The sequence below is a fragment of the Sphaeramia orbicularis genome, chromosome 6 (genome assembly GCF_902148855.1).
Source record: "Sphaeramia orbicularis chromosome 6, fSphaOr1.1, whole genome shotgun sequence".
Classification (NCBI taxonomy): domain Eukaryota; kingdom Metazoa; phylum Chordata; class Actinopteri; order Kurtiformes; family Apogonidae; genus Sphaeramia; species Sphaeramia orbicularis.
The window spans coordinates 33,176,191-33,320,369 of NC_043962.1; the positions used below are offsets into that span (position 1 = coordinate 33,176,191).

At 36.1% G+C, this 144,179-nt stretch overlaps 2 protein-coding genes and 1 long non-coding RNA gene across 3 annotated transcripts in view; 2 read left to right on the forward strand and 1 right to left on the reverse strand.

The window, feature by feature from the left end:
• Positions 1–26,784: 26,784 nt before the first annotated feature.
• LOC115420439 (chemokine-like protein TAFA-5) lies at positions 26,785–95,294 on the reverse strand. The gene is made up of 4 exons (XM_030135675.1): positions 94,613–95,294; positions 77,701–77,850; positions 65,079–65,206; positions 26,785–27,601 (listed from the first exon to the last, which is right to left on the reverse strand). The coding sequence occupies exons 1-4, from the start codon at positions 94,701–94,703 to the stop codon at positions 27,593–27,595; spliced, it is 378 nt and encodes a 125-aa protein (XP_029991535.1). The 5' UTR covers positions 94,704–95,294; the 3' UTR covers positions 26,785–27,592.
• A 28,776-nt stretch (positions 95,295–124,070) lies between these two features.
• Positions 124,071–141,407, forward strand: LOC115420776 (ceramide kinase-like). Its single transcript, XM_030136297.1, has 13 exons — positions 124,071–124,400; positions 131,691–131,831; positions 132,130–132,252; positions 132,988–133,113; positions 133,197–133,263; positions 133,364–133,509; positions 134,838–134,912; positions 135,661–135,813; positions 136,011–136,116; positions 136,421–136,500; positions 136,618–136,823; positions 138,327–138,547; positions 138,632–141,407. The coding sequence occupies exons 1-13, from the start codon at positions 124,265–124,267 to the stop codon at positions 138,717–138,719; spliced, it is 1,668 nt and encodes a 555-aa protein (XP_029992157.1). The 5' UTR covers positions 124,071–124,264; the 3' UTR covers positions 138,720–141,407.
• A 950-nt stretch (positions 141,408–142,357) lies between these two features.
• LOC115420777 (uncharacterized) overlaps positions 142,358–144,179 on the forward strand; it is a 4,024-nt gene continuing 2,202 nt past the window's right edge. Inside the window, exons 1-2 of the long non-coding RNA XR_003935596.1 lie at positions 142,358–143,002; positions 143,692–144,046. This is a non-coding gene — a long non-coding RNA (uncharacterized LOC115420777). The remainder of the gene's footprint in view (positions 143,003–143,691; positions 144,047–144,179) is intronic.

Sequence of the window (144,179 nt, forward strand, 5' to 3'; positions counted from 1 at the left end):
GAACCTTCCAGAGCAAAAAGGCCATTTCAGATGCATTCTCTGTTTTCCATCTCATTGAAGCTATAATATTTTTCTTCTGTTCTTTTGTTTTTGTTTTTGTTTTTTCTGTTTGTCTGTTCGTTGTTTGACCTTTGGTATCGTTTTCTTCATCACCTTCCAGTTGAATCTCATGTTATGCTTTCCAAACGTCTCTCATGAAGTCCCTTAAATGGATTTCTTTTTTCATTTCTGCAAAGTAACACTGAGGTTTTTGATGTTAAACACATATCAAAAATAAGTAAGTAAGTAAGTCAGTAAGTAAAGCTTTATTTATATAGCACTTTTTAAAACAACATGTTACAAAGTACTTCACATAAAGGGGAGATAGATCAAATCAAATACAGAGATTTAACCCTCAAAGCCCAAGAATGAAATAAATAAGTGCAGAACCTTAAATTGTATCTTTGTGCTTCATAAAGTCAGGTTAAATTTTCTGTTTTTTGTCTCATGTGGTAGTTCGGAGGGTCCGTAGTGAAAGTCAATTTCAGAACACAGGTTTTTTAGTGTATGGCATCTGCTCAGCTGATAACATGATTGTTTTTGTTCACATGGGCATGATCAATTAATGAAAAACAAATAAATACCCTGAAAAGCACCCAAGATAATATTAGATGTATTTAAAAAAAAAAAAAAAAAACACTTTCCAAATAGAAAAAAAAAATCTTGAGGTTCTGTCAGAGTATAAATACAATTTTTAGTGAAATTTTTTCAGAAATATTACAACTTTTTTATGTTCTCAGTCATAGAAAAAGAAAATCTGGATCAAACTTCACGTTCAGCTGATCCAACACAGTAAAAACAGGAGAAGCAGAGAACCTTAGAGGGTTCCATATCCGCACAGTTTCATTGAATATCTTGTGTGTAAATTCATTAGTGCAGAATCAGATTAATTTATTTATTTTGAACAGGCAATGAAACAAAATAAAACAAAAACAAAATAACATTTAAATGAACAGAATCTGTCTTCACGTACACCCAAGTCTTAATTTACATGGTCAAAAAGGAGTTAGTGATACACGATTTACGCTCTTATGCTTTTAATGTTGCTTTAAATCAGTATTTGTATTTAGTTACTGTCAGGAATTTTCTCAGTACATAATATGAATTTCTATTGCTGGGTCCTTCAAAAGCACAAAAAAGTAAAGTTGAATGCAAGTCGGTTTCAGACAAAACCAGGAGTTGCTTACATCATCTGTGCTGCTCTGAAATCGAGGTCTTGCTGCGTTTAGAGCCATAAACCTCTTATTGTCCCAGATTGTTATCAGGCATTTGAGCTGTTTGAAGAGTTTTGAAGTAAATGAAGACAGAAGCATCTGAAGTCTCCTGTTTGTTTCTGTGGGAGGCAGCGGGAAGGCTGTGCAACAATCGTGTCACAAAAAGTGTCTTTTCACCTTCATGACATCTGTAAACTACCAGGCAGAAAGAGAGAAAAAGTCTTGGGTAATTGGGTAAAACTTTTCTAATTAAACCAGCTGCTATAACAAGCTGCTGCTGAACTCAGATAGACTTTACCAGGCATCCCAAACTTTCTTTACCCAGCATGCACGCTCTGTTTTCACCTCCGTCTCAGCCCGGTTCAGCCTGGTTCGGCCCGGCCCGGCCCGGCCCTCCTCTCAGCTGATTTGTAGGTCTCACAGGAGCGGAGCAGCAGGAACTCCTCGAGGTTAAAATCTGCAAACAATGAGTCTTCTGTGGGCGTGATGGATGGTGCAGACGATGGCCCATCTGTCCTGAATGTTGGGCGGTCACAGCAGAACAGAGAAGAAGAGCAGAGGAGGAAGAAAAAGAAGAAGATAAGATGGATGTTCACTCGACTCAGGGAGGAATAAAGAGAATTCTAAACTCTTTTTCTTCACTGCAGACAGGACTCTGAACTTCAGATTTTTTCAGGTGTTGTCTTCTCTATCAACGATTATCATAGTGCCTGTAATTACCTCTGCCAGTGAGGTCATGTTTCCACCTAATGTCTGTTTGTTTGTTTGTCGACAGGACACAAAAACTACTGCACCCAGTTCATGAAACTTCATCGAAAAGGTAGGCCAAGGACAAAGCCATTACAGTTTGGAGCAGATCCATAAAAAGGGGGAGAAGCTGTAACTTTTTTGCACACTGTGAAATAGGGTTTTTGATTGAATTACTTGAACAAATCGCCCTCCAGTTGATGCTGTTTCCATGTTAACACTGAGGCTCCTGAATTCATGAATTTATAGTGGCTAGAGTCAATAATGTAATATTTTGTGATGTAAACTGACCCAAATGTGTTTGCCTGAAGTGTTTCTCTTTGTAGAATCTGCATTTGATCAATGCAGTCCAGTTTTTATTTCCTTTATCCATCAGACATATCTTTGTAGAATTAGATTTAGACAACACAGAAAAATATGTTGAGGTTGTGATGCTTTTTTTTTTTTTTTTTGTAACTCTATTGAGGAAAAGCTACACTGACATGTTCATTTTGATCCATTTTCATTACAGTCATAGAAAGGAAATTTTCAGATCTACAAAGATACTGTGTTCTGAGTGTTCAGTCCAGAAGGTGAAGGTCTTTCTTTTGTTCTTCTTATTTAATCTGGAATTTTTAATAAAAGGGTCTGATCAAACGAACGTGAACATCAGCATGAAAAAGTACATTTCCACTCATCATTTATCAAGTGGGCTTAATTTTTAGCTAAAAAGCGCTATTTTATGGAACTGTTATCCTTTTAAAATACCACTTGTAGAAAAAAAGTACAATCAATAAAATTGGTTGTACTTTTTACGCCATAGCCATAGCTCGAATTTAACGCTAAAAATTCTATCTAAAAATTTGAAAATTTATTCAGTCTGTTGATTATATTGATGATTGTCAAGTTTCAAGTATTAGATTTTCATTATTTTGTGAAATTATTAATACTTATGAGTTTGAATGTTTGTGAGTTGCTTTAAAGGCCCTGTCCATGTGTTACCAAAAAAACACCAGTTTTAAATTTTCAAGTTACTTATAATTCAGATATTTGAGTTAAATTTTCAGAAAGTAATGATCTTTGGATACATTTGGGGTGATGCATACAATGGTAAAGAGTCGTCCATGTGTTACTATGGCAACCTGTCCACGTGTTGCCACATTCTCATGTCAATAAAACAAAGACTTTTCAATATTTTACTCCAAAATTTATTTTCAGCATAGTTTGACATAATATCTAAAAGGTTTTGTCCTACTTGATATCAATTTCTGTCAAGAACCACATGTTTTGAATGTTTACATAAAGCTTAAAAAATGTCTGTCCGTTTCAAGTAATTTGACATTTTTCACCTAAAAATCTTATCTCCCCAAATTTTGTTATACATAATGTTAAAATGCTTATAAATACCTGCTCAAATATGTATAATTCATGCATGTAAGTTGCTCTGCTTACATGACAGAGACTGATGAACACCAAATGTGTCCACGTGTTATCGCTTGATCGGACCGTAAAGAATAATAATTAGAAATTACCACTCATGTTTGCCACCAGTGCCCCCAGTGGCCTCTGGCAGTATTGCCAAAAAACAGCCAAAGCGGCAATTTTGTCTTCCCTTCCTGATTATAAAACAGACATTTGTAATATATAATACACCTGCAACTGCAAAAAAGGCTTTGATTATCAGTTGTTAAAACACTGATATATATGTTAGAAACCTGTTCAAATAAAAAAAAAAAATCTATGCCGTCACCATGGTGTACCGCCTGTAGACCAGGTGGGTCAGTGGTGGACCTGGTGGACTATAAGACACTGTAGACCTGTAACCTGAGCAGGTGGAAGTCTACCTTCTACCATCTACTTCTACTCATACATTTGTGTTTCAACCTATGTTTTGATATGAGCCTTCTGTGTGTTACCTATGAAAATACCGGGGGCGCTGTTTTACCATTTAGATCAGCTGTTAAACTTAATACTGTCCTGGTGTGTTTTGTTGTACATTGTCTGGTGCTGGTATGTGTTGTACTTCTGCGCACAAAATGTAATAATCACAGTTCTTGCTGTTTAATTTTAATCATGTTTTTAGTATATCAACATTTAGCTGCTCCTCAAAAGTATAATTACACTAGTATAATTTTGTGTTTTATTTATCAGTCAGTTTATTTTTTAATTTGAGTTTAAAACTTTTTGTCAGCATGAGTTTTGGATGATTATTATTATGTAACTGCAGGAGTTTTCTGGATTTGATATTTAACATATGACTGTTGCTTTGGTGTCTTTGTGAGACAACTGATCTAAATTCAGACATTTGTCGCTCTTCGCATGTTGTTCCAGTTTTTTTTGTTTTTTTTAATCCCTGGAAAGGATTCATCAAATGCGTGTTCTATTGTCACAACAAAGAAAAGTTTGCTCAGATAAGCTAAAAACTTTTCCAACGTTCTAACCTGCAGTAACTTTGATGGTCTATCTTTGGCGTAGTATTTTTAGCGTGTTTTATACTGTGTGTGTAGAAAGCCAACCTATCGGCGGTTTGCAAGACCGGTGATGTGCTTCATGTCCGGCCACCACGGGGATAATTGGACCTCCGGAGGAATAATTAGGTGACTCGATGACAGTGCCGTGGCCGTTTGGCTTCACCAACAAACGTCAGTTTTCTCTTTTTTGTTCTGCTGATGATGGCAATCTGCCTTCATCGCAGGAGGAACCGTCTGGAAAGAAATTTCATCTACAGTTTCTGATGGCATAGAAGCGGTCATTGTTTTAGTTGCATATTTGGTTGGAACTAGCATATGGAGGCAACAACTTGATTGATTCAATAGATCATGTCTTTCCAGGTCAGGTTGAATAAAATGAAAAGTAGCTTAAATTAACTCAGAGTAGAGTTAGTGTAGTTCTCACAGCCTCAGTGTGACAATAAAAGTAGTATAATACCAAGCTGAGAAGTGTTTATGGTATAATGAATTTAGTGATGATTCATAAGTCAAATATCTCCAAAAATATCCCTCATTCATGAAACTTCATGTAATTAAACTGCCTTTTTAAATCTTCAATCCAAAACACTTTTTTTTTTTTTTTTTTTTTTTTTTTTTTTACATTTAGTCAAATCGGTGATGAGAGTGACTGACCTGAAATATGATCTAGGGAGAAAAACCCGTTCAGTTTCAGTTTAATCCTTGAGTTCATATGCAGGGGGTTTATTTGAGGCCCCTCAGTCTTTTGTGGAAGCTGTGCAGAGATACCAGGCAGCTGTGAACGTCAGGACTGAGTATGATATATACTTGAGTGTCATCTGCATAGTGGTGTTCAAACTGGAAAGTTTGCTGTTTTTTCCTGCACTAAAATGTGCGATTTGCAATAATTAAAGTCATTTTGTAATTAAATACTGTACTTCTGTAATTTTTAGTAATTCTTGAGCCAAACTGTCAGTCTTTCTGCAAGCCAGTTGATCCAGTTAACTTTTAACATCCTGGTTTTTGTTATGTCTCTTAATAGATTTTATGAATAAAACAACTGTGTGTTTTTTGGCAGATGGGAGATGGTTGTAGCCAGATTTCAGAGTTCACAAACAAAATCTGATGAACTATTTTTGGATTTTGAAATACATGACATTTTATACGGCATGGGTATGGTCAGTTTGTAAAGTGTAGACCTTTACTTTTGATATTTAAAAGATTTTCCAGCTCATTTTACAGAGCAGAGTAGTTTTTTACAGATAAGTACAGTATTAGTACTTGAATCAGATTACTTCTTCCAACGTGCTTCCAATTATTTACACATTAAACCTCTCTCAAACCACTGGAGCAGATTAGAAATTCATCAGCTGTTGTTTGTGTGGATGAAAGTGTTCACCTCAGTGTGAGGACTGCCTGCAGTATTAATACAGTACGTATCTGTTGGAGGGAGGGGGGTGCACAGGCCCCTGTTGATGATCTGCTAATGACGAATAGATGGAATGAACTGGAGGAGCCGCCGTGTGAAGTCAAGTGCAAAATTGATATTTCAGGACAGCTGATGCATTGTGGGAGCAGGTCTGCTTGGTGTCACCCTGGTGCTGCACGGACTCTATTTCAGCCGCAGGGATGATGTTCAGTGCACGGTCTTATTTTATAAAACTACTCTGAACTAATGAAACTAGTCAAATAAATGAGACACTGAGGACGACTTGAGAGTTAACACTGTGATGGATCATTTTAAAGTTGAAAAGTGTCTGACGGACCCTCTTTATTTACTTATACAGCCACTCCAGTTGGTTTATTTAATATAATAATAAAATAATAATTAATAATTTAATATGATAGTAATAAAAATCTGTAAATGTATCTATATGCATCTTTAAAAATAAACTGTCCAAAGTGCAAAAACAGGCAATATAATGACAAAAAGGAAAACAGTAAGGTAACTCTACAGTATAAAGTTAAAATATCAAATGTTAATTTCAAGATGCTTAAACAACATTGTGAAAAACACCAAAATGCAAACATAAGGCATCAATATAATAAACACATAAAAATACAAGAGAATATAAAAAGACATTGTAAATAAAACTAATAAAGACTAGTCACGTAAACGTGTGTGAAGAATGAAAACATAAAAGCAATAAAAAGACAATTTAAAGGAAATTGAATTAGAGTCGAAAACAGCATTAAATGAATAAAAGAACAATAGAATAAAAGCATTAAGAAGACTACATCCTGTAAATACAAGTCAAAACAAAGAATAAAAGCATAAATAGACGATATTACAGTAAAGTTGATTAAAATGCATAAAAGATGTGGTTTAAAAGAAGATACTGATTCCCAAAATATTTGAATTCAAAATATCATGTTAACATTTCTGCAGTTACACTTCAACCTGATTTAAAGCAGACATGTGACATAAACCACATAGTTTAGTTGGGTTTTCATTACCTCCGCCAAGGAGGTTATGTTTTTGCCAGGGTTTGTTTGTCTGTTTGTTTGTTTGTTTGTTTGTCTGTCCGTTAGTGTGCAACATAACTCAAAAAGTTATGGACAGATTTGGATGAAATTTTCAGGGTTTGTTGGAAATGGGATAAGGAAGAAATGATTAAATTTTGGTGGTGATCGGGGGTGGGGGGGCCCACGGGGGGGGGGGGCACTGTTCAGCCTTGGCGGAGGTCTGCGCTCTCCGAGTGCTTCTAGTTCATCTATGCTTTACTTTTTTGTTTCACTCATCACATTTTCACATACATATATGTGCTTTACTTTTACTTCTGACATTGTCAAAACAGGATCTTTAGTTTAATGGGTTTGAGTGAAGTTATATGGAATATTTTTTCATCATGGCATGTACAGTCATGGAAAAAAAAACATTAGACCACCCCTTGTTTTCTTTAATTTCTTGTTCATTTTAATGCCTGGTACAATTAAAGGTACATTTGTTTGGACAAATATAATGATAACAACAAAAATAGCTCATAAGAGTTTAATTTCAGAGCTGATATCTAGACATTTCCATGTTTTCTTGATAATAACCAAAATCACTTCAGTTCTTACATCAATATCTATGGCATTGTACTGACAAAAACAGTGCTTTTAGGCATTCCATGTTTTCTTTTTTGTCTGTTTTAGTCACATGATACACACAGGAGTTAGTATTTAATTGCATAACCATTGTTTTTGGTGACTTTTGATGGTCTAATAATTTTTTCCACAACTGTATATCTCACATCAGAAGTGATTCCAGATGTAGTAAAAAGGCAAAGACGACATAAACAATCTAACATGATAGAATCATAGAAACGATGATGAAAATGAATTAAAAGACTAAATGAGACAAACAATGAAAACATTTACAAAAACCATAGAACAAGATGAAAACAATGTAAAAAAAATTAGTCGACAAAAAAAGACGCAACAGGATGAAAACATCACAATTTAGTGCTTGCTTGGTTAATTTCATGGTTATCTAATGTTATTGCATTAACTGTAATTTAATAATATGGGGTAGTGTACAGCAGGAGCATGAGATGGTGAATTCTTAGTAAAAATAAATAAATAAATAAATAAAAAACTAGAAGCACTCGTAGAGCGCAGACCTCCGCCAAGGCAGATCAGTGGCCCCCCCACCCCCCCACCCCCGATCACCACCAAAATTTAATCATTTGTTCCTTGGGCCAGTATCAACATTTCCAGAATTTTTTTTTCAAATCCATCCATAACTTTTTGAGTTATCTTGCACACAGACAGACAAACAAACAAACAGACAAACCAACGCCGACAAAAACATAACCTCCTTGGCAGAGGTAATAATGAATAAATATACAATCAGTATCTGAATTCTGATCAGGGCCAAGAGATGTACTTTGTGTCAAAAAGCTGAAATGTGCAGAACATTATGAGTTACAGATGTGGAAGTTAATGATTTGAGATGTGAGGTTTAATTGCTGCATGAAACAACCAGTACTTATGTCTTTCAGAGGATCACGTTTTACTTTTAGACTCTGAGAACATTTCACAACGTGTTCTTTTCCACCTTCACTTCTGTAAAGAAGCTAAATGAGTTCATCATTTTCTCTGTGTGAATTTCAGTCAGCTCTGTTTAATCAGATTTATTCTAAAATGAAAAAGGAGAAGATGAGATTAGGGTGGTGACCAACTCAGCAATAATTACACGTTATTCTGTGAAAATGCCATCTTAGGTTTGATGTAATGATCTTTTCTTTTTCACTGCAGCAGTTATTAAGTGTGAGTGTGTTAAATACAGCCATGACTGCAGTAATAAAAGCTGTGGTCACAATGAACAGACACCACACGACAAGAGCTGATATTTAGCAACAAAGCAGAGAAAATACATTATAAATGAACATTGTGCTGCTAATTTAAGGATGGACATGTTAGTTCAGGTCTATATTCATGTCCAAAAAGTAAAAGATATAAGAGATACAAAGTGAAATGAGGCAAAAAAAAAAAAAAATCAATCATGTACAATAAACCTAATAAACCTGAACATGTAATTTTAATATGATTTTAATTCAGTCATTTTATCATAATAGAGATTGCTGTTTTATTGCATTACTATATTACTGGTATATTATTTTGTATGTATATTGTATTAATCTACATGAATTATCTTGTGCTACAGATTGTAAGTTTATTTCTGGGATAAAAGAAACGTTACTGAACTGAACTGATCTGAACTGAACTGAACTGAACTGAGCTGAACTGAACTGAACTGAGCTGAACTGAACTTTCATCTGGACTGAAAAGTTTTGCAAAAAGGATTAATATTCCCTGCAGAATATGGCAGTTTTCTTTAGTCATGAAGACATAAATGAATTTGATAAATAGAGTACACAATTTATGTTTAAATTGTTTGTCAGAAAAGACAAATGACCCATTATTATATAAAAAGCATGAATATTTATCATTAATATGAAGCAACGCATTATTAATTTTCTCAATAAACCCATTTTTGACATGAGATTTTTAATTAAATGCTTATTTCAGAGTCTGTAATTTCTTCCAACACATTTGTCTTTAAAGAATTAAATAATTTAACACAATTGTGATAGCAACTGTTATTAGATCCAAACGTACATTATCTGTGTTATGAAACTCATTAGAATATTTTTCATCATTCCTTCATTTTTCATGTGTTTATTAATGACCCTAAGGAAAATAGGCCTCCATATTTAAGTACATCTTAAATAAATATAAACATGAACGGAGCAGTTTCTCCTCTGAAGTGATGGATGGCACTAAATTAAACTGGTTTTGGTGTTTTTCCAGCTGATAGAATAAGAACAGCTTTACCGACTGAACATTTATTTATGGTGTCCCTTTTTTTTTTTTTTTTTTTTTTTTTTCCATGTGGATGTAAAACAGAAACCTGCAGCACTGGACGTTTTCCTCCAGAGACCCTCGGCCTGCTGCCTCCCTCTGCGGCCATGATGGATGGTGCAGGAGAGGAAAAGGACACATTTCCCAGGAGGCCAAGCGTCTCACTGCAGGTTAAACAGCACTCAATACAGAAATAAGAAACCGGAACATGAAGACGTTTGATTTGTGACACATTCGGGAAAATATCCGAATGTGAAGCAGGAGCAAAAACAAAACAACGAGTCCATATGTGAGCCATCTTCTTCTCAGTTGTTTTCAATTAAAAAAAAAATAAAAGCAACAGACGGCGCATTTAATATTCTGATTTATTTATCAAAGTGCATGTTGTTATAAAATGTTACACCATTTTTCTCAGAGGGATAGTTTCTCTTTGTACATTTTCTCTCCCCCAGAATAATCAGAGAGATTTAATACTGCACTTTAGACAAAATGCAGAAAATCCAAAATAATGTTCGACATTAAACTCAAGAATGTAGGTGTTTTAATGCATCTATGAAGGCGATAAACAGTAAAGATTAAGGTAGAAACACAAGCTGACATTACAAAGCCTGAAGGGATTTACAAACAAATACAACATATTCAATTTGTTATGAATATAGATCCACCTTTGTCTAAATCTTGGCGTTTGACATTTATACCAAACAGATTAAAACATGAACAATGGAAATGACTAATGTAGTTTCTGCATAAAATACAATAATATTTTTCATGTATAAACCAAAATATGTTTTGACCTACAGTATAAGGCTTTTGTATTTGTGTACCGCATAATAAAATAAAAAACATTATGAGATGATTAATGCATTAGTGAGATGTTAAGGGGAACATTATGTTGCACTGTAAGTAGAGTTTATCAAAGTGATGGTTGTTACAAAAGGATTACACCTGATTATATTCTTTTCAGTTAAAAAAAAAAAAATCCTATAGAAACAATATTTATTCTCTTTGCATCTTTTCCTTAATTTTACGGCGTGGGCTGAAATGTTTACTGTTCCTTTTAATTAGTTTCTTGCACTGTCAATGCACATTAAGTTTAGTTTATTATCCTTTTGGACGTTCCCTTTACATCTGCAGAGACGTTTCACAATAAAGCGCGCTGGTCTGAATTCTGATCATATATGGAATTATTCTGTGTTTAACCCTTTCATGCATGAATTCTGACAACCTTAATCAAGATTTTATTCTAGACATTTGGGCATGAAAAAAAACAAACAAACAAACAAACAAAAAAAAACTATACGATTGATTTTTTTATGATCCTATTTTTGATGGAGTTACCAAAATGTCCACTCAGCTGGACACCATGCGTTTAATGCTAGAAGCAAAGAAACATGTATTTACTGATATACTGTGAGAAAACTATGAAATAAATGCTGGTAATCTGATTTTTTCTCACATTTTAACATACCTGCATGGATATAATATGCACAAAAAAAAAAAACCTTTTTGTCTAACAATTCACAATTTTTTACACACAGACACATTACTGCAGATCAGGTTTACAAGTTACAGTAATGGTATGAATGGCAGTGTATGGGATGATGCATAAGTGTCCACTGTGTTGGCTGATATGGGACTAAAACAACAGAATCCATGAACATACAAGAGAACGTCTTTGAACAGCTGTCCTCTGTAGTGACCACTGTGCATGAAAGGGTTAAGACTTTTACCCTGATTGACCCTCAGAAAGTTGCTTTCGTGAAGTAGTTCAGTCTTTTTAATGATTTCACACCACTGTCATGTACATTAATGGTCTGATTCCTCATCTGAAAAACCGATGGGTTCAAAATTTCAGCCCAAGACCCCCCAAAAAAATCCATGTTACGTTTCTTTAAGATCCAAATTTCCAAAAAATATATGAAGAACAGAAACACCGCTTCATTTTTAAAATCTTGTTGCATCTTTTACATCATTTTCATCTTGTTTCATCTTTGATGTTGATTTCATTGTTTTCATTATTGCTGTTATATCTCTTTTTTCTTGTTACATCATTTTTTATCTTGTTGCATGTTTTATATCTTGTCACATCACTCACTCTCTCTCTCTCCCTCTCTCTCTCTCGTTTGTCTTCATCTTGTTTTTGCACCATTCTGTCTTTCTGAGGTCACATCTCTTTTGTCTCTAATCAGATTATTATATTCTTGCATATGATATTATGATATTATATGGAAAAATAATATTATGTGTTTCCATGTTTGCTAAAATCTTGGCAACACAGGGAAGATTTTCAACAGCCTGAAATAACAGACAGAAGGTGTAAATGCAGAAGTCCTCACACATTACTATAACTATAATATTTACAAAAGTTGATTTGTCTTTTGTCAGTTGTCTTTCTTGTCACCTGCCTAGGGACTACAGATGGAAATTAGTACTGTTGCTACAATCTGGCATATTAACAGCTGCAACTGTTATAAACTTTCATTAATATGCACTGTCCCTAATAAATAAATAAAAGCATTAATGACACCAACAAAACTGTCAAGCACTGCCGCTTTAACCCTCAAAGACCTGTAGCATCCAAGTGAATTTTTCTCTATATTAAACTTTTCCTAAGTGATTTATTGTAATATTATTTATTTATTTACTTTTTTAATCAGGTATATTCCTATTTTTTAATTTACAGACAGTATTATTGTTCATAATAGCTACAAGTAAACTTCTTTGCAAAGATTCCAAGTAAAATATAGCACTAACATTTATTGTGTCTGTGGATTTTTTAAGAGCTTTGAGTGTCAGATATAAGACCTTAACCCCTTCATGCATAGTAGTCCCTACAGGGGACAGCTGTTCAAAGGTGTTCTCTTATATATTTATGGATTCTGTTGTTTTAGTTCCCTATCAGCCAACACAGTGGACGTTTATGTATCATCCCATACACTGTAATTCATACCATTACTGTAAATTTGCTTTTCCAGACAAACCTGATCTGCAGTGACATGTTTGATTGTAAAAAAAAAAAAAAAAAAAAAGCTAATTGTTATTAAACTGTAATTAACAGTTTTGTTTTGTTTTGTTTTTTTTAAACAAAAAGAGTTTTTTTTTCTTTTTTTCTTTTTTTTTGCATATTATCTCCATGCAGGTATTGCTAAAATGTGAAAAAAGCATCAGATTAGCAGCATTAAAAATGTTTTTATCTCATAGTTTTCACACAGTATATCAGTAAATACATGTTTCTTTGCTTCTAAAATTAAACTAATGATTTTGTAACTCCATGAAAAATAGGTTCATAGAAAAAACTCAATCACATTGTTTTTTTTTTCATGCCTACAGAGGAATAAAAACACAGAGAAAAAAAAAATCTTGATTAAGGTTCTCATAATTCATGCATGAAAGGGTTAATTTAGGAAAATCACATCTAACACTTTAAGACACTCTGTAAATTCAATGGTAATTATATTAAAAACAGAGAAAAGTGAAACAAAAAAATGACCTTTTCAGTAAAATATATCATTAACTGCGCATAAAAACAAGTGTCTTCAACTACTGTCATTTGTCAAACTCCATGGATTTTACTGGTGAATCAGTGCTGAAGATGACGGTGTTTCCACATTCACTACAGAGCCTCTGAACGTCTAGTTGACTTACATCTGATGACCAAGAAAAGATGACAAACTGCATTTTACTTGAATTATTTGCAAGTTTTGATAGGATTAGTGCAGTGGTTCCCAACCTTTTTTGGCTCGTGACCCCATTTTAGCATCACACATTTCTGGTGACCCTAGACATTCAAAACAGAGACTTTTTTTTTTTTTGCTGAAATTAATTTACTTTTCCTTGGTCAGGATATGTACAGTCAGTCCAGCTTGTATTTACAAGGCTGACAATTAAAACTGAACAAACAATAACTCAAAATGTGAATTATGAAAGAGCTGCAGCATCTGAATCATTAGGGGTCTGAGCCTATTTTGGCTGTTTTTGAGTTCTTTTGATTTTGTCTTTATATACTATATAAAGAAATGTTTACTATACCCATGTTTGGTATCTTCTTTTTCAGCACAACTTCATCTATCTCATCTGCCTATTATTTTTTCACTTTAACCTACTATATCAACACAAAAGGCCAAAAAACACACAAAAAATATAAAATCAGATTTGAAAAATGTATATAATTAATTGCATAAATGACACAAAGACACTTAATGAACCTTTTCAAAGACTTTAAAAGTGAATATTGGTTCCAAATATTAAGTATATAAAATTAAAATTGTAATAAATTAAAAATATACTCAAATATTTGACCTAAAAGCATATCTTTACATAGATGTTTTCACCGGTTTTCTCAATCAATTTCAAGAAATTTCAGGCGACCCCATTTGAATTCCAGGCGACCTCATGTGGGGTCCCGACCCCAAGGTTGAAAAACACTGGATTAGTGGTTGAAAAGCTGTTAAACATTTTATATCCCAGATGCTTTAAGTCGTTCAGGTCTTTGAGGGTGAACACATCAGTATCATCAGACCTTAAATGTAACTTTTTCAACTTTGTCCTATAGTGAAAACAATGTTTTAAAGCAACTTGAGCCTGATCACAAAGCAAATGACATCAGCCACTTAAATATGAGTTTAACTTATGAAACAATGTTAAAATTCAGTGATGATGAATGTGTCTGTGCGTGTGAAACCTGCGGCAGGAGGACCTCTGGGGAGACGAGTGAAGCTCCGTCTGCGGCCCGATGGGAGTCTGCTGATGACGGCGGCGAGTTGGGACAGCCCTCCTCAGTCCCCATTTGAGCGGACATTAATCATCGGCAGGCAGCGGCGTCTCTGCGGCCCCTGTCATGCCTTCCTCCTCCTGTTAACCTCTGACCCGCCTTCTTGTCCTTCAAGACTCCCTCATGTCTCTCCGTCCTCGTGACCTCACCTGTCCTGTCTGTTTGAGGTCGTCACATGACCTGCTTTCATCAACCTCCCACAGGTGATGATGTCACAGGAAAACAGGTTAAAAACATGCTGCTGCTTTGATTTATTTTGACTGATGAAGCTTTAGTTTGAAGTGAGAAAACAACTTACTTTCCTTTATTTACATGTTTCTATGTGCTTGTAATTAATATAAAAAATGTAGTTTTGTCAGAATGTAGTGTAGAAAATGCGATGTACTTAACCAAATGAAAGCTGACAAACTGTACTTAACCCTTTCATGCATGAATTGTGAGAACCTTAATTGAGATTTTTTTTTTTTCCTGAGTGTTTTTATTCCTCTTTAGACATGAAAAAAAAATAATGTGATTGAAATAGTTTTTTATTAAATTATTTTGCATGGAGTGGCAAAAATGTCTAATCAGCTGGACACCATGTGTTTAATTTTTGAAGCAAAGAAACATGTTTATACCGATACACTGTGTGAAAACTATGAAATAATTTTTTAAATGTTGTTAATCTGATGTTTTGTCACATTTTAACATACTCACTTTATGGGGATTATATGCTAAATAAATAAATAAATAAATAAATAATAATAATAATATTGTTAATGACAGTCTAACAACAATAACAAGCACCTGATTTACACTCAAACATGTTAGTGCAGATCAGGTTTATCAAGAACAGCAAAGTTACAGTAATGGCATGAATTGCAGTGTATGGGATGATGCTTAAGTGTCCACAGTGTTGGTTGATATGGAACTAAAATAATAAAATCCTTGAAAATACAATAAGAGAACTGCTGTAGAATAGCTGTCCACTGTAGTGACCACTATGCATGAAAGGGTTAAACACCTAAACAGCCACCACTGACTATAAGCATCTACTGATACAAGATTATTAATAACTTAACCCACTAATCCTATCAATACATTGACATAATTCAGGTAAAATGCAGTTTCTCAGCTTTTCAACGTCATCAGATTTGATCCATTTGGACGTTCAGAGGCTCCTTATTGAACAAGGAAACACTGCCATCTTCTACAACAGGAGGTCAAACTCATTTTGGTTCAGGGGCCATATTTAGACCAATTTGATCACAAGCGGGCCAGACCAATAAAATAGTGACTTAATAACCTGTAAATAATGACAAATCCAAGTTTTCCTTTTTGTTTTAGTACAAAACCCCCCCCAAAAACCCCAATTAAATTATGAAAATATTTACATTTTACAAAAAAGGTGCGAATAACCTGAAAAAATAGAAATTTCATTTGAAAAATTTGTGCAATTTTAACAATATTATGCCTCGGCTTATTATTTATACATGTACATTACACACAGTGTTACATAAACATTTGGTAACAGGCAGAATATTGTTAAAATTTTGGAGTTTGGAACTAAAATTTGAACAATTTCTACAATATTCCATCTCTTATTATTAACACAACTACAGATCACAGTGGATTCATAAATGCACAAAACATTTAGTAACAGGCAGAATATTGTTAAAATTGCACATTTCGGGTTGTTTATCTTTGTTTATATTTATGTATTTATTTGCATTTTATTGTGAAAAAATGGTTTTGTAAATGTAAATAATTTCACAGTGTAATCTTATTTTTTTCACTTAAATTTTTTCTGCATAATTTTTCACATAGAAAATTTGTCGTTGTCATTATTTATGGGTTATTGTGTTGTTATTTTTACTTGAGATCACATTGGTCTGAATGTGGAACCTGAACCACAATGATTTTGACAGCCTTGACTGTTCAGGTTCATTTTTGCTCTTTCATCCTGCGGGCTGGAATGGAACCTTTGGCGGGCCAGATTTGGCCCCTGGGCCGCATGTTTGACACCTGTGCTCTACAACATTGATTCACCAGTAAAACCCATGGAGTTGGATCAATGACAGTGGATGGACACACTTGTTTTTTTGTTCAGTTAATGGTACATTTTGTTGAAAGTCATTTTTTGCTTTAGTTGTCTCTGTTTTAATATAATTACCTTTGAATTTACAGGGTGTCAGAGACCTTTAAAAATCTTAAAGTCTTAAATATGACTGTCCTAAATTAAGGTCTTAAATCTGGCGCTTATAGCTCTGTATTATTATACAGTGGGAACTATATAAGTGCATGGCCTGAATATTAAATACGTTTGAGTTACTGTGGAAAACAGCCAAAGATTGAATGAATCCCAGACAGTTGTCAAACATACTGCAGGTCTATACCTCTACTGTGTCCTGTTGTTTCTCATTTGAAATTATTTGGAATGCAATGGAAATCAAAGCCATAACTGAGGACAACCTTATTAACCCTTTCATGCATTGTGGTCACTACAGTGGACAGTTATTCTACAGCTGTTCTCTTGTATATTCATGGGTTTTGTTGCTTTAGTTCCATATCAGCCAACACAGTGGACACTTATGCACCATCCCATACACTAACATTCATATAATTACCGTAACTTTGCTGTTTTTGATAAACCTGATCTGCACAAACATGTTTGAGTGTAAATCAATTGCTTGTTTTTAATGCATGAACTATGAGCCAGTATTGTTTTATTCTATTTGTCTTTTACTCCTATCCTGTTTCATGATTATATACAGCACTTTCGGACAGTAGTGTCTGTTTTTAAGTGTGCTATATAAATAAACCTTGACCTTGTTATTGTTATTAGACTGCAATCAACAGGGTTTTTTTTTTTTAAAGATTTTTTTTTTTTTGCATATTAGCTCCATGAAGTGAGTAACGACGAGTATTAGAGTATGTTCAAATGTGAGATAACATCAGATTAGCAGCATTAAAAATGTTTTTATGTCATAGATTTCACACAGTATATCAATAAATGCATGATTCTTTGCTTCAAAAATGAAACACATGGTGTCTAGCTGAGTGGACATTTTTGCAACTCCATGAAAAGTAAAATATAAAAAAAATAAAATTAAGAAAGAGAAATAAGAATAAGAAAAATAACATAATAATATATTTTTTTTAAAAATTCAATCGCATTGTTTTTTTCATGCTTTTAAGAGGAATAAAAACACTTGGGGAAAAAAAAATCTCAATTAAGATGCTCAAAATTTATGCATGAAAGGGTTAAAACCAACTCTTTGCTTTGGTTCCAAAAGTGGTCACATTAGTGAGGTTAAAATGTATTCTTTTTATTGTGTGATAATAAAAAAAAAAACAAAAAACAGTTTTATGTAATTTGAAGCATGCATAATGTTCATTTTGCTTCACTTCTCTCCTCTTGAACATCGAGGCTCCAACCCCGGACCCCATCATTCTCATGCACCCCCTGCCTTCTATTTTTTCTGGAACCACCGCTGTATTGACTGAAATTTGACAAAAGTAAGTTCCTTCTTCTCTGCATCACCTTATCATATTCTCTTTAACAGATAAATCAATGTTTTGGAAGAAAAATACATTTGCTCATGTTTATTTTAGTACTGAAGGCATGTCAAAATCAGACTAAATACAGTAAATGAATGCACTCAGTAAGTGAAGGCTTAGTTTTTTCTTGTTCTCAATAAAACAAATAGGATTTATGTTAGTCTTTCACACAAGATTTTCTCTTGGTAACAATCAAACTGCGCTTCGTGTTTCAAGTTTTTTTGCAGTGCTTGAGATGAAAATTTATGCAGTGACAAAGATAACTTCCTGAAACCCACCTGGTTTTTGGCAGTGGATAATCTAAATGACATCCCACTGTGGAAACAAACGTAGAAACTGTAGCTGAAATCAGATTCTTCATCCCACTCAGCTCTGACTCTACACCCACACACTCACATCTGTGCACGAGCACCTTCACAAAATGCCATCGTCCTCACTGTCAACTCCTCACGTACTGAACTGAACTCCACTGCACATCAACCACCGTGGTATATGGTATATGACATTATTCTGTCACTGTGAGCCGGTTCAGAACTGGAACTATTCAGTCTCATATATTTTAAACATATTGTGAACAAGCATGAGCCCCATTCACACTTGTTTGACAAAATGAATATGTTTTTCTATGTTTATTCCTCTCATCCACATGTAAACAGGATTTTAGATCAGAAAATAGAGGTTTATAACCCATACAGACCCAATGCTACTTTTATGTCAGTTCTCAAATGACATTTTTTCTATATATAACCTTTCTTAAGTGATTTCTCACCATTAATTTAGAATATTGTCCTGTGTATTTTGTGTTTTTTCTGTAAAAATCTGGTATTTTCCGAAATGTACAAAACAAAATGTATCAAATTTACTGAACATGTAGATGTTCATAAAACCTCAGATTAAAGTTGGGGATTATTATCTCAAAAATAGAGAAAACTGAAGAAATTGTGACTTTTCTCAACAAAATATCATTAACTGAACATAAACCCAGTGTGTCCATTCACTGTCATTGATCCAACTCCATGGGTTTTACTGATGAATCAATGTTGTAGAAGATGACAGTATTTCCATGGTAACTACGGAGCCTCTAAACGTCCAAATAGGTCATATCTGATGACCTTGAAAAGATAAGAAACTGCATTTTACACCAAATATTTACGTGTATTGATAGGATTAATGGATCAACAGGTAGTAGACAGTTTAGATCAGTGGATGCTTTTGGTCGGTGATGGATGTTTGGGTCTTTATGGGTTAAAAAGGCTTTCCAAATTGAGGAATTGTTAAAACTCCAGTTTGTGTGTGTGTAGAGTCATTTATCATCAGTCTAATCTATCGGGGAAATTCAGAAATTACAAGGAGCCTTTATAAAATAACAAGAGTCGTTGTTCATTAGGTTGTAAATAAATGAAATTGAACACATCTTGGTGATACATCATAGTAACCTTTGTGTTAACTGTATTTTGCATAGTTCCACTCATAGATTAAAGGGGTCATATTTTGCTAAACCCACTTTTATTCGTCTTTGGTACATTTATTTGTGTATTTGGACCCTAATAGTTCATGAAGTTTGAATTTGAACCCTCCAGGTGCTGCAAAGCTATCTTTATATTCATTTTGGCAAAAATCAAGTGGATTTCTACAACCTGTTTTAATTCCTGCTTAATTTGTGACGTCTATAACTAGTTATGTCACAACATTTGCACATATAAGGTCAAGACTTCCGACAAACATTTCTCTGAGTACGACATAATTGTTTGTCAGCAGCAGCGGTTGTAGTCCAAACTGAAAATATAGTATGTCCAAACTTAGAGCTGATTACCTATAATGTTCATTTGTTGGTTGAACGGGACAGAGCAGCACAGCCAATAACCTGGCGGGGGTGGGGCATGAAGTGGCTCATTTGCATTTGAAGGGCCAGCGCTCAAAACGACCTTTCTGGTGTCATTACTCAGAAATAGGGTTGAAGATGGACCTGTGGAGTTGAATTAATGAAGAATTCAGACCCAAGCATAGCATTTACAGTTTATGTAGACCACAGGGAAATGTTTTAAAATGCATAATTCTATTTTTAAAAAAAAAGCTAAATATCACTCCTTCCAAAAAAAAGCTAAAAGCAAAGCCAGTAAAGTTTAAATCAGTTTAGTAGTTACACAAAAGACATAAATATGCTGTAAACTGTGAGAAAAGATGAATCACAACCAAACCTTTTCACACTAATGTAGATATTTTAAAAAACAGATATATGTCTCTGTTTGTTTCTCACACCAACATGTAAAATGTCACAACAACTGAGATTTTCCTAAATGCTTTTCCAGAATTTTGCAAGATTATTATAAACTCCAGTTTGTGTGTGTCCATGTGGAGGGAAAACATATGTCACACTCCGTTCTGCAAATGTCTGTTATTACTTTGTGGAATGAACCTGCACCTGAAATGTCACATCCAGGTGTATAAATCAGTGTATGATCTGCAGTAGATGGAGGTCACATGGTTACCTTTAGGAGACTGCTCGGACCAGCATTATGGACAAATCTACATCATGTAAATAGTACAATTCAATGATCGGAAGCAACACTTAAAATAACTAGTTTATGATTTAACCTCTTGTTGCTGCTTCACCATCAGGACAGACTAAAGCTTTTGTGTTTGCAATACCATCCACAAAGTCCACAGTTTGAAGAACAACAGAAACAATGGTTTGTCCGAGTGTTTGTGTCAGTTTGTAGTCGTTTTTACATTGTACAGTGGACACAGATATTTTTTATAATGAAGGTTGTGTGGACAGTATGAAGGATGAATATTTCCATTTAGAAAAATATTAGTATTAGTGTTGACAGGCTATAAGATTTGCAGTGTAAGTGTAGCCCAACGGTAAAACATCAAGCTCAAAATTCTTCCTGTGTGTAAAAACAAACAGGCTTTTTCCCGCTCATACTGGTCATTAAAATATCCCACCATAATGTGTTATTAGTGTAAACAATGGAAGACAAAACCCAGTGCCTGTTCAGAGCAAAGATAAATGAGGCTACAGCAGAAGGAGTCTAATCAGTTTCTATTATTAAGCATTGAGTTAATTTTGGGTAAAATTCTAATTATAGCTTATTATTTCCCAGATGAGCTGCAATGGAAGAATAACCAGTTTTGGAAATAATTCTTAGATCACCGGTGATTTTCTGCAGAAATCCGATATAAAACCCCCTTTGACATGATCGATGCAATGATCTGTTTTTGGAATAAGTGTTTCTAGGTTGTTTTTCTACATCAGATGTTCTTAATTTACGTGTTCTTTTTACTGAGAAAATTTAGATGCACCTTTTTTCTTCATTAAATTTCTAAATCAAGTATTCCCTTTCTCTACCACCAGTCGATGGGTGGGACCTTTCTGTGTGGAATTTTGCATGTTCTCCCTGTGTCTGCGTGGGTTCTCTCCAGGTACGCCACCTTCCTCCCACTGTCCAAAGACATGCACTGACAGGTTAGTAATAATAATGGATTAGATTTATATAGCACTTTTCTATGAACGCATACTCAAAGTGCGCACAGAGGATCCGTTATTCATTCACTCTCACATTCACACTTTGGTGGTGGTAAACTACATTTGTACCCACAGCTGTCCTGATTCGAACCGCCAACCCGTCAGTTATACGATCCACTCTACCATCTGAGCCATGGCTGCCCCAGTCAACTGGTTAATCTAAACTGCCCATACGTGTGAATGTAATTGATTGTTTGTCACTCTATAGTCGTTTTTCCATTGGACATCTGTGCAAAACTTTAACCATATTTACTTAATGTTGAAAAAACAGAAGTGCGTAATGTTGGTTTTTCCATTAAATCACAAATGCGAGGATTTGTTGATTTATTATCACAAGATGACACGAGAAGTCATTCTATAAACATAGCAACGGATGTAAATATCGTGTTGATTTGCATATATATTCATTATTACTATCTATTACCCCTCTATCCTGTACTAAACTAAAAAATTATTCGGTTTCCTGGTGTGTCCACACATACCACACCATGTTTCTTCTTTGTTGTAATGTCTGTCAACATCCGTTTTTTTTTTTTTTTAATTCACATGACTATTTGCGGAAAAAGGTCTTTCCATTGCAGTTTTATTTTATTTATAAAATTTATTTGATAGGGACAGTGCAAATTACATAGAATAACTTCTACCTGATACAAACGAGATGTAGTAACTGATGATTCACATAAAGAGATTATAGCTACTGGTAGTTTCTATCTCCAGTCCCTAGTCAGGCTTTTAGTAAAGAAAGAAAGAAAGAAAGAAAGAAAGAAAGAAAGAAAGAATTTATGTTTTGCATGACATACCATTTGCGCTATGCCCAAAAAACCACCCTTTGCCAGCGCAAAAACTTTTAATCAAAAACCAGAGTTTTGGTGAAATGGTGTTTTTTTTATTGGGTAAATTTTTATGCCCAAGTTAAATTCATGCAATTTGAGGGTCAAAGGAAAATCGACTTATGTCAGCCCTACAACGAACTGGCGATTCGTCCAGGGTGTACCCCGCCTTCACCCGTAAGTAGCTGGGACAGGCTCTGGTGACCCCTGTGACCCTAGTGAGGATAAAGTGGGTTCAGATGATGAATGAATGAAGTATTCTCTGTCTTGTGTCAGATTTTGGCCTCACATTTAGAAACATAAAACCATGTTTATGACATATTCTGACTTTTCACTACGTTTTGCAGCTGTCAGATAATACTTTGTTACACAGGTACAAGATACTGACAGATATTAACCTTATTTTAGCCTCATTATGTCATTTCTGTGTGATGTTTTTTTCATATATAGGATTGATGCAGGTTTTGTTATCCAATACACCATAACATTGTGGAAGGATACTGTATGGTGTATAAATATGTAAACAAAGTACATCACATTCTTTTGAACTGAAGCTCCTGAGTTTCAATTATTCATGTGAAGTTCCTTAAGCACACAAAAACACACTTATATCCATATATGAGACCTGACTGACATAATGCAGTCACAATTAACCTTAACTGTAAGAGTCCCAAACAGCTCAGTGAAGCAGCGAGGATGGACCCACATGTCCTTTTAATGTAGGTAAGGTCCTTTAACTGTCTTCACAAAGACGTGTGTATGAATGTGCAAACATGCACACAATCTGACATATACTTCAGGTTAATGGAAACTGCCTGTCTGTGTGTGTGTCTATTGTTGCACTAATGTTACATGTAAGTTGAATGTTTTATAAGGAAACGCCACTGCTGCATTTTTCATGCCTCAGTCCTGCTTTTTCGTCTTCTCTCATCGTTATCTGTGATGATGCATCGCAGTGAGCAGGTCCTGCAGATAAACATAACCAGCAGCAGATGATGTGATACGGCCACTTCCTGTTAAAGTCCCTCACCACATTTACATGCTCACCACTCTGACAGTATTGCAGATGTGAGTCATGGAGACCAGCTATTCTGAGTTTGGCTAAATGTAGCCTTTTCTGATGAAGATGTGTAAGACGTGCTGGTATTATTGGGGTTTTAGGGACATTCTTCAGACATGTCCACAGCGCATTCAGTGGGGGTTTTCACTGCGTACAACACACCGTTCACTGTAAACAAACCAGCAGGCTATAAATGTGCAAGGCTGCCATGCATTTTCTAAGAAAAGCCCACATTTCAGGTCATAGGAGATATCAACATGTTTTCAGATATGCACATAAATATTGCAGCAGCAGCATTATGAAGTTATTTAAAGGTTGTAGCTGGTGAATTTATGTTATGAGAACTTATAGGGAGTATAAACCAGAGAATGTTACATCTTCATAGGCCTGTTCACCAACACTTCAGAAGGAATATTATATATATATATATATATATATATATATATATATATATATATATATATATATATATATATATATATATTTTTTTTTTTTTTTTTTTTTTTTTTTTTTCATTAGAATAACAATATTTGTAGAACTGATGATTTTTCCCATTTTTATTTAAAATATGAAAAAAAGAAAATATATTTAAAAATGCATGATATTTGTCTGTTAAAACAGTGAACTGTATTTAAAGCCAAAGAGTGCTGAAATAAATTAATGGATGTTTGTGTAGTGGCAGAGTCCAGTGGTTGTGTCCTATGTGCATTATTAGTACAAAATAAATAAATAAATAAATAAAAAAATAAAATAAAATAAAATAAAAATGCATTGCAGTCAATGGCAAGAGACAATGCACCTATTCATACATATGATGTTTGCAATTCCAAAGATAATTGCACAATCATGCATAATAAAGTATATGAGTATGTTTATAATAAAGCAAATAGTTGTAGTTTGTGGTAAAACTGTTGAAAATAATGTGAAAATATCTACCTAAAATACAAAGACTGCACATTAGAAAGTCATGGAGGTGACGCCATCAGATCGGTCTCTCCACGATCTGTTCACAGTAGCTGAATGTCTGCAGTTTCAAAATGACCAGGTAGTATTCATGTTCACAACTTTTAATATATTCTACAGACTCTCGAAGACTGAGGTGAAATGTGCCAGCCCATCAGCTGTTTTGGTGTTGAAGTGTCACATGAGACGAGGTATGTCATCCACTGAGCTGTTTAACACAAAACTAGATGTTTTTTTAACTGTCGCTGCTACAAATCATGATGTTCTTAGTTCTTACAAGTATTTTTTGAATTGATCAACGTGATATATGTGAATGGTGGCAAAATAAATCCTTAAAAAATATTTGTCCCTCGTTGTTGACTGTCAGTTGTAAGTTTTCCAAAGTTTAGGTCCCTTTGGAAGGGGCGGGACTTTGGACTGTCTTTTACAGAGATCCTGTTGGAATTAACCCATCATTTACCGAATAATGATTCAAATCAATTATTTATTAAAAAAAAAACAACAAAAAACTTAAATCGAAATTGTAATAGTTGGATGAACACCCAGATACTGTGATTGAAAGTCCATCTATTCCTGCATATAAACACACCAGTCTGATTGGAAAAGGATGAGGTGTTCTGCACCAAATCTCAACCTGGGAGTTGAACAGTGTGTAAAAAGGTAAACAGAGGAGCTCAAACAGAAGAAACCCACTGACTGTTAACTGTTGGAGTTCATTTTTGGGCACAGATCCAGACACATAAATTTGCAGCATTGTCATTGTTGTGTGAGTTCACCTCCAGGTCGCTAACACAGGAGCTCCCTCCTGACTGTTGTTGTGGTTTGGTGTGTTGTAGATCAACCAGAAATGACCAGTGTTGTATAAAGTACTGGAAAGTCACACTTGAGTAGAAGTACAGGCACCAAAAAAAGACTTTGGTAGAAGTTCAAGTCACCAACTGAAATGCTACTCAAGTCAAAGTCTTTGAGTATCTAGTATTTACTGTACTTAAGTATATCAAGTAATCTACAATTAAATGTACTCAAGTAATGAAAACAAAAGAACAAATAAATGTTAATGCCAACCAAAGGCAGTCAGAATTTACAATATTACGCTGCTGCTCACATCAACAGATTACTGACAGGTTGAGTGTGGACATTCCTGACATTGTTGCAGTCATCGGTAATCTCAGTGATGAAAACACCAAGTTTCCTTTAATTTAGTTTTTGTTCCGAGTAACGATACTGTGCATTAAAAATGTATGGGAGTAGAAGTATGCAGATGAGTCAGGAAATGTAGTGAAGTAAAAGTAAACAGAATAAAAAATACTCAGTAAAGTACAAATTCCCCCAAAACATACTTGAGTACAGTAATGAAGTATTATTACTTTGCTACTATACAACACCGGAAATGGCCCAATACTGACCAACTTAAAGAGTGCATATCGTCAACTTTCATAACAGAGGTGACATGTGTTCAACAATAAACTGATTCCACTCCTGTGTGTGTAGACTGGGACAAAGTCAGCAGTCCAGTTTAATGTAAACATACTGACTGTTGAAGGATCAGTGAAAATATGTAGAGAAGAGAGATTACATGCCCAAAAGTCGCATATGTAGCGTCACCATACCTTTTCTTTTGCATGGTTTCACATAAAAATTAGATGTGACATCTTCTTACCACAAATGACGAAGGCTTTGACTTGAAAAATTGCATTTCCACCACACAAACATCATAAGTATAGTTGAGGTCAGTGTATCTTTTGGTAATTGGATTTTCTTTTCAGAAACAAAAGAAAAATTAGTGATCAATTGATTTTCGTTTTAAAATAGACAAATTAAAATAGAATTTGAAGGTGTTTTTCTTTTTCAGTGTCAAAACAGATAAACCAAATTAAAAAACAGACTGATTTTCATTTTCTCTTCCTAATAACCAAACAGATAGTTACTACCTGACAGAAATGGAAAAACAGACTGTTTTCATTTTCTAAGACTGGGTGTTGTCATTTTCAAGGACAGAGTGCTAATGTCTAGGTCACAGAGATCCTTAGGAACGTTGGGTTTGGACGACTCTTCCAGTTCATAGGAAATCTGGAGTTTGTAGACATTCGTGGAGGGAGCATGTCTACGATGTCTACGATACCAGTTACAAAAAGATACTCTGACCGTCTCTCACCATCGGCCACTGTTCCTGTGTTTTCCAATAATAAGGTCCTGTGGGGCAGACTCCACTGCACTGGGGTCTGTAGTTGAACTCTCTCCTTCAGTTTCTATGTTCACATTAAACCTCAGGCATTTTCCATCAAGGCTGTTCATCTTTTTTCTTTTTTTTTTTTTTCTGAGCGCAAAATGAATTTAACACTTTCTACAGGAAACATGAGACTGAATATTTAAAAACGCTTTGTGTTTTATGATACATTTTATTGTCTGAGGTTCATTTAATGTGTTTATGTTTAACTACTGTATATAAACAATTAATTTACATCATTATATATAAAAAATACATCAGCCGGGTTGCCATGTTATGTATTACCATCTCTATTCTTCAGAGTTTGTCCGCAGGTGTTTGCTAAAAGTGCACAGAGTTCATATTTTCTGTTCATAAAAATGTCTGATGTGACTTTTCATCTTCTCTTTCTGCACATGAACAGCTGGCTGGTCCCGACAGAAATAAAGAGCTTCATCGCTCCTCACACAGACACATGTTTTATCAATACTCATATTACTCATATTACTCTGTGTAGTTTTTATGTTCTCATTATGTGTTCATGTCTTTACATGGTTTCGGTGGTGACTGGGGGAGAAGGGGGGGGGGGGGGGGTCTGCTCTCCCCCACATTCGTCTCATGGTTGGCTCTGTTCATCTTTGGTCTGTGAAATCAACAAACTAAAGGAAATCTGTTTCATCACTGTCTGACGCTGTTTTGAAACTCTCCTGTTAAATAGTCATTTCTTGACTTCAGGCTGCTTGTTTTCTTGCAGTTTCATCAGTTCACCACAGGGAGCGCTGGTTTCTACCCCCACGGCTCTGACGGCGGTAATGATCTGTCGGCAGCGGCGGCATTGGATGCGCTGCTTTTGCATTAATGGACTATGAATGATGGGAAACTTTCCTCCTTCATGGATCATCTTCCTCGCTGCCGCTGTCAGGAGACCTGAAGGACAGAAAAGCAGCGTTCATGAGGAATCGTCACCAGGAGTCAGAGCAAATCTACACAACTGATCTGAATAACATGTCATTTCATTTTTTTGGGCTTTCATTTCACATTTGCATGTTCGATTTGGAAAAAATACCTATCTCACAATGATCATTCTGGGCAAAAAAAGCATCTAATCACAGTATTTCACACAATAATGAAAATATAAGTGTTTCACTACATCAGTGTTTGGGCCTGGCCAAGCCAAAGTGAACATCAGGGTCAATTTATTTTTTCCCTAAAACAATGTTTTTGATTACTCAGCATGAAAGGCATATATTTCTACTTTCTAAAACTGTGTTTATTTAATTTGTACCTGAATTACAACTGGATATATAAGAAAATATATGACGATATAGTGTAAATTAAGAACAGTAAAGGTTGTAAATGAATGTATACAGGATAAATTCAGAATGTAAATAACAATGTGTAAATAAATATGTTCTAAATATGTGCCTGTGTCTGAGCTTATATTTCATAATAATCAAATACTATCATGATTTTGAATGTTATTTATTATTAAAAAAAAAAAAAAAAAACAGCAGAAAGATGTGTAAATATAAAACGAAATGAAACATTTGTCGCCAAAGACTGATCATTTTATCAGTATCTTAATAAAATCTTTAATTATTATTCTGTTGCATCACACTGAACAAACACCTCACTCCATTACTTTTTTGGATTCAATTTACCATGAATTAATTTCTTTTAAACTAAAATAAAAATGATATCAGTTTAATTTTTGGATATAATCTACTCCCATATATTAAGAAAAGTGTGGTATGCTAAATATTTATACTTTCCTTGAGGAACAGCACTTTTTGGTATTTTTTCCAAACCTTCGATAACTGCTGTATATTTTTCATCACTCTGTTACTTGGACAATGATGATAAGTTCAAGTTTTTATTAAATATTTGGTTATTATTTCTTAATGGCATGTTAAAGTACTTGCTTAGACCTACAATTTGAGCTATTATGGTTACTGCTAAATTAATTTTTAAAAACAGATATGGAATGATTAATATTACTGCACAGTGTTTTCTCACTATTACTCACTTGGCCAGGCCCATAAATGAAGGTATGGGCTCAAATACAGTAAGGCAATACAAACACTATTTTATTTCCATAATTGGTGCAAAGTATTAATATGCTCTTTTAAAGCCAGCATAGACTGCAGTGGTATTTGTGATCACTGTTTTATGTTTGTTTAATGTCATATGATGGGTCTACGTGGTCTGTTCTAAGTTTTATCTCTAATTGCCTCTTAGCAGAAAAAAGTTTTTCTGAGTCCATGGCCTAGCCTGATGAGACTAACAAAAAAAAAAAACACAAAAAGACTTCTGTTATTTAGTGTAATATTGTTTAAGAACAGATAATTTAATCAATCAAATTTTATTTAGCCTGCGCCAAATCATGACAAACCCTATCTCATGACCAGACTCTTCATAAGTTCAAGATTAGGAAGATATCATGGATATTTTAGTCTTTTTAAACATTCAGATTACACATAACATTACATGTTTTTGCACAAACAGAAATGTTGAATATTTTGACACCAAAACATTGACTTCATATGTATAAACTACTGTGTGTATGTAAATAAAAATGTATATTGAACAAGTATTTATGTATAGAGAAATTAATATGAATAGAAGAAATTAATGAATATGAATGACAAATAAATACTATATATATATATGTGTGTGTGTGTGTGTGTATGTGTGTGTAAATATACATATATATATATATATATATATATATATATATATATATATATAAAGAGAGAGAGAGAGAGAAATAATAATTTGACTTAAATATAGTTTGTAAGTCAATATTTTCTTTGTTAACTTTTACTGTGCGCAGTGTGTTATGTATGAAACAACATCCCATTTCTACAATAAGTAAAAACTAAGCTGAATCGGCTCACTGTAATAGAGGAAATCTACTCTATGGGAAGACTGACTCATTACCTACAGCTTAAGGAACATATCTTCATAAAGCGCTGGAGAAAATGGCCGAACTACAAACAAACAAAACAATGCATAATTACTACCGTCTGTCATTTAACTGTCTGTGTTGTATTGTCTGTTGATAAAACAAATAAAAATAAAGTATATAAAAAAAATTAAGCTAAATCAATAAAGTACTAGTTCTATTTATGACAGAATTCACTGTTGATGTTATAAACTTTTCGTATATGGACGTGAATCAGATTATTCTGAGCTATCCAACCATGTAATATAAATTAATGTGATTAAAAGAAAAGCTATAGCTCAGTTCTGTTTGGCTGATTTTTTTCCCTCCTTGTAGTGAAAATGTGTTTGAGATCCACATTAATCTGTTTATTCCCTCTGCAGACTAATGTCGCCGTCCTGTCTCTGTCTGTGTTCAGTCGGTGTTTCTGCTCGGCTGCTTTAATTGGCTGAAGGAGGCGTGTGCGGCTCGTTTCCTCTAATGAAGCCCAGCAGAGTGTCTCAGGTCGACACCAGCTGGAAGGAAAACACGAAGCTGATGAATCAGACTGATTCGGATTCGACCGAAACAACAGCAGCGACAAACATTCAGCTTCAACTGACACAAACAAAGAACCAGGACATGTAATAATCTTGCTGTTTTTGTACATTTTTTGAGAATCAACCCCACTGCACATGTCTTTATTACCACAAAAAACATTAAAAACACAAACAAGCCTTTATTTGTGATTAATTTATCACTTTTTATTATCAGAACAAGTATTAAATTGGGTGTAAACCTTTGCTATTAATAATAAAATCTAAGAAAAAAACACACAGAGCTAATTTAACATTACATTCTAATTTTTACTCGGCTGTAAAGGCTGGTATTTTCATGTTTGTGTGTGATGAGCTTAATTCACAAACACAAGCATTGATCATTTATGAAATATTTAAAGTATATTGAGTGAATATCTAGATTCTGGTGCACCTTGTTTAATAATAAATGAAATGAGGTGAATGTTTTTTTCTGCACAGTGTTTGCATCCTCTCTCAGATGTGCTACATTTTATGTTTTATTTTTTGACAAATATTTCATTTTAGCTTCTAGCTGCTACTGATGGTCTTTGTGTCAAACATACATGAAATGACAAGAGGTTAAACGACTGATTTTTGCAGATGTAAAATTGAAAGTTGGGCCCATTTGGCTTTTTGGAAATAAAGTCATATATCTGAGGATCTGGCTAAAAAATGCGATCACAACATACATTTTATTAATTAATGTCTGTATACTGATAAAGGGTTCATGGGTTAATTCTGGAAAATGAATATGTGGAAACATTTTGATCTGACATTCTAAAGCAGGGGTGTCAAACATATGGCCCGGGGGCCAAAACTGGCCCACCAAAGAGTCCAGTCTGGCCCGTGAGATGAACTTGTGAAACGCAAAAGTTAAACTGAAGGTATTAATGGTCAAGAGTATCAAAATCATTTTAGTTCAGGTTCCACATTCAGACCAATATGATTGAAGTGGACTGGACCGATAAAACAATAAAATTATAAATAGTAAAACAATAGCACAGTTATATATAAGAAATGACAACTCCAATTTTTTTTCTTTCTTTTAGTGTGAAAAATGTGAAATTACAGTATGAAAATGCTTACATTTACAAATGATCCTTTCACACAAAATGTGAATAACCTGAACAAATATGAACAACCTGAAATGTAGTAAGTATAATTTTAACAATATTCTGTCTGTTACTAAATGTTTTGTGCCTTTTTACCTCCATTGTGATCTGTAAGTTGTAATTGCACATGTGTAAATGAGAAACTGAGGTATAATATTGGTAAAATTAAACTTATTTGTCTGAAGAAATTTCAGGTTGTTCATATTATTAAAATTTTTAGGGACTCTTTGTAAATGTAAATGTTCACATAATGTAATTTTACTTTTTTAACTGTTATTATTTTGCTGGTTCCAGCCCAGTTGACATCATATTAGGCTTAATGTGGCCCCTGAACTAAAGTGAGTTTGGAACCCCCGGTCTAAAGGCAGATGCAGGGTGGAAATAAGTAATTTGATGGATTACTCAATTTACTGGATCCATGTCAATGCTTTATCTGTCCTGGTCGAAACAGGACAGATTCGTCAAAGTTTCATCATTGGTCCAAAACACCTTCATACCAACATTGTTTGTGCTTCTGCTCCATCACTTGGCCGAAGCCTGCAGAAGTATTAAAAAAATGTTTCTTTCAGAGCAGTCCAACTCAAAACTGAAGCTTAATGAAGTTTCTGAAAAATGGGACATTATGTTTTGTGGAAATCTAAAAAAATGATCAAAATATGTGCGCTCAATCCCATGTAAACTCATCTGGTCTTGCAGGAGTTTCATATAGTATTTATATTCCATTCTCTGCAGAACACACTTAACACCACAGCCACCAGTGAATCAACACTATGTATCCACAGACTGTATCACTCACTGAATAATATATAAAGCTAATTGTTTACACACATCTGTATTATGGTATCATCAAGTTTTCCTCTTCAAAGTACTTGTCAGTCAAAATAACACTGTCTTATGAATGTCACATGCTTCCTCGGCTGATAGTTTACATGATAGCTCTGTTAGCTTAGCTCTGTGTTTAGACAGAAAACAGCCACAGTAAAACCACAAATCACCTCAGTTTTCCGTACAGTTTGTGTTGTCAGTAACTGAACTAAAGATTTGTTTGCAGTCGTCCAAACAAGGTCAGAACTGTCACAGTTTAGTCTGAACTGTGGATCAACAAACGGCAACTTAGGAAAGATAATACCATCACATAATAACTAATACCTTCATAAAGCCTCATGATCAGACTCACTCGTGTAGAAGAAACGCTTTGCTTTAAGTATCAAACTCCATTCTTTTCATTTAGAGCTGTGTTCAGTGGTGAAAATATCAGTGATTGTAGTTTTCATCACTTTTTCACTTTCTTTAGCCCCTTTTACACAGCACTTCTGTTACAGGAATATTTCACCTTTATTACAAAACGACATCTGTGTAAATGAAATGCTGGGATCATTTGGTCCCAGTTCAGTCACGGCTTTGTAACGCCTCTGGAGGTAGTAACAGAGCCATGATAAAGGTGGAATCATGACCGCTATGTAAAAGGAACACCTCTCGTTCCACAACCAAGGTGTGACATTTTGATGACCTATTGTGTCTGCGACCCCCGTGCCAGGGGAATTTAAAAGTGAGTGCGGGCCGTGTACAGTAAAACATATCAACATGAGCAGAAAGATGTCGAATTGGGGAGACACTGAGATCCGTGAGTTGTTGTCACTTCAGGCAGAGGACTTTATCCATGCTAACATTTGTGGAAAAGAACGGGCAAATTCTGGAGAGGTTAGCAACACCGCTATGCTCTGGGCATTTCTGATATGCAAGTTATATGTCACACTATACACTGCGCTGCGTCACTGCACCTTTGATTCTGGAACACAGGTCCACTGTGGAAAAGTCCAGCCTGTCTCCGCTCTGTTACTCCTTTGGCTTGGCTGTGGAAATCAGTCAGTGGTGGAAAAAAGGTGGGATCTCCATCTCACCTGTTTTCCAGGATCTCTGTGTAAAAGTGGTTTTAGACTCTAAAAGCTGTTTCTTAATGGTTCTCATCCCATTTGGTCACTTTCTGACGCTTTGGTCAAAGGCCCTGTGGTTTTAGTTTTCTTCATCATGGGAGACCAACAGAGTGACTCACTACTCCCTCTAGTGGTCACATTAATCCCCTGGTCTATTGGGGTAAATGTATTTCTTTATTTCTGTACAATCCAGTAAACTATCATCTTTGGCAGCACTTCAGAGCTATTCATTCTAAACACTTGAAGTATCTCAACTTCGTCACATCATATGTTTGAGCTTGAATATGAGACAATGAGGTCATAAGTTTGAACTGTCTTATATGTGCAGAGTCCGTAGGTTTAGCGTGTCCCGAGGGACTAATGGTGCATTTCCACTACATGATACCGGCTCCACTCAACTCGGCCTTTTTGTGTTTTCATTACGAAAAAGGACCTGGAATCTGGTACCCGGTACAAGTTTTTTGGTATCACCTCCGCCAAAGTTCCAAGACTGAGGAACAGATACTAAAACGTGACGTGTAAACACTGCAGATCACTGATCGGTCTGAGAGTTTTCTCCGTGACCTGCTGTTTTACAAAAACAGATGTGGAAGTTTACAGTAAACATAGCTTTAGGTTAAGCCACATGATGGTTGCCTGCAAAACTACACCACGGATGGTCGAGGAGATTCAGTCTTTGGTGGCCGATGTAAAAATTGAGCATGAGCTTGAAGAGACAACAAGCAAGTTTACCAGCAACTCTGAGCAGACAACATGGAAGTAATGCGCCGCATCACTATGACATCCAGGTACTCTTGGTAGTTGGTAGTATCCTGTAATGGAAACGGTTTCCAGGAATAGTACCTGGTACCCAAGTTGAGTCGAGCCGAGCCGGTTCCATGTAGTAGAAACGCGACACAATGGTATGTGTTCTTCCTAGGCTGGAGAAACTAGCTATAGTTAGTTATGTCAGACATCCTCTTTCGTCATACCAATATCCTTTTTTTGTTTAACTAGATGTTTAGAGATGGTATAACGAGTACATGAGTATAGGAGGAGTAAACTGAGTTTCTTTCACTAAAGCCGGGTGTTCTGAGCCAAGACTTATATAAACTCTGTAAGATACACAGATCGGAGAGAGACATTGGCAGAAACTCTCCCAAGCAAAACATGGTGTTTGTTCTGATAACCGTACATGTTTACTTTCTTCCTTTATTAAAACCTTTTCATATAATTTAGACGGTGTCAGCGGAGTCTTCTTCATCATCCACTCATTATCACTTTTTGGTAAACTAGACACTCTAATGACAGCTTTAGGCCATTCTTTGACAGCTGTAATACTATAAATAGCCCCATTTTAGCAAATTTGCTAAAGTTTTAAGAGACTCTTTTTTTTTTTAACTCCAGATGTAAAATCAATAACAATGACCTTATCAAACACCCAGTAACACAATCATCCCACTGAAGCCGTGTTTGTGTCCAACTGATGAATGAAATGAAGTCAAATATTGCCTCTTTTTTAATCTCTGCTTTACTTTGCTCAGCATCCTAGGAAACAATATCTGGATCTTTTGCTGCTTGTTAAACTGTACTCTCTTCACAGGCAACTCTCAGTGTCTGTCGTTTTCTGCTTGGCAGGTGGTATACTGTGGGTGTTATTCCTTGAAAACAGTCGCCTGCTGTGGTCCACATGCAGGGGTTATGTGTTACGAAAGCTCAGTCAGATAAAGATTTTTCATTTTCTCTCTGGAATGAAAAAGAAACTTTTGTTGTTGAACTTTTATTATGCCAAGGCTTCACATGAAGCTCCAGCTATCATATAGAGGGTACACATGTCTTCCTGAAGGCTCTGACAGTCTGATTAAAACATGAGGCTCGGTGGACACTTCAGTCTGTCTCCTCTGCCTCAGAAACAACTCTCTGTAATTGCTTCCAGGTGAAGACTCGCTGAAAGAAGAAGAAGCAGCGGCGGCAGTAAAGTCGGCACGTTTAAGTCTCTAAACACTGAATTATTCATGTCCATCCTGTCCGACTGCAGCTGGAATCCTAAAAACAGGAGTCAGACAAGGACAAACAGGATCCCGTTTCGCTCTGCATCAACATTCGGAGTGTCCCTAAATGCACCACTCACAGCTGATTAGACATGGAGGTGAAGCTGTGTGTTAAACATCTGACAACACATTCAACAGGAAACGTCTTTGAAGCTTCAACAAATGGCTGCCCTGCTGTTGCTGTGACGGAACCAACACAAAGCAGGAAAACAGCAGTCCTCAGTCTCCCACAGTCCATTATCTGTTCATCTAAACGTGTAAATATCACCGTGGGCTGTGGCGCTAACGTTCAGAGACAGACTCAGAGCGGTGGGATGCTGATGGAGGTGAACAGGTTAACCTCTCTCTGCTGTGTTTCTGTGGCTCTGGTTTTTCATGTGTTCGTCCTCAGCTCTGGTATCTGTTGGTGTGAACACCTGGCTGTGAGATTAAAATGCTCTCCCACTGGGGGAAACTGCAGTGATGTGTGACAGGTGTGCAGGCTGGTCCTCTTCCTGTAATTGATCCCATTGGGCCACCAGACTTTAGCAGGATCCAATCAGAGAGCAGGATTAAACTGTGGCTGCAGCTGCTGAGGATTATTCAGTTTATTTCAATATTTTCTCAGTTTTTCTTTTTATTTTCTTTTATTTTTCTGTTATTGGTTTTTTTTTTAACTTTAATTATCTCGCCCTAGGAGGTTATATGATTACTTGTCGGTCTTTCAGGGACTTCAGAAAAAAAATGCTACGATGATATTAATAAAACTTGAAGAAGTCATAGGCTACGGATGAAACACTAAAGTTTTGGAGCAGATCCATAAAAGGTGAAAGGCCTGGAACTGTTTTTCACTTTCTTTAACCCTCAAAGATCTAAACAGCCGCTGATGACCAAAAACATCTACTGATCTACTTGTGAACCACTGATCCTATCAATGCTTTTAATAATTCAGGTAAAACGTAGTTTCTCAGCTTTTCAGCAGCATCAGATATGACCCAGTTGGACGTTCAGAGGCTCCACAGTGAACATGGAAACACCATCATATTCTGCAACATTGATTTATCAGTAAAACCCATGGAGTTTGACACATGGCAGCAGTTGTAGATGCTTGTTTTCATGTTCAGTTAATGATATATTTTGCTGAAAAGTATGTTTTTCTTCAGTTTTCTCTGTTTTGATATAATAACTTTTGAATTTATTCTGAACTTTTAAGGACATCTTCATGATCAATAAATTAAACATAGAAAAATAACTGATTTTTGACTGGGAAATACAAAATGCAGAGATTGATATCATAAATGTTGATGATTCATTTTTAGCTTACCGGCCGACAGGCCATAAGCTATTGTCATCATGCGGCGTCTGTCGTCGTCGTCTGTCCTTGTCTGTCGTCCATTACAAAAATTTCAATCGTCTTCTTCAGAAATCGGAAACTACAATTCCGATTGACTTCAAACTTGGTATACAGCTTCTTTATGATGATGCCAACAAAAGTTAGTGAAATTATTTGGATTTGGATCTGATTCTGGATTTGGTGCGACTTTGAAAAATTTCCCCATTATAAGAGATAGGAAGTGGATCGATGCAATAACTCAGTAAATATAAATGATATCCAGTGTAAATTTCTACAGTCCAGCCCTGATGGGGAGATGACCAGAACATAATGGCCACATGCTGATCAGGATCTTCTTCTGGATCCGGGAACTTACGGAAAATTTAACATGAGCTCTTATCGTGAAAAAATTTCAATCGTCTTCTTCTCCCACACTACAGTTCTGATTGACTTCAAACTTGGTATACAGCTTCTTTATGATGATGTCAACACAAGGTATTGAAATTATTTTGATCTGGATCTGATTCTGGATTTGGTGCGACTTTGAAAAATTTTCCCATTATAAGAGATAGGAAGTGGATTGATACAATAAATCAGTAAGTATCAATGATATCAAGTTGGAATTTCAATTTTTTACAGATCTGATTGGAATATGACCAAAACATTGGGCTATTTCTGTAATATAATAAATACACATAACTCAGTGATAATAAATGGCATCTGGATACATTTCCCAAAGCTTTTAATTTGGCCAGTAAGCTACAGGGCCTATTTTTATTTTTAGAAAGGTTGCATGTAGCAACATAAAACTAATGCTTAAATTAGAAGTCAGATTTAGCAACATTTGAATCTTATTTTCACCAGCATAAACCCTCTTTCAGCAAATTCACTAAATACATGTAGTGCAAACCTTTGTTAAAGTTCTCAAATGGAGTCAGAAAGGTATCCAAGAACTCACTTTTACTTAAATGTCATAAGGCTTTATGGCATCCTTCAAATAAAAGAAAACTTTAATGAAATACAGCAAATGTTAGTGTGATACTAAACACTAAAGGAACACTGAGCTGTAAACTTAGTCATATGAACCAAATGTGGTGGAATCCATCAATGCTGGTGATAATACTCATAAAAATCACCAAAAAAATGGGATCTACTTGTACTATATTACTAGTGTAGTGTATGAGGTTAAAGCAGTGTTACTCAACCTTGGGGTCGGGACCCCACCTGGAATTTAGATGGGGTCACCTGAAATTTCTAGTAATTGATTATTCATTCATTCATTTTCTGAACCCGCTTTATCCTCAGTAGGGTCACGGGGGTCGCTGGAGCCTATCCCAGCTACTTATGGGTAATGGCTGGACATTTCGCCAGTTCATCTCAGGGCTGACATATAGAGACAAACAATCACTCTCACATTCACACCTATGGACAATTTAGATTAGCCAGTTAACCTATTAGTGCATGTCTTTGGATGGTGGGAGGAAGCCAGAGTACCCGTAGAGAACCCACGCAGACACGGGGAGAACATGCAAACTCCACACAAAAAGGTCCCACCCCTGTCGACTGGTGTTGGAATCGAACCCAGGACCTTCTTGCTGTGAGGTACGAGTGCTATCCACTGCACCACCATGTTGCCCATCAACACAGTAATTGATTAAAAAAAACTAAAAAATGTGAGTTGAGAGAGACAATCCCAATCCATAAAAGACATGACAAACTGTGAAGCTGAACCTGAAGCACTGTGGTACTGTTTATCTTTCAAATGTTCATTGTGGTCGGTTTCAGATGCTGCAGCTCTTTCATAATTCATAGTTTGAATTCTTGTTTGTTCAGAAGTAATTGTCAGCCTTGTAAATCCCAGCTGGACTGACTGTACATATCCTGACCAAGGAAAATAAAATTCTCACTTTGTGCAGTAATCTACACCTGGCTTTTCTGCCTCCGTCCAGAATAATATACATTATATAGACTAAATGTCATCAAAATTAACATTTATTTGCAGCATAGTATAGTACTACATAGTACTAGTATTACATGATAAAAAAAAATAATTTTAGCAAAAAACAATCTCTGTTTTGAATGTCTGGTTTCGCCAGAAATTTGTGATGTTAAAATGGGGTCACAAGCCAAAAAAGGTTGGAAACCACTGGGTTAAAGGATAACTCACTTTACTATCCTTGTAGGGAAATGTGGTCTCTTCATTTTATCCATCCTAATACACAGACAGTATCTACCATTAGCATTAACATTAGCACGTAGCACATTAGTAGCAGTGAGCTGCTACTGAAGGTGCTCAGGTACCAACTCCAGATCTTCATCTGCACCGATGAAGGTCAAGGGCACTGACAGGAGAATTAAACTACAAAAAAACTGTGTTATTACTGTCAGTTCAAGACCTTTAGCCCTCCAGTCCTCCACTCATTTATTGTGCAACATGTGGACCTGAAGTCTTTTTATCACCCTAACCACCAGACTCTGGGGTAGTGATTACACCTTGTAAAACCACTACATTGATTGATTGTTAGATTCTGAAATAACACCACAGTAACACATCAGCACAGGCTGTAAATTCCACTTTTTGTCTGGAAACTGTGTTAGGTTTAAGAGGCTTCAGGGCTTCAGATCCGAGTGGGAAGGGACTGTAACCATAAGAAGAAGATGGAAAAATATTCTATACATGAACCCTTAAATTGAAAATGATTTTTCGACAGATCTTTCTCAGGTGATTTCAGAGCTGTATACAGTGTCATGTGAGTCTGTATTATACGAATGTCCCTGAACTATTCCTGTCATACTTCCACACCTGGACCTTCAGACATCACAGTCTCAGCTGCTTTCCCACTTTGTGGTAATTTCCAGAATCCTGCCAAGGGTGAAGTTACATTGATAATGGGGGTAAAGTTTCAGTTTGGGTTAATTTAGTTTATTTATTTTGAGTAGTAATCCCACTTAGTCCTTACAAATGAAACAGATTACAAGAAAACAAAACAAACAAAAAAAACCCTGTACATATACATGAAAACAAAGTTTGACTTCATTTGCATGTTCGAAAAGGAGTGGGAGGAAGTATAATTTATTTAATCCCACCCCTCTGCCACAAAACAGTCTATTAATTACTCTTTATTACTCTATTAAAGTTATTATTTAATGATAGCTTTCCATGGATAATGACGGCAATGGACAACATTTCCTTGGTGTTCCTGATATTAGGATGCAAAAAAAACCAAAAACAAACAAACAAAACAAGTCAGAATTCAATGCTTTGATACCCTAAACATGTGAATTCTGCTGTGCTTCTTTTATTTTTCTTTAGTGTACACACAAAATTGCATCCCGAAAATGAAACTAAGCCCTTTCAGGTGTGAAAAAGCAGAAAAGACGACACATTCTCTTATCTGAAACCATTTGGGCCCTTCTGGTATTTCTCATATGCCCTGCTATCCAGCTCTATTTCACCAGCTGGATATTGTAACACTAAACCATTTAAGGGGCACAATAATGACACTGCCATACGAGTAAAACCCTGCATGATTTTGATGTTTACAGGAAAATGTTCAAAATATCCCCTACATCGTGTTTCTACAAAATTTGCCTGACAGATCTGGGATCTCCTGCTGAATTTGAAATAAGCCTGTGTTGATCTGAGCAACATGAGTCTGAACAGATGGGAGCACAGGCTGAGGAGGTGAAAACTAAACCGCAGCGTCTGAATCATTTCATTTCTAACACTTTTACATGATCATTACAGTCTGCAGAGTGACAGTGTGATTTGCTGTTGTCAAGGTGGAATCAGGTGTTGCAGCAGAAAGAACAACTCATTTGTTTCTCTCTGTGTTACCTCGACTTGTTTTTTTTTTTTTTTTTTTTTACATCATTTTCCTTGGAAAAAATCTGTGTCTCTGTGTTCCTTTATGCTACAGTGTCTCTGTTTGCACTGACGTCTCCTGTGGATGACATCTGCAGGTATTTGTTTTTGTTTACAGTCACACAGGGAGCACAAAAGGGGCAAATCACATTCTGCTCAATCACAAGCACAAACCCAGTCGTCCTTGAGGACCTACTGAATATTTAGCTATAATGTGAAAACTGCAGGATGCAAATGAGGGGGTCGGACATCTTGTAAAAGAAAGAGAAAAGAAATAAAAGCTTTTCATTTTCTGGTCAGGTTCAGATGTGAAGAGGCCACTTTGACTGAATCCTTCCTGTAAACATTTAGAAGTAGTTTTGAAGAGAAGAAGAGACAGAGGAGTCATATTTCATATTCTGGTTTCATTTTGACTTTCACAGTCTCAGCCAAAAAGCAGAATATAAAATGTAGTTTGTTTCTTTAGGCATTCAAAAACTTTTTGTGACAAACTGCATTTGTTGTTGTTTAGTTTGTTTCCAGAATAGATACAGAAAAGTTTCATCATTCATCTGTCATCTACATACAGTCACTTTTTTTATGCTGCTGAATGCTGTTTGGCCCCGCATCAGTGTCTCTGTTCACTGTCACTGCCTTTCAGTGATGGAAATGTACTTTTGCTGTAATCAAAAACATTTCTTCTTTAGAGAAGACAATCAGAAATTTCAAAGCCTTAACCTCAGCCTCAGTCTCAGTGAATAATTCCCTTTTGCTGCGGATACACCAAAAGAAACATGTATAAATTGTAATCAGTTCTTTAAAACATCCTCCCAGGATTTGGATTCATGTTACCTGTGGTGGATCAGGTCAAAACTTTTAAAGGCTCAACTTAAATGATCAAGAAACATAATTACTTTGTTCAAACTGAGGTAAAGAAATGGTGATCAAGTATGACAAATGCAGAAATGTAAAGAAAATCTGCTGTCATTCTGGATTATGTTTTGGATAAGTAAGAAATTGGTTTTCAGCACAAAGTCTGCCTTCATTTAAGAGAAATTCATAAAAATATGAAGTTCCCTATCTCCTAATGGTGAAGGATGCTTTACAAAAGTTTAGGATCTTGTTTCATTTACAGATGAGATACAGGACAGACCCACTTTGAGTAATAAGACAGTTTAGAATGTAATATAGATTCTGACTTATATCTGTTAACAGATTATAACTACTATAGTTATTATGGTTACAATTACCTTGCTGGAGAAACAGCATAAAGACTGTCTGTCTTATTAAATATGTTTGAAATGTAGTAAATATTTACCAAACATGTCAAATTAAATAGTGTGGTGACTCCTGTGAGCCACACTGTAACAAATCCAACATGTATTTTTTGGCCTAAAACAGTAATTTAAGTTGGTAAAACTTGAAAATATAAATTATTGACATATAAGGCAATAATGTGAGTTAATACAACAAAGCAAGCCATTTGTGTGCTCCAAAACAATTTGGCGAGTTGTTAATACTTACATTTTTAAGTTAGTGTTCAATACAAAGGACAACAGTTCTGCTAACTCGTATTTCTTTGTTGTGAAATGCAGGAAAGCCAACTTTCCCAGCTGACACTTTTCACTTGAAGTCTCATTATGGCTGCGCTGCCTGGAGCTGGAGTCCACAAAGGTAAGTTTTAACCAACCTTTAATTAAATTAAGTTAAAAGGATACAGGAATTTTATTCTGAGGAGTGTTGTGCAGTATGTTGTAGATTAATGGAGAAGGAAACCTACACATTTTCAGCTTTTAAAACTGTCATGGTACCGACTTAAAATGTCACACAGGCCACACAGGTGAACAGAAGCATCTTCCACCAATGAATGGTACCATCACCCAGAACACCTGATCCTGGAGCGGCCTTCCTCAAACACCCTGAGTCAAAGTGGCTTTGTTCATTCCAGTTTGGAAATCCTTCCTCCCATTGTCTAGGCCTCTCCTTGAGGATGGCCTTCCTCTCTCATCTATTCCGAAAAGAGCACTTTGTAATAAGGAAAACTAAAGACGGGGCGAACACGACCTTCAAGCCTAGTTTATCAAAGTTTAGTTTAAACAATATCATGATCACCTTCTCTCTTTTACCACTTCCTACACTTCTTTTATATTAGACAGCTTAAGTTAGGATGTCAGGATTAAAAATTATTACAATGTAAAATTATAAGCTAGTACAATTTACAGTTGAGTAAACAAAAATCAGAATTCAGAGTTGAGCAAACTCAAAAGCCAAACTTAAAATATTTAGTTTAATTGGCGAACTTAAAATTTTATTGCAGTTTGTTGCCTTGAAATTTTGAGTTAACCCAACTTTTCTTTTTTTGCAGTGCAGAATTTACTTTTTTTTTTACATTTAACATTTTAACATTTTTAACCCTCCAAGACCTAAACAGCTAGTGGCGACAAAAAACAGCTACTGATCTAAAATGTTAATAAATGTTTAACCACTAATCCTATCAATACATGTAAATAATTCAGGTAAAATAAAGTTTCCCATGCTTTCAGCAGCATCATATGTGTCTTATTTGAACATTCAGATGTTCCAGAGTAAACATGGAAACACCATCATTTTCTGCAACACTGATTAATTAATAAACATTGATATAACAATATTAGAATTTACACTAAACTTTGGCAAACATCTACATGATTAGTAAATCAAATATAGGAAAAGATCTGTTTTTCATTGGTAAATGCAAAATTCAGAGGATGATATTAAGGTCTCCCTCGAAAACGAGATTTCATCTCAAGGGACTTCCCAGTTAAATAAAGGTTAAATAAATAAAAATAAATATTCTAATAAATGGTGACTGATTAAATGTAGGGAAAAATCCTTTAGGAGTTACCACAGAAAACGTTCTAGTTCTTTAAGGGTCACAAAACCTAAATGTTGAATCTCACTGTGGAGCTTTTCATCTTGTCATGCATGGGCGCTGCTATAATCTTTGATTTTCATGCACACATGTTGCCACACGTTTAATTTTGGCTTAGCGTCTGATTTTAATGATTTAAATTAGTTCTGCACAGCGAGATCTATTACCACACTTTGTTTTAGTGCTGTGCCGATGCTGGAGAAAGGTCTGACTGAGCACATTATCATTCTGGAATAGGGAAAACTCTCAGGCTTATTTGTGTTTCTTTAAAGCAATTACAGTCTTCTTGGGCAGCACTAAACCAGGGATGCAGCGACGGTGCAGAGGGGGTGTCAGGGGGGAACTTACTTTGATCAAACACCTCCATGTGGGGAGGCGAGCCCTGGCATTAAAATGGACATAACCCATAAAAGAAAACCCGCCTTATTGCACGACTCAAATCATTGCCAAAATTTGCCATTTTCAGCGTGTAATTGCTTGCAGGTTGCAGTTGTTTCACGTAGCGAGGGGGACTTTGAAAGGACGCAAAGTGAAACAGTGGCAGGTTTATTCCAACTGAAAACCTCCTGTGAATCAGATGACTCTCAAATCAGCAAGAAATCAAATCAGCTTTATAATTCACATCAGCTCCAACACAGATAACACACTTACAGGCTTAATGTGTGTGTGTAATTGTGTGTTGGGACTGAAGTGGAAGCAGGCAGTCTTGTTTCCAACATAATTGCTTTATGATGAATAGCAGCTGTTGATTAGAGAAACAACAAGCCGTGTTTCTATTTATTTCACCTCTAAAGAAAAAAGTAAAAGCAAAATCACCTCATTAATATTGTAAAGCTGCACCTTCTTAATATAATAAAGGGAGCAATAAATACATCTCTAATGTTCTTGGTGCCAGTAGATGCTTAAAATATCTCTTAGAAACTACACTCCAGCTCTGAAACTGAAGCTTTTTCCTCCACTCTTTAACAAACTCTGATATGAACACTGTCATATACCAAATATTATCATTTATCTCATGTCTTATACAAAGTATTGAGAAGGACAAAATCTACCAGGAAATACGCTAAATGTATTCAGAGATCAAGAGGGGAACTATAATTTAATGGGAAAGTTCAATTTCCAAACAAATATGTATCTGTTATCTGAGTTAAACTGGAACAGACTGAATGCGGAGTTAAAACAACATCCAAAAAACAGTTTAAACCAGTTTATAATGAGTTACAAACTGCATGAATGAAGTGGGAGTTTGAGATCACAGGTATTTACATGAGTTATTATTATTTATTTGTTGGTTTACTTAATATTATGTAAATTTACAGATAGTGGATATGCAATGAATATGTATAAAAATGTGTATATGTGCAGTATGTATGTATATAAGCATTAGTGTAGGGGTTCCCAAAGAGGGGTACTTGGAAGAAGCCCAGGGGGTACTTGAAATTTTTGGGGAAAAATACATTAAATAAGCACTGACTACACAATAAATAATGAGAATTAATGCTGAAATATAAAACACAATAAATACATTCATATAATAGTTTTATTGTCAATCATCTTGTTTAAGCTTCGGTAACATTTTAAGAACATTTCTATTTTATATTATGCAAAATGAGTTTGTTTGAGTAGTTAAGTAATTATTTTTTGTTGATGAAAGGTTCACTTAGTAATTAATGACCAATTGTATTATTTTGTCATATATATCAATGAAAGAGGGGACATTTCAGTTTACATTTTGCACACAAAATTTACTTTAAAAAATGTGTGTTTTATATATATATTACAGTTAGAAATATGTTGTTTGTTTACAGAGTTTTAAAAATATAAACAGACCCAGAAACAGACAGGCTTTTTATGGGTCACCGTGATGCTTTGTTTTATTCGCTTAAGTCTTTTATTCCTCATATAGCGTTTTATTTTCTGTTGGACTGTCTTCTCTCTGTAGCACTTTGAGATTCTGCTGAATGACAAGTGCTTTATAAATGCAATTTATTATTATTATTATTATTATTATTATTATTATTATTATTATTATCATTATTATTATTATTATTATTATTATTACACCTTTGGCACAGGAACAAATTTAGCTTAACTTTTTTTCAATCAAAAATGCTGAAGTGAGAGTTGGGGGTACTTGGCTAAAAACATATATTTCAGGGGGTACTCCACTGTAAAAAGTTTGAGAACCTGTTTTTATTGGGTCATCACTGGGCACAGGAAAATATATAGAAAGAATAGGATATGTGAATTCATTTTCTTCATTAATAGAGAACAAAAGTGATCTCTGGAAGGGCTTGTAAGTGTTGACTTCACCAAAGTTGTGTGAGATGCACAGAGGAGGCTGGAGGCAAGAGAAGACGCAATAGGACGAAAACAATGGAAATGACATAAAAGACGTGACAACATGAATATGACATGAGACACAACTGGATAAAACCAAGATGAAAAAAGTAAAATCACATAGAGCATAACTAAGACTTCCAGAGATGGTGTTTTGACAGTGGAATGTAGACAGTTCATGATGTATTTTTCTGAAAGTTTGGCTCCTAAACTGACTTTAAGTTTCTGTTTTGACCTGAAACAGAGAACAGGTGATATAGGCTGTTAAGTAGTTACCCTCAACACTGATTTCAGTTCTAATTCTGATTCTGATTCTAATCCATAAGAGCACGAATGGCATATAATATCTTCCATCTGTGTAGTAGTAAAACCATCTTGATCTGCTCTAAGAACAGAATCCATTATGAATGAATGAATGAATGAATGAATGAATGGTTTATCTTTGGTTTACACAGTAATCACCACACACAGTACAACAACCACAATAAACAGAATTTTTTTTTTCATCTGCTTGTAAGCAAGATAACTAAAAAAGTTATGGATGGATTTGGATGAAATTTTGAGGAAATGTTGATACTCGCAGAAGGAACAAATGATTAAATTTTGGTGGTGACTGGGGGGGGTCTGATCTGCCTTGGCGGAGGTCTGCGCTCTCTGAGTGCTTTTCTAGTTTGCCTATCCTTTTCACGTGACACACCACTTACATTAATCTAAATGTGTACATCATTGAGCTTTGTCATTATAACAAAAGAATCAATAACAAAACAAAAACACATCTACCGTCTCCACTTAATATTCCTGAATGATTTTATACTTAAGGCATTGTTTAACCTTTATTAGAGAAGTGAACAACTTAAATTCATCATTAAGTCCATTCCATAATTTCACACCCACAACTGAAATACATCTGGATTTCACATTTGTCCTCACTTTCATACATTCAAAAATTTAAAGAACTCTTGAATTATAATTACTCTCTCTTAATTTAAAGAACTCTTGAATGGTATTTGGCACAATATTATTTTTTACTTTATAAATCATTTCCAATGTTTTAATATATACATTATCTGCTATTATGCTGCTAATCTAAATAAATTAATCAGTTTTGTTATTAAAAATGCCTGTTCTGTCGTTCATGGTGCATTATTCACACCTTCACCACATCACGACTGCACTGTACGACCTGATACGTCGAGTTTACTTAAAAAACTTGAGTAAACCGGTTGCCTTAAAAAATTTAAGTAATAAGTAATGAAAACTGGAGTGTATTAAACTTAAATGGTTAATTTAAATGGAATGGCTATTTTAAGTACAACACATTAAATGCCAAGTTAACTTGACTTCAAATTTGTTGCAATGTGAATTGCTTAGTATAATCATTAACTTAACATCATCAGTTCATTGGACTCAACTCCAGGTTGAGTTAAATTGAAATCTTTTGAAACATAAATTGCTTTGTATAATTATTAAACTTAATATATTGTAGCATGAATGGAAGTTTAGCAGGAAGTCGCTCACTGTAATTTGCCAGTACAGGAAGTGCTTTTAATTATGGCAAGGCATAAAATGTATGTAACATGAGACCAATTGTAGATGAACAGTAAATCCATTGTTCATCCTATGGCTCTCACTCATGGTGCAGCTCTACAAAAATACAAAAACAAACACAAAAAGGCCAATAAACATTGCCATACACACATTAAGTCAAAATTAACACTAACACCACCACCCCGCTGAACCCCTGCACATAAAAATAACACATTTTCAACAACATGCCCAATATCCACAATGCAATGCGGAGATAAAAATGTGTGGTCATGACTAAAACTTAGTGATTTAAATCCATTCAACTTAAACTGTTTTTGTACTTTTGACATCACAAATTAGTAGAACATACTTAACATTTTATAGTAATGTAATAAAACTTAAATCATTTAAGTACATTGTAATTAAAGCATCTTAGTAAATACAAAGTCCGGGCTTACAGTGTGGACCAGGTCCTCCTCGGTCCTCTTTAAACCACCAAAATGCAGAAGGACCACATGGCTCCAAGTCCTGGCCTCTCATGTTCACTTTTCCTTTACCCGGTCCTTCTATCACAGACCGTATTCCACAGTATTCAGCTCATACATTTAAGATCTGACAGGAAAACGTCTTTCAGGTCCGAGACACAACTTTCACAGTCGCTGCTACACATTTGTGCGACAAGCCGCTAGTGGATATCAGACACGCTCCATCAATCTCTGCCTCCAAATCGAGATTAAAGACAGATTTTTACTCACTGGTCTTTTCGGTCCGCTAAGCTGTTAATCTGTTGTCATGTCTGTACTTCTGTATCTGGGTATCGTAACCATTAGTGTCGATCTGTGTGAGTGTGTGGTTTTCTGGGTGTTACATTGCAATAGGACTCAACAGTAGGTTCTTCAACCTTTACAGAATTTAGTGTGTGTATTGAATAAGTGAATATTTAAAATGCTGTATGATTTTTGGGCGATAATAGGATGGACACTTCTTTTTCATACTTGAGGAAAGTGGCTCAGATCAAAAAACAGACACAAAAACAGCAGTATTTTCTGTAAACTGTCACTTTAGTTTCAGATTCTACATAATCAGACATGAGAAAACTTGGGTAACCTCGCACACAAGATGAGGAAATCTAACTGATATCTTTTGTTTATATTATTACCAGGGGCAAAAAAAAGCCATAACTCAAAAATGGATGTGCGAAGATCCCCCAACACTTCTGGACTGGAGACATGTTGTGAAATGAAATTTATGACATGAAAAGGCTGACCTTCTCATTAAGACTCGCTGCTGACAAATGTAAAAAATGTTGTGAAAAATGGAATGTGTATGTTAATCAAAGAAATCATTGAACCTGTACAATCTTATACTTATTTATGCTTATTTTTATTTCTTTTTGCCTAATTTGTTGTGAACCTGTCTGTATTTTATTTTGTCTAAAGGTTGAACCTAGATGCTCTAACTGTTGTGGTCTGTTTTTTGGTTTTTTTTGTGTGTATTCTGTATACCGTAAAATTTGGAGATAAAAATAAAGTATAAAAAAATCAGACATGAGAAAATCCCATGTTCACATTCTCTCACAGAATAAATTATAGTATAATACATTAGCATACTTCGGTCCATTGAGCATCATGTATCACCCTCTTTAATGACATATCCTTCATTGGAACATTTCCTCTCAAAACCCATGGAGACGCAGGCCGGTTCACTACATTATATTAAAATTAGAAGATTCAAGAAAGATGTGAGGGAATCCCACATATGACTGTGGTTTTTTAGGCAACAGGCTACAACAGGGGTGTCAGACATATGGCCCATAGACCAAAACCGGCCCACCAAAGGGTCCGATCCAGCCCATGGGATGAATTTGCTAAGTGCAAAAATGACACTGAAGATGTTAACAGTAAAGGGTGTCAAACTCATTTTAATTCAGGGTGCACATACAGACCAATGTGTGTCAGACCAGTAAAGTAATAATATAAAAACCTATAAAGAAAACTCCAAATTTTTCTCTTTGTTTTATTGAAAATTTGCAAAAGTAAATTTTGAAAATGTTTACATTTACAAACTATTCCTTAACAAAAAATGTGAATAACCTATGAACAACCTGCAATTTCGTCAGAAAAATAAGCACGATCTTAACAATGTTATCCCTGTCACTAAATTTGTCGTGTCTTTGTAGATCCACTATGATCTGAAAATTGTAATACATATGAAAAAATGATAAACTAAAGCATAATATTATTCTAAAATTTCAGGGTGTTTGTGTTTGTTTATGTTATTCACATTTTTTTGTACAAGGATCATTCATAAATATAAACATGTTTGTAATGTAATTTCATTTTTTTTTACTAAAACAAAGACAAAATTTGGAGTTCTCATCATTTGTAGACTTTTATGCTATTACTTTACTGATGTGGCCCCCTCCAGATCAAATTGGACTGTATGAGGCCCCTGAACTCAAATGAGTTTTTGTCCCTGTGCTACAGTTTTTTAAAGACTAAAGACACATAGATGTGTGTGTGTTGCTTAAAGGTGCTGGAGACTTTCGTGATGAATTTTTCATCATATCTGTCAAACCTCAGTCATATCCTCAGTATCATGAATCTGTAAGTCTTTCTGTGATTACTCACCTGAATCTCTTGCATCACGGTGAACAATTTCAATGTGCCATCCACCATAAACAAACATTCAGAGCCGGGAGGTAACTCGGGCATCTTCGGAATTTTTTTGTTGCAACTTGCATTGTGGGAAACGGAGGCTCGCGCTGCCGCTGCAGGCAGCTGCACAACCCTCCCTGCAGCGGCAACTCTGAATGTGAACACATGGGATTTGTTTATGGTAGATGACACTTCGAAATTGTTCACCGTAATGCAAGGTGAGTAATCACAGAAAGACTTACAGATTCATGATACTTTGGCTATGACTGAAGTTTTACAGATTTGATGAAAAATTCATCACTGAAGTCTCCCGCACCTTTAAACAGTTGAGGCTGAGGATGTTTGGTGCAGATCCCTCTTTTGCTAATCTACATTGTATCCTGTCTTATTTGGTTGAAACATGCAGTTGTGTTGTAATTGCATCCGCTGCCTTTGGCTTTGCACTGAACAAAGACAAAAAAAACCACATCTCGTTCTTTTATGAAGCTTCACACAAATTTGCTCCTGAGCTAATGAAGGACAGCGGATCCGACTGCTTCACTGGAAGGCAAATTAAATCACAGACAGAGGCAGCACTGAGTGGGCGAACCCACACCAAACCGTACCGTGTTTACACAAGGAGACAAGTCAGCGTTCATTAAAACTCAGAGCTGGATCACAGAAAACAAATGATGTTCCGTTAGCTCGAGGAGGTTTACAGGGATGTCCAACTGGGTACAGGATTAACTTGTGATGTATAATGAGAGTCTGGGTGCTGATTCAAAAAAGCCTCGATTTAGACCCTTAAAAGACACACCTGATGTTATACAAGGATCATTTATGTCTGCTCTTAAAGCAGAAACACGTCCATAAGACTCTTAATTACAACTGTTTTGATCATTTCATTTGGCTTTCTGTTGAGCACTTTTACCAGAAGCAAATCATCACACATCAGACTGATCCACACTTCAACACCAGTGATACTAGGATGACTGAACGTCCTCTTTCGCCCGGACATGTCCTCTTTTCACATCCTGTCTGGAGCGTCTGGCCGGTTTTTATAAATTAGCGAAAATGCCCGGTTTTCATTGTTTTTCACAGGAAAAACTCTTTAAATGTGTACGTGTAGGTGCAAGTGCAATTTTGATGTCCGTCACTGTCACTGTTTGTGCAATCAGAAAAGTTCCAGATCCCTCTGGAAAAAATACTTTGGTCTTTCCAGTGACATATGGGACATTAGGGCAGTGAAAGGCACTGATCCACAGCAGCCTGTGGATGTGGGGATGGACGGACCTGTCCATAGACACACTACAGTAGGGGTGTTCAACATGCAGCCTGCAGGCCAAAAAAGGCCCGCCAAAGGTTCCAATCTGGCCCACAGTATGAATTTGCAAAGTGCAAAAATTATACTGAAATTATTAAGAGTCAAAGGTGTCAAATGTGTTTTAGTTCAGGGGCCACATACAGACCAATTGTGATCTCAAGTAAAATACTAGCATAATAACCTATAAATAACAACCCCAAATTTTCTTCTTGGTTTAAGGTGTGGGGAAAAAATTATATTATGCCTACATATAATGCAAAAACACCCTCAAAAAACCCATTAAATTATGAAATTATTTGCATTAACAAACTATCCTTTAACAATAAAATGTGAATAACCTGAACAAATATGAACTGAAAAAAAGGACACAAGTACATACACACAGCAGCCCTAATGACACTCTACAGCGAGAATAAGAAATAATTCCAAACAGCCTGTTTCACTAAAATATTTTCTCCGCTTTTATAGCTGCTTGGCACAGAATACTACGGTACTTACATAGTGTGTGATCAAGTCTTTTTTGGAAATCAAAATATTGTCACCTTAAGTGATACAGCACTTACATCTGAAATTTAACAGGTTAAACATTATTAGTTACCAGTGAAAGATTCCAGAGGAGTGATTTGTTCATGCTTCTGTGACTCTGTGAAGGCTGTGTGCCGGGGCCTGGTCTTTAATTGATGCTATATGTGTTGTATGATGTGTTGTATATTTTTGTCCCTGCTGAGGTGCAAAACAGAGATACTGAAGAACCAAAACCATTATAATATTTTACAGGAAAAGTCTTCTGTGTAGAAATATCAACTTATAGGATCTGTTCATGGACCTCACTGTACCTTAGGAGTGGCATTAGCTAACATGCTCCAACTACAAAACTGAATCCAACACAAATCACACTTAAGCACACATGCAAACATGTGATACTGAACCTTTAAAATTTAATCAATGATGTAACTACTGTTTCACTTTTACAAAAGTAATGTAATTTGATACATTTGTTAACTTTCCATTGCTTTTATAAAGTCCAGGTCAATTTAATTTATGACAAGATGAAGTTTTACTTGCAAGGTGTCTGGCTTTGGATCAAGAGTTTGAGGGTCTGAATCCCTTTGTGGTTGTTGGTTGGTTGAACTCAAGCAGAGGTGATTTCTCATAGACTGCAAGGGAAGCCCGGCTTCCCCTAAAATTATGAAAATTAAATCTTCAAATATGTTCAGTTGTGTTGACATTTCATTGACTACAAATGTGTTAGAACACGTTCATCTCACAGACGAGTTGGTTCAGAATCAGCTTTATCACAAACCAACAGACTCGATGTTGTTCACTTCTCATACATTCCCGTTGCGCTGTTTTCTCATTCGATCTCTGCTCAGTGCATTTGTCTGTAGACGCTCAGTGTCCATGCACTTCAATGGGACTGAGTGGAACAGTTTTTTTCATTGCCTCAAAACTGGACGGTAATTGGATAAATGCCACAATGTTGTCCCACCCCCGGACATTCAGCGTCTCTGGGGGTGAATGGAGCTGTGGGCGGAGCTTGGCTGGGCTGGATGCTGGGCTTCCACGTGCTGATTGGAGGATCAGTCGAAAGGCTGAATCCCATTTGATTGATAGCTCGTTTGACATCTACCCCTTCACTGACAGAGTTCAGTTTAATACCGTCGGGCATTCTGCTGTGAAATCGAGAGAGAAACCACTATGAAATTACTTGTGCATTTCTTGCACTGTAAATAAAACACACTCATTGTACTTCCTTGTTTCAATTTAACATAATTTCAATGTTTTCTTGTTTAGTTGGTACGATAAGGTCACTGACCATTTTCTTAAAAAGGAACGGAGGGACGAATTTATGTTTAAATAACTTCACTTTTTTTTTTATTTATTTTTTTTATGTAAGCCGACAAGGAGCCTCCCCTCTCTGAAAGACGAGCAGCTGCCACTGAACTCAAGCCTAATGTTATTCTTTGGGGGCAGCCATGACTTGTGATGGAAGGATTAAAGACAATATTTTCCTCATCAACAGGAACTGTTTGCTTGTACTCATGAGATAAATGTGTGCAGATGTGTATGTATGCCGGTGTGTATGGGTATACATGTATATATTTATGTGTGTGTGTATGTGTAGATATGTGTATATTTATGTAGTTTTTACCCTTGGCCACACTGGCTGCAGAGTATTGTCAGTTGGTCATCCATCCGTCTGTCCATCTGTCCTAAAACTTTGGCATGTACTGATAAGTGAAGCCACCGGGGGCAGTAGTGAACCAGATAAGTCAGGCCGAGGGTTTTCAAGTGCACGCATGTTATGTTTATATGTATATATTGGAATTGTTTTTTTGTTTTTTTTTAATCTCCAATAATTTTTGTTTTGTTTTTTACCAGTCTGATGGCAAGCTTTCTGCATCAAAATTTCATTCATAATGTGCACCAATGAGTGTATGTTCTGTTTGACAATAAAGTGGCTATTCTATTCTATTCTATTCTATTCTATTCTATTCTAATCTATGTGCAAGGCACTCAACCCCCCCCCCCCCCACACACACACACACACACCTTTTGCTCCTGCGGTGCCTGACATGGCAGCCCACTGCTCCTATAGCCAAAGGCTTTCAGAATGACACAATTGGATTCTTTACAAAAGTGCGATTTATTTGTCAATAATGCTTTGAAACCTATGTAATCCTTCAAATTGATCTTCAATGTACTTCAGAGTGATTTCTAAAAAAAAAAATAACTTAGTCAGAAAAAACGTTTGGCATTCCCAAAACGCTCGGCCCTGGCTATAGTCTGCAGTGTGTGGTGTGTTCATGCATATTTAGTGATGGATTAAATGCAGTTGTTCAATTTCAGTGTGTGTTGCATGTCCGCATGCATAATATACAGATAAATTCCTCATTCCAAATTCTTAATTCACTGCAATGACAGACAAAAGTATATTGTTTCACTTGTAACAACCATCTTTTTTGTAGCTATATGTAATTCATAGATGTTGAAATTTGTAAGAGGACGGTGATAATGAATTTTTAAATAGAGCTGCCCCTCTGGTATTGATGAAATGTGTTAAGAACAAGATGGTTGAAAAAGTTTCTGTCAATTCTCAGAGTAGTTCTGGTGTTTAAAGGACCTGGTGTTGCCTCTGATAAGCTGAAAAACACAGACTTTTACAAAAAGATTTACCAGGAAAACCAGTGATGATAGCACTGATAACAGGTGAGCTACGATGCTGTAAATATTGAGAAAAATCCTCTATATACAGCAGCACTACACTGATTCAACTCCATTAGATCAGTCAGTCCACACAGATGTTACCTTTAATGTTTAATCTGAACTGGGTTTGACAAATTTTTACACTGGAAAATAAATCTGACAAGTCCTAAAAACATACTACACTGCTACACAACCAACACGGTACACTAATGTCTGGGTCTGTTTCTGATTTTACTAATACTTAAAGTCTTGCTGTAGTCATATTCTGCATGTCTATTTTTATTTATATATTCAGATTAATTCCATTGCAGTCACTGGTGTTTTTTAAGTAACTGTATTGCACATTTTTCAGTCACTATAACTAGTTAAGCTTCCATTTATTTTGTAATTTAATGCAATAATTACATGTATCTTGTCATTCCCCTGCACTAGTAATCACACATCTGATGCTGCACTGTGCTTGTGACAATGAATATTACTATAATTTTCATCCTAAAAGGAAAACCATTAAAACCACTGACACTGAATATAAAAGTGGACACTGTTGCACTCTCTCTTCCCCTTTTATAAAAATGAAGCCAAAATCCTGCACTAATGTAAGCTGCCATTTTGCCAGTTTGATGGATTTTAGATGCAGAGTTAGTGCAGTGGAGATGTGAAATCTCACAAGAGCCTCCAGGTCATGAACCACGATTTGTTATTATATCTGTCAATCACAAGATTTTATATCATCAAACAGCTTATTATCCCATGAAGAGCCAAACATCCACTGGCGACCAAAAGCATCTACTGATCTAAAATATTTAACAAGTGGTGCCAGGCACAACAAACCCCGCCCCTCGCACATGTCGACCATTATAAGTCAATGGGAAGATTTTAAAAATTCATAAAAAATTTTAACTTTGACCTACTGTTCCCAAAATGTAGTCACTTCTATTCAGGGTCACTGGCAATCTGTAAACTAAATTTGGTATGAATTCAACTCATGGTTTTGCTGCTAAAGACATGTGACATTTCGCCCATTATAAGTAAATGGGGGAAAAAAATATTTGAAATGTGATGAAATTTTTTTTTACTTTGACCTACTTTTCTGAAAATGTATTGACATCTGTTCTGGGTCACTGGCAATCTATAAACCAAATTTGGTATGAATTCAACCAACATTTATGCTGCTACAGACATTTGAAATTTCGCCCATTATAAGTAAATGGGGAAAAAAGGATTTTAAAAATTCATAAAAAATTGTAACTTTGACTTACTTCTCCCAAAATGTAATAAGATCTATTCTGGGTCGCTGGAAATCTATAAACCAAATTTGGTATGAATTCAACCAACAATTTTGCTGCTAGGGTGTTAACAATCAAACAGACAAATCAAACCAAAAACAATACTCCTGGCCTCCCCTTCAAGGGGCGGGGTAATAACTTTAGACTCACGAATCCTACCAATGCATGTAAATAGCTGATATAAAATGCAGTTTGTCGTCTTTTCATGGTCATCAGATTTGACCCATTTGGACGTTCAGAGTCTTCATAGTGAACATGGAAACACCGTCATCTTCTACAACATTGATTCACCAGTAAAACCCATGGAGTTGGATCAATGACAGTGGATGGAAACCAGTGGCGATTTCTCATAGACTGCAAGGGAAGCTCGGATTCCCCTAAAATTACGAAAATTAAATGGTTAAATATGTACGGTTGTGTTGACATTTCATTGACTACAAATGTGTTAGAACACATTCATCTCACAGACGAGTTGGTTCAGAATCAGTTTTATCACAAACCAACAGACTCGATGTTGTTCACTTCTCATACATTCCCGTTGCGCTGTTTTCTCATTTGCTCTCTGCTCAGTGCATTTGCCCGTAGACGCTCAGCGTCCATGCACTTCAATGGGACTGAGTGGAACAGTTTTTTTCATTGCCTCAAAACTGGACTGTAATTGGATAAATGCCACGATGTTGTCCCGCCCCCGGATGCTCGGTGTCTCTCGGGGTGAATGGAGCTGTGGGCGGAGCTCGGCTGGGCTGGACGCCGGGATTCCACGTGCTGATTGGAGGATCAGTCGAAAGGCTGAATCCTGTTTGATTGACAGCTATTTTGAGATCTACTCCTTCACTTGACAGTGTTCAGTTTAATACCGTCGCACATTCTGCTGTGAAATCGAGAGAGAAACCAGTACGAAATTACTTGTGCATTTCTTGCACTGTAAATAAAACACACTCATTGTACTTCCTTGTTTCAATTTAACATAATTTCAGCGCTTTCTTGTTCAGTTGGTACGATAAGGTCACTGACCATTTTCTTAAAAAGGAACGGAGGGCCGAATTTATGTTTAAATAACTTGACAATTTTTTTATGTAAGCTGACAATGAGCTTCCCCTGTCTGAAAGATGAGCAGCCACCACTGATGGAAACACTGGGTTTATGTTCAGTTAATGATAGATTTTACTGGAATAGTGACTTTTTCTTTTGTTTTGTGGGTTTTGAGATAAAAATCCTTGAATTTACTTTGAGTTTTCATTAACATCTAAATTAAAAAGAGGAAATTAAATTGAGGAAAATGCATGATTTACAGTGAAAAATACAAAATGCAGAGGATAATATCAAAATAAATGGAAATAAATCACTTGCGAAAGGTTTGGGACCAAAGTAGCACTGGGTCTTTATGAGCTAAAAACAAACTGATCAGAAAGATGAGGATTTAACTCAAAATCTACCAGATGAAACCCTCTTAAAGAGTCTAAAAGTCACATTTATTAGACATATACCAGTGTTTTTAGTCTGATGTTATCTATACTGCAGTCAGCCGAGATACAGTTTATGGCTGAAACACTGAGGAAGAAAAATTTAAAATGAGTTTAATTTCATTCAATCCAAAGAGAATAGCATAATAACAGTGTTTAAAGTGGGTCTGAGTGAGCGTGTGTGTGCCGCTTGAATAACTGCTGCCCATGAGCACTCTCTAATCATCTTCTCAGCAGCTGATTAACAGCATTTGTTGTAAAAGCCTCTCCATGCAGCAGACATTTAATTCATTCATCATTAACCAAACATAAGTCATAATTTGTTGATTTCTAACCCTCAACCTCCCGTCCTCTTTCACATCTCTGCCTCGCTCTGATGGCTGCCAGTTTGATTATCTCCTGCATGATGTGATGCTTTGCAGCTTCAAAACCTTCAGATACTTTCAGCTCTTTTATGCAGATATAATTTGCTGCAGTGCCACAAAAACATGCTGTTTAACTTTTTTTTTTTCTCTCCTTTTTCAGTCATTTAAATGTGGGGAAATGCAGGTTTAGGTATCCCAAAGGAAATATCCTCAAAATCTCCATCTAGAGTAGGGATGGGAATAGGTTAACATCATGTCATTGCTCAAATAACAGACAGGAGGTGAGTTTGTACATAGAGATTTGGGTAGTTATTTACCATGACTCTTATCAGTAGTTGCTTTTCCATTGGACATCTGCGCAAAACTTTACCAATATTTACTAAATGCTGACAGAACAGAAGTGCGTAATATCGGTTTTTCCATTCAATCACAAATGCAATGATTTGTTTATTTATTATCGTGAGATGACACAAGAAGTACTTCCATAAACATGGCGACGAACGTAAATATGGTGTTGATTTACAGATATATTCCTTATTATTATAATATATTACCCCTCTATGGGTTTCCTGGTGTGTCCACACATACCGCAACATGTTTCTTCTTCTTCTTCGCTTGTTGTAACGTCCGTCATCATCTGTTTTTTTTAATTCACCTGACTCTACTTGCAAAAAAAGGTCTTTCCATTGCAGTTTTGCATGATATACCATTTGTGCTACGCCCGAAAAACCACCTCTTGCCAGCGCAAAAACTTTTAATCGAAAAATGAGACTTTTGGCGAAATTGTCTTTTTTCCATTAGGTACATTTTTATGCGCAAGTTATATTTGCACAATTTGAGGGTCAATGGAAAAGTGACTAGAGTGCTTTTATCAAATAGCAAGATGTATTGTTCTTTAGGTTGTAAATGCACAGAACTGAACACATCTTGATAATACATCTTTGTAACCTTTAAAGGGGTCATATTTTGCTAAACCCACTTTTATTAGTCTTCTCTTATTTGTGTATTTGGACCCTAATAGTTCCAAAAGTTTGAATTTGAACCCTCCAGGTGCTGCAAAGCTATCTTTATATTCATTTTGGCAAAAATCAAGTGGATTCCTACAACCTGTTTTAATTCCTGCTTTATTTGTTCCGTTTTATAACTAGTTACGTCATGTCATTTGCACAAATAAGGTCAAGACTTCTGATGAACATTTGTAGTCCATTCTGAAAATATGTCCAAACTTCCTGATTACCTAAAATATTCAGTTGTTGGTTGAATAGGACAGAGCAGCACAGCCAACAACCTGGAGGGGGTGGGGTGACAAGTGGCTCATTTGCATTTAAAGGGCCAGTGCTCAAAATGACCTTTCAGGTGTCATTACTCAGAAATAGGGCTGAAGATGGACCTGTGGAGTTGAATAAACCCATAAAGACCCTGTGCTATTTTTGTGGCAGTTCCCAAATTATTTTTTTCTCTATTTTTAACTTTTCTAAAATAATTTATCACTATTTATTCTTGTACTTTGCTCAGTGTTTTGCATTCTTGAGTGAAAATCAAGTATTTTCCTATATTTAACTTACTGATCATGTAGTTGTTCATAAAAGCTCAAAATTAAGTTGAGGGTTATTATAGAGTTAAATGAAGAAAAAGGGGCTTTTTCAGCAAATATATCAATACTTGAACATAAGAACAGGTGTCTCCATCCACTGTCATTTATCAAACTCCATAGGTTTTACTGGTGAATTAATGTTGTAGAAGATGACGGTGTTTCTACGTTCACTATGGAGCCTCTGAATGTCCAAATGGGTCATATCTGATGACCATGAAAAGATGACAAACTGTATTTTACACCAAATATTGACATGTATTGACAGGATTTGTGGATCAATAGGTATTAAACAGTTTAGATCAATAGATGGTTTTAGTCACCGGTGGTTATTTGGGTCTTTATGGGTTAATGAAGAATTCAGACCCAAGCATAGCATTTACAGTTTATGTAGACCACAGGGAAATGTTTTAAAATGCATAATTCCATTTAAAAAAGGAAAACATCACTCCTTTAACTGTATTTAACACATTTTGACTGTGTGTGTCTACACTCATAGAATAAAAAAAAAAAACTAAAAGCAACATCACTGACATTTAAATCAGGTTAACAGTTACACAAACCACATAAATATGCTGTAAACTGCTTTTAGTGAACAGTCAGTCCAAAATGATCCCCATCAACAGAATATTAAACCTGAACCTCATCAGCCTCCACAGCCCCATCCATACCAATATGGATATTTTACAAAACTGGAATTTTTCTTTACATTTGTTCCTGTTTTCCATGTGTAAACAGAATTTTTGGTTGCAACAACTGAGATTTTTCAAAACACTTCAGTCAAAATTAAAAAAAAAACAAAAACAAAACTCTTTTGTGTGTATCTGTGTTCAGGGAAACAGAGAGTGTAAAACGATGGTATCGTACTCCATTCTGCGCATCTGTTGATGAAACTGTACCTGAAACATCACATCCAGGTGTATAAATCTGTGTATGACCTGCAGTAGATGGAGGCCAGCACAGATACTTTTGGGAGACAGACCGCACTGATGTTATGGACGAATCCACAGCATGAACCAGCACACGTTTAGAACTGAGCTTGTTGTCGCTGTTCATCTTCATGACAGATTAAAGCCTCTGTGTCTGCTGTATTATCCAATATTATCAACAGTATCCACAGCCAGAGACAGTGGTTCAGCTGAGCATTTGGACCAGTTTGTAGTTGTTTTTGCATTGTTGTGTAGACAGAGATATGTCGTAAAACGAACGCTGTTTGGACAGAATTAAAGAAAAAAGCAGAGGAGGAAAATATGTTCAGAAAAATATCTGTTAGTGTGGACAGAACATTGGTCTGATACTCAGCTATTGCTTTAAATCCATGTACAATTACTACATTTTTATAATTATTGTAACTTTAGTGGTATTTTACAGGTCATTTGAGACCCAGTAATATTAACAATCATAACATTAAAGTCAAATTTTTGTTGCTAAATTAATCCATGTTGTCAGTAGTTACTTCTTTTGCCTCATTTATCAGTTTTCCATTGACCTCAAATTGCATGAATATAGCTTGCACATAAACATTTGCCTAATGGAGAAAAGACAATTTTGCCAAAACTTTTCAATGATAGGTTTTTGCACTGGCAAGAGGTTGTTTTTCAGCTGTAGCAAAATTGGTATATCGCACAAAACTGCAATGAAAAGACCTTTTTGTGCAACTGGAGTCACATGAACAAAAAAAAAGATGTTACAACAAAAAAAGAAAAAAAAAAGATGTTACAACAAGCAAAGAAGAAGATTTTAAAAGAAACAGGCGCGGTATATGTGGACACACAAGGAAACCAAATCATTTTTGAATTTCATACGTAATGGAGGGGTAACAAGCATTCTAGATTCAAAACATCAAATATTTGTGTTTGTTGCCATGTTTACGGAATGACTTCACCTGGCATCTTGGGATAATAAATACGCAATCATCGCATTTGTAATTTAATGGAAAAATCGACGTTACGCACTTGTGTTTTTTCAACATTTAGTAAATATTGGTAAAGTTTTCTGCATATGTCCAATGGAAAAGTGACTATTGACAGAAAGATTTAATTTGAGTCGAAGCTGCTCTTTATAGCAGTGGTTTCCAACCTTTTTTGGCTCATGACCCCATTTTAACATCACAAATTTCTGGCGACCCCATACATACAAAACGGAGAAAATTTTTTCTTGTAGATGTCTTAACAGGGCCAGACGGATGAAGAACTCTTTCCATTCTCTGTTCAGTCAGGTTTTGACTGTGTCCGGGCAGGTTGAAGCGTAGTAATGCACGCGGTCACATGATCGGGCCAATCAAGATAGGCCCTCTCAGATATTATATCCTGCATTTTATTTGAACTTTGTTTTTATGAGGAAAAATGTGCAGTGTTTTAATTCTAATGAAATATATATTGAATCATTAAAAAAAATTATTAGTAACATTATTTTTATCAATGACTAGAAATTCCAGGCGACCCCATGTGGGATCCCGACCCCAAGGTTGAAAAACGGTGCTTTATAGCCATAGATCACAGTTTCCTCTGTACTATTGTCTTAATTAGCCCAGTCTTATATTCCATCCATTCTGCTTTTACGTTCTTTCTTCTGTCTGGATTTCAAACAAACTATTGATATGATTTTATTCCTAGTGTTGCCATTAGTGCTTCTTCTTATTAACGAATCCTCACTGGCCTCTTAGAATTACATGTGTAAATATTCACCTGATATTTACAGTACAGGCCAAAAGTTTGGACACACCTTCTCATTCTTCGCATTTTCTTTATTTTCATGACTATTTTCATTGTAGATTCTCACTGAAGGCATCAAAACTATGAATGAACACATGTGGAATTATGTACTTAACAAAAAAGTGTGAAATAACTGAAAACATCTCTTATATTCTAGTTTCTTCAAAGTAGCCACCCTTTGCTCTGATGACTGCCTTGCACACCCTTGGCATTCTCTTGATGAGCTTCAAGAGGTAGTCACCTGAAATGGTTTTCACTTCATAGCTGTGCCTTGTCAGGGTTACTTAGTGGAATTTCTTGCCTTATTGATGGGGTTGGGACCATCAGTTGTGTTGTGCAGAAGTCAGGTTGATGCACAGCTGACAGCCCTATTGGACAACTGTTAGAATACATATTATGGCGAGAACCAATCAGCTAAGTAAAGACAAACGAGTGGCTATCATTACTTTAAGAAATGAAGGTCAGTCAGTCTAGAAAATTTCAAAAACTTTGAATGTGTCCCCAAGTGCAGTCGCAAAAACCATCAAGCGCTCCAACGAAACTGGCTCGCATGAGGACCGCCCCAGGAAAGGAAGACCAAGAGTCACCTCTGATGCTGAAGATAAGTTCATCTGAGTCACCAGCCTCAGAAATCGCAAATTAACAGCAGCTCAGATTAGAGACCAGATGAATACCACACAGAGCTCTAGCAGCAGACACATCTCTACAACAACTGTTAAGAGGAGACTGCGGTGAATCAGGCCTTCATGGTCAAATAGCTGCTAGGAAACCACTGCTCAGGAGAGGCAACAAACAGAAGAGATTTATTTGGGCCAAGAAACCCAAGGAATGGACATTAGACCAGTGGAAATCTGTGCTTTGGTCTGATGAGTCCAAATTTGAGATCTTTGGATCCAACCGCCGTGTCTTTGTGCGACGCAGAAAAGGTGAACGGATGGATGCTACATGCCTGGTTCCCACCGTGAAGCATGGAGGGGGAGGTGTGATGGTGTGGGGGTGCTTTGCTGGTGACGTTGTTGGGGATTTATTCAAGATTGAAGGCAACCTGAATCAGCATGGCTACCACAGCATCCTGAAGTGACATGCCATTCCATCCGGTTTGCGTTTAGTTGGACCATCATTTATGTTTCAACAGGACAATGACCCCAAACACACCTCCAGGCTGTGTGAGGGATATTTGACCAAGAAGGAGAGTGATGGAGTGCTGCGCCAGATGACCTGGCCTCCACAGTCACCGGACCTGAACCCAATCTAGATGGTTTGGGGTGAGCTGGACCGCAGAGTGAAGGCAAAAGGGCCAACAAGTGCTAAGCATCTCTGGGAACTTCTTCAAGACTGTTAGGAAACCATTTCAGGTGACTACCTCTTGAAGCTCATCAAGAGAATGCCAAGAGTGTGCAAAGCAGTCATCAGAGCTAAGGGTGGCTACTTTGAAGAAACTAGAATATAAGATATGTTTTCAGTTATTTCACACTTTTTTGTTAAGTACATAATTCCACATGTGTTCATTCATAGTTTTGATGCCTTCAGTGAGAATCTACAATGTAAATAGTCATGAAAATAAAGAAAATGCAAAGAATGAGAAGGTGTGTCCAAACTTTTGGCCTGTACTGTATATGAGATCATGATGTCCACATCACAGCGAAGCTTTAAAATGTACACATCCCTACGACTTTTTACACCAAAATGTATTCTATGTCTTCTATGTCTGTTGATTCAACTTTTTCAGAATATTTGTGCTATGTCAGTATATATGTAGTAACATGTACATATTATTTTCTTTGTCATAGAAAAAGTCGCCAAAGCCTGTATGTGCAGCGCTAATGTAAACAAAGTACAGGGTGACACAAAAAAACGGGAACTTTTTAACAATCCAATAAAACCAAGAGTGATGGAAGAAAAATATTTTATAGTAAGTGAAACCTTAAAACATGCCATTTAAGAAACAATGATGGAATTTTCATTTTTTAAAAATTACTTCCTGTAGATGGCGTCCTCCTGTACGAATGCATTCTTGAAATCTGCTGTTGAGATTCCTCATTGACCGCTGCAAGATCTCAGCTGGGATACTGTGAATTTCATCCTGAATTCTCTGTTTTAACTCATCCAGAGTTCTTGATCGAGTCGTGTACACTTTACTCTTGAGATAGCCCCACAAGAAAAAATCACAAACGGACAAATCTGGCGATCTAGGGGGCCAGGGAACGTTACTGAATCTTGAGATCACACGGTTACCGAACAATTCTCACACAGCCGCCAATGGTTACTAAAATGGGGGTGTGTTTACTTGCTCAAGGTCACTGTCTCGCAGTGCTGCCACTTGCTCATGTCCGCCAATACGCACTTCAAAAATTCCCGTTTTTTTGGGTCACCCTGTAATTTAAAAAAAATGAAAATTCCATCATTGTTTCCTAAATGGCATGTTTTAAGGTTTTAATTACTATGAATAAAATATTTTTCTTCCATCACTCTTGGTTTTATTGGATTGTTAAAAAGTTCCCGTTTTTTTTGTGTCACCCTGTGTAACTCACAACTTTGTCTTTAGTAGATGATCTGTGATTTACATATAAATTCAGTATAAAAGCCCTTCAATGTGACCTTCTTTTAATTCTGTTTATGGAATATGAATTATTTCTGCATTGTTTTTCAACATCAGATGTCCCTAATTTACATGTTAGGATTTGTTCTTGCAGCTTACTTCTTTATAAAGTTTGCAAAGCTGTCATTTCATCTGTCTTTGTCCAGATTTTTACAACAAATGACTGATGTAGACTTTTCTTTACTTTGTCACAGTCTAATAATTATTTCCAAAGCTGTAGGATATTCCTCCTCAGTAACAGACGACAGACGTGCTGCTCAGTTGGGAAGCAGTGGCACTCAGTAACGCAGTAAAAGGAAATGATCAGCAAGGAGGCATAAAATACGAAGGACAGGACACTTTGGAACTGAAATCAAAGGACGGCTTTGGTCAAAACTTCACTATATACCATACTATAAACTATACTATGTACTATCACTATAAACATTACAATCTAACCTTGAAATGTTTTTATTACAGAGATGTTACTGTAAAAGAGACATCTGTTCTCTTAGTCTGACAGTTCAACTCTGTGGTTTTATATTTTTGACAGAAGTGAAAGAAACAAAGTGCCAGATGTTTGATGATTAAACCAGAGAGCAGATAAGTGTTATTTCAGCTTCACCTGAACTTAAAAGTCCAAAATATTATCCAAACTATTGAAACAGCAAATTTAAAATCACATTACAATCTGGTTCTGGTTGGGTCTAGTTCAGGTTTGGCTCTCACCGTGGTGGTCTTGACTCGGCCTCCAGGCTGGGTGCAGGTCCACCCCGACTGATTGGCCAGGAGATCGCAACCTTCATGATCCAAACACGGGCTCATCTCACACCACTGTCGACTCCTGACGATACGAACTGAGGACGAAGGAAAACACACTCAGTTTATTCATTCATTCAACCCAGTGTTACTTTTGCAGCAGTTCCCAAATAAATTTTTCTCCATATTTGCCCTTTCTTTAATGACTTATGTTTATTATAATATTATCCTCTGTTTTTTGCATTTTTTTTCCATGAAAATCAGGTATTTTCCTATATTTAATTCATTGATCATGTAGATCACAGGTGTTAAACAGACAGCCAAAGGGTCCAATCTGGCCCATGGGATGAATTTGTGAAATGCAAAAATTACACTGAAGATATTAACAATCATGGTTTCAAAATCAATTTACTTCAAGGACCACAAAGAGACCAACTGGATCTCAAATGGGTATTGTTTTAGAATTAAAAAGTAAAATTACATGAAGATTTTTACATTTACAAACCATAACACGAATAACCTGAAAAAATATGAGCAACCTGAAATATCCTAAGAGAAGTCAGTGTAATTTTGCCAATATTCTGCCTGTTACTAAATGTTTTGTGCATTTGTGGATCCACTGTGCTCTGTAAGTTGTAATACACACGTGTAAATGATAAACTGATGCATAATATTGTTAAATTTGTACTTTCTTTTCAGGTTGTTCATATTTGTTGATGTAATGTTTAAGTACAGTTTGTAGTGTAAACATTTTGATATTGGAATTTTTCTTTTTTCACTGTAAAACATAAAGAAAACTTTATAGGTTCTTATCTTATTATTTATAGCGTTTTACAGGTCCAGCCCACTTGAGATCATATAAGGCTGTATGTGGCCCCTGAACTAAAATGAGTTTGACACCCCTGATGTAGATGTTCATAAAAGCTCAGTTTAACCCATAAAGACCCAAACATCCAAAGTCTTCTACTGATCTAAACTGTTTAATACCTGTTAATCCACTAATTCTATTTATACGTGTAAATAATTGGTGTAAAATACAATTATTCATCCTTTCATGGTCATCAGATATGACCCATTTGGATGTTCCGAGGCTCTGTAGTTACCATGGAAACACTGTCATCTTCTGCAGCATTGATTCACCAGTAAAACCCATGAAGTTAGAGACACTGGGTTTATGTTCAATTAATGATGGATTTTGTTGAAAAAGTCACTTTTTTCTTATGTTTCTTCTGTTTCTGATACAATAAACCTCAACTTCAATGTGAATTTTTATGAACATCTACATGATCAGTAAATTAAATATAGGAAAATACATGATTTTCACTGAAACAATACAAAGCACAGAAGATGATATTATAATAAATGTGATAAATCACTTCAGAAAGGGTAAAATTAGAGGAAAAAATCATATGGGAACTGCTACAAAAGTAGGATTGGGTCTTTATAGGTTAAGGTTGGGGGATTATTATATCAAAAACAGAGAAAACTGAAGAAAAAGTGACTTTTTCAGTGAAGATGTCAATTACTGATTGTAAAAACAGGCATCTCCATCCACTATCATTCATCCAACTCTATGGGTTTTACTGGTGAATCAGTCTTGTTGAAGATGACGGTGTTTTCACGTTCATTACAGAGCCTCTGAACGTCCAAATGGGTCATATCTGATATCTGATTATTTGCAATTATTTCAATGTATTGATAGATTTAGTGGTTAAGAAATTATTAAACTTTGTAGATCAGTAGATGATTTTGATTACCAGTGGATGTTTGGGTCTGTATGGGTTAATGACCTGTAAATAAATACATAAACCAATTCAACATATTAATTAATAAACAGTTAAAATGACTATAAATGACTGACATGTATAAAATGTGTAAATGAAGTTTAAGTTGGTTTAGGTTTGTTCTAAATCAAGTCAATGATAGAGAAAAAACCTCATGAGCATGAGAGTGCTGTTTAATGTACACACCTCCACTTCATCACATTATTTATAATAAGAAATAGGACATTCTCACTAACTTCATTTGCATATTGTGGAACCCTGATTGGCCTGTAGAGAGAAGGGGATGATGAAGAGGGAGGAGGAGGAGTGTAGAGTTAAAACAGGGAGATGAAGGAAAGAGAAAATACTAGGTCTTGTTTTTCCCATAATGCAGCTGGATAGGGTATTTTTAATGAGACTCTCCCTACCTGGAAAACTTAAATTCCACACCTCTGTTTGTAACAGGGAGCAATATATTAAAATATTTCCCTGTGCTATTGGCTATAATTATAATAACACAAAAAGAAACAAGATAGGTGGTAAAACAAACAAAAAACTAAATTGTGATGCCTCAGTTAAAAAGTTTTCGAGTCGGCTGAAACTCGCGTATGTTGCCTCTAAATGAGCTGTTGTGGGGTTGAGTCCATACACACGTTATATGTTGTTTTTCTTTTGTCCAAATGCAAATGCAGTTTTAGGTCACTGAGAACAGACCTTTTGCAAAATGCCTTCCAGGTTGAAGATACTCAGACACTCTGCAGTGTTTGCATGTGAACTGAAAGTGTGTCTTCTTACATCAGAATATGTGTCGTAATCTTCTTTTACATGCAAATATTGCTGGAGTTTTACGTGTTGAAACAAGCCTGTCATAATGATTATATATTGTAATTAGTGCATCTCATTTCAATTATTTGTGTAATTATTTTTGGATAACTGCGGTGACATCTCCACTCACCTGCATTAAAGCAGTTGAGAGAAACTGATATAAATGTCATATTTTTATTTCATCACCTCTATTAGTACATGTCATTATTAGTAATTCCTTTTATGTTTCAGTAACTGTCTCTGTATGTATAAGATTATGTCAAATATGCACTGTGCAATTTTTATTGGTAAAAGTAAAGGTGTAAGCAGTATGAGAGAAATAGCCAATAAATATGGGTGTTTCTCTGAAACTGGGTTTATTTTGGTACTTTTTAGACCCAATAATAACAGAGAAATTTAAATATATTTCCCCCTAGGATGTACCTAATGATGACCTCAGATGAATGAAAAAAAAAAATATATATATATATATATATATATATATATGCTGTTGCTGAGCCATCTCAAAATGAATGATTTTTTAATAAAATATTGGGATCAAAAATAGGACCAAAATTGGGACAGGAAAAGCTCCCTAGGTGTCAGTGCATTTGATCTGGAACACATGGCTTGAAATTGTCTTATATACCACTATAAGTAAAAACACTGTGTTTGATGATCCTAGTGGTTTTTCTAATCCAGACATGTGGGTTTTTCATGAATCGGCAGTCTCATTCCAGGTCGTGTCCACTTGCGTTACATGCAGAACCTGCCCATTTAAACATATAAATCATGAGTGATTTTGCAACAGCGGTCATTTTTGTCAAACACTCTCCCTTGCATATTTAGTTCGATTCCCAAAATGTACCTGTGAGAGAATAAAAAGATTTTTTAAAATAGCAGCGTGTAATTTTTGTGTCCTTTTTACTATGTTACATGCAGATTTAAAAAATAATAATAATAATAATAATAGAGAAATGTGTTTTATCTGAAAAATAGTTTCTCTTTTATCTCAGTAAATATTTATTTTTAAATACATCCAAAGTGCTTCCAAACTTGCTCCATAACATTAGTCTACATCTGGTTTGAATTTTCAGCCCCTCTGTCCTGTTTTCAGGTTCCAGTTTCATAGAAGCACCCATAACTGTCTATCTCAGAGGTCAGGGGTGCTTCTGTCTGCACACTTTGCTCTGTACTTCATCCTCCATCTGGATCTGCAAAGGAGACGTCTACGGCACAACCTTCATAGACATATGTAACCGACACTATCTGCTTGTGTCTCCTGTAGGACGGTGCATACATACATATATTATTTGTTATGTTGTCCTTAAGGTTTGACTCAGATGTATTCACACGATATGACCAATCATGGAGACACACACACACTCCCTCTGATATTTTTACTGTAACTTTGTCTGATGGAAAATGCATTCACAGCTAGATTCTTCAGTTTCCTGTACTGAGCAATCTATTTTCACAAGCTCGTTCCAATAATATTTCCTGCGTAATACATCCATAGAGTCTTCGGAGTGTTCCTCGGTCTTCAGTGTCTTTCTACACCTGCTCACAGAACAATCCCATCAGACAGAAACGCACTTTTTATTTATGTGTTTTATTTGAGTGTTCAGTGCCAATACATGAGGAATAATCTGTGTAAACAGATTTTTCTTGGCATAAATCTCTCTCTCTCTCTCTCTCTCTCTCTCTCTCTCTCTCTCTCTCTCTCTCTATCTATCTATCTATCTATCTATAGGTGTATACTACATCAGTGAATGTCATAATATTTCAATACATAATCCAATACGCTGGGATTTTTAGTTCGGCATGCACTTCACAGTACCTCAATAGGTTTCTGCCTTTTCACCTACTATAGCTAGAATTTATTATTAAAATGTTGCTTATATGGGTGGGATTTTTTGAGGAAGGAGGAAAAGCGCTTTTTTTTTTTTTTTTTTTTTTAATCTGGTCTAGTGATAGAGACTAATACCTAGTGGATGACCCTAATAACGAAAGAATGTACTGTATATGGAAGATAAATAAGCAGTCAACAGTATGATGGCTGACAGTCCACCAGAGAAAAAAACTGGTTTCTTTTTTTTTTTTTTTCATTATGGAGCAGAAAAAATAATAATAACCATCAAATAAAAAATATGAATGAGAGCCATGTTTACAGAAGATACAGCTGTCATAATCTAATTCAGCTTCACTGTGGAGAGTCTTTTATTTGATATTTATGTGCTTGAGAAGAAGAAAAATTAGATATAAAGAAGTTTAGAGACAAGACTAGAGGAAGAATTAATTTAAAAAAGTAAAATCAGAAAGTGACGGGATACGAAAAACAGATGAGGAGTTCAATTTAAAAAAAAAAAAGTTTGTTCTTTAAAAAGGAAAAATGTTCCTGTTTGTGCAGCACACTTCTTATTTTCTCCCTCCATCTGTTTGTTTTTGCTTCGTTTACTTTTCCTTCTTTCCCTCCGTCTTGTCCTTGGGGGACGAAGCAGCGTCTCTCGTTCTGGACGCCGTCTGTGATGAATGGAGCGATTACAAAATGGCCGCCTCTCTTTGTGGATAAATGGAGCATGCTGAGCGGTGGCGGCGGCGGACGGATCTGCGGGACGGTCGTTCATTAATCAGTGCGGTGAGGCAGCGCTCGCAGGTGTTCACTGATACCTGAGATTAATAAACTGACTGTTTGTTAATGTGGAAGACTCTTTTCTATATTTAACAGCTGAAAACACACCAGGAAACACCTCCATCCATCCTGAGCTCTGATTGGTCAGAGACCTGCAGGTGAGCCAGGATTTCATTTAGACACAAACTCTACAGTGGAGTTTTGTGAAGAACCTCGAAGCGCGCGGGAGGGTGAAACAGGAAGCTGACGATGAGCTCAGAAAAGAAAGAAAAGCAGGTTACAGCGGCGTCGTGGTTTTCCATCATCTGTAATCGAACGGTTATGGACAAGTTCAGTCTATGTTCTTTGTCTCTGTCTGATCTTCACTCTGTGCACCCAAATAAAGGCTCAAAAATCCACACACAGATATTTCGTTTGCTTCAAAGCAGAATCACTTAAGCAGAGGTGTCAAGTAACGAAGTGCACTTTTAAGTAGAAATTTTGGTTATCTGTACTTTACTGGAGTAATTATTTTTCAGCCAGATTTTTACTTCTACTCCTTACATTTTCAAAATAGCCTCGTTACTCCTATTTCATTTCAGCTTTTCATTCCAACTTGTCATTGTTCAAATAAAATAAAACTATCCAAATAAATCGCTCCACCCGGATAGAGTGAATCTGTGGTTGGATGAGAAGTATAAACATATACCATTCCGACACTTTATTAGTTTGTATGCAAACCATCCCACCTGACTTTTTGCACCATTCCAATACTTATATTCAACTAGTCATCATATCCTCTGCTCCGTGAAACACACGTTAATGCTCAGTAGAGCACATATATGGTTCTTTAATACATTTGGATTGGACTCAAATGTGTTCGTTTTCAATGGGCATATATGTGGCTGAAACAGGTAGACTAGTGCATCCCACATGTTTCAACATTAACATTTTAATAGAACATTATAGTCATTATGGCCTTTAGAAAAATGTTTCTGGGGAGGTGGGGTAGTGCACTGTAGGCCCCTGTGGCACCGCCTAAGCTTTTGTCCTAATGACATTTTTTCCCCTCAGATTTACTTTTATCCCATAAAGACCTAGTGCTAGTTTTGTGGCAATTCCCAAATGAATTTTTCTCTATTTTTAACATCTTCAAAGTGATTTATCACCATTTACTCTAATATTATGTTCTGTATTTTGCATTTGTCAGTGAAAATCCAGTATTGTCCTGTATTTAATTTATTGATCATGTACATATTCATTAAAGCTCAAATTAAAGTTAAGCATTATTATATCTAAAACAGAGAAAACTGAAGAAAAAAAAAATTTTTTTTAGCAAAATATATAATTAACTGAACATAAAATAAGTGTCTCCATCCACTGTCAGTGATCCAACTCCATGGGTTTTACTGGTGAATCAATGTTGTAGAAGATGACGGTGTTTCCAAGTTCACTAAAGAGCCTCTGAACGTCCAAATGGGTCATATCTGATGACCATGAAAAGATGACAAAACTGCATTTTACACCAGTTATTTAGATGGACTTGTTGAATTAGTAGTTCAGAAGATATTAAACATTTTAGACTAGTAGATGGTTTTGGTCGTCGGTAGCTTGTTGGGTTTTTATGGATTATATTTAAGTAGTTTTGGAACCAGTTGATACTTCAAAACCAGTTGAAACCAGTTGATACTTCAGCTTCTACGGAAGTCTTTTTAAACCCTAGTATCTATACTTCTACCTGAATAATAATTGTGAATACTTTTGACACATCTGTGCTTAAGTCGTATTTTTTCAGGTCATAGCCAATGATCCAAAATGAAGCAGCAGTGTTAGGAGAGTAAAGTTATCACAGTTTGGCCAAAACTATGATTTAGGTAATTGTGCCTCTGTTTTGCCCCCCCCCCCCCCCCCCCCCCCCCCCTTTGCCTGAAATACTCTTTAATTGGAATTGAAAATACCAGAACTCATCTCACTATGAGCTTTTTGTTTAATTTTACTGACTAGACAGTGAGAATCCTTCGGACAGTGCCTGTGTTTTTAAATAGTTTGCTGACCTCGACCAGATCTTGCACTTATCTTGCACACACTAGTCGCTTTTCCATTGACCCTCAAATTGCGCAAATATAACTTGTGCATAAAAATTTACCTTGTGGAAAAACTACAATTTCAACAAAAGTCTCATTTTTCGATTAAAAGTTTTTGCACTGGCAAGTTTATCACGCAAAACTGCAATGGAAAGACCTTTTCTGCAGCTAGAGTCAGGTGAATTAAAAAACGGATGTTGACATATGTTACAACAAGCAAAGAAGAAGAAGAAACATGTTGCGGTATGTGTGGACACACCAGGAAACCCAATTATTTTTTAGTTTAGTACAAGATAGAGGGGTAATGTATAATAATAATGAACATATCTGTAAATCAACACCATATTTCCATTTGTTGCCGTGTTTATGGAATGACTTCTTGTTTCATCTCGCGATAATAAATAAACAAATCATTGCATTTGTGATTTAAGGGAAAAACCGACATTATGCACTTCTGTTTTTTCAACATTTAGTAAATATCAATAAAGTTTTGCGCAGATGTCCAATGGAAAAGCAATTACAGTTGTTATGATTTTGTCATTGCTAAATTATTGTCTGTTTTTTATTTTTTAATTTATTGTTATCACTGATCCTTGAACCTGTTTTTCATTATGGTATGGTGGGGGCTGCTTGTGTGTCCTTGTAAAAGAGATCTCGATCTCAATGGGATTTTATCTGGTTAAATAAAGGTTAAATAGCAAAAAAAAAAAAAAAAGCCATGAGGCTAATGATTTCTAAATGTATAAATAAAATCTAAAAACTGCAACACATACAGCAGGGTTTTGAGCTCTGAAAATATCCTCTGAGCAGCTGAGGAAGATCACACTTTGACCTGTTCAGCTTCCAAACAAGAAACCCCATTCACATGACAACGGTTAAATCTGAAACACATCCTTCAGCTTCAGTTTCAGAGTGGAACTCTAAACACTCTGGCTTGTTGCTGGTTAAACTGAGCTGGTTAAAGACACGTTGTTGTCTGTTGATAGAAGTAAAGGTCTTTATCAGTACTTTCTAAGTTTGCTGCACAGTAAAAGTATGAAAACCCACTCAACCAAAAACCTCTGGTATATGATAAAGAAGAGGATGGACGGTCACAAACTGAAATACTTGTACTTTTTTTTTGGAGCGGGAATGACATGCAACACTAATGTGAAAAAGTCATCGAGGACATGCCAAGATGCAAGAAATTTGGGACTGAAAGCAAAGGGTGTTCAACCAAATACTGATGCCTAAACTGTATGTCAGAACAAAACAAAACAAAACAGAATAGAATAGAATAGAATAGAATAGAATAGAATAGAATAGAATAGAATAGAATAGAATAGAATAGAATAGAATATCTGCATCATATTAAATATATCATATATAAATGAGCACATATCTAACATCAATTCTGCAGATAAATGCACTAATGTCAGTGTGAAATATAGCTGAATATTGTCACCAGTATTCAACAAGTAAAAATACTCATTTGGAAATTAGGAGTACACCAGTGTTTTTTCCAAAATTTGTACACCTTCAGGAAACTCTTAGACTGTAAATGGAGTGTACATTTACTCTTACTCCTGTGACGGTCATCCAGATCTGCAGCTGATACTCAAACTTCCCACAAGCAGAGATGTAATCTCAGCTGTGCCGGCTGACACCCTAACGCAATGTATTTATGTAATATGTCTTCTGACCATTTTCTTTACAGCAGGACTCAACTGACCTTTCCTTCTTTCTTTTTTTTTTTTTTTTTGATGAGGCAGATTGTGGCCTACTGGTTGTCAAACATCGATAAGTGAAAAGGAGACGCAGAGGAGTTGTGGGTGAAGACAGGCCCTTGAGGCAGATGTTTCCAAATGTGCAAAACTGTCAGATACAACAGCAGCATCCACAACTGGCAAAGTTTGGAGGGTGAAGAAGTGATGGATGGAGAGTGAGACAGAGGAGGAAGAGGGCAAGACTCCATGAACGCATGAAAAATCAGGAAAAAATAATAGCAAGAACTGACGAGATTGTTATTCTGCTCCATTTTTTACTTTCTTCTGACAAATAGGGCAATTAAATGTATATTCTCTGATCCTACACTTTGTCCATTTGCAGTGATTTGAGGAAATGTTGCAGAAGGTACAGATTTAAAGAGTTTCAGATGGCAGATGATAAAATGCCAGGGCTGATTTTTGATCCCGATCCAGCCCTAAGTTACAGTATAATTTTCAAAGCGTTGTGACTCTCCATGATTTGTAATGGAATGGTTAAGTACATGTTCAGAGTTGGTTCCCTTTGATCTACGTTCTTCGTTCCTGTCTGATATTCACACTGTGCTCCTAAACAAAGGCTCAAAAATCCACACATAAAAAAGTAGGTGACTAAAACGAAGCAAAAACACACATCATTAGCCTAGTCATATTTTTTTTCAGGTTGTAGCCAACGAGGAAAGTAAAGTTACACAGATATTACAGTTTGGCCAAAAATGTGACGTACGCAATTATGCTACGAGGCTAATGATTTCTAAATGTATATAAAATCTAAAAACTATAATAGCCAACTGATCCCGCCCTTCTCACTGTGCCCCAGCGGTCTTACAATCACACCCTATTTTACTTGTGCCACTGTTTCTTTACATGATTTTTGTCACTTTAAAAGATAATTTTAAATGTCAAGAAAGTCTGCTGTAAATGGAAGTAATGTGTAGTTTTGTGTGAAAAGACTCATCTCACATGATACCACCAAGACCAAAAAAACCCATTACCTTGGTATATTTCAACTTATTCTCCATCAACAGTGTGAAAACCGACTGTGGAGAGAGACAGTTACTCCAATGTTCCCTTGATGATGTAACTTTTAGGTGTTTCATTGCTGTATTTCTGTATTTTCACAGTCTGATATTGTAACTTTCTTGACTTGTAAAGCCATCTTTCAAACTGACAAATTATATATGTATAAAAGATGGCAGCATTAAAATGGAAAAATATCTCCTGCCATAGATTGTGTTTTGTTTTTTGTTTTTTTTCTGAAATAAGATCCCATGGGGCACAACAGGAAGGGGCGGGACTTGACCTCTCTATAGATACAGTTGGCAACAACAGGAACGCCCACAACTGTCACATCCAGTTTGAGCTGAGGGGGAAAACAAACCGGTCTCTGCCTTTAGCCATAATGCTGAAGAGTTGCTGTGTTCCCTTTTGCACCGGAAATAAACAAAAAAGTCATCAATTAAAATTTTACATTTTACCAAATAATAAAAGGGAACCAAACATGTGTATGTCTGCAGTCAGCACGTCATTTAGGTCAGTTTAATGTAATGTGAACCATTTACAAACAATTGTAGACTATGTCAGGGGTATCAGGACTATTAGATTAATTGTTTAAATACTAGTGAACTTTGTACTACACTGTAAAAAATGACTGTAGAATTAACACCAAAAAGTTGTAAAATTGCAACAAAAAAAACTGTAAGTGACAATACAAAGCAAAGTTGTTTATTTGAAAAGATTTTTGAGTTAACAATTAAATCAAATATAGCTGTAGTTTTTACAGGAAGAGTATATGAACAAAACCAGATTTGTATATAGAAATGATGTATTTCTATTGTTTTTAGAAAATAAAACTGTAAATTGAAATACAATGTGGTGCCATTTAAATTGCAAAGACCATAATGTTGAAATAATGGCCTATTTACTTTTTTTTTTTTTTTAATAACAAGTTATTTTAAAAAAGTAAACATTTACAATTTAACATTCTAAACTTGTAAATGAATGGGTTGGTAGAGTTGGTAGAGGGGCTTGTCCAGTAACCAAAGGGTTGGTGGTTCGAATCCTGGCTCCAATTGATCATATGTTAAAGCGTCCATGGAAGACACTGAACCTTAAATTGTTCCCAGTTGGACCTGGTAGATATGGACACCATGAAGGTGTAGAAAATGTGCTAAATAAGTGCAGCCCATTTACCATATAAATCTACATGTTTAAAATATTAAATATACATGTTTAAAATGTTAAATCTGCATGTTACTCCGTAAATATGTTGACCGTTGGATGTGTTTTTTACAGTACTGTTCTGGAAACCACAGCTGCCAGTTTTTTTTCCATAAAAACAACAGGATTTTTTTTACAGTGTACATTTGTAATTCGTGTAGATTTCCTCGCAACACGTACAAATGTACACATTCAGTACCTAAGTGGAAGTATAGATACTTGTGTACAAGACTGGTAAAAGCAGAAGTACTGATTAAAGTTCTTTACTGAGTACGGTGTATGTAAAAAAAAAAGTGCTGGCTCTGAAATGTTCTCCAAACATAAAATAAAAAAAAACCCTCTGAAGGACATTTCTGTTGCCTGTTTAAGTGCAGAGCTAAAAGAACCTCACGTCACACTGGACCAACATATTGTCATATTGTCAGTATATTTCATATTTTCTCGTGAGGGTCTTTGCCACCTTCTTCCTTTTTCTCCCCCCTTCACTCTTTCCTTCTCTTCTTCCCTTTTCTTCTCCTCCCCCTGTTCCTCCATGTCAGGTCCAGCATCGAAATGTGGTTCAACAAAATCTCATAATAAACACAGTAGAATATCGAGGTGAGCCTCATATACTTTATGAAGTTTCCCTTGGCAAAGCAAATTTGTTCAGCACAAAAAGACAGCCAGACTACCATTCTGTTGTTATGATGCTGGACAAGACAAGCTAAAAAAAAAATTTAGAAATATTGGACCAACAACAATTAGATGATTGATCGATTTATTGCCAACTTTTGAAGCAGTCATCAACTGTTTTGTTGTTTATTTTATGTTTGATTTATCATTTTGAGTCATTTTTAAGAAGAAAAATAACTTGTTAGCGATAGTAAAACAAGTTTAAATTCCGCTTTTTTACAGAATAGGGGGAAGGCTTGTTTTCCCCGCCCCCAGCATTGCTGACTGTATCTATTAGAGAAAATCTGAAAATCCCTGTTTTCATGTTACTTGTTATAGCAGCATGTCATCCTCTTGTCTCAGTTCATTTGATTCCAGTTCTATATCACCACTTCCTGCCAAGTTTTGGGGACATTTTTTGAACATCAAAAAGTCCCATAGCTTTGTTTTGCACAACATTTTAACAACCCAAAGCTGGACAAACACTATAACTAAAACCGATTAAGGACAAAGAACCAGAGGACAGCAGATGTTACTGCTTCCCTCGGTTTAAAAGTTCATCTGCACTCGGTTAATGTTCAGAACTGACTTTCCGTCGACCCTCCTGCGGACACAGATAGGGAGAAATAAATCCTCAACACACAGGGAGTTGAACCTGTGACCTGTCCTCCACCAATCAGCTCTAGCCGCAGTCACATCACACAGCCAACATCTTACCATCCACGCAGGCCGGTCGGGCTCGTGTTGTCCCGGCGATCTGGCCCTTCCTGCAGGCGCAGCGGGCCGTCTGCCGGGCGATGGTTCTCCTCGGTTGGCTGCTGTCCCGGTCCAGAGTGACGACCTCACACATCCCCGCCGCCAGCTGACCTGAGGGAAGTCACAAACATCCTTCTTTTACTTATTAATTGCTTTTCCTCACCTGAGTCAAAGCCCTGTGGACAAACGTTGTAGAGAACGACACTACAGGGCTGGACGACAGATAAGACTACAGAGTAATATAGATAATTATATATATATAATATATATTTTAATGTTGAAAAAAGATTTAATCCTATCAGTCATTGCTTAAATGATCAGAGGAGTATAAGAGTCACTGAAAAATATGTATTTTGAGAAGAAGTCACACTATTTTAATCAAGAACCTTAATACCAGAGTGGTTGACATTCCCAGTTTGTACAAAAATATACTTCTGCTGAATTAAAACTATCTACACTGTTAAAATATGAAACGCTTAAGAAAACAGGTGTGGAGATCAGATCAATACAAGAATATTGATCATTTACATAGACCTTAAGTTATCACTCTATAATGTTATATGTTTCTATGTCATGGTAATGGAAAAAATATTGTTATAAACATTGTAATAACTAAACACTTGTTGCTGATCACTTTTCTTCTTTTGACTTGGAAACAATATGCTTCACTCTTGTAATATCTATTTTTTTTTCTGAATATTACAATTAATATTGATTTGAATTGACCTTAATACTAAGGATGAGAATTGATAAGAATTTAACGAATCCGATTCCATTATCACTTTTGCTTATCAATCTGATTTCTTATCAATTCTCATATCGATTCTCACTGGGTGAAGGAATAGAAGAGTACAAATGGGTTTGTTTGCATTAGCTGTCTTTTATATTTCCATCTCTGCACAGAAACTATAACACATACAGCATGCACAAATAATACTAACAGATGAAGCCGGGCCCAGTTCAGTGGGGGGGGGGGTCACACCATATGAAATCTTCTATGCCTCCCACTGTTATGCACCTCATTTTCCTTTTCCCTACCTTCAGAAATTTTTATTTGAGTGGGCAGGATGTTTGTTGCCCCCCCCTAGAACCGGGCCCTAATGACACCCTGGTGTTTGCTGTGCTGCTACATTCACAAGCGTCACTGAGTATCTTATCAAACAGGTGTTACAAGTGGCCCTGGTGTCATCTTTACACCTGAAATATAGTCATACTTTGGAGCGTTTCTGCCTCGACGCCATGTTGGCTACATTCTAAACCAAAACAATGCAGCGTGTGTGTGATGTCATCTCACATGTGTAACAAAGGCTGAATCGATAAGCAGAATTGTTAGGCAGGTAGGCAAACAATTCCAAGGAGTTAAGCTACTGGGAACCAAGGTTATAATAGTTTTGGATGTTTCATTATAGTTTAGTTTTATTTAGTTTGGACTTTTTTTCTCCAGTTCAGTCACAGTAGTTTTAATTAGTGTTTAGAGCAGGTTTGCTGTATTAGTTTTCGTTCTTTTTTTTTTTTTTTCTAAATGCTTACTTTTAGTTTAGTTTTAGTTTTTTCATATCTTTTATTTTCCTTGTTGTTGTATTCAAACTTTCTCCCAACTTTAGTCTCCATGTTTCCAGGTAGAGTGGGGACCAGAAGACGACTGGAAACCACAAGTGAACACAAGTGACAGACCATCAAGTGTTATTTGGTGCTGCTAGCTAAAATTGCTAGAGCGAAATAAATCAATTTCATATCAATCCGACATTGACAAAGACGAAAACTAAGGGAATTTTATCTATAATTTTTATCCGTTTTAGTTAGTTTTGTAAGCACACAATACAGTTTCAGTTAGTTATCATTTTTCCTTTTAATTAGTTTTTATTTATTGCAGTTAATGAAAATTTTTTTTTCAATTCTAGTTTTCATCATTTTGTTAGTTTTTGTTAACGATAATAACCTTGCTGGGAACCGGTTCTCAGAAAGAACCGGCTCTTGTTCCCATCCCTACTTACTACTGCTCTGCATGAATGTTCTATTTGTATGTTTGTATTTTGAAGTATTGTCATGTTGTGTCCATGATGAGTTCACGACCACCTCTTTTTTTTTTTATCATGACTTTGCATTTTTGGCCACATCACACAGCTCTAAAGTATTTTTTGTTGTAAAGTACCAAAAGCCAAACTTTGGAATTGTGCCAGTGGGTGAAGAAATCTGGGCTTTTACACCAAGTAACTAACTGATCTATAATGTAATTTATTTGTTTAGTTACTTATTGTCTCCCTTGAGTTCAGCTGGGGCAGAGACCGAACATTGGGGGGTATCTGCATTTGGTCGCCGTGGTGACAGAGGACACCCCCCCTGCATGCTGATGAGCTACTATCAATGGAGCCATGGAGTAACCCCCCCCCCTTCCTCCTCCACTCCTCCCCCCTCCTCAAAGAAGACCGGACTCAACAACAGAAAGCTAAAGAGTAAAGGAACAGAATGAGACGGAGGTCATCAGGGTCACAGTGGAAAAAACAACAAACAGCAACAACAGCAGCCTCAGGAAAGAAGACATAACACTCCTCACTTTACTGAATGTACTGATACATCACAGCGAAAATATTTTGTTCGACCCTCAAAATGTTACTTGATCAAAGTACACAAGCATTTTCTGTGAAATATACGTGAAGTAAAGTACTCATTTTGTAATCCAGCGCCCACTGACTTGTGACATTATAATATATGTACACAGCATAAACATATTTCCTGACCTGACCCTTGTTGAAAGCCTTTGGAATGTGGTAAAAAGGACAGATGGATGATCACAAGCATCAAACACAGACAAGTTGTATTTTTGATCCAGGAGCATCTAACTGCTATGTTAAAGGCTAATGGTGAGTACAAGATGAATAAAATCAGAGATATTCCACCAAATTTAGATTTTCCTGAGTTAAATATTAATACTAACACTATCAGTTAGTGTTGTTTTGTTTGATCTGCTATGATATTCTGCAAATGAAAATTTTAAAAGACTACTATATTAGAATTTTCACTAAATGTTGTCAGTACTACTTGTCAATGCTGCAGTAAAAAAAGAGGAAAAAAAGTCAATTTCACTCAACGGCACACCTAAATGTAAAAACACCAGTGGTTTCTTTAAGTTTTTCTGGGCTGTAGATTTGTCATTAATTATCTGGAAATAGGGATGTAACGATTACCAGTATAACGATACAACGGTTATTATTACCGTTTAAATTCTAATTATCATGATAACTGTGTTTGATTACTGCACTTTTCTGAAGAAAACGCCTATGTAAAGATATGCTTTTATGTCAGATATTTGAGTATAGTTTTACTTTGTTACAATTTTAGTATTATATACCTAATATTTGGAACCAATATTCACTTTTAAAGTCTTTGAAAAGGTTCATTAAGCATATTTGTATTATTAATGCAATAAATTATTTACATTTTTCAAATCGGATTTTATATATATTTTTTTGTGTTTTTTGGCCTTTTATGTTGATATAATAGGTTAAAGTGAAAAAAATAATAGGCAGATGATATAGATGAAGTTGTGCTGAAAAAAAAGATACCAAACATGGGTATGGTAAACGTTTCTGTATATAGTATATAAAGGCAAAATCAAAAGTACTGAAAAACGTACAAAATAGGCTCAGACCACTAAGGGTTAATATTTGAATGTTTCTTCCAAGAGAAGGTACATTGTGCCAATTATTTTATTTTATTTTTTTTTTGTAAATACAACTTGGTTAAATTATTTCAGAGTGTGTATAAGTACTTTTTGAAGATTTTGAGCACAATTTCAACAATACCGCGATAATAATGATAACCATGATAATTTTGGTCACAATAACCGTGTTATGAAATTTTCATGTCGTTACATCCCTATCTGGAAACAATAATAAATACAGATGTGTGTGTAAAATGTGAAAAAGCTCCATTCTTTTAATTATCTGTTAGTTAATATTACTTCTAAGCTGAAAAAAATTAATCAGACAAAGTCAAAATGAGGTCCAAATTAAGATAAGTTTGCTGTTTACTGTTATATACCACATCAAAGCCACTACCCATAAATCACTGCCAGTCGCACTCTCAGTCCAACTGTATTATTCCCCTCAGCCCTCATTTTCCATCTTCTCTCTTCAATCTACTCTTGAATAAAGAGGAAAAAATACGCCTGTATAAAAAAAGACAGGCGCTCCATCTGTCACCATGACAACAATGAAGAGGTGCCAAATTTCGTGGTGATGAAGCTGGATGTAATGGTGGATGATAAACTGTGCTCCTGGACAAACATCAGGAGGATTCACTTGCTGCTCCCTCAGTCAACTCTTATCTGAACTTCTCCTGCCTCCTTGGCCTCATGTCTGAACTCTACAGTGAATCCAGAAGGCAACACTTATACGGAAATACCCCTCCCCATTTCAGAGGTACCATCACACCCTGTACCTGTGCACCTCTAGACCATGCACCTGTAGTCCTGGATTTATACTAAACAACAAAAAAACAACACACATACAAAGAAACATTTATGTATTTATGGTCCAAATTTGACTTCATTTTCAAACAAGATTTTTCAAACAACTGATTGATGAAGTTCTTCGATATTTTAAGTGAAGTCAAATGAAAACGTGACCAAAATAACACTGCTTCTGTGAAGGATGACTCACTCAAGCAAAAATTGCCTCTTCTGGTTGTTTATACCAGTACTATGCCACCTAACATCACAGAGCTCCATTACTTTTATCATGTCCTCATGTGAATTCTGGACAAATTCCTGTATAATCCACTTTCTGAACCATTTAGTCCTCATGAGGGGTGAGGGTCATGGGGGCTATCCTGGCTCCCTTTGGTCGAAGGCGGAGCACAGTATTGCTAATATTTACAAAGATGTGATGAATGAAGCTAAAAACCTGGTGTTATTGGTCTTCCTGGAAGTGCTGCTGCTGAGTAGGAGACACGAAAATAATCAAATGATCATCATCCTTCTCATCATAATGATATTATTTAAATTTAAGATGAAGTACACCTACAATGCAAACTATATATAGTTATATTTATCATTATGAATGATGCTCAATACATGACGCAGGTATACAGTGTTTATTTTAATACATACAGTAAGTCTTTGTAAACCCAATGGAATAGTGGAATAGAATAGAATAGTGTTGTTGACTAAGGCCTGGGTTGAATTCCCATCAGCAGTATGCTTTGGTTTTTGCTGGTCCTATGATATATACAGTTAATGTATTTTCCCATTTTTCTTATCTTGTAACATTAATAATGAAAATACTTTTCTGTTGAAAAATATGGCATTTTAAAAAACTGCTGTTGTTGTTGTTGTTGTTTGTTTGTTTGCACCATAAGGCCCCATCCATCTCTGTTCGCTGAATGGTTTGATGAGAATGAAAACAATATGGATCATATGCTGTGACCTTCACACTCATGAGTTCTGAACTTTGGGGGACTATGGGAGATCCACAGAGGGAGAGAGAGAGCCTTTTGGAGAAATGGAGTTGAGCCCTCCAGTAGAGTTCACAGACGTCTGTGCCAAGAAATCTCTAACCCATAAAGACCCAAACAGCCGCCAACGACCAAAATCAAGGAGTGATCAAAAATGTTTCATACCTGTTAATCCACCAATCGTATCAATCCAAGTAAATAATTGGTGTAAAATGCAGTTTGTACTACTTTTCTAGTACTTGCTCAGCCAAGGTTACAAAACGGGTGAAGAAATATTAAAATGTGACATGTAAACCCTGCTTTTTTTTTTTTTTTTTTTAACTTACATTTGTTTCTATATATTTGAAATGTAAAATATATTGTGAAATGTGACTTTTTCTATCCTGCTTTGATGTATACTATTATGTATATATATTGTTCAATTGTTCATTATTCAATAAAACAAAAACACTGCAGACCACTGATTGGTCAGAGAGTTGCCTCTGTGTCATTTGTGTCATCAATGCGCAACACACTATTTTTTTAAAAAAACAGAGTCAGAAGTTTACAGTAAATACAGCAGTAGGCTAATCCAGGATGACAGCCCGCAAAACGACACCGTGGTCGGTCAAGGAGGTTCAGACATTTCTCTCTTTAGTGGCCAGTGAAAAGATTCAGCGTAGGCTTGAAGGGGCAACATGCAACAAACGAGTTTATCAGCAACTCTCTGAGCAGACGTCACTTAAATGAGATCATTTAACCATTGTGTGGTGTTCATATTTTTTTGTTATTCAGCCAGTGTTCATGGGTGTGGTGGACCCGCTCCATTTGTGGGTTTTTAATTCAACATAATCAAACCATTGTATGTTAAAATACTGAACAGAAGTTTACTTCATCCCAATTACAAGCAACATAAAAAGCATATATGTTTAATGTTTGCCTTCGCTAGATCACATTTATGAATTAAAGTGCTACTCATTTTTTTTTTTTTTTTTTTAGTAAAATGTAATATAATCATCATTCATAACCTTTATCTTATTTAAACTTGGAGATATATTGAGGACACAACCTCGTTTACAATATAGCTAGAACAAGACATTTGAAACATCCAATGGACAGATCAGAAAGAGCGAAAAGTTAAAAGTGACAAAGATGAATTAAAAATAGAGAATTCAAAAGAACTTAAAAACAGGAGCAGGACAAGATATGAGAGGAAATAATTCATTCAAAAATAATTACTCATCATTTTTCTTTTAATAAAAAATTGAAATGGGTCCGGGCGACACGGTGGTGCAGTGGTTAGCACTCGTGCCTCACAGCAAGAAGGTCCTGTGTTCGATTCCAACACCAGTCGACGGGGGGTGGGACCTTTCTGTGTGGAGTTTGCATGTTCTCCCCGTGTCTGCGTGGGTTCGTTCCGGGTACTCCGGCTTCCTCCCACCATCCAAACACATGCACTTATAGGTTAACTGGTTAATCTAAATTGCCCATAGGTGTGAATGTGAGAGTGATTGTTTGTCTGTATATGTTCAGCCCTGCGATGAACTGGCGACTTGTCCAGGGTGTACCCTGCCTTCGCCCCTATGTAGCTGGGATAGGCTCCAAGCAACCCCGGTGACCCTAGTGAGGATAAAGCGGGTTCAGAAAATGAATGAATGAATGAATAAAACGGGTCCCACAGACCCAAACACCATACAAGGGTTAAATCACTGTGTCACTTTACATCACTGTGCCCTGCACTGTTTATAGTGCTGTACAGGAAATTTGTGTAGAATAAGTTCTTTAGCAAGTTTTTTAGACTATATATACTAACCTTAATGTCAACCTGGTTACTAACTGACCTGTTTTGGTCTGTCTGTTTTTTGTTTTCTTGTGCTGTATGCAAAGCTGCGGAATACTTGAATTTCCCTCGGGATTAATAAAATATCATCAATAAATCTATCTATCTATCTATCTATCTATCTATCTATCTATCTATCTATCTATCTATCTATCTATCTATCTATCTATCTATCTATCTATCTATCTATCTAGTCAAAACGCAGCATAAGTAATTTGACTGAACTGCTGTATTTTTCAGGTTTTACATTGAGACATATTGTAATTTCAACAAACAGCAAATGATCATAATTTCTCTGTTTTCCTTCATTTAGATCTTTTAATTTGCTTCTGCAGACAGAAAAATTCAAAATGCATGTAGGTTCAGACACCTGCGACACTGTCGATGCTCCAGCTTTGTGTCTGTTCATATGTCAACATATTGAGCTGTGAAGGAGAAAAAATAAACGTAACGCTCTTTAAAACACAGAAATAATCTATTTTATTTGCTGCTGCCGTTTCTTCATTGAACATCTCAGTGTGAAAAACTTTAATGAACACAAACTGTCGACTGAATTTGTTTTCTGTCTGCTGACTTTTTCCGTCTGTTCTCGGCTCCGAAGGCTCATTTAGATCCTGGAAACAGCAGCAGACACACTTCTGTGCCTGCAGCGTACACCAGCTAACCTGAGGAGGCCAAATTAATTCTCAATGCTCCATTACGTCGAGCGTATATTCATGGGAATTATGAAAACACAGACTGAATGAAAGAAAACCGGCAGCTCAGAGAAACAAAAACACAAACAGAAATTAATGGAGCAAAAAGCTGCAGAGGCTCTAACTGGATTTGAATAAATAATCTTAGGGAACGGTGGTGAGCGATTCAGTGCAGAAAACAGGCCAGTTTCGCTGTTTTTATCTCAACTCAGACAAGTAATGTGCTCAGAACTGCAACTCAGGGAGAAACATGAGACAGTAAGTGCATCTGCAGCAAGAAGATAGATTTTTACAAGTTACAAATAAACACAACATGTAACATTAACTGCACTACATCAACATCAGTAAATGTCAGCAAAAAAAAACAGCGTTGTTCACACCATTAAGATGTGCCAAAAACGGGTTGAAAAGCTGATCAGTGGGTAAAAAATAAAAAAGAATTCCATATTTTTTTTGGACAATTTTCTGAATGTTTTGTTAAAAAAGTGAAGTTACATATGGGTGCTTCTATGAAAATGGCTTTATTTTGGTATCTGGGTCTTTGCCAGCTTTTTAGACCCAATAATAAAAGAGAAATTTAGACATATTTCCCCTCAGGATGTACCTAATGATGACCTCAAATAAATGCAAAAAAATTATACTCTTGCTCTGAGCCATCCCAAAATTAATGAAGTTTTAATAAAATATTGGTGCAAAAATAGGACCAAAATTGGGACAGGAAAAGCTACCTAGGTGTCAGCGCATTTGATCTGGAAAACATGGCTTAAAATGGTCTTATATAGCGCTATAAATAAAGACACTGTGTTAAATATGTCGATCCTAGTGTTTTTTTCTAATCCAGACATGTGGGTTTTTCATGAATCTCAGTCTCCTTCCAGGTTTTGTGTGTAGCCCATCGTGTCCCCTCGTGTTACATGCATAACCTGCCCATTTAAACACATGTAAATCGCAGGTGATTTAGCAACAGAGGCCATTCGATTCCCAAAATGTACCTGCAAGAGAATGAAAAGATATTCAAAAAAATAGTAGCGAGTAATTTTTGGGTCCTTTTTACAGTGTTACACGCGGATTTTTGTATAAAAATAATATTAAAATGTTTTATCTGAAAAATAGTTTCTCTTTTATCTCAGTAAATATTTGTTTTTAAGATAGACCCAAAGTGCTTCCAAACTTGCTCCATAATATTAGTCTACATCTAGTTTGAATTTTTAGCCTCTTTGTCCTGTTTTTAAGTTCCAGTTTCATAGAAGCACCCATATGGATGTGGACCTGACTTGGACTTTTATGGATATATGAGCAACCAGAGTCATGTTAAGTTGTCATAACTATTATCTAGCTGTTGTGTGACTTACATCCCAAACCCTCATACATTAACATTTAACACTGATGGAGCTAAACAACACCAGTGTGGATATACACTCCTCCCTTCTGCAGCTCTCTCCTCTCAGTCCAAATCAAAACATGAACTTCATGCTGTTTTTTTGTCATTATGGACTAAACTTCATGTGGAGGCATGGAGTAAACCAGTAGAGTCCAAGTCAGATCTTAAGGAATCTGATCGGCGATTGGCAATTATAACTGTCAATCACCTATTTAACCCCACCCCCACCTGCCTGTATAACTGGAGCATCATGGGGTAGATTTTCTACAGCCCTAAAACTCAGGCCAACAGTAGATGCACATGTCTCTGAATCCACTAGAACTACAAGATAGTGAAAGGGAACCACATAATTTATGCTCAATGATGTTAAATATATATTTTTTTAATTTCTTATCCTCGTTTTATTTTTCTATTGTATTTGATGTTTATTGTTGAGGGTTTTCTTTATGTTTTCCCCATTTTTTATTCGATTGTTTTGTTTCCTATGCTAAATACCATCCAAAATGTTTTGTATAACAAACTGTGTCATTGTTCATCAGTCTCTGCATATCATTGCTGTCGGGCAGAAACCTCTTATCTCCAAAACGGTTATTTTTCAGGAAATTGGAAAAGCAATGTATATTCTAAATAAATGAAAGGAGTTAAGAGATGTTGTCACAAGCCGTTTTCAACACTTTTCATTGGTTAAATATTTCTAAAACTGTCAGGCCAATGTAAAGACTGACCAATATAATCATTTTATTTAAAAAAAAAAAAAGACAAAAAAAAAATGGACTTATGAGGTTTCCACCCGACAGCAACAATATTCTATGTTCTATGTTCCTTTATTTCAAGAAATGTTTTGTGAAAGAGAGGGAGGCTATGATTTACAGGAAAAATTAAATTTAAAGATTCATAAAGTACACACTACGTTAAAAAGTTTCTGTATCACCGTTTGTGGAGTAAAACTGTGGAACACATTGTGTGTGGAGATAAAACAAATATCAAACATAATTCAGTTTAAAAAAAGATATAAAAAAATGATTCTTGAGAGGTCCAGTATTTAATAATGACAATGAGGCTTGTTTTGTTTATGAATGATGTTGTACTGATAAATCTGCTGTAATTATTGAAGAGAATGTTTGATTTGTTGAGTCTGTTTGTATGACTGTACTGACATGAACATACTGTTATGGATAATTCAGTTACTGCATTATGGATTGTTGTGGTTCGATGCTAAAATTAGGGAAATAGTATAGGCTGATTGTTGTATAAAGTTAATGATAAAGGTGTAAAAGCTCTGAAGGGTAGGATTAAATAAGTTTATACTTCTTCCTACTCCTTTTCAACCATGCAAAATTCAGACTTGTATGTGCTTGAAGATAGATTCTGTCCATTTAAATGTTATTTTGTTTATGTCTTAATTTGCTTTGTTTTGTCTTATTTTCTTTGCATGTTCGAAATAAAAAAAATATATATATATATATTTCTTTTTTTACAAAAGTGAAAGCTTGAAAGAAATAAAGGTGTTAAAAAAATATTCTGTCCAAATGACAGAAAAAAAACAGAAAAACAACTACTAACCTTCTGACAAATCATTTTGTCTGATGTCGTTGTGAGTTTATACTGAATATAGCTTAACTTTAAAATGATGTTTCAGGTTTTTTATTATACACAGATACATGTGTCCACCTTCCAACTGAATCTGTGCTGACTGTGATCTACTGCAGGTCACACACTGACTCTTAAACCTATATGATCTAAATATGACGTTTCTGGCCTAAACATTTACATGTGCACATTCATTACACAAAGCAGCAATAGACATGCATGAAGACCTGTGTTACACTATTGTTTCCCAATTAGTCATTTTGTAAAATATCGTTATGGGTCTAATGTCATTGTTACAGAGCAATAGGGTTACAGTAAACTGTGGCATTAAAAACCCACATTTATCACGCTTTGAACATTTGTTTTTCTGAGCTTAGAACCCCTCAAATTTTTCAGCTAAAGGCCCAAAAGATAAATTTGGTGCCTTTGCAGGACTTTGCATAAAATCTACATTTTTACAGATTCTTTTATCAAGACAATGATGGAGGAGGAGCATCGGAGCTAAACCAAGCTGCAGAGCGGAAAAAAAGGGGGAAAAAAAGATGTCCCTTCTTTGATTTAGGAAAATTATTTCACACCTCATTCTATTGTAATGACTTTTATTTTTCCAAGTGCTGACTCAATAAAAACAGGTCCACAGCCTGGTTTGGATCAGTTTGGGAAAGGCAGATAAGGTGTTGAAATGCAACAGAACATCTCACCAGTGTGTGCATGCATGTACAGGTATGTGTGTATACAGATACATATTAGTTGATATTATTATGCATCCACCTTCTTTTGTATCTGCTGCCTGTCTTTTATTTATTTATTTTATTTTTGATCTTTTATGTTTATGAGATAAAAAAGTATGTTGAGTCTGTCACCAGAGTTAACTGTTAATTATATACTACCTGTTCTTGTATGGAGAAACATATTGAGTTCGTCATGTACCAAGCCTTTGAAAAATTCAATAAAAACTTGAATTTCAAAAAACAAAAACAAAAAAAAAAACAGTGTGTGCATGTTTTTCTCTCCCATTTATGATTCAGAATGAAATAATTAGATTTATTTATGGCTAAAGAAAGGTTACCCCATTTCTTTTTCCCTCCTGATGTATGTTGTCCAAACAGGAGATGTGTGACTGTGTTGTCGATTCCATTTCAGCTTATAATCATATTTAAGGTGAAATAAAGGCTCATTGTTACTGTAGTAAAAAAAATATTCAAGGAAACCATACACTGTGAAACCATGTTATGTTCTTAGATGTTATAATATCATGAAAACCTCACACTAGTGCAACTCGGCAGAACAAAAAAGTCAGTACAGAGAAAAGGATGGTGCAGATGAATGGGTCAATAAAACACTGGACTTCAATCGATAGTCTTTTATCCATGACTGAGGGGATGTAATCCCCTACATCTGGGTTTGTTGGTTTGCTTGTCTGAAAGCAGAGTTACACACACACACACACACACACACACACACACACACAAAACAAAATACTGCACTGATTTTCATGAAACCTGGGCCACGAGCAAAGTGCAAACCTTTAGATTATGAAGCAGATCCATAAAAAGCCTTTCTACCACTGAAAGATTGATTTGACTGAATTAGAGGACTGTGGGGCCTTGGCTGAGGTACGTGCCCTTTTATTTAGTAGTATAATGAATGTCCTCTAACTTTACCAGAGTACTTTTAAGCCATGATCTTTTCCTAAATCTCAGTTGGATTAGTGTAGGACATAGATTCTCATCTGCTTTTTTTTTTTTTTTTTCACTTTTACTCAAAAAAGCCGAGAACCGACCTAGTGAATATTATACTGTTTATTTTGCATTTTTCAGAGAAAATCAGGTCCATTCCTGTATTTAATTTACTGATCATGTAGATGTTCATAAACGCTCAGAGTAAATTCAAAGGTAATTGTATCATATCAGAGAAAACTGAAGACAAAGTGACTTTTACAGCAAAACATATCATTAACTGAACATAAAAACAAGTGTCTACAGCCACTGTCATTTATCAAACTAAATGGGTTTTAGTGGTGAATCAATGTAGCAGCAGATAATGGTGTTGCCATGTTCACTACGGAGCCTCTAAATGTCCATATGGGATATCTGATGCTGCTGAAAAGCTGAGAAACTGCATTTTACCTGAATTATTCACATGTATTGATAGGATCAGTGGTTCAAACATCATTAAACATTTTATATCAGTAGTTTACTTTGGGAGCCAGTGACTGTTTAAGTCTGTGAGGGTTAAGACAATGATCGTATAACTAGAAAATACAATACAAACTAGAATAATAAAAAAAAAAACATCATTAAAATGTAATTAGTGCTGTAGTGATCATTCCATTAATCAGCTTTGAAACTGTTAGATTAATTCCCACCTATTATGAGAGCCTATTAGAGTCTATTAATCATATTTTAAGAAAAAAGTAACAAAAAAAGGTGCCTACATTTAAGTATTTTCTGGTTTATCTAAATAAACATTTTAAATGTCACAAAAAAAGGAAAATGCAAATTAACCACAAAATGGTTTGAAGCAAATATTGAAGGTTGTGTTTTTTGTCAGCAGGTGGCGCTGAAGTCTACTTTAGAGACAGTTCTGATAAAGAGAGAAGAAAAATGAGAGGCATTGTTACATGTTTTATACTTTACTGAAATACCTGGGGAGACACAGCAAACTGTGGGTCAGTCACATGGGTTAAGTGTTTACTACGTTAGAGTTTATGTGAAAAAGGTGTTTCCAAAAACACGTGTAGCTGAATTTAGACATTTAAAAAAAATTTTGTCACAGTGTCCGAAGTGAAATTTCACATTTAATTTGTTTATGGAAATGCTGATCGATATAGGATCCTGTCTTAAACTGTGGGTAGTCACCAAATGAATATGACTGTAAATACAAACAGCAGAAATGAGTCTCCTGTGTAGGGTAGATGGGCCCTCCCTTAGAGAACCACTGCCCCCACCCCACCCTGTGAGGTGTTTCAGGCCTGTCCAACCATGACAGAGCCTCCGACCCAGACCCAGGACATGTGGAGGGATTATGGGACATGGAGAGGCCTCTGTTTTGCCCCAGAAGAGTTAGAGCAGGTGGGTGAGGAGAGGGATGTGTGAGCCCCTCTGTGTGGGCTGGAGCCCCATGACCCCCCATGACCCCCTCCCATGACCCACAAAAGCAGAAGAACATAGATGAGCTCTTGTAGTGTTCATAGTCTTTCTTTCATCTTTATGGTCTGTGTCAGGGATTTTTTTTTTTTACATATATAACAATGGGAGGAAACTTGTGCCATTGCTATAATTTACAAAACATTGATAATTAACATATTTTACATTTTGTGTCACAAAATCTACAGCATTGTAAAGCATTTTGTGAAGTTACTGTGGAGTTTGGGGAAGAGGTACTCCGTGTGATGTGTTTTACTGACAGGCCTGCTCAGACCACAGACAAGATTTACATTTGTGGAAAAAATATATTTCACTCATGAGAATAGCAGATTTTTTTTCTTTATTCTTTTTGTAGAGCATCGTCTGATAATCATGTGTGCTTTCCAGCCAAACTGACATTGCTTAACGTTAAGCATCACTTGGGAATATTACACTTTTGTATCGTAAAAAGCCAGTTTGTCTGAACTTTCTGTTGTGAAACTTGAACATTCTTGAATTGCAAGCTAGTGGTTACTTGCTTTCATTTTTAATTTTAATTTTATTTATTTATTTAGACAGGGACAATGCACAATATACATTAAACTCTAAAAGGAGAGATGTAGTGTGCCAGGTTCTAGCACTAATGCTTATTTCCACCTGTAGCTTAACCCTGTTAAACCTGACCCATTAAAAATTAGCCACAAAATTCAATTTTTTTTAGAAATGAAATGTTTGTTATCCCTTTTAACATAATCGAAACAAAAAATGTTGCCATATAATTTTGTTTATGCAATAGTTTTTGTATTATATTTGTTACATTGGGCATTTTTGGCAACTTTTTGCTCACAAGAACGTTAACTTTAGATGCAAAAATAAATTTTCACCAGTAACAGTTTGCAAATATAGCACATTTCAGGTATTTTTTTTTTCTCACATAAATGTTTTTAAAGCCTTCTAATTTCCTTTAAATGTCAACATAATTTCAAAATGTTTAAATTTTCAACCGAATAACAATATAAATGTTCTTCTTAACTTGACTTTTTGAAAATAACCAGAGATGTTCCAACAAAATGTGTGTTGGATGCTTTAACGTAAGCGGCCATCTTGATTGGGCCTTTCCATTGGCTGCAGTGGGATGACAGTCCACCAGGGTGCAGAAAATCCATATTGGGTCACATACAACAGGTTTTTAAGGAAAGTATTGATCTTATCGATTAGATAAAGTTCTCAGAACCTGGTGTAGCAAATATGATACAAATGGTTTTATTGGGTTAATGTCTGTCAAACTACAGCTGAAAAGAAAAGCCCAACATCACCTTTATCAGAACATGTGACACAGGTCTGGTCACTGTGTCCATCAGGTGATTTATCTTTGTCCAAACCACCTTCATACCACAACTCTAACACTAACACTGCTGGAAAACACACAGCTGACATCATCTGTGGCTAATGTTATGTGAGCAGAATAAAGACTGAGGGGGTCTACACTGACACAGAATTACATAATATTATAAAACAATGACATCATAGCATAAGTCTAGAGGTGAATATAAACATACAGCTGCACCTTTAATTTTGTTTGTATTTTGTCCAAACTCATCTTTCCAACATAAATGTTTTAAATAAATAATAATAATAATAAAAATAAATAATAAATTTGTCAGTGAACTGTGATTGAGAACAATATCCTACTCATTTTGACTGATCTGCAGTATTTGTGTGTGTGTGGCCAATAATCTGTTTCCAGTCACATACTAGAGTATTCAGGAGTGAAGCCAAATGATTCAGTTTTAGTTTTAACACTTAGATATGGGTTAAGGTTATAGTGAAACATAGGGGTCATGGTTACGTCTCTGATTGTATACGTTGATGGAATTTCTCCATAAACACATGCAAACACAAGATGTGGGTGTTAAAATGTTTCCTTGCCTCATGTTCAGTCTTCACTCCTGGATTTTTTTTTTTTTTTTCCCTCATAAAGCAGTTGAGCCACTAGAGCTGTTGGAGCTCAGTTTGCTTTCTGATCTGATTCTGGAGATGGTGTAACTGATGCTGCTGTTTCATCATTTATCTCTCTGGCTTTATCTCTGCATCCATTTGTCCTCAGCTGAAATTCATGAGCGGCTGCACATACATAGATTTGAACCAGTTCTTGGAATACAAATATGACCGTGTTTTGTTTCATTTTGGACACTTTAGTACGACACCAGAACACCCACACCATGAATCAGGCTGTGCAATATGAGGAACAATCACCTCATATCCTGATGATCAAACCGATAAATAAAATGACAAATAAAGACATTTTTTTTATATAGCTTTTGTAATTATTCTTATTTAATATTTTTTCTGCTTTTGTTTGTTTCTGTGAAATTTTAATTAAATTAAATGGAATAAAAATAAATGCATTAGATATCAATACTCAAACACTGCAAAAATGAATCCAGGCTTATTATAAATAATGAGCGATAAAATAATAAAAATGAAACATGATAATTTTGACAAGTTGATTCAGTAGTTAGACATATAAATGTAAACAGAATATATATTTTAACACTTGGTTTCTGCAGAAGCAAATGGTGAAAAATACAGAGGGATTTGCAATACAATGACATAAAGGACTGAGGAGAATATGCACATCTACTACTGACATGATGCGTTCACGGTCCCCAGCACTAACCTTAAACTTTAACCCTCAGGCCGGGTCCGGATCCTCACAAACACATTCAAAGTTTGTAAAGTTTCTGGAAACGCTTACACAGTAAACATTGTCTACACAAGTGCATAAAGACATCGGACTCTGTACCTTCTTTGAGGATGTGGTTGTGGAAGAGCAGCAGCAGCAGGAAGCAGACCGCCGCGGCAGTCAGGACCCAGACCAGCCGGAGGAGCTGCATGAGGGACAAGCACGACCACGACCCGCACAAAAACCAACAAGTCCAAACTCAGATCACTGCAGCCCGGAGCCTCCTCACGACGCACCATCCATCACGACCTGCGGAGAAACAAGGCAGGAGACGGGTGGCATCTCCTGGAGAAGAACCCACACTCAGACCCGAACGCACTAATCCAGACTGAGGAGTTCCGCGTCACGGTGCGCACAGCAGATGTCCGTGATGGTCCACTCCACCGCAGCGCGCTCCTCAGAATAATAATAATAATGATAATAAAATAATAATAAAAAATAAAAAACACAATAACTATCTGCTCCAAATAGTAAGTTTTCCTGCGTCGCCTCACAGTTACAGCTCTCTGCGCCACGGATCCATCAGAACTCCGCTGCTCCGCGTAAATCCCCCCTTTGGTGGAAGAACCGACACCCGGCCCGGCACGAGCTGCTCAGCGGGCATGATGCAGGTGTCACCGCCGGCTCTGTCAGCCCCACGGTGCCGGCGGTCCGGTGATGGAGAGTTGAGGAGGAGGAGGAAGAGGAGGAGGAGGAGGAGGAGAAGGAGGAGGAGGAGAAGGAGATGCTGCCTCCGGGTTTGAAGATCAGCAGTGATGTGCAGCGTCCACAGTGTCTCTCTCTCTCTCTCTCTCTCTCTCTCTCTCTCTCTCTCTCTCTCTCTCTCTCTCTCTCTCTCTCACTCTGTTTAACACTGGACTGAGCACAAACACTGTCCCTGTGAAGGCTTTATGAGGAGAATAACACACCAATGCTTCACTGATCACAGGTTTATTTATCAGACATATAACTGATGACTTTATTAACCCTTTCATGCATGAATTATGAGAACCTTAATCAAGATGTTTTTCCTGAGTGTTTTTATTCCTCTTTAGGCATGAAAAAACAAACAAACAAACAACAAACAAACAAACAAACAATGTGATTGAATATTTTTTTTTAAAATCAACCTGTTTTTCATAGAGTTACAAAAATGTCCACTCAGCTTCACCATGAATTTTATTCTTGAAGCAAAGAAACATGTATTTAAAACCCAATATCATAAAGTGATATGAAAACAGTGAAATGAAACCATGTTTAATGCAGCTAATCCGATGTTTTCTCACATTTTAACATATTCTAATACTAGTTATTACTCACTTCATGGAGATAATATGCAAAAAAATAAATATTAACAATTGATTTCCACTCAAGAACCAACCAAGAACAGCAAAGTTACAATAATGGTATGAATTGCAGTTTATGAGATGATGCATAAGTGTCCACTGTGTTGGTTGATATGGAACTAAAACAACAAAACCCATGAATATACAAGAGTAAAGCTGTCGAGTAACTGTCCACTGCAGTGACCACTATGCATGAAAGGGTCAACAATATAAGCTTCAGAAATAAATGTAACAAATCTGATCATCTAATTATTATATTAACCCTTTCATGCATGAATTATAAGAACCTTAATCAAGATTTTTTTTTTTCCTGAGTGTTTTTATTCCTCTTTAGGCATGAAAAAACAAAACAAAACAAAAAAACAATGTGATTGAATAATTTTTTTTAAATCAACCTGTTTTTCATGGAGTTACAAAAATGTCCACTCAGCTACACCATGAATTTTATTCTTGAAGCAAAGAAACACGTATTTAAAACCCAATATCATAAAGTGATATGAAAACAGTGAAATGAAACCATGTTTAATGCAGCTAATCTGATGTTTTCTCACATTTTTAACATATTCTAATACTAGTTATTACTCACTTCATGGAGATAATAATGTATTTGAGTGTAGTATAATGTACTGAGTATTTTTTTTTTTTTTTCTTTTTCATCTGAAGCATGGTTTTATGACAATCTTGTCTACCTTAATACTCTAATCAGAATGTATAAACCCCATGACCATATGCTCCCCTACAGTCTACAGGATATGTCTGAGCCCAGGCAAAGTAATTCTAATTTAAGGGAACTGAAATTTACAAGAAACTGAAGTGTAGAACAAACATAAAAAGCCACTGTATCTCTGTCAGAGGGGTACATCTGTGGAATAATGTGGAGGAAAACTTAAAATTGTCTTCTTCAATTTGTGCATTTAAAATAGAGGTGTCAAAGTCATTTTAGTTCAGGGGCCACATACAGCCTAATAGGACCTAAAGTAGGCCGAACCAGTAAACTACTATAGATAATAGGTGAATAACTTATAAATAAATAATGTCAACGCCAAACTTTTTGCTGTGTTTTTCAGTGAAAAAGGTAAAATTCCATAATGAAAATGTTTACATCTGTGAACTGTAATTGAACATAACTTGAACAAATATGAACAACCTGAAAATTCTTAAGAAAAATAAGTGCTATGTTAACAATATTATGCCTTTGTGCCATTTATGCCATTTATAAATGTGTATCATAACTTACAGATCACAGTGGATACAAATACACAAAACATTTAATAACAGGTAGAATACTGGTAAAATTCGACATACTTCTCTCAAGACTTTTCAGGTTTATATTTGTTCAGGTTATTCACATTTTTCGTGAAAAAAAAAAAAAAAAAAAATAGTCTGTAAATGTAAACATTTTTGTGCAATTTTACTTTTTTTTTTTTACACTAAAACAAGGTGGCAAATTTGCGGTTTTCATTATTTATAGGTTATTATGATAGTATTTTACTGGTCTGACCCACTTTAGATTGAATTGACCTAAAATGATTTTAACATCCTTGATTGTTAATATCTTCAGTGTAATTTTTGCATTTCACAAATTCACTCCACGGGCCGGTTTGAACCCTTTGATGGGCCGGTTTTGGCCCCCGGGTCGCATGTCTGACACCTGTGATTTAAAAGGATGTATAAATCCAGTATAATAACAAAATATAGCACATTATCTGAATAGGTGAATATCTAGTTATAACATAGACGAAGTAAGCAAAAAATAAGATATTATTGTAATTAATTCATTATCATGATAAGAACATATTATCACATCTATTGATCATTGTATTTGTAGTAAACATAAATATTATATAAAAGTGTATATCAATATTATAGTTTGTATTAAAAACGGCTGATTATGCAAATGTGATTGTGTGTGAGGTGACCAAAAATGTGTATGTGAATGGTTCGTATGGATGTTTTGTGTTGTGGTAAAAAATATGCAGAAGAAAAGGTATTTTAACAAAGCAAAGGAAGCGGATTTAATTTAATTATTACTTTGTATAAATGGGTGGGAGTCAAGAAGTGATACTTCTTCCCACTCCTTTTCAAATGTTTGTTTGACCCTGTTGTATGGTTCTTTGTTATCTGATGAGTCTGTGTGCTTGAAATAAAACTACACTACTACTACTACTACTACTACTACTACTACTACTACTACTACTACTACTACTACTACTATTACCACAAAAACCTGGCATTTGAATAGTTAAAATGTTTGAAAATTAATTAATGTTTGATACCAGTAATTTGGTCAGAAAGGGGAAAAAATTACCTGAACAAAAGTAAAATATAATATTAATGTATAATATTTTTAGAGCTTTTTTTTTTTTTTAATAAAGTTTGTGCTTAGCAGTACAAGTGTGACTAATATTAGAACCATCAGGACATTTTACATCTGATATTTTGCAGAATTTAACCACACAGTTTCATGTGCATTACTGATCAAACCACTACAATACTGCTTACTTGTCTTGGGTTTTTTATATTTAAGCTTACTACACCCTTTTCACATCTGTTTTGTGTTTATTTATGCTTTACCATTTTATTAAATGCCATGGTGGACCACTAAGGAAAAGGTCAAGGGCTCCATGTCTGAGATGAAACACTGGAGTACAGGGTACAACAAGGCATTGTGAGCTCACTCATGCCTGTCAGACTGTACACAAATGAACACAGGAGCAGACAGATGAATGACTGGATCCTCAAACTCTCAGATGATGTAATTACACTAATCCTGCTGCTGAAGACCGCCCTTCAGTGTATCAGGAGACTGCCACCTTCAAGGTCTGATGTGACAGCCACCACCTCGATTTTACATTAATTAAACCAAAGAGAGTCTGTGACACTGTAAACCCTGGTGACTGTGAAACTAAACAGGGGTGTTCCTACTCGTATTGTTGCATATATGGAAGATGTGGGAACTGAGAGCATGTTAATGTTGTATAACTGCAAAGGAAGGCAACATCAGATATGGTCTGTAAAGCATAAAGTGAAGAAGTGACAACATGGTGAACACAGCAATGACAGCGACGAAGAAAGGGATGCATGATGAATGTCACTTCACATTATCTGCAACAAGCCGTTTATAGGACACTCACTGAAATACTCTGAGATTCCACATTTCAACCTTATAGTGTGTTTTTGGACATCGTCATCTACCTCCTCGTCGGTTACCGTGACAACAATCTCCTTCCTCTTGCCATAAAACATCTGAGCAGCACTTGCTAAAAAGTAAAGACATGCAATGAAACATGTGTCATAAGATCATAAACTGACAAAAATCGCTCAGATTCATTATTTAAAGCTTCAAAATTTCTATAAACTCTCTCTGATTTGCTGTACAGTGTTATGAAAACCGACATGTTTCTGGACCTCACTGAGGCACGGGATTGGCCCCATATTTAATGTTTGCAGAAATTACTAAAAATAGTTACTTGCACAATAAAGGGTTAATGTTTGTGGAAATTACCAAAAATAGTCACTTGCTCGATAAAGGGATAATTTTTGCGAAAATTACCAAAACTAGTCACTTGCCCAATAAAGGGTTAATGTTTGTGGAAATCACCAAAAATAATCACTTGGCCAATAAAGGGTTCATGTTTGCAAAAATTACCAAAAATAGTCCCTTGCCCTATAAAAGGTTAATGTTTGCGGAAATTACCAAAAATAGTCACTTGCTCAATAAAGGGTTAATGTTTGCAAAAATTAAAAAAAAAAAAAAAAATAGTCCCTTGCCCAATAAAGGGTAAACGTTTGCAAAAATTACCAAAAATAGTCACTTGCCTGATAAAGGGTTAATGTTTGTGAAAATTACCAAAAATAGTCACTTGCCTGATAAAGGGTTAATGTTTGTGGAAATTACCAATAATAGTCACTTGCCTGATAAAGGGTTAATGTTTGTGGAAATTACCAAAAACAGTCACTTCCCTGATAAAGGGTTAAACACTCACATAAAACCCTACATTCAGAGTTCAGAGTATTTCGATTGTTTTCAGACAGATTAGATGCAACAGAACCAAACGTCCACCTCTGTTTACAACCAAAATCCTGTCTCTCAAAACTACATCCACATGCATGTAAGTTATGAATTAGAATTTATTGTAAAGATAATGGCTCCAATGTTATATTTTATTTCAACAAAATAAGTAGAAGTACAACTTATTTTCAGACAACACAGTTAGTTCCACCAAAGGATCTGCTGTTTTGGTTCACAATATCATCCTCATCATCATCGTTTTCCTGACTCCAGCCCTGGGTCTGGTTCACAGACAGATGCCAGACGCCCATGATAACACAAAGGCTCACAATATATAATTCTACTGCCTAAATATAAACACTTGGCAGTGTGTCCTGGCAAATGGCAAAATGGCACCAGTTCATCAATAACAGATTGTGTTTCCTTCCATATTTGTTGCAAACTCAATAGAGGCAGTAAAATGTAATTGATTACTTGTTAACTACTAACTAAGTGCTCTGCTGACTCAGGCTGGCAGTCTCCTTGCATCTGGTCATTGTGTTAATGTCCTGAACTCACTGATTCAGACCGCTGCTTTATTCTGCGAAAGCCGCTGTGAAGTTGCACCCTTGTGTGTGTTGGCTGAAGATCTGACAGTGAGCGGTCTCACTTTTCTGTTAGCTATAAATTTCAGATGCTGTCTGTGTGTCTTCACCTCCTACGTCCTGTCAAACAGACGGTTTCTATTTCCTGAGCATCAGATCAACCTTGACAGCGTTTGTGTTCATCGCTCTCTGCAGACTCTACGTACAACGCTCTGACGGAAGGCTCTGTGAAAGCTAATCGATGGGCGGAAAACTTCAGCCATAATAATAAGCTGAGAGAGGCCGAGGTGATGAGACAGATCCCATCAAAGCTGTGATGGAGCCTGACAGACAGACGGAGCTGCTGCAGGCTTTGATAAGACTGGGAGCATTACCTGCAGCCTCTGAAGCTGATCGATGGATTCACTTTGCTGCTGCTGTCAACGTCCAACGTCTCCATCACCAGCTCTTCTCTCTGTTCAGTCAGCAGAAGTTTGTTCACAGCTGTAATGTTTCCTTTTTGGATGTTTTTGCAGCCTGGTCTTTCTGTTTCTGAGCATCTACTGAATTCTCTCTGGTCACAAGGTCTTCTTTTGATCATTGGAAAGAAAAAAACATCCATCTCCATCCTTGTGCATTTCTTACCTCCTGGGCATATATAAAGTTTTCTTTACTATTAATCAACAGACTCCATTTAAAGCCAGGTCATATGCTCCAGTTTCCTTTGCACACCTGCTCCCTCAGAACAACCCTGGCATTGGGTTTGACAAAAGTCCCCCCCCACCCACCAGTCTGCCTTAATATCTCATAAAATTCACCTTTTTCCTCTATTTTATTACCTCTGCCAAGGAGGTTATGTTTTTGTCGGTGTTGGTTTGTCTGTTTGTCTGTTTGTCTGTGTGCAAGATAACACAAAAAGTTTTGGACTGATTTGGATGAAAATTTCAGGAAATGTTGATACTGGCACAAGGAACAAATTATTAAATTTTGGTGGTGGGAGGTCTGGGGTGGGAGGTCTGTGCTCTGCCAGTGCTTTTCTAGAAAAGACAGCACAGACCTCCGCCAAGGCAGATCAGTGCCCCCCCCCACCCCCAATCACAACTAAAATGTAATCATTTGTTCCTTGTGCCAGTATCAACATTTACTGAAATTTTCATCCAAATCTGGGGCACTAGCTGCCTTGGCAGAGGTCTGTGCTCTCCAAGTGCTTCTAGTTTTTATTTCCTCTTCAAATCCATGGTCTCCACTTCAGTTTTTATACTGGTAAACCCCTCCTCATTGAACTCCCACTACCAATTATTGAAGCAACACACATGAAATACACAGTATGGAGAAATATTTCCATTAATCTGTAAAGATCCAAACATCCACTGGCAACTGTCATGGAAGTTTCTAGCACTCTGGACACAATTTGAAGCATGAACACAAAAGTCTCTGAATTGGGGTTAAAGCAAATATATTTTACATATGCAAGAATAAATGAGACAACAGACCGTAATCGTCCCCTGCTGTCTGACCAACAGAAGTATTCTCAAAGCTTATATAAGTTTAGTCTTTTCCATGTCATGTTTACTATGAATTGATTGGCTACATTCCAACTCCTCCTATGCACACATTTGACCTTAAACAGTTAAAAGGACAGTGAAGTATTCCTTACAGAGAAGGTAGACAGTAAGTGTCTGACTCATCATTTCTGTAGACAGTGAAGAAAACAACAAGACTGACATGTTCACAGCAGGTGGTCACACGTTGTGCAATGTTTAAAATGGGAATACGAGACACTGCAACATTTCAGTTTTCTTCGTCACAACCAAAATCATTTACTGAGTTAAAGTTAAATCCCTGTTGATCAATTAATTGTATCAATCCATGTAAATACTTGGTGTAAAATGCAGTTTGTCATCTTTTCATGGTCATCAGATATGACCCATTTGGACATTCAGAGGCTCTGTAGTTACCATGGAAACACCGTCATTTTCTACAACACTGATTCACCAGTAAAACCCATGGAGTTGGATCAATGACAGTGGATGGACACTGGGGTTTATGTTCAGTTAATGATATAGTTTACTGAAAAAGTCCCTTTTTCTTCAGTTTTGTCTGTTTTTGATAAAATAACCCTCAACTTTAATTGAACTTTTGTGAACATCTACATGAATAGTAAATTAAAAACAGGAAAATACCTGATTTTAAGTGGGAAAAAAAACAAAATACAGCAGATAATATTACAATAAATGGTGATAAATTACTAAAGAAAGGTTTAAAATAGGGAAAAATCAATTCAGGAACTGCCAGAAAATTAGCTCTGGGTCTTTATGGGTTAAGACTGCAAACTGACAACTATACAAAATACTGAAATAAATCATCATATATGGTACAACCTAAAAGAAACTGGATCCATAGTCTTTATAATACTATCAAGTGAAAGAAAGAAAGAAAGAAAGAAAGAAAGAAAGAAAGAAAGAAAGAAAGAAAGAAAGAAAGAAAGAAAGAAAGAAAGAAAGAAAGAAAGATCATGACCCAAGAGTACACGTCACTGTTTTGCTCCATGTTGTTCGTACTTTCATTACTTTGCTGTTAAATCATCAGGGGACAGATACCATTAAATCTGAAATGTAAAACATACAGGAGGCATAACAAGGTTTTTTATTTGGCTTTAACTGAAAATAACAAACATTCTGACTTTTATTCAGTAAATCCAGTGGAAATAATGCTTAAACTGACATAAAAAAAAAGAACAATCACAACTTAGACAAGAAATTTAGCTGCAGTCTTTCAATCACCGACAGGTTTCACAGTCTGTATTAAATCTTCTAGTTTGTGAATTCTGATGCATTGTATTTAATGTGAGATGCTCGATGTTCATGTGTGAGTCTTTTACGGGTCTTGTCAAAGTCTTCTGTTGTATGGTAGGTGTAAACCAGTCCTGCAGGACCACCAGACCATCCTGGCACCTCTGGGTGTTTACATGAGGGTATCCATAGGGCTTAATTTGAACCGGATCCGGCACCTCCAACATTGGATTCGGAACCTATGTCATTGGATTGTTTTCCTCTATGAAAAAATAAATAACCTAAATGAGTGTTTCAAATATTTTTATTTCGAAGCTTCGTCCCAGTACAGGTTTGAAATTCCTCGATTAGCACACTATGCTTCATTTTTTATATCAACACAACACAACAAACGCACATTCAGAAATAAACAGCATTGATAGAGTGAGAGAAGAAGAAGAAGAAGAAGAAGAAGAAGAAGAAGAAGAAGAAGAAAGAAAAAAAAGGAAAAAAAAAAAAATACAACTTAACATATCATCCACCCTCCCCATCCCCAAAGCCATTAACATAGGTAAGTGTACTACACCAACCTATAAATAGCCTAAATGAAAAACAGAAGTTCATTGTTATCTGTCTTGTGAATGTTTATTCCCCATCAAAGTTACTCAAAAATCTTGTGTTCAGATGCATTTTAAGGTAAATTTTAAGGGAAACAAGGAAAGAGAGGACAGTCCAAAATGCTTAACGTGGCTTAATGTCCGAAAACTGCGATCAATTATCACCAAATTTTGTGTGGACATCTCTAGTTTTACCCACTTTTGCCTCTCCGAAAACCCCACTTTTATGGATGCTGTCTATGTTAAGCCTTATTTTTCTGTTAATTAAACACTTTCCCTTCAGCACTGTGCATCTGAGTCTAGTCATTCACTCCATCTTGACAATTTTTTTCGAGAGACAGAGAGAGAGAGACAGAGAGAGAGAGGGACAGACAATTAAGTAAACGTGGTGATGATTGATCGCATTTTTCGGACATTAAGCTACGTTAAGCTATTTAACATTAAGCATTTTAGACTGTCCCCATTTCCTCTACCCCTATTTTGAGTCGCCGAATCCAACCCCCCTCTGCATTCCGGCACCTCCCACTTTACAAATTAAGCACTGGGTATCCATGGCACCAGCATGGGCTGACACAGAAAACTACATTCATTCAGACATTGTAGAATGAATGATCTGTGAGAATTTGTACTTTAAGCTGAAACTTTGCGTAGACATTCTGGGGACATGCAAGATACTCATTAACTGGGTATAAATGAGTACAACATGTCCCCGTTAATGTTTTATGAATGACTCTATTTAAGAATGAGTGTGATGAAGCAGAGTCTGATGAACAGAACATGTCAACCTGTTATAATACATATTATGGACGCACCAAAACAGGACTTTCAAGTCAAACGTTTTACTCATCTGACCTTTTATTTTACGCCGATTCATATTTGCAGAGAAATTAAACCCGGCTTTAAACAGTTAATTTGGCCACCTGCTGTAAAGATGGGCCATGAAACTGTCTTAAAAACAAGCAGAACTGTTTTACAAAGTCGTCTGCTGCAGATATTACAGTTGTAAAACAACAGTCTCCAGTCTGCAGTGAGAAATAAGTTTAATGTTCTAATAAAAAGACGACGCAATGAATAAAGCTAGCCTCGGGTCAGCACTGACAAGAACATTTTATCCAAATTCTGTCCAAAGTACACTTTGGGTTTCATGTTGTTAACATGCAGAGCACAACCGCAGTCTGTCAGAGGAACACATTAAATATCAGGGAGAAATGAACGGACTTTTCTTTGACTGTTCAGTGTTTCAAAGCTCTGCAGGAAATTAAATGAATGATTGAAATAGAAAGACATTATTATTTTTTTCTTTCTGTTGTTTCATACAGATATTTAGTCATTTCAGAATAAAAAGCACATTTTAATGAGCCTCTGTGTGCTGTGCTCCTTTTTAAGTATATAAATGAAACTAATTTTACTTTGTTTCCTGCTTTTTTTTCTCTAAGGATAATTCATGTAGAAGTGTGGTGATAATCTAACCATGATTCAAAGAATGAAATATATCAGCTGAGTTTCCCATCCTCACTCAGCGACCACAAAAAATGTGAAATCCTTCTCCTCCTTATAGTCATTGTTTTTTCTCCATTCTAAGTTTTTTAAATAAGGGGATAATAACTCCTAAACACTGTGACAGTAATGTATTAACACTGGACAGCAAATGGGAACTAAAGAAAAGTCTGTTAGAGTTGGTCTTTGTGTAGAAACAGGAGACATCCTGCTCCCTAAACGCATCATTCAGAGGTAACAATAGTGTAATTATTAGTATTTATTATTATTTAATCATTAAATTCTCTTTATGTCTGGCAAACATAGACATGTTGTCAAGAAAACTCCTACTTGAAGTCGTGTCCACTTGTAAATGTGAAAGTGTTTTTCAAGGTTTAAGTTAGATCAGACAATTGTTGTGTTGATCTGAAGAGTTAAAAGCAGTCCATTACTGCAAAAAAAAAAAAAAAAAAAAAAAAAAAAAAGCAGGATAAAAGCCATAAGCCTGCTGGCTTTGCCCTTCCAGTTCTACATTAAAGATCCTTGTACATTTCAGCAGCAAATGTATGTTTAGAACGACACAAACGCAGTGGAATTATAATGAAGGCGAACTCACACATCACTACCCTCTGCTTTTCCCACTGGACCATCTTTAGCTCTGATGAGAGAGAAGATGAGCGTAGAGGGGGAGCAGCTTCCACTAAATCATTTCAGATCATTTTACTGATGTAACAAAAACATTTATAGCATAAGAAATAAGTCTGTCTGACTCTGTTCTACATCTTACCTATCACTTTCTTTCCCAATAATGTTAAAAATTAAATCAAAGCAGTGCAACTCAGCTGGTTAAGAGATTGTTTACACACATTAGTGGATCAAATCCTTTTACGTCTTATGTTCACAAGAATTTTTAGTATCTGAAGAACAGGAAGCATTGGGTCTGTTTAGACTAATGAAGAGAAACATAGTTATAAACCTTGATTGAAGGTTTGGAGGTCATAAAACACAATCAGATTTTTTTTTTTTTTTTTTTTTTTTTTAATTGTGTTTTTAAGTGAGTTTTCCCTTTATTTTTTGAAACATTTATTTGATTATTTCTTTTTTATATATATTTTTGTTACATTATATAGTCATTCTTTTTTAGTAATAATTAACTTTTGGAATAAATACCAAAACTTTCAGATCTGACAGAACCCAAAGAAATTTTCCACTAAAAAAATATGTTTTGTTCTGGTACGTTGTCTCTGTCAGAAAGGCATCTAGATGGAAAAAATACTCTGAATCTAATCTAATTAAGTGTACTGGATGGACTGGAATACTAAGGAAACACAATGAAAAATGATAAGTTTTTTACTCCACTGTTTTTATAAAATGTGTAGTTAATGGGTTGAAAGAATAAAAATTAGCTGTCATTGAGTTGAAATGTTTTCTCGTTGGACAGCGGAGTATCTTCATGGTGATGTCCTGGGGCTTTAAACTCCTCCTGTGTTCATATTCAGAGAGTAGTCATTACTGTGAATAATGACTGGCTGAAGGCGCTCGTGGCCAATGATGACTCCTCCAGCAGAGAGAGCAGAGGGAGGCGAGGAAGACCACCATCCAATTAACCAGCTTCTCTCTGCGGGCTGACGGCGGCGTCAAGGTCAACGGGCAGTGAGATGGGGTTTTTTTTAGTTCACAGAAAAAGAAACAAAACTCTCCATGATGGAGGTCAGGAGTAACACCTGCTCCCGGATACAGACACCTAATCCTTTAAAAAGTACTCCGGCTGCTGTAACCTTTGACCTCTGCTGTCTGTATAAGATAAATTCCAAGAAGGAGAAGGAGGCAACAGCTACATGTAAAGGTTAATAGTGTTCTCTCACAGAAGTCTCTAAATTGGACATAATCTGCACGTTTCAGGTCCGTACTTGAACTCTGGGACTAACTTTGCATGATTTACAGCTGAATACACTCTCATCTTATGTTACACTGGTCTGTGCTTCTGCTCAGGAGGCACTGGAGGAGGTTTACCTTCAGGGCTTTCTCAGAGAAAAGCCGCAGGAGGTCAGGCGATGTAGTTGAAAGAGTGACAGCGGCCACATGTAGAGGACATTATTGAAGATGAACACAGCCGTCACCTTGGAGACCAGGATTAGTGCTATGAGTGAAACCACAATTCTGAGACTCTTATTATTTTCAGTTTGGATTGGTTTAGGAGAGAACATGGTTTGGATTTAATTTAACTGTTTCACAACGTTATACTGTCTGATCTTCTGACAGAGGGTCATTCTGCTGAAAGCCCAGGAGGAAAACTTCTCCCATGTGCAAAAGCTGTTCTGGGTGAATAGCTTTCAGGACGCTTCCATTGGATTGATTATACTTAGGTGTAGTTCACAAAACTCACATGTTGAAACTATGACCATTCATCCATTCATTCATTTTCTGAACTGCTTAACCCTTTCATGCATGAATTATGAGATCCTTGGTCAAAAAAAATTTTCTTGAGTATTTTTATTTCTCCTTAGGCATGAAAAAAATGCAATTATTTTTAGTTTTTGTTTTTTTTCATAGTTACAAAAATGTCCATAAATTTAATTCAACAATACAATAATAACATTTTTAATGCGGCTAACCTGATGTTTTGTCACATTTTAACATATTCTAATGCTAGTTATTACTCACTTCATGGAGATAATATGACAATGGATTAACACTAAAACATGTTACTGCTGATCAGGTTTATCTAGAACAGCAAAGTTACAGTAATGGTATGAATTATTGATGTATAAGTGTCCACTGTGTTGGCTGATATGGAACTAAAACAACAAAACCCATGAATATACAAGAGAACAGCTGTAGAATAGCTGTCCACTGTAGTGACCACTATGCATGAAAGGATTAATCATCAGAAGGGTCACAGGGGTCCTGGAGCCTATCCCAGTGGAACACCCTGGACATGTCATCTATGGTGACTCAGAGTGACCAATGTTTGATTCAATAACACATAACAGAAAACACCAGGTACTAAAGCAGATGTGTCCTTCCATCCTTTTTTTAAGCTGCAATCCCATTTCACAGATACTGTCGATGCAGGAGGAGCACAGATGCATAGATGTCCTCTAGCTCCACCTGGAGGATCCCCTATTGCTCCCGGATCATCGACTGCTGACGCCTCCATCAGTCTCAGGGTCAGACCTTCCACCAGGTAGTCCTGGATGCTGCTCTGACCCAATCAGAATCTGGGCAGTCAGAGAATAAGCCTGGCCACCCTACTGAGGAAACCTCTGCTTCTTGTTTTTCGGTCCTTTGTCAGAGTTTATGATCATAGGTGAGTGAAGGGAAATAAAACGACCAAGAGGCAACTTCAAGGGAAGGAAAAGACTGAAACTAAAAAACTGGTTCTCCTCATCTGCCCACTTGAGGCTGGCTCCAGACCAATTCAAGAGTCAATCCCACAGATCCCCATTCCCAATTTTATGGCAGAATTAACATGTTTACTGCCTGGTACAAAACAGCTTCGGTTTGTAATTTCTCTGCTCATGTAAATTGTGCAGAGAATTGATTTTTACATAACTCAGTCATTTGATTTATATTAATCATTCGGTCAATCAATCAATCAAATTTTATTTTTATAGCACCAAATCATAACAAAAGTTATCTCATGACACTTTACATATAGAGCTGGTTGAAACCACACTCTCTAATAAAGCAGCAGATGACTTTCATCACAATTTTTTTTTTCCAGTTTTTTTGTAAAACCCCAGTGATATCCTAATTATCTCTAATCCATTAGTCTTTCCGTGCATACGTCCCTGAATCACGTCCCTCAAGGTGGACAACTTTGATGATGACTCCATCATAAACACAGTCTGCTTGTTTCTATAACAAACTGAAATGTAACTCGGGTCTTTTCGGAAATTTTGTTGCAAAGTGCATTGTGGGAATGGGAATTCCATGCAGCAGCAATTTCGCTGTCTCTCTGTGAGTGCTGAATCCAAATGTTCCCTTTACCTCCATCCACCGACTGTACTCAGTCTTTGAAACAAAACTGGTGAACTGTATAATTTTACATTTAAACGATCTGGCTCATTTTCTTGCTGAATCTCTGAAAAACCGCTTTTGCTTGGTTGCCATTCCCACAATGCATTTGCGACAAAAATTGCGAAAAGGCCCAAGTGACATAGCTTTAGTACAGTGAGTTTCACCCATCATTCTTCCTCCTTTCAAATACAGGCACTTGTTTAAGACAAAACATAATGATGACTCAAACAACCACATACCAGTGATGATCATCTTACCAACCAACTACTAAATAAAATGCTTGTTTATGGTTCTACTTCCACTTCATCATTTAGGTCCACTACAGCCATAATGGTCAGTCTCACATTTGGAGACACTGATCTGTGTTACATCCAGCCATAAAAAACAAATTAAAAAAGAACACTAAAACACTAATCAATAATTTTGTTCAACTTCAATCTCAGTGCATTCACCCACAGTGATTAATGAAATACTGTGCACCCTGCCTGCTGTTTACCATACTAAATTGCTCCTTTACTTTGTGTTGTTGTTAAAAACACATTTATTTTCACAGAATGAATCCTTTTTTATGTTTTTCTTTAAATTGGGCGTTAAGAGCTTATAGCATCTAAACATCAGAGTATTGACCTGAAGTCCCTCCCTCTTGTAGCCACTTGTCAGTCAATACCTCCAGCCTCTACCTCTTCAACACTTAACCTCTGACCTCAGTATAGATCAAAATCCTCCAGTTCATTTAGTCTGTGTCAAAGCTGCAGAGGTCAGAGGTTAAAGGGATGAGGGGCTGTTCAGCAATTAGTCAGTGTGTGGTGATATTGATCAATGATTGGTTTACAATAGTTTAATGGCTTGTCCCTGTCAACAAATTAACCCAAAATCTCAAAATATACATAAACATATTTAACCTTTTCTTTAACTGGAGATGGAGGAAAGTTGGCACATGCCTTACATTTATCAGACTTAAAAATCCTCAGTATTTTTGTAAAATGTCCTCATTTCAACACTTTATAAATCCTAGAAAATCTTGCTTTTACAGTATATTCAGTGTGGCGATAAAGGTTTGTATTTTCTTCAGGCTAGTGTCAGTCATAGATTATAAATGGGCCAAAGGCACTGTTGTAGTCCAGGGTATACAAACGGTATACAGAGTATACCTACTTATTTTTCAGTCAGCGTTGGGTATACCCACTTCTAAATCCCTCTGATGTGCACCATTCAGTAGTATCTGTAAGCCAAATTGCCAATTTTTTCTCCTGGGATGGTGAAGCCATGACCCGCCCTGCTCTGCCTCTAATTGGCTAGCACTTGCTGCCTTCACTGATTAGATTGGTTAACTTTAGGCATGAGGGCTGATGAGCCAATCAGAGACAGAGTAGGTCGGGTCATGCAGAGGAAATTATTGCTAACTTAGCGCCAGAGCCAGGGCTCTGCTTAGCGCTGGCCTCCTCTGGAACCTGATTGGACACCTCAGGTGCCAGTGCCACCCCAGTTGATTGACAGGTCACTGCACGTCTCATTAAAAGATGCACGATTATTGGAAATGCAGACAAGAAAGGCCGAATGAACGTTTTTCAAGTGAGTAACACATACTGAGAGAACCTACTTTCATGGAATGCATAATTCTGAGGTAAGTTTTAAGGTGGTTTCAGAATGAGTCACTGTTTTAAACTACTGGCCATATGACTGCACATTTAGAGGAAAAGTGATTTCGTCCCCAGTAGTTAAACTGTGTGAGTGGGCTAACCAGTGGCATGTACAGACTTTTTGAAGGGCAGGGGCAAAAAGACAAAAAAGGGCACATACAGCATGTTCTCGCCACTGAAGAGGGCACTAAGTTCCATGTGTTTTTGAGGGCACTTTAGACATGTTTATATTTACAAATGGCACATTATACAGTCTTAAAACAGACTAACTAGGCAGACTTTTCAAGTTAGTTTGTAATTAGGATCAGCATCCATGAGAACTGTGTAGATTCAACGTTAGACTGTGAAAAACACATAGAGACATGGATGTATGAAGGAAATAAATCTCTGGGGGATCTGGGGGTCTTCCCCCAGAACTTTTTAAATTAAGTAGATGGCATTTCCTGTATTCCAGTGCATTTTAACACCACATTAGCACCAGATAATCCAAACTGGTTCTGTGAGATATAGGCTGAATCCCAATTCACCCCTTGGCCCCCTTACCCCTACCCCTCCATTTTTTTTGCATGCAATGAAGGGGTAGTGTTGTCCCGATTCTCAATTAGATGGAGGGGAAGAGCTAAGGTGGAGAGCTGTATAGCCCTTGAAATGGAGATATTTCAGGACCACACTACAAACAGAGGGGTAGGAGAAATTTCCCATAATTCTGTTTGAATCACTGGCAAGATGGAGGTAAACACAGCCAAAACAGGCAGCAGTATGATGAAAGAAACACACAAATGTACATGTACAACTTAATCATTTGATCGACTGTTTAATGCCATTTCAATGTGTAATAGACTGCATTTCTGCAGATTTCTACAGAAGGCAATCCTAGAAGGAAGTATGCACACAAATGCACACATAAAAAAAAAAATTCAAAGATTCTTTCCTATGACCATCCAGTATATTTTTAGTTGAAAACATTATAAATATAATTATATACTGTATGTAAATGCTGTTAACAGTATTAGCAACAGGTTAAAATATCCCGTCAAGTGTCTGAACAGGGTTTTTGAACACATTTGGGGCTACATCTGGACTCACTGGGATAATCAATCAGAACTGTCTACACTTTGAAGCAGCTTATTGTCACAAAGAATGTAGCAGCAATAGAGAAAAGACAAATTTGTCCAAATTTTGATGATTAAACTGAACACGAATATTAGAAACTGTTTGAATTAAAGTTTAGAAGAAGTCTTTTGATAAAAGTTTCAGTGGGAGAGATGTCAGAAAGTGTCTTGTCTCATGATCTGTGTTGAAAGAACTTGAAAGCTGTGTCTTTAGAGATGTGAACAGTGTTTGGTCCCTGGTTCTTGGATGTAGAAATGATTTTAGTTCTGTGTTTCATGCAACAATGAAGATCCAAAACCTAAAAGTTACATCAAACACATTATTGCCATTTAAACTGCATGTTCTGATATTGTATAATGTTTGCTGCTTATACTGTGACACATCGATTTTGGCAAACTTCCATCTGAACAATATTTTATATACGTTTGCAGGGTAGCAAATGGTTATTGCATGCAAACACAGTGAATATTAAATAAATGATAGATTGATATTTAGTGCATGCCATCTGTTTCTGATTAAACTGATATATAAATCTAAGAGTATATGGATGTTTTGCCAACAGCCGATTCAAAATAAACTATTCATCGCCTGAAACGAAAGAAAAATAAGTAAAACCAAACAGTGCTTGAATAAAGAAGGTGAATCTCAGAACAAATGGCTTGTATCACTGAAAACGATCATTTCCCTAATTTAACATCCATGCCCTTCTTATTCGTTGATTTGTTTAGATAGATAGATAGATAGACAGATAGATAGACAGATAGATAGATAGATAGATAGATAGATAGATAGATAGATAGATAGATAGATAGATAGATAGATAGATAGATAGATAGATAGATAGATAGATAGATAGATAGATAGATAGATAGATAGATAGATAGATAGATAGATAGATAGATAGATAGATAGATAGATAGATGCTTGACACAGTGATACAGTGTCTGATTATGTATATTATTTCATCCATCTATTCTGTCTTCATCTTTTATTTCTAAGCTTTTACATTATTCATGTGCTGTTTGTGTGTTTGATGGAAACACAATAAAAGCAGTGGTTTACTGAAGCCAATCTGGACTCCATTCAGCACCACAAAAACCTCAGAGGAAAATCTGCATTTCCCTCTCAAACTGAGACACCTCATGTTGATTTGTGTGTTTATTTTGGTTTTAATGATGTGCATTCAAAGACCTACAAATCTGTTGACGCTTGTAACTCCAGATATCAACAGCAGGGTGTAGTATTGTACCGGAAAGCAACCTGCAACGTACACATACTTCAACACCGGCACTCTCAGAAATCCAAGAAATTAAAATAAAATTAGTAACTTATACCTTGTTATCAGCCATTGCTACATCACCAGTTCATTAACCCGGAAGAAGCTTGAGTTCAACGTCCAACATCATTCCTGTGATCGGTGACAGTGGTTTACTGTGGTGAAAAACAACAGCAATACTTGTCTTGTTTAACTTCTTTTCTTTGTGTCTAAATGATGTGTTTTCTTTTTTTTTACTGGTCTTGGGTGGTGTTGATAATGGCTGCTTGGCTAAAAGGTTCAGCTGTTGTATTTACTATTTATCATGAGCCTTTTCTCAACTCCTTACTCGTAAACTTCTCGAAAATACTCGATCACATGGAAATCAGCCTCAGTTCATCACAGTGAGGACAGAGGACCCAGGAGACTGGCTGGAGGAACTATAAGGATTTGCCTCCAGTGCTGCTACTCACACTGGTGTATGAATGCATATGAATGTTCGGTGGTGGTCGGAGGGGCCGTAGGCGTGGATTGGCAGCCACGCTTCTGTCAGTCTGCCCCAGGGTAGCAATGGATACATATGTAGTTTACCACCACCAGAGTGTGAATGTGTGAGTGAACGAATAATGGATCCACTGTATGCGTTTTGAGGATGCATTCATAGAAAAGCGCTATATAAATGTAATCCATTATTATTATTAAATACAGTGGTAAAGTTACAGACAGCTTTTCCACATGTCATATGTAAAATGACAGCTCTGAGGTGAGGATGTCGACTCATCTGTTTGAATCTCTGGTGGGAAGTCTGAGAAGTTGAGGAGCTATAACTTGAACTGAGAAGATGGGGTTGTATTTTAGTTTCACTACTTGTCCTTTAACATAAATGAAATGAGGGTAGAACACTGAAATGAAGTCTCATCCCTTCTTATATACCCTTTAAGACTTTGCTTCAGAAAAAAATGGGGTCATCTTAGAGTTCTGCCATCAGTTACACATATGATGCTTGTTGATTTAAAGCACAGGTGTCAAACATGAATAAATCCGGCCCACCAAAGGGTTCAGTCCGGCTCCCAGGATGAATTTGTGAAATGCAAAAATTACACTGAAGATATTAACCATCAAAGGTGTTAAAATCATTTTAGGTCATTTCAGTCTAAAGTGGATCAGACCAGTAAAATACTATCATAATAACCTATAAATAATGAAAACTGCAATTTTTTTCTCTTTGTTTTAGTGTAAAAAAACTGTAAAATTACACAAAAATATTTCTATTTACAGACTAGCCTTTTGCAAAAAATGTGACTATCTGACACATCTTAAGAGAAGTATGTGGAATTTTAATAATATTCTGTCTGTTACTTAATGTTTTGCGTATTTGTAGATCCACTGTGATCTCTAAGTTGTGATTCACATGTATAATGATAAACTAAGGCATAATATTGTTAACATTGCACTTATTTTACTTAAGAATTTTCACGTTGTTGATATTTGTTCATGTTATGTTTGAGAACACTCCATAGATTTAAACATTTTCATCACAGAATTTAACTTTTTTCACTCAAAAGTTCTTATCCTATTATTTGTATTATTTCACTGGTCTGACCCACTTTAGGTCCTATTAGGCTGGATGTGGCCCCTGAACTAAAATGAGTTTGACACCCCTGATTTAAAAGATAACTTTACAATTTAAGAGACTATTTAGATTAAAGTGGCTCAATGAACCACATCTCTTATCTCATGTGATATGTCACACTAACCCTAAAAGGTTTGTTTCCTTAACATATTCTTTGAACACTGACAGGAGAAGTGGTAATAATATTGATTATTTCATTCCAGTGGTATCTTTCACTGGGTTGGATATATTTAGGCAGAAAGTGAACAGATAGTCCTTGAAATTGATGTGTTGGAAGGAGCAAAATGATCAACATAAGGAACTGAGTGACTTTAATCAGGTCCATAGTGTCACGGTGATGAGTGGGTCAGAGGTCATATTTGATGACCACGAAAACATGACAAACTCCATTTGACACCAATTATTTACATAGATTGATAGGATTAGTGGATCAACAGGTATGTAACTTTTTATATCAGTAAATGGTTTTGGTCACCAGTGTATGTTTGAGTCTTTATGGGTTAGGATTAAAATACTGGCTTCTTTAATCATTTTGTTTGTTATGAAATGGTTCAGTATTTGGCAGCTGGGCGTTTCAATTGTCATGCAAACATCTGGCATCATTTACAACAAAGTCGCAGTCTGCAGATACAGGCTGAAAGTATCAAGCAAATTCTATCATCCATATTCATAAAACCCATTTGTTTTAGTAAATGGGGCATTTGGCATCTTGAATTCTCACAGATTAAAATGTTTCAGTTTTTAATAACTTCAGAGGTGTTAATGTTTAGCACCCTTTGGGCCGGATCCACTAAGATCCCAATTTGCATGTAAAAATTTGCTTGAGCAATCTAGAATTTTGCGTGTGGGGTGTGACCACAGTTTGCGGGTGATTTACAAAGATTGCTTGTGCAAATTCCAACAGGTGCAAAGTCTTGGAGACCACCCTATATTTAAATGAGGGTTTTGCGTGCGCTACTGGAGACAATACGTTGTAAAAACTGCTGTGGGATAAACCAGCATTAATGGGAACAGTGACTGTAATGATCCAGAGATGCAAGGAAATGTGACGTTGGAGGAGTTTTGTCACAGAAGGTATTGCATGATTTATTCATCCATTCATTTATTTTTCATTTTAAAGGTGTGTGTGTGTGTGTGTGTGTGTGTGTGTGTGTGTGTGTGTGTGTATATGCGGGGGGGTAGTTGGATTGAATGACTGTCACACGCACATAATTTTGTCGCACTGTAGCCGAATGTCGGTGCGTGTTTTTAGTCACAATCATCAGGAGAGGAAAAGAGTCCCTTGACGTGTGTGTATGTGTGTGTGTTTGTGTGTGTGTGTGTGTGTGTGTGGGGGGGGGGGGGGGGGGGCGCATATGTCTCAATTATTTTTTCTTCCGTCACTACAAAAATGTTCACATGAGGGTGAAAAATGCGTTCTCTGCATTTCCTTCCATCACGTCGATGTCTCCTAACCACTTCCATGTGTGCCATGTGTGCTCCTCCTTTTGAGACGTGTTAAATATAGACGCAGTTTCTATCAGCAAAATTGCTTTCGGGTTTGATAAATCACTTTGCGTGTGCTAAATTAATATATTTACATTTTCTCCTCCCACCACACGTACAACTGCATGTAAACGCCCCAAACTGCATATTCATTGTGTCAAATGTACTAACTGGATGCAAACGCGCTATTTTGCACCTTTGAAAGACGCAACCCTTAGTGTGCACTGTTAGTAAATTAATACACGCAAACTTTTAATAGATCCGGCCTTTTGTCCTGTTTGGTTCTCAGTGGGAGACATTATGAGGTTTGGAGCTTCATTGAAACGTGGACAGCTGTGTCGCCACTGTGTTCCAGACATCGACACCTTATACACTTGGTTCATTCCAGCCTCAATTCAGATTGGAACCCTCTCCTCCAGTCGTTCCTCTTTCTTCTGATGCCTTCACGTGTTAGACATGTTGCATTCAGGTACCTGTTTGACAGTCACAGGACAGGTTCCAGATCCAGATCTCTCTCCCAGGATGGCAGAGGTCCAGACTTTCAGGTTCCAGTGGGACATTAGACAACTACAGCTGCTTAATTACTGTACTTGAGCAGAGTTTTCAGTCTTTATTTTTCCATCAACTCAACACAATTATCTGTACTTTCTTCCCCTTACAATTTTCAAAACAGGCTTGTTGTTGTAGTTCTGATGCATTTGTAGAAAATGACTGATTATTTTTGTTTTGCATTACTGTCCAGTGGGTGCTATCTCAAAGACAAAACCAATTTCAACTTAAATTGATGGGAAATAACACAGAGAAAAAGAGCTCCTGGGATGTTTTTGTTGATACAAATCACAAATTAAAAAAAAAAAAAACAGGAAGAAAACTATGTAAGAATGTAAAATCCTAGAGATTTTAGTGAGACTGGACTGTGACTTCTGTTACTGACAAAGAAAAATGACTTGAATGGAATTTGATATGATTTTAAATATTGTATTTTAAATATTATTTGAGGTTAAATATGAGGTTTAAGAAATGGTTTTGCACAGATTTATGAAATGTTTTGAGTACCTATTAAAGCCTGTACCTTTTCCACTTCTCTTTAAAGTAATGATGTTGAACCAGTACTTCTTCTCTGGAGTCATTGTTTTTTTTAAGACTTTGCACCAAAACAGGTTTTTGGAATAAATATGTGATGTCTACACCTTGAATTTTTGCCTCAACTCAAACATGATTCAGTTGGGATATTAAAGGATTAGTGCCAAGGGACTGAAGAACACATGCCTAAAGTCATTAAATTGATATATTTATTTTCATTAGTAAAAAGCTTACAAATGGACTAGTATGTGATCGTGTTCATCTGCTTATTGTTAACAGTGTCAGAGCCTGACAGTGATGGCTGATGTGTGATTTATTTAGATTTATCCAGGTGTTCAGGAAGAGACAGATGGACCAATAATACTGAAGGAAACACCTACACCGAAGAAACTAACAACAAATGATTAAATCTGCTGAAATCTGGGCTTTACTGTCATGATTTAATGACAAGAAATTGAACCATATAAAGAGTTTCCAAAGAGACCGATACCTTTAAAGCAAATTACCAAATAATTAAAGCCTTAAAGTGCATGGAATAAATGATTGTGACTGTGTATATCTCTGCAATTATACTCTTTTGTTTAGCCACATATGCAAATTAATGAAAAATATATATATTTTAAAAAATTATTTTTTTTTTTTACAGATGACACTAAGTTTGCTTTTAATTTTCCATATACCTTTTAACTATCTCATGTTTTTCAGATTACGTTTGTCCCATAACTGTTTTCTTTTATTTATTTATTTACAATTAAGTCAAACATTTCCATGAATTATAATCCTGTGTCTGTGTGCTCACCATCTTTACATGTTTAGTACAGATCTCCAAAATGTTATTTTGAAGTGACACATATATCAATAAGATGCAGTAATATAAAATAAAATTAAAAAGTGAACCACGTACAGTTAGGGAATATTGGTTATCTTTAAAAAAAATAATGACAAACTAATGTGTTATGGGGCGTTGCATATTAAATCTTTTTTCCTAGTATGACGTAAACTGTTCCAACATATGATTAACAAGTGCTGTCAGCTTGTTCCTGTTGTTAATGTCCATTGTCATGTCCATTCATTCATTTATTCTTGATAACCACTTCATCCGAGCCTCTTTAGCAGGATGTTCATTAACTACTTTTCTCTTTTCAGTCATTTATGAAGTACATCCCCTAAATACATCATTTGAATCTCATTGTCTTGTAGGGTTTATGTTTCCTCCTCCATTACAGTCCCACTAAATACAGTAATGGTTTGCATTTTGATTACTACATTTCCTCCAACATAAAGGGGGGTTTCCATCATAGTTGAATTCCTTATGTTTTAAATATGTGGGTAGGATGCAGAAATTATTAAAACAGCACAAAGAATTCATGTCAGCTTAAATATCATTATTTCTCCTTAAGCCCTGAAACCACTGATGATTCATTAAAAGCTTAATGATGTATTTAATCATCTGTCATGGGTCCAGGTTTCAGTTGAACACTAGAGGTCATATTAAACATTATGCAAATCTTATCATTGCTTTACATTTTGAATCTTTAACATTTCGCTCCATCTTTTGTCATTTTTGTCCTATATGGTGTTTTCATGCTTGTTTTGTCAACCCAAATACTAATCATGCTAGAAACCGACAATTACACGTCTTTGCCTAGGGATAAGTCTTCATCATCTTTTAGAGTTTACACATTATTATCTCATTATATTCATGCATATATGTTTTTTGTCTACCAAATGACTAATCATGTTAAAAACTGACAATTACACATCTTTGTTTTTAGGGATAATTATTCATCATCTTCAGATTGTACACATTATTATCTCATTATATTCATGCATATATGTTTTTCTTTTGTCTACCAAATTACCAATCATGTTAAAAACTGACAATTACACATCTTTGTTTAGGGATAATTATTCATCGTCTTTAGATTATTATCTCGTTATATTCATCATATGTCTTTTGACCATTTTGTTACATCCTTTATACTGCTTTTATCTGATTTCATCATTCATATTTCTGTTCTTGTTCAAAACATTCTGCATATTTAAAACATTTCTAGGTGTTGGGATGATTTTAGGAGTATTAAAGATGAATGAAGCAGATATACTTAATATTTTGGCCATAACTGAGTAAAACATTGATCAGATTTATTAGGGAAGAAACCTCACTGTGGTGGATAATTATATTTGACTAAAGATTCTGTGTGTAGCTGTAAGAGTTCATAATTCACAATCAGATTTTGTAAAAAGACTGAACTGATGCAGTAGAGTATTAGTATAGTGGTTTATATGAGTAAAAATTCACATTTTTATTGAGGAGAGAACATTTGTTGTCTTAACCCTTTCGTGCATGAATTATATGAACCTTAATCAACATTTTGACTGTTTTTATTCCTCTTAAGACATGGGAAAACAAAAAACAATGCAACTGAATATTTTCTTATGAACCTACAGGGTGGGGAAGCAAAATTTACAATATTTTGAGGCAGGGATTGAAAGACAGTGTATGACCAATTAGTTTATTGAAAGTCATGAGAATTTATTTGCCACAAGAAAATGTACATAATAGAAAATGTTTTTATTCTATGTGTCCTCCTTCTTTCTCAATAACTGCCTTCTCACGCTTCCTGAAACTTGCGCAAGTGTTCCTCAAATATTCGGGTGACAACTTCTCCCATTCTTCTTTAATAGTATCTTCCAGACTTTCTCATAATAGTTTTGCTCATAGTCATTCTCTTCTTTCCATTATAAACAGTCTTTATGGACACTCCAACTATTTTTGAAATCTCCTTTGGTGTGACGAGTGCATTCAGCAAATCACACACTATTTGATGTTTGCTTTCCTGATTACTCATATGGGCAAAAGTTTCTGAAAAGGTATGGATAATAGTGTTAGGTATGATTACAACAACTGATGTAGTGCCTGCTGAGAAAAAACAACTAAATGTTCATTGTAAATTTTGCTTCCCCACCCTGTATTTGCAAGTTGCAAAAATGTCCACTCAGCTGGACACAAAAAAACATGAATTTACTGATGTATTGTGTGAAAACTATGTGATAAAAACATTTTTAATGGTGCTAATCTGATGTTTTCTCACATTTTAACATATACTAATACTAGTCATTACTCATTTCATGGATATATTATACAAAAAATAATTCTTGTTTAAAAGAAAAAAAAGTTAATTACAGTCTGATAACAATAACAAATTACTTATTTAGACTCAAACGTGTTACTGCAGATCAGGTTTATCAAGAACAGCAAAGTTACATTAATGGTATGAATTGCAGTGTATGAGATGATGCACAAGTGTCCACTGTGTTGGCTGATTTGGAACTAAAACAACAAAATCCATGAATATATAAGAGAACAGCTGTAGAATAGCTGTCCACTGTAGTGACCACTATGCATGAAAGGGTTAATATTGAGAGGACAAATTCTCTGCCTCTCCCTGGATTCTACATCAGCGGCATCTGTTGAAACTTCACATTCACATATATTCAGAGTGACTGACCACAAACTACCAAACTACAGCTTCCTGTTCCAGGTGTAAAGTTTTAGAGGCTGCAGACTTGTATTTTGTAAGAGTTTATGGCTGAATTTGACTCTGTGACCCCGGAGTTTCGGCTCGTCCCTTCTTCCCCTGAGAGACAGAAGGCAGACGGATGAGAGCGACGGGAAGCTGTTCTCCGGCTGATGGATGCTGCTGCCGATGGATGGCGTGTGTGTTGAGGGGAGGGGGTCACGGTTTTATATAGAAAACTGATGATTGGCCTTTGGGCTCCTGGTTGGAGGGCCGGCACTAACTAATCTGAAGCTCTGGCTGTTTTCCATGTCCTCGTCATTTCAGGCCAAATGTTTCCTCTCACATCAGATGGATGATAAACACAATGAAACTTCACACAGAAACATGTTTGTTTATGTCAGTCTGGTGATGATTAAACCGAAGGATCATTGAGCAGCATCTTGCTTTTATACATTTATCCAAACACAGATTTCCTAATCCCTAATGCTCTCTGTTATCTTTTTTTTTTTTTTTAAATAAAAGATGTATTTTAGTAAAATGACTTAGAAAAGAAAGAGCAGAAGTGTGGAAAAGAACTGTTAACAAGCTTTTGCAGACCAGCAGCGCCCCCTTTTGTCTATGATAGAGAATTGAATAAAATTTTCTGGTCACTGCAGGTAAACAGCAGCTTTATTCATATTGTATGTTTACAACTTAACCCATAAAAACCCAAACATCCACCGTCTCCCAAAACCGTCCACTGATGTAAACAGTTTAATACGTGTTGATCCACTAATCCTATTAATCCATGGAAATAATTGGTGTAAAATGCAGTTTGTCATCTTTTCATGGTCATCACATATGACCCATTTGGACGTTCAGAGGCTCTGTAGTTTCCATGGAAACACTGTCATCTTCTACAGCATTGAATCATTAGTAAAACCCATAGAGTTGGATCAGTTACAGTGGATGAAGACACTTGGTTTATGTTCAGTTAATGACAGATTTGCTGAAAAAGTCACTTTTCTTTAGTTTTCTCTGTTTCTGATGTCATAACCCTAAACTTTACTCAGAGCTTTTATGTACATCTACATGATTAGTAAATTAAGTGTAGGAAAATGTCTAATTTTCACTAAAAAGACAAAAAATACTGAAGATAAAAGTACAAAAAATGGTGATAAATCACTTAAGGTTAAATATATTTTAAAAAATTAATTTGGGAGCTGCCACAACAGTAAAACTGGGTCCTTATGGGTTAAACTCAAAGGGTAAGATGTAGGAGAGAATATGTATTAATATTAAATCTATGTCCATAAAAGTTATAAAGACACTTGTACAGTATATGTGCTGTATGTGTTGTTATGGTGTAATCTGTTCTTGGGGTCACAAACCTTTACAATCTAGAGACATTTTTGACCAAAAGAGACATAAGTATCTCTCTGGGGCCACAAAAATATTTACATCCAGTGTATTTTATCCAAAGTTTCTTACTTTGCAGTAGTTTAATTGCAATTATTTTGGTAATTTAACTTTGCATTTATGTAACTATACAACTACGATAAAAAAAAAACGGGTGAGATTTTTAGTGTACATAGGCATGTATTGGTTCAATCAGAAACATACAAACTATGAACAAATGCAAATTGATTTTGTGATCTGAGTTTGGAAAGGAAAAAAGAGACCCCCTTTTTTTTTTTCAATAAATGTTTTTATTCGATGTATAATCTGCACATTGTTACAGCTGGACAATGTAAGAATGACATTAAGTCTGGAAAAATTATTTCAAAATGTTTCAATGTTCAAAAATGATCAATATTTATTTCCAGATATTGCTTTTTTTTCTTCTTCTTCTTTTGTCAAAGCCACATGGAGCCCTTGGAGAACGGCATTTGAGCTACATTTGGCTCAGAAGCTGTGGTTTGCAGACTGCTGGATTGGAGTGTATTATTTGTGTTTAATATTGCAGCTGCAACTTGGTGTATTTGTCTTTCATTATTTTTATTTTAGAAGGCAACTGTGTATATATTACTTTGTATATTATTTTTATTTGCTTGTTCTGCCCAGAATTTTTTTCAGTCATGGACGGAAAACTTGTCTTTTTTTGTCATTTTCAAAGAAATGTTAAATTTCTTTTTTTATCATTATATATTTTATTATACTGACATCAAGATATAAAGTCATGTTATCACATCAGTTGAATATAATCCACACGGGCCGACCTAAGAGCAGAAACTGTGACTTTAAAGAAAAGAAAAGAAAAGAAAAGAAAAGAAAAGAAAAGAAAAGAAAAGAAAAGAAAAGAAAAGAAAAGAAAAGAAAAGAAAAGAAAAAAGACGCGTGACGTTGCCGATACGTAACGGATTACTGATGCATTCAAGTACAGTTGGAAAGTTAGCTAATTAGAGGGCTAGCTGGACGATGAAGGAAGACGTTTTCAGATCCTTTATTTTGATAAAAGTACTTCCTCAATTCTGTGAAAATACCCTATTACAAGCAAAATCATCACATGTTTCACTTACTGTGAAAGTAGCCATTGAGCAGAAAAAAAGGTTCCTGTATTTTTTTTTTTACAATTATATTTGATTTTTCTGGATTTATATCATTACTTCTGTGTTAAAGTCTGTGTTGCATCTTCTCATTGTAGACATTTGATATTAAGCTCATTTAAACTAAAATCTATACTAATGGCAATTTACTCCACAACAGAGCGTTATGTTCTTTAAAATCATCACATGTTCATATTGTCTCTAAGTAAGAGTAAAACTAATTTGACCATTAATTTACACTGTCAGGCGAATACAGGAGAGTAAAAAGCACAATGTAGTGGATGTCTATAGTTGCACAAAATTATAATGATCAAGCAAAGTAAAATAAAATACCTTTAATTTACACTTCTAAAACAGAGCACTTGAGTAAATGTTCCAGCACCAGATATTTAAGAGACAAGACTGAAAGTGTGTTTACGTTTTACTAAGTTTTGTATCAGTGTGTGAACGCCTCCACTAAGCCCCTCCTATATCCGGTAAAGACCGCTATTTGTCAGAAAACTGCAGCTGAAATCCGTTACACGGTCACCGATACCCGTCGTAGGTTAAATATTTTTTCCTCGGGGTTTGGCTCCACTCCGGACCCACAGACAGGACATGTCCGGACAGAGGTAACCGTTCCCGCGCTGCTGCTGCCGCTGCTGCCGTCTCCTCCTCCGGCAGAAGGATGGAGAGGCCGGGCAGGCTGCTACTGCTGTCCGAGCTCCGCGTCAGAAACACGGCGTACGAAGTGAGCCTGAGCCGGTCCCTGCTCACCTGGAAGAGACGGGTCTCCAGCCCGGTCTACCACCCTTTCAGACCAAGTAAGACCCCGTCTGTCCGAGTTTGTGTCCTCTGTCTGTCCGTGTGTCTGTCCCGTCTGTGTCTCTGTGTGTGTCTTCACCTATGTTCGCGCGACGGCCTCAAACGCACCACTACATCCTGTGTGGTAAACAAAGGACAGACAGGACACGAAGGGGACATGTTGGACACACTGTGGACCTGTAGAGACAGACAGACACATTAAGTCATGTCTGTGGTGATGATAATAATAAGCGATAGAACCCAGATATCCGCTTACATAACGGAGGTCAGAGTGAGGCTGCGGGCAGCGGAGGAAACAATACTGACCTGAGGCAGTGGAGCTAATAATACTGGGAAATATGGAGCTGGGTCACAGGGAAAGTTTCAGTTTACTGCCCACAGCATCAACCGGTCTGGGTTACTTATATCATAGACGACGGTTTAATGTAGCCCTGATTATGCATTATATGCGCTTACTTCATTATGTTTACGATTAGGCCTCTTCTACTATTACTGCTACACCTAAAGTGGAGTGACTGGGTGTCCTACAGCACTTTTAACCTTAATACAATGTCCCACTCTATCTATCTATCTATCTATCTATCTATCTATCTATCTATCTATCTATCTATCTATCTATCTATGTAATTAATTAATTAATTAATTAATTAATTAATTAATTAATTACACTAATGATCCTAGTTCAGTGGTTCCCAACCTGTTTTTGACTTGTGACCCCATTATAACATCACAAATTTCTGGCGACCCCGGACATTCAAAACAGAGACTTTTTTTTTTTTTTTTTTTTGCTAAAATTCATTTGTTTTTGATCATGTAATAGTTTGCTATACTATATTGCAGATAAATGTTAATTTTACACAACATTTAGGCTATATAATGTATATTATTATGGACGGAGGCAGAAAAGCCAGGTGTAGATTACTGCACAAAGTGAGAATTTGATTTTCCTTGGTCAGGATATGTGCAGTCAGTCCAGTTTGGATTTACAAGGCTGACAATTAATACTGAACAAACAATAACTCAAACTATGAATTATGAAAGACCTGCAGCATCTGAAACTGACCACAATGAACATTTGAAAGATAAACAGTACCACAGTGCTTCAGTTTCAGCTTCACAGTTTGTCATGTCTGTAATGTATTGGGATTGTCTCTCTCAACTCACCATATATTTTTTGTTAGTAAGTTTTTATCTTTACTTTTATCAATTACTAGAAATTTCATGCGACCCCATTTGAATTCCAGGCGACCCCATGTGGGGTCCCAACCCCAAGGTTGAAAAATACTGTCCTAATTTAACCCATAAAGACCCAGTGGTACTTCAGTGGTAGTTCCCAAATTCTTTTTTCGCAATATTTAACCTTTCTTAAATGATTTATCACCATTTATTGTAATATTGTCCTCTGTATTTTGAGTTTTCTCAGTGGAAATCATGTGTTTTCCTTTATTTGATTCACTGATCATGTAGATGTTCATTAAAGCTCAGAGTAAATTCAAAGGTTATTCAATCAAATCAGAAAATAGTGGCTTTTTTTGTTTTTAGCAAAAAATATCATTAGCTAAACATACAATCAAAAGTCTCCAACCACTGTCATTTGTCAAACTCCATGGGTTTTACTGGTGAATCAATGTTGTAGAAGATGACAGTGTTTCCACTTTCACTACGGAGCCTCTGAATGTCCTAATGGGTCATATCTGATGAACACGAAAATATGAAAACCTGCATTATACACCAATTATTTACTTGTATCTATAGGATTAGCGGATCAACAGTTATTAAACATTTTAGATCAGTAGATGGTTTTGGTCGATGGTAGGTGTTTGATACAAAAATCATCTAATAATAACTGTTGATCCACTGAACCTATTAATACATGTAAATAATACAGGTAAAATAGAGTTTATCAGCTTTTCATTGTCATCAGATATGACCCATATGGACATTTGGAAGCTCTGTAGTGGATCTGGAAACACCATCCTTTTCTGCAGCATTGATTCACCAGTAAAACAAACCTGTGTAGTTTGATAATTGACAGTGGTTATTTTTATGTTCAGTTAATGATGTATTTTATGGAAAAAGTCACCTTTTCCCTGATTCAATCCAATAACCTCTGAATGTACTTTTATGAACATCTAGGCTATATGGTCAGTAAATTAAATATAGCCTAGGAAAATACCTGTTTTTTCACTGAAAAATGCAAAATGCAGAGTATAATATTATAATAAAGGGATATGGGTCATGAAGGAAAGACAAAAAATCATTTGGAACTTGTGACAAAAGTAGTTGTGGGCCTTTAAAAGATATAATACAAATGGAAACATGCCAGAGTTAGTGTAACTGTGAAAGTTCATCTGTAGCCCTCTGGCAGGTTACAAAACAGTAACACAATTCCTATCAACAGATACAGTCCGATCAGAGAAGTGTAGTCCAATCATAATAAATAGGATAGGAAGTGTGTTATTAAAGTGTTAGAATTAATGTGCTGTTTTTGTGCATCACCTAAACAGCTGTGTATGTATAACATGTAGAATGAGACACAAAACACTAAAACAGACTTATTAATAATTCCAATAATGAGATACTACAAAACAATACACTGAAGGACAATAGATGGAAAAATCAAAGGATCAAAGTGAGGAAAAGAAGAGGGATCTTTCTCTTAAGTATGACTTGAAAACCCTTCAGTTACCATTTGGACACCAATAAATAAAATGATCCTCAAAAAAACAATAAAGAAAAGAAGAAAAACAGTCATATCAGACAGATCTGGTAATATGTCCTTATGTGTTTTCAATATCATGGTTCAAAGTGAATCAACCTTGGTACATTTTTATTTTGGAAGGAATACATGTGTTCAAGAAGGTTTGTATCCACATGTATGAAAAAATATACAGTTGTGTCCATTAATTGTTGTAAATCGCATCATGTAAGTATTTATGACTTTCAGTTAGCTGTCAGTTAGCTGGTTTGTAACACTGATCAATGTTTTAGTGACCAAATATTTGGAGGAGTTGGAAGGGATGAAATCAGATGCATTAGCTTAGCTGTCAGCTTTTATTCTGCTTTTATTATTATATTGGCTTTTAAAATATGTATAAAACCACTTGATTTAAAATGCTGTTAAAGGTACATATTGCAGCATTGTAGCTCAATTATTATTACCATTATTATTTTTTTGTTCTTGGTGCAAAATTAGGACTGAATAAAAAATAAACATAACCTACGCAGACATAAAATAACAAGACTATTTAACAAAGCGTTGAACATCTTTATTGGCAAAGAATTTCACAATAGTTGCATCTTAACAATCTTGAATTTGGAGGGTGTTTTGAAAAACCTGTTAAACACAGTTTACATACAGACTAGAGGCCCAAACATAGAGAAAAAATCCACGAGTGTGAATCAGACAGAGCAGCCTACAGTCAGTGGGGAGGGCAGAGGAACCCATAGGTCTGAACCACATAAACCTTCCTGCTCTGCTGCTTTGCGTAGTCAAATAGGGTTTCATTTGTGTTTCATTGAGCTCCTTCCATCTGTCACACATCCTGTAATGTAAAATTTCAGTCATCACACTTTCACACAATTTGTAATTCGCCATTGTGTCATCAAATCAGATACTAAACAAACAAACAGAAAAGGCAGCAGCACCATCTGCCACTCTGTGAATGCGTCAGTATGTGTAATACATCCTACAAATAAGTACAACATCTCCCTGTTTAGCAGTTGTTATGTAACAGTTGTACATTCAGCATCTCCATGTATTTTTTATGATCCAGTGGGAGGTGAATGCACTGATTAAATCAACTTTATTCCTTGCCAACCCAATACAAGTAGCTGTTTTTCCCATAATGTTTTAATAATTCATCTTAATTCACAGTAGAAACTACAACTGTGATATTTCTAGTCTTTGATTCTTAATAAAATGAGATTTGGAATGAAGCTTGTTTGCATCAGGCCTCTGCATCACTGAACAAGTGAATAGTTTTTCTGTAATGTTTGTTTTTGTTTACATCAGACTAACCAAACTAAGAATACTTGACTTACCTGTTCATCTGCTGCATTCACGTTCATGTTGGGAGTGGTTAAGGTTTTACTGATGCTAATCTATTATTTCAAATAGATGAAATGATTTAATGTTTATCCAGTGTTTTCATTTAGGGTTTCTTAGTAATTGGTTTGGATGCTGTGGCACTCTTGAAGGGGTTATATGTGGTATTGATATTTCAACTCTCAAAGCCAGTGGGATTTTGGTTACTAGATTGCACTTAAAGCTACCACTATCACCAAGAAATAAACAGCATGTATCCACAGACTGTATCACTCACTGAATAAAGTATAAAGCTCATTGTTTACACACATCTGTATTATGGTATCATCAAGTTTTCTTCTTCAAACTTAAACTTCTAGCCAGTCATTCAGTCAGATAAAATAACACTGTCTTATAATCTCCACATAGTGCATCAGCTGATAGTTTACATTCTACCTCTTTTAGCTTATCTCTGTTTTTTCACAGAAAAAAGTCACAGTAAAACCACAAATCACCTCAGTTTTCTGTAAGGTTTGTGTTGTCAGTAACTGAACTAAAGATCTGTTTGGAATCATCCAAACAAGGTCAGAACTGTCACAGTTTAGTCTGAACCATAGATCAACAAACGGCAATTTAGCAAATATAATAATAACATAGAATTAATAACACAGTAACTTTACACCTTCATAAGCCTCATAATCAAACTCACCCGTGTAGAAGAAACGCTGTGATTTCAATATTGAACTCCATTCTTTTCATTTAGAGCTGTGTCCAGTGGTGAAAACAATAACTGTGCTTCTAGCCTTATCACTTTATTTGACTAGACGTTGCTTCTTAATGGTTCTCATCCCATCTGGAGACTTTCTGACACTTTGGTCAAAGGTCCAGTGGTGTTAGTTTTCCTCACCAGGAAACCACCATCAGAGAGACTCATTACTCCCTCTAGTGGTCACATAAAACCCCCAGACCACTGGCGTAAACAAATCCACTGTAAACCTGTACTGTCCAATGCACTGGCATCTTTGGTTTAACTTCAGAGATGTTTATTCTAAACACTTTAATGATAATTTTGGGTCTTTTTTTTTTTTTTTAATGTAGCCTCTTTAAACCATAGTGCACAGAACCATGAGTCATTATGTCACAGCTGTATCCACCCTTCTTTCCAATTAAATGAGAGTGGTAATTATGGGAATATAATTTTATAGTCTCAAACTGAGAGCCTTTAACTTGTAATGGCTCAACATTTATTGTGGTAATCATAAATAGTGACTAATATGGTCTTTTTGCCATGACATATCAGTGGCAAATGAAGTAATGGTTTGGATAATTTCTTCCTCTCCATCCTGATTCGTCGTTGTTGTTCGTTTCCAGTTGTGTGGACTCATGATTTTAACTTATTGTTTTGTAATGTGCAACTGTCACTAATATGCTAGCATCGATAAAAGGAACTGGTAAATTTGGAGGCATAAAATTCTGATGGGTCAGAGTTTTTACCATCACTACAGAGACGGAAAACAAACAAATCAAAGTAACCTTTACAGATAACGTTTTCCAGTGTACAGAGGGCAAACTGCAGGCAAGAGAGATTAAGACTTTACTGTTAGACTTCACCCTCACAGAGTATATAAAACATGTATCGATCCTGTGAGATGCATTTAACATACACTGTCCCTAAATTTTCATAGAGAGATGTGATCACAATCCCAACAGGTTGCGAAGACGTCCTAGACTGATTAAGACTTGGTTTAATGCAAAGGTCAGGAATCGATACCCAGGAAGGCCTCACAGGGAAATGAGATGTTGCCGACTGTGGGATGTTTGAGTGCCCTGGTCGGTGATACCACAGGTTCAGGTGTCCTCGTCATGTGTCTCAGTAGTGGTACAATAGAACTGACTCTGAAAAGTGATCCGAACACCCCGTCCCCCTTCAAACCCCCAGGGATAGTGTTATGTAACATCTGGGAATATATGACACAGATATTAGGGTCATGTGATCAACCCCAGGTGATCCTGTCTCAATGAATGACATTGTGTTTATTATAGAAAAGCTCAGAAATTTGTCATGAGCGTTAACTCTGCATGGGTGTAAATTATGGGGATTAAGACTAGTATGCCAGTATATTAGCAGATATTGTTATCAATCAGAGCTTGTCTTTGGAGCCACACATTATGGGCCTGAAAGTAAAATTGTTTTATTATTATTATTATTATTATTATTATCATTATTATTATTATTATTCATCTAACTTCTGCAACTTTCTTAACTTTACTGTTGGATTACAGTCCTCTGCTTTTTATCAATGCACCTGAACAGCCCCTAATTCAGTCAGATCCTGTTTACCACTGTGCTTTACATGAATGATTGGCTGTGTTACTCACGTTCACCACTGTACTCTGTAAATTGTTGCTAAATCTCTTTCAGACAGACCTGAAAATGTCAGACCATGTTACTTTCGGAGAATTTAAGTCAATGTTAAAAGACTGAGAATACGATATGCTTCAGTCATCAGTATGATTGCTTCTGAATTTGCACTGAAATCGTTGTTGAACTTGTCCTTATTAATGCTGAACTTTCTTTTATTGTATATAACCACATACTGTGTTTATTTTACAGTGTCATTTGTATTTTATGATCATGGCCAGGTTAATCCCAATGGGGATTTTACCTGGTTAAATAAATGAGGCGGGGTCTTAAGTCTTTAATTTATAAATCTGTATTTAATACCTTTTTTAAAAAGTCTTTAAAAGGTATTAAATTTGATATGGTAGATCTTCAGTTATGTATGTTTCCATAAATTTGTTCGCTGTGTTGTTTAAATGTATCGGGGAAATGTCAACTCAGTTCCACTTGTTCCAACCCAACAATTTATATTGAGATTAGGAACCAGTTATCGCTAACTTTGCAGCCCCTGGTGAGAAATGACTCTGAATGATGGAAATCAAGGCGTTGGAGTAAATCAATTAATTTTCCTAAATTCTATGGCCGTGAAATAGGCTGTGAAATGGGTATTAAATTCTGTTTTAAGTAGTCTTAAAAAGTCTTAAATTTAACTTGCAGAAGCCTGTTGGAATGCTGTAGATATATATATCTTAGAAAAGTGCATTGAAGGTACAAGAAAAGCTGTTGGAATGTAAAATAAAACTACAGATTTGTACCATAATGTGTATCAAAAGTAAATATCAAGGAACTGGTATCCAAGCGGAATGAAGTCTCCATAAATTGGCATGAAAACCTAATATGTGTGTGTTTGTGTGTGTTTAGGTGTGTGTCACAGTGTGTCTGTCACAGAAATCATCTGTGTGACTGAAGAAGAGGAGGAGAACAGTAGCAAACAAAGAGACGATGGCAGCTGGAGGAAGATTAAAGAGAGAGAAGGAAAGGACTGCAGGCAGGCTTTCACAGGTAAAAAAACAACAAAAAAAACACCTAGACACAGTAAACACACACGTTTGAAATTATTTGCTAACACTTAGTTCACTGACACATCCAGAAACATACCTGACAGAGTTGACACATTAAATACACTTGTATATTTGTTGGTTGATTGAGTTAGAAAATGAAGTTGAGAAATAAATTTGCAAAGTGTTTACTTCCTGTATAAAAGCTCAGAGGTGACAGGCTTTAACGTGAAGTAGTTTATAAAATTACATGTTTCATTCAGAGGAATTTCTTTAATTTCTACTTGTGTGTTTTGTTTCAGTGTTTTACGTGGAGAGAGGTCGAAACCACCGCTGGCGGTGTGTGGAGATCACTTTCAGGTGTCCAGATAGAGCCATGTGTCAACACTGGGTCAGCGGCATCAGAGACCAGCTCGCTGCCATCAGTACGACAACATGCACCACGAACACACACTCACACATCATATCACATAGGAGCATTAACAGTACTTTGACACTGATGTAAGTGTAGTGTGTAATTAGTTTGTGCACCCAGGTTATTATTGTTGATGAAAAGTAGATTCATTTATTCATCATCTGAACCTGCTTTATCCTCACTAGGGTCGCAGGGGTCAGTGGAGCCTATCCCAGCTACTTATGGGCAAAGGCGGGGTGAAAAGTAGATTTATAAAAATAATAAACTGTCTCACAACTTGAGAGAAAATGGTGATAAACTCAAATTAGATTGTGGTTTTTAAATAGGAATTAAATAAACTTAATGTATATGCAAATACTGCCTTTATTTTTTAGTTTTCTCAATGTGATTCATACATAAACCCGTTATTTTGGGCAGATGTGAAGTCCATTGTCCTATTTTTAGCTGTTCCAGTTTTGCACCAGCAGATGGCAGCACATCACATGTATAGGAAAGTAATCAAATTTATGGAACATTTCTCAAAGGGAAAACTCAGTGAATCTAAAAGTCTTTTTGAAAGGATTGCACAAGAGGTTGAAAGGGTAAAGTAGAACACCTACCAGCCTTCTAAAGACCAAAGCTGACGCTGAAATGTAAAGGTAAACTTACAGCTTAAAAACTAGTTTAAACTAAAGAAAGGTTTGTACAGGGAAGGAGACTGGTCTTACATCCTCATTAGTCACATGACTGATGTTTGTGTTGACAGGCAGTCGGCCTAAACAGCTGCTGGTCTACATAAACCCCTACGGAGGGAAGCGGCAGGGGAAACGGATCTATGAGCAGAAGGTGGCGCCGCTGTTTGCTCAAGCTGGCATCTCCACACATGTCATCGGTACGTCCCGCATCGCTCACTTCCTGTGTAGCCATTTATTGTAAGTCGGAAGCTAACTTTGAGTTGTGTGTCTGTTGTCATAGTTACGGAGTATGCCAATCATGCCAGAGATCACCTGAGGACAGAGGCGGAGCTAAAGAGGTTTGATGGGTAAGCTTTGTTTTTTTTTTGTTTGTTTTTTTGTTTACTTTCTGTTGTTGGTTGTTTGGTGTCACTCTGACCATCTCTTTGACCTTTGACCTCGGATCAGTGTGGTGTGTGTTGGAGGTGATGGGATGTTTAGTGAGATAATCCACGGACTGATCTGGAGGACACAGATGGATGGTGGTGTGGATCCAAACAGTCCAGAAGAAACACTGCTGCCCTGTTCACTTCGCATTGGAATCATTCCTGCAGGTCAGAAACCGTAAAAACAAAAATAAGATTATAGATTTTCTGTTGTTGAACTAAACCCATAGTATGTATAGGCTTTCCACTGGGTCTTAAGTCTTAAAAGTCTTTAAAAGGTATTAAATTTGATATGTTAGGACTTAACTTATGTTGCCATAAACTTGTGTTTAAATGTGTCTGTTAAATATCCAAGCTGCAAAGAAAGTAACGTTAGTCTATTCAGTTCCACCTGTTCCAAACTGAAAATTTATATTAAAATTAGGAACAGACTATCGCTAACTTTGGAACCCCTCAGTGAGAAATGACTCTGAACGGTGGGAATCAAGGCATTGGAGTAAATAAATACATGTTCCTGAATTCTAAGAGTCACAAGTTTTTGGCAGTATGGCTTTGAAATAGGCTGTGAAATGGCTATTAAATTCTGTCTTAATAGTCTTAAAAAGTCTTAAATTTAACTTGTAGAAACCTGTAGGAACCCTGTATGTAGCATTTTAAGATTAAAATACCTTAAAATTACATGACATGCATTACATATTTTCATGTCTTTGTTTCTTTTTTCTGTAATAATTATTTTTTTTGGTTGCCTGTTGATTGTGTTAAATCCTTCCGCTAATTGAAACAACAGAAAGTGAACATGAAGAAACCATGAGCTGTTCTGTTAATTTACTTCTAATGTCTTGTTGAAATTAATTTCAGTGGTGCATTGTATTTGTTTCAGGCTTTTATTGTGAAGCAAAACTAATGGAAGAGGTGGATCGACAATGAGCTACAACTGATATCATGCACTGTCGTCTTAATTAAGAGACATCAGCAAATACTTAATGTGCATTTAATTTATTTTAGATAAGAGGAGACAAACAGAAACAAAATTAAAATGATAAAACTGAGCTCTCTGTAAATGAAAGAGTAACATACAACCACTATCATTTTATTACTCAGGATAATCAGCCACTAAATTATTGAAATTGCAAAGTAAAAACAATAATGAAAGGTCGATGGTGAAATAATGAGAGGAGAACTGTTCTGTTAAAATCTCTAAAATTAAAGATACAGAAATGGAAAGTACTGGTAAATATATTAAATATAAACAAGCTGAGAATAACTTCAGATCTGTGTGGCTTTTTGTCTTTTTTAACTATAAGTAAATAAGCAAATGTGGGTTTTATTTTTCTATGTAACGTTTAATAACGGGATGATCATCCTGAGATAGTGTGATGGTTTTCTTTTCATTTGATACTTTGCTTTTGATACTTACTTGCTGAATTTTTTGTGAATGATAAACATGTTTACTGTTAGCCCTGCTCTTCATTTATTATCTTTGTTTTTTTATTCAGGTTCAACCGACTGTATCTGCTTTGCCACTGTGGGCACCAACGACCCTGTGACCTCTGCTCTGCACATCATTGTGGGTCAGTTAAACTGCATAATTTCACACAGATTATTCCAAATGACTTCATACAGAGGACAAACAGGCACCCTGCAGTGGTGAAACATGAAGCTTTAAGAGGAAGACTAAGTAGAAACTACATTTAAATAAAGTGAAGTACAGTACAGATGCATACGTGACATTATAGACCCACTCTACAATGAAGTTTTTGTTTTGTAATGTCCTGTTAGTTGGCTCCTTCTCAACACCAATGTAAACATTCTACTATTCTGTAATGTCTTCATACAATATTCTGCTACTGTGACTGATAATGTATGTTAATGTTTTCCAAATGTTGTATACAGTCACGGAAAAAAAATTATTAGACTACCCCTTGTTTTCTTCAATTTTTTGTTCATTTTAATGCCTGGTACAACTAAAGGTACATTCATTTGAACAAATATAATGATAACAACAAAAATAGCTCATAAGAGTTTAATTTTAGAGCTGATATCTATCCATTTTCCATGTTTTCTTGATAATAACCAAAATCACTTAAGTTCTTACATCAATAACTATGGCATTGTACTTACAAAAACAGTGCTTTTAGGCATTCCATGTTTTCTTTTGTCTGTTTTAGTCATGATACACACAGGGGTTAGTACTTGATTGCATAACCATTGTTTTTGATGACTTTTGATGGTCTAATATTTTTTTCCGCAACTGTACAGTGTGAAATGGGCATACATGGACAAAAAAATGAAATGAATCCTTGCAAATCTATTCTTCAGGAGACTCTCAGCCAATGGACGTCTGCTCAGTTCATCATAACAATGCTTTTCTGAGATACTCCGTCTCGTTGTTGGGATACGGTTTCTATGGTGATGTGCTGACTGACAGTGAGAGAAAGAGGTGGATGGGACCGGCCAGATATGATTTCTCAGGTACAAAAAAACCATTAAACACTTACTAAAGTTTATCAAACAGTAATCACTGAAAGAAAGAGACTGCCTGAGATAACAACATACGACAGCACAACTGTTACTACACAAAAAGGACAGTCCCACGCTGTAAAATATGAGTGTGATCAGGTGTCATGTCTGTGAAGGAAGTCGATTTGTCTAATGTGTGATTCTTGCAGGTCTGAAGATGTTTCTGACTCACCATTACTATGAAGGAACAGTGTCCTACCTGCCAGCCAAAGGCATCATGGGAACGCCAAGGGATGGTGGCAGGTGTCGTTCTGGGTGAGAAATGCTACACAACATCAAAACGTTTTAATCACAAACTTCGCATCACTGTCATCAATCAAGCAACTCTGGCTCAGATCAGGGTAAAATTAGTCCATTTATCTCTCGTTACAAACACTACATCAGAGCAAACATTTAATAAATAAGTTGATATAGTTTGACCTCACATCTGACGTAGTGCCTTTTTTTACTTCAGTTTAGCAGCTTAAATTTTAAATTCAGGTCATTAGCTTAGCCTTACTGTGTTAATTATGTAATTCCCTCATTTTTAATATAACATTTGTGCATCTGTATTTTCTAGCTGTGTAGTTTGTCAACACAATGGGCAGATACTTACAGAGAAGGCAGATAGGTACGAGATGGACAAAGCATCTGAAAACGGTGAGTCAAAATGATATCTCCCATAAACCAGTGAGTGTAAAAACAACTGAATCTGGTGTGATGAAGGTTTGACATTAACAGTGAACAAATGTCCCCTGTCCACTGTTTGTGTTTCAGAGAGTGAAGACGAGTGGAGGACAATCCGAGGGAAGTTTCTGGCTATAAACGCTGCTAGTATGAGCTGTGCTTGTCCCCGCAGCCCCAAAGGCCTCTCGCCGTCTGCTCACCTGGCTGACGGAACCACTGACCTCATCCTGGTCCGGAAATGTTCCCGCTTCAACTTCCTCCGACACCTCATACGACACACCAGCAAAGACGACCAGGTAGGACAGGGGTGTCAAACATACAGCCAGCGAGCCTAAACCGGCCTGCCAAGGGGTCCAGTCCGGCCCATGGAATGAACTTGTGAAATGCAAAAAATTACACTGAAGAGATTAACAATTAATGGTGTCAAAATTATTTTAGTTCAGGTTCCACATACAGACCAACATGATCTGTAGTAGGTCAGATCAGTAAAATACTACCACAATAACAACATGCTTGCTCAGGGCTTGAAAGTCTTAAAAAGGATGGAATTTTTTGAAAACCTGTTTTCCAGACCTTGAAAAGTCTGGAATTTTGTGTGAAAGTCTTCATAAAGTATGGAAAGTATTTCTCTCATAGTTTAATTTTACATTATGCTCAAAGGCACATGATCTTGTAAAATAAGAAATACATGAGGAAAACAGAGAAAAAAAACTGGATATGATTTCACTAACTGGTCAGTGCTGATGTGATTCTAGTGAAACGTGTGATATTGGGGCAGTTTTATGATTTTCACATGTTTTGAAAACGTTTCTGTCAGTAAAATATAATTTACTGCGAATTGTGCATTCATACATTTATTAAACTGAACTTTTCTACTACACACAACAGATACAATCTCAACCATAAAAGTAGGCTTGCAAGTATGAAAGTACATAAAGTCAGAAAAAAAATTAGCAGTTTTAAAAAAGTCTGGAATTGTTATGTGGACAAAGAGTCAGCACCTTGCAATAACTTATAAATGATGACAACTCCATTTTTTTGTCTTTTGTTTTAGTGTAAAAAGTAAAACTACATGAAAATATTTACATGTACAATTTGTACAAAAAATGTGAACATCCTCGAACGTCTTAAGACAAGTAAGTGCAATTTGAACAATATTCTGCCTGTTCCTAAATGTTTTGTGTATTTGTAGATCCACTGTGGTCTAGAAGTCGTAATGCACATATGTAAATGTTAAACTGAGACATAGTATTGTTAAAATTGCACGTATTTTTTTGAGAAATTTCCGGTTATTCATGTTATTTCTATTTTTTGGGTTTTTTTTTTAGGATAGTTTGTAGATGTAAACCTTTTCCTTCATTTCCTTTATGTAATTAAAAAAATTTCACTCTTAAACATAGAGAAAAGTTTGGATTTGACATTATTTATAGGTTATCTTAGTGTTATTTTACTGGCCCGGCCCACTTTGGATCGTATTGGGCTGCATGTGGCCCCTGAACGTAAATGAGTTTGACACCCATGAGGTAGGATGTCAGGACTCAGATGGGTCCGTACAAAGGTACCTAGTGGTGTCCTCTGGTATTCTGTCTGTTGTCCATCCATTTTATGATCAATCCAAGGTGATACTTTCTGAAACTGCTGTCACTGGCCATTGTATTATGTAATTATCTAAAAAATGGTCTTAAAAAAGATCTTTAATCTAATAAAATCTGCCAAAATCCAGGATGTATTCTGAATAAACTGTGATCAGTGGCCTCCCCATATCTCACTGTCTCCACCTGCCTCCTCCTCTGTCTCAGTTTGACCTGGGCTTTGTGGAGGTCCACCGGGTGTGCCGTTTCCGCTTCATGCCACGTCACTGCCAGAGCGACTCGGACCTGGAGCTGGACCTGCAGGAGAACAGTAAACGGCAAATCTTCAGTCAGATTTGCCGCGACCACCCGGCCTGCGGCTGCACTCCCATCTACAGCAGCTGGAACTGCGACGGCGAGATCTTAAACCACACGGCCATTGACGTCAGGTACCACCAACGTCCTCCAGGTTAATTAACTGAAGTAACTAACTCTACATACACTAAATGTCTCCTTGTCTGTTTTTTCCCTAGAGTGCACTGCCAGTTGATCAAACTGTTTGCACGAGGGATTGAAGAGATGGCCGTGTTTGAGGAGATCACCAACCCATGTGCAATATAGACCCCCCACCCCCCCATACACACTGTTTCCTGTCTCACACTGGAGTCATCTTTGGGTTTCTGTCATCACTGCCGCCGCCATCATCTGACAATCGTTCCATTTTTCACCTAAAGTCAGGTGTTTCTCAGCAGAACACACAATTACAGAGGGAGGAAACCTTATTTTCCAGCTTCAAAATGATGCACAGTCTCCTCAAGTCATCCACAACAGCTTTAATATTTTTCCTGGAAACTAGTTGCTGCTTTTAGAAAACAATCAGAGAACCAGACCCAGAAACTAATGACACTTCCTGAGTCTGGTCGTCGCTGGTGCTTTAGGCTGAAAAGTTTTCAGGTGTCTGGTACCTGATTTATGATTAAAAATCAGATCCTTCTCTAGTTCAGCTGCTGCAAGATCGAAAAGGTCAATTATCTGTGTTACTTTTCATTGTGTTGCATTTTAGATGTGTGCATTATGGGCGTTTTGACACGTTTGACCAGAATTTGCTGTACTTTGTCTTAGTTTCAACCACTGCTCACAATCTGCTAAAAGAAAATCTGTCCATGAGACTCAGACTCAGCTTAAGTCCATCAGTGATTTTAAACCTATGGTCATTTTAGTTTCCCATACTCTTTGCTAGACCTGACATACTCATCTTGACTCTCACAGTTTTTTGTCGTTTTATCTCAGATTTTTTTTTTGGATTTGGTCTGTTTCTAGGTGTGTTTCCATCCTTTTTGTATTTTCAGTTTCCATATGAAAAAAAAAAAAAAACACAAAAAAAACATGGGTCTTTGCACTATTGAGACATGGAAATGAAATGTATCAGTGAAAGTTAAATGTAAATAAATGTTATAAAAAGACATTAAATAAAAATAATTATATATGTTTGCATATGTGGAATGTAACATTCAAGAATTAATATAAGAAATAAACATGAAAGACACATTGAATGGAAAACATTAAGGAAAATCCTTGAAGTCTTTGAGACAATTGTTTAGGATCCAAACTATTGATTCAGTTCTAGGACAAAACCTTCAGGTTTTTGTCAAAATTCCTCTTATGGCTCTCAGCTCAGGTTGAGAATAATTGTATGAAACATTTCATCTGGCAAAGTTTAAACCTTTATGACGACTGAGAATTAACTCGCAAATGCATGAAATTGCATGTTTTTTTTGCTGATTTTCTGAAAAGTCTGTTAAAATTCAGATGGAAACACACCTACCACAGTGTCTTAATCTAAATGTTAAATGTCGCCTATCGCCTAGAATCATTTTATTTGTTATATTACTTTTCCTTAGTGTTGTCAGGACTTAAATCACTTGGGTTTTGTTTTTAGGTCAGACTTGTCAAACTTGACTTGCATGGTCTGGACTAAACACCCAGTGTAGAGAAGAAACGAAGGATAGTTATTTACTATACGCGTAAATTAGATTTTGTTACATAATACTTCATTTGCACTTTTCAAATAGTTTTTTTAATCATCTAAATGATCTGTGTATTTGGAAAAGTTCTGTTGCGTTAAGATCCCAAACACCTGCCACCAGTCATGTGATCACCCTCATAAACTGCCACAAAAAAGTAGAAAACAAAACTCCTGCATGTATTTTAAGGGAAAACGTTCACAAACAAGAGATTTGTTTTCTTTTCCTCTGTTACATGAGACTTTCATTTGTTCGTCTTCACTCCTCCTCAGGAAAACCTGAGCTCAGCTGTAGCTTTAAAACCGTATTTTTACATAATGCCAGCGCTTTGGGGGGAAAAGTGTCAGTCAAGCTGGTCATGGCTGAATGTTTCTTCAATTTCTGCTCGATATGCAAATGAACTCAATCACAGCAAAGACAATAAAAAGGAAGTCATCTGAAGAAGTGTGGCTTTTACAACAACAGACTGCAGGCTCTGGATATAATAAGTCAAAGTGTAGCTGCCTGCGACTGTAATTTATCTTCCGTGTTGTGAACTTGTCTGTCGGGTTAATTTTGTTTCATAAAACCTCAAATAAATCATGTGAACCTTCCATTAATTAAAGAAAGCCTTGTAAGCTCTGCATTCTGAAGTGAGCCTGCAGCTGATGTTTGTGAAGCAGACAATCCTTGGTGTTCTGGTTCTTCCCAAAGCTGCTGATGCCACGTTGACATTTAATATTGTGATTGGTCTGACAGATTGTAGACTAAACTGTTATTCCAAAGCATAATCGGAATGACTAAACTTTAATAACTTGTAGTTGTAGAATATGAATGAAGCTTTTAGCTACATATATGCTTGTCCAGAGAACTATGTATCTTGAATTTAAATAACCTTTTCCATGATCTGTCTGCATCATTAGTGTGAATCTGTAAAACTAAACCTATATCCATCCACTTCATACTATCCACGGAAGGTTTATTTTATTATATTGAGGTTTTCTGAAGTGTGTTGGAGGAAGCTGCTTTGTAAAGTCCAATGCTGATGTTCAGCCGTTACTGTTTTTACTTCCGTTTCTTTGAGCTGTGCCTGAATCTGAAGCCCACCCATGAATTATAGTGTAGTTTGATTTTATACAGTAAAGTAAATATTCAGCGTGTAATATTTAGCAACTTTTAGCAGTGCAATACCCTTCTTTCTTTTCAAAATTAGAGGCACTGTTTGTTTTGTTCGTTTATGAAGGGGATGTTAAGTCTGGTCTGGCATAAAACACCCTAATGCTGGATGATACTCACCTTTAACTGTGAACAGTTTGAGAGCCACTGGTCTATTCTATCAGCACATTTTGAAATTTTTCCTATTAAGCAAATGGTTGGATTTTTATGAATAGTTAAAATAAATCGTACATTCAGAATGCTCACCGCAGACGCGTCAGGGGTTAAAGCAGGGGTGTCAAACTCATTTTGGTTCAGGGGCCATATTCAGCCCAATTTGATTCAAGTTGGCCAGACCAGTAAAATAATGACTTAATAATCTATAAATAATGACAAATCCAAGTTTTTGTTTTAGTACAAAAAACCCCCAATTAAATTATGAAAATATTTACATTTTACAAAAAAGATGTGAATAACCTGAAAAAACAGAAATTTCATTCAAAAAAGTAGTGCAATTTGAACAATATTATGCCTCAACTTATTATTTATACATGTACATTTACACACAGTGTTACATAAACATTTGATAACAGGTAGAATATTGTTAAAATTTTGTAGTTTGGAACTAAAATTTGAACAATTTCTACAATATTACATCTATTATCATTATCAACACAGCTACAGATCACAGAGGATCCATAAATGCACGAAACATTTAGTAACAGGCAGAATATTGTTCAAATTGCACATTTCAGGTTGTTCATCTTTGTTTTTATTTCTGTATTTATTTGCATTTTATTGTGAAAGAATAGTTTTGTAAATGTAAATATTTTCACAGTGTAGTCTTATTTTTTTCCCTTAAATTTTTTCTACATAATTTTTCACAAAGAAAATTTGTAGTTGTCATTATTTATGGGTTATTGTGTTGTTATTTTTTTACTTGAAATCACATTGGTCTGTATGTGGAACCTGAACCAAAATGATTTGGACAACCTGGACTGTTCAGGTTCATTTTTGCACTTCGATCCTGCGGGCTGGAATGGAACCTTTGGTGGGCCAGATTTGGTCCCTGGACCGCATGTTTAACACCTGGGGGTTAAAGGGTTAACAGACAAAATGAAAAGAAAAAGGCAACAGCTCCTATATTTACATAATTACACACTCATTTCTGAGCTTTCTGTTCCATTTCTTTTAAATCTTACTGCTCTGTTGAGTGTTTGTTGAACATCAGCACTGGGCTGTCACTGTGGACTCTGTTTGTTTGCTTCCTCTGCTGACGTTGTGCTGGACTCAAGCCGATCAAGGAGGAAACTGTAGCAATTACCGGTGCTGCTCCACACCAATCAATCCGCTCTTCACTTTCTCCTGTAGTAATTCTGACCAAATACAAGCCAGGTTTCTGATGTAGCTGTCTGTACATGTGACAGCTGTAGCTTTGTTTGTGCTGTACTTGCAACACCCAGCAGACCTGAGTAGACTCACCTGGTCCAAGTGGAACCATGAAGACCTCCGACTCATGACGAGTTAAATCGTTTATGTTGTACAATCAGAATACTTGCTGTTAAGTTCACAACTACAAACCAAATGTTAAACGCAGAGGTTGACTGATTTCAGATCAGGAGAACAGAAGTGTGTTTGTGTTAGAGTCATAGTCTTATCGCTCTGTTCCACCACAAAGTGATAAATGAATGCACGTCTTTGTTTGCATTGTAAACACCTGCAGGCCCAGGTGTTGAACTGTAGCTGGTATCAAAACACTCCTTAGCGTTAGAGCAGGGGTGTCAAACTCATTTTAGTTCAGGGGCCACATATAGCCTAATATAATATAAAGTGGGCTGGACCAGTAAAATAATATAAATAATTGGATAAGAACTTAGAAATAATGTCAACTCCAAAGTTTTCTCTACATTTTTGAGTGAAAAAAGTAAAATTCTGTAATGAAAATGTTTACATCTACGAACTATACTTGAGCATAACATGAACAAATATGAACAACCTGAAAATTCTTATGAAAACAAAGTGTAATGTTAACAATATCACGCCTTAATTTACCATTTATACATATGCATCACAACTTACAGATCACAGTGGATCTACAAATACACAAAACATTTAGTAACAGACAGAATATTGTTAAAATTCCACATTTCAGACATTTTTGTAAATGTAACCATTTTTGTGTAATTTTATTTTTTTTTACACTAAAATGAAGACAAATATTTGCAGTTTTCATTATTTAGTGGTTATTTATGATAGTATTTTACTGTTTCTGATCCACTTTAGATTGAATTGACCTGAAATGATTTTAACACAATTGATTGTTAATATCTTAAGTGTAATTTTTGCATTTTACAAATTCCTCCCACGGGCCGGATTGGACCCTTTGGCGGGCCGGTTTTGGCCCCCGGGCCGCATGTTTGACACCTGTGCGTTAGAGCGTTAAAATGTTTAATTGTACTTGTACAAAAAAATCGAATCTACATTTAAGATCATGCCCCCAGAACAGACAGAAGATTTTAATGTCAACTAAAAGATTTGAGTGTTTGAAGTTAAATTATACGCTGGTCGACAGTGTGTTTAGAAATGATCAGCCTCTGAGCTTAAATGTACTGTGGTGAGGTGGGAGGAAAAAATATTAATGCGTTGCCACAAGAAAGATAAGTAAGGCGTGGCCACTGCGGCATGGCCATTACTTTAATTGAAGTATATCACAGTAGTTCATACCAAAGGTGAACATAAAATGAAATCAAATTGAGGTGTTCCGTGTTGGTAAGAGCGTCTAATCCAGGGGTGTCAAATTCATTTTGGTTCAGGGGCCATATTCAGCCCAGTTTGATCTCAAGCAGGCCAGACCAGTAAAATAATGATTTAATAACCTGTAAATAATGACAAACCCAAGTTTTTCTTTTTGTTTTAATACCAA

Coding starts and splice junctions, on each gene's coding strand:
- LOC115420439 (XM_030135675.1), bottom strand. CDS start 94,703: ATGCAGCTCCTCCGGCTGGTCTGGGTCCTGACTGCCGCGGCGGTCTGC. Junction 77,851..94,612: donor CAACCACATCCTCAAAGAAG/GTACAGAGTCCG, acceptor GACTTCCCTCAG/GTCAGCTGGCGGCGGGGATG. Junction 65,207..77,700: donor CCGACCGGCCTGCGTGGATG/GTAAGATGTTGG, acceptor CTTCGTCCTCAG/TTCGTATCGTCAGGAGTCGA.
- LOC115420776 (XM_030136297.1), top strand. CDS start 124,265: ATGGAGAGGCCGGGCAGGCTGCTACTGCTGTCCGAGCTCCGCGTCAGA. Junction 133,264..133,363: donor GAGCTAAAGAGGTTTGATGG/GTAAGCTTTGTT, acceptor ACCTCGGATCAG/TGTGGTGTGTGTTGGAGGTG. Junction 134,913..135,660: donor TGCTCTGCACATCATTGTGG/GTCAGTTAAACT, acceptor TCTATTCTTCAG/GAGACTCTCAGCCAATGGAC.